This window comes from Bubalus bubalis, chromosome 7 (assembly GCF_019923935.1).
Source record: "Bubalus bubalis isolate 160015118507 breed Murrah chromosome 7, NDDB_SH_1, whole genome shotgun sequence".
NCBI lineage: Eukaryota > Metazoa > Chordata > Mammalia > Artiodactyla > Bovidae > Bubalus > Bubalus bubalis.
Genome location: NC_059163.1, coordinates 67,488,672 through 67,610,079, shown reverse-complemented (window position 1 = coordinate 67,610,079; position 121,408 = coordinate 67,488,672). Strand labels below are relative to the sequence as shown.

Here is a 121,408-nt window from a genome sequence, read left to right as displayed (position 1 = left end):
TTGATATGACATCTACTGACAACTTCTTCACTATTCTTTCTTGATGATGACACAGTTATAACTTGGTCTATGTAACACACATAATTGTTTTACTGCATACATTGAAGTCATGCAAGGTAAATGACAGATATTATAACACCCATATGATATTCTCTTTAATGAAGCTTATAATATGCACTTAAATAAGGAAGTATTTCAGAAATGAAGGTGTGAGCTCTGTGAATCTGCTGCCCAGCATATCAACCATAATTTGTGAAAAGTATAAAAATAACCATAAAAATCTCTGGCAACTTTCCTAAGGGCATATAGCAGAGAAATGTTTATGTAAGAAATTTACTATATCTCTGTAAGAAAAGAGACTTGATGGCTTTTGAGCCATGACCTACTCCCTACACCAGCCCCCACAACTCAATGTAGTCAAAGTTTTACCATGGGTAATGAAACCAAGAAGATGGGGATCTTTTTCTCCCATTTCTATTTGAGGGTGATAGTTTCTCCCTAGAAAGGGCAAGCAACAGCATTCCCACTGCCCTCCAGCTTTATGTTGTAGAATCCTTTCCAGGCAAAGCATAGAGAGAGATCTGGGGCTTCTTCCTGCTACACAGTACCCACCTACAGAGTGGAAGCTCTCATCCAACCATGGCAGGGCAAGAATCCGGGGCCTTACCTTACTCCAATTGTTCATAGCATGGATATTCTGTACTGGGAGACACAAGCCATGAAGACAAGAGGCTACCACCTCCACCCACCATCGTTTGTTAAGAGGATTGTCACTGCAAGAATAGCAGGTCTTAGTCTAGGCCTATAACTCAGACACACAGTCACAGAGATTCTGTCCAGGAAAAGTTGTGTGTTGTAAGGAGAGTGAGTTCTCTATTTCTCCCCATCATTACTGATATTTTTGGGGTTGGGGGGTGGTGCCGGCAGGGAACAAATTGTAGGAAGTTTCAACATAACAGTTCTTTCAAAAACAATGAAATTTTCATGCTGAACAATTAAGAGGAGACATGTTTCATGTTAGCAAGAAATGAAACAGTCAACCAAATATATGCTTAATAAAGAAAATCAGGAAAAGAGACAGTTAAGAAGGACAAGTCTGTGGTCAGAGAAAGCTTAAAGACTGGTTAAAAAAACTACCCCTGCAAAGAATTTGGACTTTAATTGGTTTAGACTGTGGGGCATTTTATACTACAGGTCATTACTGAAAACAACAAAGCAATCGACTACCATTTAGTGTATGCTAACAGCTTGGAGAGATATCAATAAAGGCTGGCCAACCAGAGGCTTAAGAGAGAAAGAGATAAAGAGAGCCGAGTTGAAGTCTATCATCCACTGGGGTGAGAAGTGGGAGGAAGAAGTGATTAGAATTATTGTGTGTATACCCAAAGCAGTGTCGTTTGAGAAATGATATCAGAGATTACACACTGCAGAGGAAACAGACTGCACTGAAAAATTTAATGTAACACAAGCCAACACAAGCAAGCAAATGTATAACAAATTCAAGCCTCAAAGGGGGAATCATCATCCAAATTGAATAATCAGATCAGATCAGATCAGATCAGTCGCTCAGTCGTGTCCGACTCTTTGCGACCCCATGCATCGCAGCACGCCAGGCCTCCCTGTCCATCACCAACTCCCGGAGTTCACTGAGACTCATGTCCATCGAGTCAGTGATGCCATCCAGCCATCTCATCCTCTGTTGTCCCCTTCTCCTCCTGCCCCCAATCCCTCCCAGCATCAGAGTCTTTTCCAATGAGTCAATTATGATCTCAAATGTCCAATTTTAAACAAAAATCACAAGGCATGTAGAGAAATAGGAAAGTGTGATGCATACACAAGAAAAAAATGGTTAAAGATAATTTGTCTTTGAGAGAGCCCTTTGACTTAATGGACAAAGACTTCTAAACAGTCATTATAAATGTATTCAATTAATTAAAGAAAATAAGGTTTTGAAAATTAAATAAAAATATAATAATGAGGCCTCATCAAGTACAGACTACCAATAAAGAGAAATAACTATTTTGAAATGAAAAGTATAATAAACAGACTAAAAATTTCACTAGTGGGGATCAACAGTATACTAAAGCTGGCAGATGGAAACATCAGAAAGTTTGAAAGTAAAAGGATAGAAATTATACAATCTAGAGAACAAAGAGAAAGAAAGGGAGAAAAATGATCAAGCCTCAGAGGAATGTAAGGCACCATTAATTGGAAAATCATATATATACATACATATCTATATACTTGAAGAGTAGAATAAGAGAGAGAGAAAAGGGCAGAACATGTATTTTTAGAAATAATTGCAAAAATTTCCCAAATATGATGAAAGATATTGGTTTACACATCCAAGCAACATAATGAAATACAAGCCAAATACAAAGAGATCCATACCCAGATACATTATAGTCAAAATATTGAAAGACAAAAAGGAAAATCTTTAAGGCAGGAAGAAGAAATAACTTGTCAAGTACAGAGGAACTCAAGCAAAATTACAGCTGTCTTTTCATCAGAAACAGCTAGGATCAAAGTAGAGAGATAATATATTCACAATGGTGAAAACAATTGTTAACAAAGAACCTTATGTCTAGTAACTTTATCTTTTAATATTGAAGGTGAGGTTAAGATTCCCACATAAACAATGAGAGAATTGATTACTAAGAGATCGACTTTATAAGAAAAGTTTTCTTAAAGAAAGTTTTTCAGGCTGAAAGCAAATGACACTATACAACAATCTAATGTACAAACACACAAAAGAGAATTCACAAAAGTGATTATGAAGGTAATGGTAAAACTGTACCACTATATATTTCTTATTCTTAATTGATTTAAAAGTGAGTATCATGAAACAAATGTATGTAATTATATTGTTGGGCCTATAACAAACACATATAATACCTATGATAATTACAAAACAAAAGAGTCAGACGGAGCAAAACTGTATGGGATTAAGAAAATGACACCAGATAGTAACAGATGGTAACTCAAATCTACAAGAAGAAGTGAAGAAAATAAGAAATTGAAATAATGAAGCAATATATATATATGTAACATACATATATAAGTATATGTGTGTGTATTTGGTCTCCTTTCTCAGTTTCTTTAAAGAATATAGTATGTGTGTGTATATATATATATATATATATATATATATATATATATATTATAAAAGTACATCCGGGGGATTGTAACATACATACACGTAAAAGGTATTAAAATAGCACAAACACAAGAGGAGGTCATAAAGTACATAGGAGTTACATTTCTAAATCTCACTTAAAATTAAGCTAGGAAAAATCCTCATGGCTCAGATGGTAAAGAATCTGCCTGCAATGCAGGAGACCCAAGTTCGATCACTGGGTTGGGATGAATCTCTGGAGAATGGAACGGCAACCCACTACAATATTCTTGCCTGGAGAATTCCATGGACAGGGGATTCTGGTGGGCTAGAGCCCATGGGGTTGCAAAGAGTCAGACACGACTGAGCAACTAACAGGCACAGATATTTGAAATCATTTCTGATACGTTAACATGAACACTAAATCCTAGAGCAACCAATAAGAAAATCATTCAAAAAAGGTAGTGAAAAATATTGAAGGAATTAAAGTATTACATGAGAAAATTTACTTTTCTCTGGCAAAACACAGCAATTTAAAAAATGACAAATGGCAGGGAAAAATTCAACCATATTAATCATAACATTACATTTGAATGAATTAACAATATCATCAATAGGCAGAGATTGTTAGACTGGATGAGTAAACAATATACAATTATATGTTGCATGCAGGTGACACAATTTATCATTAAAGATTCAAGTAACTGTTATTTAAAAGAAAGGTACATTATATATAATACAAACAGTAAGTATCAAGTTGGAAATAATATATCAAAATAAAATTTAAAATAAACTATATTACTATAAAGGTGAAAGTGAAAGTCGCTCAGTTGTTTCTGACTCTTTGTGACCCCATGGACTATACAGTCCATGGAGTTCTCTAGGCCAGAATACTGAAATGGGTAGCCTTTCCCTTCTCCAGGGGATCTTCCCAACCCAGGGATCGAACCCAAGTCTCCTGCATTATGCGTGGATTATTTACCAGCTGAGCTATCAGGGAAGCCCAGGTAAACATTTATAATGATCATTTGCAATGATCATTAACTATCATTGATCTTAATGACATTAAGAATAGAAAAATAGGGAAATCAATAAATATAAAATATGTTAATTTGAAAAAATCAACAAATTTTTAAAAATTAGCTACACTGAATAAGAAAAAAAAGCATTTCAAAGGAAATGAAAGAGAGAACATCATTAATGGCCACACAAGAATTACAAAATAATATAAAATATTATAAGGCAACTACATAAATATATGGATATCAATGAAGTATATAACTCAGATGAAATGGACACTTTTCTAGAAAGACAAATGACTGAAACTGACTCAAGAAGAAAAAGAAAATCTTAAAGATTTATAAAAAATAAAGTAGTTGAATTAGTAATTAAGAAAAAACTGCCTAAATAAACAAATAGCCCAGACTTCTCTTCCACCAGTGAATTGTACCAAATATTCATAAAATAATCAATACCATTCCTTCAGAAATTTTTCCAAAATATATGATAGGATGGAATACATTGCATCCAATTCTATGAGGTCAGTTTTACACTGACAACAAAACTATACAAAGATATCATAATAAAAGAAAAATTCAGACCACTTTCCCTTAGAAATATAAATTTAAAAATCCTAAATAAAATGCTACCACACTGAATCTAGCACCATATAAAAAGTATTATCACAAAGAAGAACAAACCTCACTCCATATTGGATCTATTTCTCTAGCGCTAACCTTTGTGCCCTGTTGCCTGGGCTTACTCATAAGGGCTCTGCCACTTTTGTCTCCCCAGTCAGCAAAAGAATGTTGCCTATAGCCTGAAATATATTGTACATAAGAGTCCTTTCTCAAGGTTCTGCCTCCCAGGCTGGACATTTAAAGCCATATCATTTTTTGTTCGCATAGAGATAAAAATGTGCAGAACAGAAAATAACATTTGTCTTCTTGAAGGTTTATAGGAACGTCATGACCAGACCTAAGTGAACAGCTGCAAGATCAAAGGCTTATCACATCCCTTTCAGGGTCTGGCCAATACCAAGAAGTGTGTAAAACCAAACCCCCACCACTTCTTTTAGTATAAAAGAAGTCTGAATTCTTAAACTCTTGATTTATTGGCCTGTCATGTGGCACATAGTATGAGCTTGGATTCAATAACATTATTATACACAATGATCTAATGGGATTTATCCCAACAGTACAAGTTCGGTTTAATATCTGAAAATGGATTAATATGTCATATAAATGAAATATAGGTAAAAATTCAATGATAATCCCAAAGTACACAAAGAAGACATTTTACAAAATCCAACACATTTTCAGGACAAAAAAAATTAAGTAGGAATAGACTATAATTTATCAAACTGGTAAAGGACATGTATGTAAAGCCCACAGCTAATACATTAGAGTATATCATCACTTCTTGAGCTGCAGAAGCAGTACTAGCTTATTGTCCGTCACAAGCAAATGAGAGCAGAAAAGCCAACCTTTACATCATAGAGAGGTATCATTGTTTTGCTTAATTTTTAATATCATGTTTAAAACTCTAGTATGGAAATATTTAACCACACATAATACTATAAAATTTATTATATTATTTAACAGGCTTCTTGAGCAGTTTTAAGCTTATGAAAAAATCTAAGTAGAAAATAAAGACTTCCCATATACAACCTTTCCCCCAGCAACCAGTTACTCCTATTGCTAATATCATACGTTATGATGGTACATATGTTACCATTAATAAGCCAATATTGATATGTTATCAACTAGAAACCATAGTTTATATTAGGGCTTACTCTTTGTGTTGTACATTCTATGGGTTTTGACAAATGTACAATGACATGTATCCACCATTCCAGTATCATACAAAATAGTTTTTTTTTTTTTAATTTTATTTTATATTTAAACTTTACATAATTGTATTAGTTTTGCCAAATATCAAAATGAATCTGCCACAGGTATACATGTGTTCCCCATCCTGAACCCTCCTCCCTTCTCCCTCCCCATACCATCCCTCTGGGTCGTCCCAGTGCACCAGCCCCAATCATCCAGTATTGTGCATCGAACCTGGACTGGCAACTCGTTTCATACATGATATTTTACATGTTTCAACAAAATAGTTTTAATAACTTAAAAATCCCTATTTTCCACCTACTCATCCCTCTAGTTCTTTTCATGACTGAAAATTCATTTTTTATGTCTGAATGATATTTCATTATATAGATATATGACAGTTTCTTTATCCATTTATTCACTGAAGGGCATCTTGATTGCTTCCAAATTTTTTCAATGATGAATAAATTGCCTATAAAGATTTGAGAATGAGTTTTTATATGGACATAAGTTTTCAATTCATTTGGACATATACCAAAGAATGCAAAGGCTGGGGCACAAAGTAAAAGTGTTTTTAGTTTTGAAAGGAACATCTCAACTGATGTTCAAACTGACTGGACCATTGTGCATCTCCACTAGCGATGAGAGTTAGTGTTTCTTGCCTGTATTGTTAGTGTTTTAGACTTTGGACAGTCTAAGAAGTCTGTCTACTTTTTATCATCATTATTTGGTCTTTATATCTTATTTGGCAGACAATGCTAAAATCCTAGGGGGATTTTAGTAGGTACTAGTATTTTTTTATAAAAGTATTATTTCCAGGTTCTGGCATAGACATTGAATAAATTAAAAAAAGACTTTGAAAAACTTATCTAAAATTTCCCTGGTATTTCACTCTGATGTTTAATAACTTTCATTATGAGAAAAATATGTATATATCATAATCTTCAAAATTGTTGTTTAAACTAATATTTTCCTCTCATTATTTTCTATATATTTTCTATTTTTAGGCCCATTGAATAGAGCTCATAATCTAACATTTGGATACACTCTATTCTTCTATGTTTGGGGGGGTAGATTAATAAATATAAATAACTCCATCTCTTCCATTAATATTTACATTTTTAGATATCTCTTAGGACAAATTGCATGCCTTTCCAAAGGACTTTTCACAAAGTATGCAGATGCTAAGGGAAACCAGTCTACAACTGTAACAAGCAAAACTTTCCTAAGTATAGGGAACCTTAAAGTTTGAAACACTGAATCTTATAATTATTTCATATATTCCAAGATTTTAACCAAAAAATCATGGAAATCAAAGTAACTCATGGCCCATTTTGATATAATTCATTGTTCTACCCTAATTGTGAGAAGAAAAAAAAAAAACAAAAAACCTCTACATATATATGTATTATTCCATGAATTTTGTCAAAAGTTGCCCTTGACAACTATAAATTTCCATTAATATGTCATTTTTTAGTTTATGCTCAAGATAAAAGAAAATTCTAATTTATTATCTTGCTATTTGAACATCAATTTTGTGTTTTTCAAAGATTTTTTTTCTTTTTTGATGTGGACAATTTTTAAAGTCTTTATTAAATTTGTTACAGTATTGCTTCTACTTTATAATTTGTTCTTTTTGGCTCCAAGGCATGTGAGGTATTAGCTCCCCCAACCAGGGATTGATCCCATACCCCCATATGTTGCAGGCTTTGGAAGGCAACGTCTCGACCACTGGACCACTAGGGAAGTCCCTTGATTTTGTATTTTTTTCTAATCAGCGATCACCACATAGCTATTTATTTTCTAAATATGACAGGCTATTTCTTAGAATTGTACATTGAAGTAAGACTTTTTCTGGTATGTTTTTTAAGGCAAGCAGCTAGATAACAGATATTATGAATAATGCAGATATATTTTAAATTAAACTAGAGGTTATTTTTCATGTATAGAATTTTATGTAATTGAAAATCACATATATGCATATATACATCCATCCCTAATATATATAGAAATGTATATAAATACACACATAGACATTTATCAAAAACACTGTACATGTCAATACACAAACATTCTCTAACTGATTTTTCAATTCTATGAAAACTTGATTATCTGTTTTTGTGAGTGGTTTTGCACTTGAAGTGTCCACTTGATCTGTAAAAATTTATAATGAGTTTATAGATCTTGCCCTGAAAAGTGAAAGGTTGAGTACAAATGAAGAAAAGATGGTCTCAAACTAACAAATTTAGTAAATGACTGATTTTTTAATACTCTATAGTAGAATGAAAACAAGTATGAGATACGTTTAAATCTTATAATCAAAGTGTTTAAATTTTCAGTTAAACTTTAAAATAACAAACCAAACAACTTCATGCAGCACATCCTATGGTGAGAAAATTGACTCCATTAGACAGTGGGAGCCACTTAAGATTACCCAATTAGATACGGACAGGTGTGAGTATGCCATTCACCCAGATGGAGAAATTCAGACACAGGAGGATTAAGGAATTCATTTAGGAATCCACAGCTGTTCAAGTTAGTGCAGACATGATGGGAACCCAACGTGAATGGAACCTAATCCTGGGGTTTGTTTGCCTGATTGATCTGTCTTTTATTTAGTTGCTTTAGATTCATATTTTTGATTTCCTGTTAGTAGAGTGCTATTTATATGTCAAACAATTGGGCATAAAAACAAGTAGTGTTCCAAATTAATGTCAAGTATCTATAAAGTCAAGAACTCTGCCTATATTCATTTTTGTATTCATAAGAAACTAATTCATAACTAACTAAGCTACCAGATCAATGTATTGATTAAGTTATAAATAGGGAGAATGCTTTTCTTCTTTATAAATAAATTTCCATTCCATTTCTCTAACCATATAACCAGTCTTGAAGTTGCTGTTTCCCTCTTCCTGTCATCTAGCTTCCAGGTGAGCATCGAGTGTTTCAGAAACAGGAGAAGTGCATTTTCCTAATCCTGGCCCAAAACCTCGGTCAATTACGGTTCAAAATGTACCACTACCTTCTGTTTCTCCTCATTCTCCACCTCAGCTTATTGTTAATTATAATTAATATAGTACAATTTGTTTAACATCTCTATTCTGTGCAAACAGATGGATAGGATTTGGGTCTACAACTGGCACAATAGTGTTAGTTTGCGTTAGTCGCTCAGTTGTATCCGACCCTTTGAGACCCCATAGACTGCAACCCGACAGGCTTCTCTGTCCATGGGATTCTCCACGCAAGAATACTGGAGTGAGTTGCCATACCCTTCTCCAGGGAATCTTCCTGAACCAGGTATGGAATCCAAGTCTCCTGCATTGCAGGCAAATTCTTTACCATCTGAGCCACCTCAGTTCAGTTCAGTTGCTCAGTCATGTTTGACTCTTTGCAACCCCATGGACTGCAACACACCAGGCTTCCCTGTCCATCTCAAACTCCTGGAGCCTACTCAAACTCATGTCTATCACATTGGTGATGCCATCCAGCCATCTCATCCTCTGTTGTCCCTTTCTCCTCCCACCTTCAATCTTTCCCAGCATCGGGATCTTTTCCAATTAGTTGTTTCTTCGCATCAGGTGGCCAAAGTATTGGAGTTTCAGCTTCAGCATCAGTCCTTCCAATGAATATTCAGGACTGATTTCCTTTAGGATTGACTGGTTTAATCTCCTTTCAGTCCAAGGAATTCTCAAGCGTCTTCTCCAACACCACAATTCAAAAGTTTCAATTCTTCGACCCTCAGCTTTCTTTATAGTCCAACTCTAACATTCATACATGACTACTGGAAAAACCATAGCTTTGACTAGATGGACCTTTGTTAGTAAAATAACATCTCTATAGTATGAAAAGGCAAAAAGGTATGACACTGAGCCACCTACTTGCCATTAAATAAACTAAACTTTATTAGCTAAGGTGACTGGAATTTCCTTAAGTCACCATTTTCTGTACTTCTTTTTCTTCCATTTAACCTCTTTTCAACCTCAACTAGTATGGCTTACATTTTATTTTACTGGAGTGAGAGGGTAGTGTAATTAAGCTATGCTATGGGGGGATTTATTCTGATAAACACAGGGTTATTTGTCCACTAATTATGTTAGTCTAGCCAGATGCTTCCTGAGAAAAACAGATATCTAGACAAAGCTCAATAGAATACTTTCTTTGAAATACTTGAACATTCAGGGTTGGCCTCTGATTACATTTTGAAACTAAACACAGATGATTTTACTGTTTTTTCCTTGTATAATATACATTCCACTCACCTCTAGAAATAGTCCAGTACTGACAGTTCCTTCCTTTGGACTTGAGAAAAGGCATTCAGAGGATTCGCTCCAAACTAATTTTGGCACTGATTAACTTCACTGGCATTTCTCTCCACCTGATTCAGGATACATATCATGTTGAGCTTAATCAAATAATGGTTTACAATTCCTCTGTGAATATACCACAATGATTTTTGTAACTTTTATGTAACTGTGAAAATTTACTGTTTTCATCATTGTTATTCTAAGAGTCTATTGAATCTCTTCCCTTAAAACTTGGTATCACTTTGAAAATACTCATGGACAGAATTAATTAATTACTTAAATTTACAGAATTAATAGAATTAATCTATGGAAACAGAAAACATACAGAAGCATACCTCAGAAATAGCTAAGAGAATATATGAAAGACATAAGCTTGGTTATTGCCTGTGGGTTTGGAAACAAACTGAGGACTGTGAGGAAGAGAGATTTACTTGTTGATGCTATTCATTGATATATAACATCCTTAGTATTTGAAAATTCTGTGTGTGTGTGTGTGTGTGTGTGTGTGCGTGCGTGTGTGTGTGTGTGTGTTTAGACAGAGAGGGAGAGAGAGAAAAACAGTACATTTTTATTAGGCTTGCTGCTGCTGCTGCTGCTGCTAAGTTACTTCAGTCGTGTCTGACTCTGTGTGACCCCACAGACAGCAGCCTACCAGGCTCCCCCATCCCTGGGATTCTCCAGGCAAGAACACTGGAGTGGGTTGCCATTCCCTTCTCCAATGCATGAAAGTGAAAAGTGAAAGTGAAGTCATTCAGTCGTGTCTGACCCTTAGCGACCCCATGGACTGCAGCCTACCAGGCTCCTCCACCCATGGGATTTTCCAGGCAAGAGTATTGGAGCGGGTTGCCATTGCCTTCTCAGCTGCCACAATAAAAATACCACAGAAGGAGAGACTGGGAGGCTTAGACAACAGAAATTTATTTTTTATATATCTGGAGTAAAGGAAGTCCAAGATCCAGGGCTAGCAAGGTATATTTCATTCTGAAACCCCCTTCTTTTTAGCTTTTGAGTGGCCTCCTTGTGGCTGTGTGTTCACATGACTTCTTTGCTCACACATGAGAAGAGAGAGAAAACAAATTTTCTGGTGTCTCTTTTCACAAGGACACTAATTTTTTCAGATAAAACCCCATTCTTAACATTCTTATTTTACCTTAATTACTTCTTTAGAGGTTCCATCTCAAGCTACAACCAGTGGGGTTTAGAAACTCAGCATATGAATTTTGGGGAGACACAATCATTCATATATATTCAGTGAATACATATGTTCATTTATAAGTACATGCATATATATATTACATAGTTATACATGGTTATATATAACACTGATACAGTTATGTACTTAAACTACATTTTTTTTAGCTATCATATGGTTAGACACCCATATAAATGCATAGAACTGTACCATACAACCTAGCTCAATACTAAGTAATATTATTTAGGAACACTTTTAAGAAATTCTCCCTGAACTGTTTATAGCAATTAAGCTCTCAGCATAAATGTGAATCCTATAATAGAGTGATATAATACAGAGACTAACTCCTCTCCTCTAAAGTTTTCTGGAATATCCAGTGGGTGGTAGAGGCTTTTTCTTTCATGGCAAGGTAAGATAATGGAGAAGGAAAAGAAAGAAACAGAATTGCTACGCTGAGTACACAAATAATGATAATCTCTTCCTAAACTATTACTGTGGAGAAGGAAATGGCAACCCACTCCAGTATTCTTGCCTGGAAAACCCCATGGACAGAAGAGACTGACAGGCTACAGTCTATGGCGTCACAAAGAGTTGAACATGACTGAAGCGACTTGGCATGCATGCAAACTGTTTACTGAAAAAATTTTAGGGGAGCATGTTCTTGTGCCAAGACTAGGATAAACAGGTAAATAAACAGAAAATCTTATCAATTTCCAAAAGGTCAAAGTTAAAGAGAATTAACATGAAAATAATTAAAAAGTAGTAAAAATAGTTACAAAGACAAGTGATAATTTCAGGGAGAATACGGTTAAAAGATTCTCCACATTCTTTTCAAGAATATTCAACCCAAACATTCTAGAGCTAGGAAGCAGAAGAATCAAATCCAGAATTATAAAAAAATCTGGTGATTGCCCTGGTAATTATTTCCAAACTAAATGTGAAGAAAATGTACAAGGATTGATGTTCTCTAAAAGCTCAACTGACCCTTAGAAAGACAGGAAAGAAAACCAAATAGTAGAAGTTAGAATCTCTGTGAGATGAGGATGGTTTGAATGAGTGCTATAATACCATATTTGATTAGTTTTCCCTTAATACTGTTCTGTAAAGGAATTATATGTAAGAGATGGCACAGAAAAAGTCATGTACAAAAAAGCTTCTGTTCCTTCAAGTCAGTGAGTTTTTCTTGAATTTACTGCAAGAAGGTATCTCTCTCCCCACACCTTCAACCCAGCACCACTTTTAGTACAAACTTCCCATCTAACACAAGGATGGGAAACACACACACACACACACACATTCCCACTTGGAGAAAATCTCATGAAAGAAGTTTGTATTTGTTTTTGTCATCACTATATAATGTCCACCTGCTACAATGGACATAGTAGATTCACAATAATTACTTGTCGAATACTTAATAAATTTATGTAATTTAGACACCTGAGTTTTCACAGCAGAATTCCATGTGGCTATCTGCACCACACCTCTCAATTACTAGAGGAGTCTCCTGGCATGGCAGGAATACAAGTTCTATAACTGCAATTTGGCTGACAACTTCTGACCCTCCTCACTGTGTTGACTGCTGCTTTTTTCAGTGATTGACTTCTTGGCTTTATGAGAAGCTGAGGTTGAACTGACTTCCTCTTTCTTTACAGACATTGTCATTATTTTCCTATGCAATTTGCTCATCAGAAACTACTGAAAAATGGAATGCCAAGGAAACCATATTGCCATGCTTTAAACTCCTAGGCAAAAACAGACCGGTGGGACTATATCAAACTAAAAACTTCTGCACAGCAAAGCAAACTATCAACAGAATGAAAAGGCAGCTTACCAAATCAGAGAAAATATTTACAAACCATCATCTGAGAAAGGCTACATTTTCAAAATGTACAACAAACTTTTATAAATCAATACGAAAACAAACAAACCAATCAAATTTTAAACTGTGCAAAGGACTTGAACAAATGTTTCTCCAAAGATGGCATACAAATGGCCAACAGGTATATGGAAAGATGCTCATCTAAAATGATTCCCTAATTAATGATTAGAGAAATGCAAATCAGAAATTAAATGAGATATCTCATTCCTGTTAGGATAGTTATTATTAAACAAAACAAAAGATAACAAGTGTTGACCAGCATGTAGATAAAAGGGAACCCTTGTGAACTCTTAGTGCAAATTTAAATTTTTAGCCACTACATAAAACAGCAAGAAGGTGTCTCTAAAAAATAAAAGTCGAACTAATATATGATCCAACAATCTCACTTTTAGGTATACAACCAAAAGGATTAAAATTTGGATGCCAAAGAGATATTTACAATTAGTTTGATTGCAGTATCGTTTACAATAGCCAAGTTGTGTATAGATGAATGGATAATGAGAAGGTGGTATATACGTACAATAGAATATTACTTGCTTTTAAAAGAGAGAAATCCTACCCTTTGTAACAGCATGGATGAACCTGGAAGCCACTATACTAAGTAAAACAAACCAGTGGCAGAAGAATATTGCATGATTCCATTTACATTATGCATCTAAACTAGTAAAACTCACAGAAGTGGAGAATACAATAGAGCTTGCCAGGGGCTAAGAAATACAGAATATGAGGAATCGGTGATCAATGAGTATTAAGTTGAAGTTATATAAAGATGATTAAGTTTTAGAGATCTGCTCTACTATAGTTAACAAAATGGTATTGTACACTTCAAATTTTGTTAAGTTAAATCTCATCTACAGTATTCTTACCACACACACACACAAAACTAAAACCAAAAACAAGCAAACCTATGCTATGCTATGCTATGCTATGCTAAGTCACTTCAGTCATGTCCGACTCTGTGTGACCCCATAGACGGCAACCACCAGGCTCCCCCGTCCCTGAGATTCTCCAGGCAAGAACACTGGAGTGGGCAAGCAAACCTAAGGGAGTCACAGAAATGCAGAGTGCTGCCTATGCCTATTATTTTGATTCTGGTAATGGTATTACAGATGTTGGCATATGTCTAAATTCATCAAATTGTACACGTTAAATAAGTGTAATTCTTTGTATCTCAATTATACATACATAAAGCTATTAAATTAAACTCTCAAAAAATCCTAGGTATGCTGAGACTAATATATCCACCATACCTTCTCCCACCATGATTTTTACATTTATACATGACCACGTAACAAAAAACTTCACATCCTATTCCCCAACTTTCTGATTTGCGTAATAATCATTTCTTATATTAACAGCCTTCAGTAATGTGACTTTTCCAAAGTTCAGTTCAGTTCAGTCGCTCAGTCATGTCCGACTCTTTGCTAGCCCATGAATTGCAGCACGCCAGGCCTCCCTGTCCATCACTAACTCCCGGAGTTCACTCAGACTCACGTCCATCGAGTCAGTGATGCCATCCAGCCATCTCATCCTCTGTCGTCCCCTTCTCCTCCTGCCCCCAATCCCTCCCAGCCTCAGAGTCTTTTCCAATGAGTCAACTCTTCGCATGAGGTGGCCAAAGTATTGGAGTTTCAGCTTCAGCATCAGTCCTTCCAATGAACACCCAGGACTGATGTCCTTTAGGATGGACTGGTTGGATCTCCTTGCAGTCCATGGGATTCTCAAGAGTCTTCTCCAACACCACAATTCAAAAGCATCAATTCTTTGGCACTCAGCTTTCTTCACAGTCCAACTCTCACATCCATACATGACCACTGGAAAAACAATAGCCTTGACTAGACGGATCTTTGTTGGCAAAGAAATGTCTCTGCTTTTTAATGTGCTATCTAGGTTGGTCATAACTTTTCTTCCAAGGATAAGTGTCTTTTAATTTCATGGCTGCAGTCACCATCTGCAGTGATTTTGGAGCCCCCAAAAATAAAGTCTGACACTGTTTCCACTGTTTCCCCATGTATTTCCCATGAAGTGATGGGACCAGATTTTACATACTAGTAATTGAAGAATTACTGACTTCCAGATTCAAGTCTCTTTTTCTTTACTGCTAGTATCTTTGTACACCTCCACAGCCAGAGTAGTTATAAGCTAAAAATGTTTAAATAAATAAAATTTTTAAATAGTAAACATAAAATAAGACTGGTATTTATAAAATCAGAGAACCAAACACCCTATAGGCAAAGAGGAGGATGATGCCTCTTTTCATCAATAAGAAGGGATGATATTACCCATGTGCCTTGGTGGTCAATGAGAATCACCCAGGAGTACTAAGGAGACAATTGTATCTTTATTCTTAGGCTGACAGATGATATTCTAGAGTAACCAGTACTTTAAGTGCTCAGGTTCCAACTTTCTTAATTCCATTACCTATCAAAATTCCTACTCCAGAGTCATTTCTAAAAGATAAAGAAGAAAGGACATTAATTTTGAAAACAAACCAGTCAATCCTAAAGGAAATCAACCCTAATGATTCATTGGAAGGACTGATGTTGAAGTCCAATACTTTGGCCACCTAATGCAAAGAGCCAACTCACTGGAAAAGACCCTGATGCTGGGAAAGAATGAAAGCAAAAGAATAAAGGGGTGACAGAGGCCTTGATGATCAGATAGCATCACCTATTCAACAGACATGAATTTGACCAAACTCCAGGAGATAGTGAAGGACATGGGAGCTTGTTGTGGGCTCCAAAATCACTGTGGATGGTGACTGCAGCCATGAAATTAAAAGATACTTGCTGCTTGGAAGGAAAGCTATGACAAACCTAGACAGCATATTAAAAAGCAGAGACATTACTTTACCAACAACGGTCTGTCTAGTCAAAGCTATGGTTTTTCCAGTAGTCATGTACGAATGTGTGAGTTGAATGATAAAGTTGAGTGCTGAAGTATTGATGCTTTTGAACTGTGGTGTTGGAGAAGACTCTTAAGAGTCCAAAGGAGATCAAACCAGTCAATCCTAAAGTAAATCAGTCTTGTTGGAAGGACTGATGCTGAAGCTGAAAATCCAATACTTTGGACACCTGTTGTGAAGAACTGACTCCTTGGAAAAGACCCTGATGCTTGGAAAGATTGAAGGCAGCAGGAGAAGGGGAGACAGAGGATGAGATGATTGGATGGCATGACCAACTCGATGGACATGAGTTTGAGCAAGCTCCAAGAGATGGTGAGGGACAGGGAAGCCTGTCGTGCTGCAGTCCATGGGGTCGCAAAGGGTCAGACATGACTTTGGGACTGAACAACATCAATATTAACTACCCAAGGACATACAGCTAATAAAAATCCAACTAATGCTGGACTTCAGAACCTTCTGTTTAAACTACCTCCATTCATTGAAGAATGCCCAAAGAGAGGCAGTCTATTCCTTTGAAGATAATCAGCAGTCAGTGGCTTTAGGCATCCCTCTTGAAGCCCTGGCTCCTCCCCTCATGTTCCATTTGCACTTTCCCTCCATGTTAACCGACAGTGGACCATATCTTTCCCATCCCCCATATTTCTTAAGGAAAAAGAAGTTAGAAGGATAATCACCATTCTCAATAGTGCTAGTTTTCCTTTTTTTCTTTTCCTCTGTTTTTTTTTTTTTGTTGTTGTTGTTTTAATTTGCCCTCCAAACCAGGCCAGTTGAAGAGAATGATAAACTTTATCACACAGAGGAAAATCTCATCCAGATAAAATTATGAGTGCCAAAAGCAAACAAAATGCTGAAACTGCAAGATAGAAATCATTTTGCCTGATAAGAAATTGTTCAAAGTAAAGGTAAACAGTATTTAGAGACCTCCTATACACATTTTAACAAGATATCTGTTTCTGACTGTGACTTAAGCAAACATTTGGAAAACAATGGCAGTTTCCTCCCTGATACTTAAATAGTCAGAGATACACACCTAAGATTTTTTTTTTTTTTTAACATTCTATTATCTTTTAACCTGCTCAAATATTTCTTATATGTTAGCATATTTTTAACAAAACCAGCAGGAGTTGAAAACACATTCAATTTAATTTCAAGTCCATGAAGAAACATGAATTTACATAACAGAAGGCAGTGGCTGTTTTTGTAGGTAACCAGGAACAGCTTAAATCATGTGACTTTTACTACTGGTCAGGTTTTACTAATTGAATGAGCTAGAGCTAATAGCATACATTTTCTTTTCTTTCTTTTACATAGTCATAATTTTGCCAATCTATTTCATAAGTTTGTTCATCCAATAAGACACTTATGAAAATATGACAATAATTAGGATGTTCGTAAAGTATCACTTTTAAAATGACAAGTAACTCTTCAATCACTAAATACCCTCTAGGAATTCACCTTGAACTTCATTCTGGGCATTTATTTGACAACATACATTACAGAATGGAATCTAAGCCTTGTTAAAGTAAAGTTAAATCATTTGTAAGCGTGTCTTTTTCACACTTTAAGACACCTTGAACTCTTCAAATATGAATCAGAATTTTGGCTTGGTAAAAATATAATCAATTTACTGTTGGAAGGCAATATTTTTTACTCTACCTCTGATTTCCATGAAGAGAGATTCCCCTCCCCACCCCCCTTAGCCTTTCTCTACCTACTTAATAGCTCTGCCTCTCTTCCTCTTGTTTCCTGTAGAGAACGCACATCCCCCTACCACCACTAATGCTGTGAGGAGCTGTCCCAGTTCAGCCTTACTTAGAATTGACTAAGCAACTCTACCGAAATCAGGCACTCACATAGTAGGTCAATCTATCTTTTACCCTGAGTATACTCATCTTACCTAGTTTTGCCAGTAGTAAAGGTGATATTGAGGACTCCTATGACTCTCCTTTGTTTATGTTATTTAACTTTTTATTTTAAAAACAAAGTTATAAAGATGGTTTAATAATATAACAAATTCTTAGTTCGTTAGTTCAGTCACTCAGTCCCACTCTTTGCGACCCCATGAATCGCAGCACACCAGGCCTCCCTGTCCATCACCAACTCCCGGAGTTCACTCAAACTCATGTCCATCAAGTCGGTGATGCCATCCAGCACTCTCATCCTCTGTTGTCCCCTTCTCCACCTGCCCCCAATCCCTCCCAGCATCAGAAGTTTTCCAATGAGTCAACTCTTCGCATGAGGTGGCCAAAGTATTGGGAGTTTCAGCTTCAGCATCAGTCCGTCCAATGAACACCCAGGGCTGATCTCCTTTAGAATGCACTGGCTGGATCTCCTTGCAGTCCAAGGGACTCTTAAGAATCTCCTCTAACACCACAGTTCAAAAGCATCAATTCTTTGGTGCTTAGCTTTCTTCACAGTCCAACTCTCACATCCATACATGACCAATGGAAAAACAAGAGCCTTGACTACACAGACCTTTTTTGGCAAAGTAGTCTCTGCTTTTTAATATGCTATCTAGGTTGGACATAACTTTCCTTCCAAAGAGCAAGCGTCTTTTAATTTCATGGCTGCAATCACCATCTGCAGTGATTTAGGAGTCAAATAAAATTTTGGAGAAAAATAAAGTCAGCCATTGTTTCCACAGTTTCCCCATCTATTTCCCATGAAGTGATGGGACCAGATGCCATGATCTTCCTTTTCTGAATGTTGAGCTTTAAGCCAACTTTTTCACTCTCCTCTTTCACTTTCATCAAGAGGCTTTTTAGTTCCTCTTCACTTTCTGCCATAAGGGTGGTGTCATCTGCATATCTGAGGTTATTGATATTTCTTCCTGCAACCTTGATTCCAGCTTGTGCTTCTTCCAGTCCAGCATTTCTCATGATGTACTCTGCATATAAGTTCAGTAAGCAGGGTGACAATATGCAGCCTTTACATACTCCTTTTCCTATTTGGAACCAGTCTGTTTTCCGTGTCCAGTTCTAACTGTTGATTTCTGACCTGTATACAGGTTTCTCAAGAGGCAGGTCAGGTGGTCTGGTATTCCCATCTCTTTCAGAATTTTCCACAGTTTATTGTGATCCACACAGTCAAAGGCTTTGCCATAGTCAATAAAGCAGAAATAGATGTGTTTCTGGAACTCTCTTGCTTTTTCCATGATCCAGTGGATGTTGGCAATTTGATCTCTGTTTCCTCTGCCTTTTCTAAAACCAGCTTGAACATCTGGAAATACATGGTTCACGTATTGCTAAAGCCTAGCTTGGAGAATTTTGAGCATTACTTTACTAGCATGTAAGATGAATGCAATTGTGCAGTAGTTTGAGCATTCTTTGGCATTGACTTTCTTTGGGATTGGAATGAAAACTGACCTTTTCCAGTCCTGTGGCCACTGCTGAGTTTTCCAAATTTGTTGGCATATTGAGTACAGCACTTTCACAGCATCATCTTTCAGGATTTGAAATAGCTCAACTGGAATTCCATCACCTCCACTAGATTTGTTCATAGTGATGCTTTCTAAGGCCCACTTGACTTAACATTCCAGGATGTCTGGCTCTAGGTGATTGATCACACCATCGTGATTATCTGGGTCGTGAAGATCTTTTTTGTACAGTTCTTCTGTGTATTTTTGCCATCTCTTCTTAATATCTTCTGCTTCTGTTAGGTCCATAAATCGAGCCCATCTTTGCATGAAATGTTCCCTTGGTATCTCTAATTTTCTTGAAGTGATCTCTAGTCTTTCCCATTCTGTTATTTTCCTCTATTTCTTTGCATTGATCACTGAGGAATGCTTTCTTTTCTCTGCTGGCTATTTTTTGGAACTCTGCATTCAGATGCTTATATCTTTAATTTTCTCCTTTGCTTTTCACTTCTCTTCTTTTCAAATTCTTAAGTTAATATCAATTCTTAAAATTTAAATCAAAATATAAATTTAGCATAATCTTATTTTTATATATAAATATACTCATTAAAATAAGCATAGTAAACAATGGGAAAGAAATATATCTAAATTTTACAAAAGATCATATTCCATAGAAAACTTATAGTAAATTTATTTTTTTCCACATTTTAAAATATTTTCCAAAGCTTTGACAATAAGTGTGTATTTGAAGAATAAATTCAAGTGAAAAAAAAATAGAATGCAAAATTAGTATACTATATGATCATAACTATATAATGAAATGCTGGAATTGTTAATAAAAATATTAATAATGATTTTTTTAACTTTTCTATAGTTAAAGAAATAAATAGGTCAACTTTACTTTCTTTAACTGATTGATCTATTATTTCTCCTAACATAGAAATACATTTATAATTTTTCTTGAGGTATAGTTGATTGACAATACTGTATTAGTTTCACTTGTACAATATAGTTATTTGAAATTTTATAGATTTATAACTTATAGTTATTATAAAATATTGGCTATATTCCCTGTACTATACATTATATAATTGCAGCTTATTTATTTTATACATAGAAGATTGTGCCTCTTAATCCCCTATCTCTTTGTTGCTCCTGCCCCTTCTCTCCCCACTGGTACCACTAGTTGGTTTTCTATCTATGAGGCTGTTTCTCTTGTGTTATATTCATTAATTTGCTTTATGTGTTAGATTCCCCACATAAGTAATAGCATATAGTTTGTCTTTCTCTGATTTATCTTACTAAGCATAATATCCTCCATGCATGTTGTTGCAAATGGCAAAATTTCATTCTTTTTTATGTCTGAGTAATATTCTATTCTATATATGCACTATGTCTTCTTTTTCCATTTATCTGTTGACGGGCACAGGCTATTTCCATATCTTGATAACTGTAAATAACGTTGCTATAAAACTAGAGTATATGTATCTTACAAATTATTGTTGTTGTTGTTTTTTCCCCAGAAAGACTGTCCTTTGATTTTGTTTGTTCTCAAATTCCTCAGAACTGTATTGAAGAGAGATGTTATTTATTAGAGTGCCCCTGAGAAACTTAACTAATACCTTAAGAGGAGGCAAAAGACCTTCTGATTTGTTTAAAGATTCAATTCCCCTTGCCAAATCTATTCAAATCTGATAGGCAGTATTTAGAAGACTCCATAGACAGGGTTGTTTCTGAAGCAGAGGGTGAAGATGCCTCTGACTATATGCTTCTAAGGTGAGTATGGCTGGCAGCTGATTTTTTGTGGATTATTCCACAGTGAACTCATAGGAAAATCTATTATGCATTATTTATCAGGAATTGCAATTTTAATACTTCTAGACAACATGTACTAGAATATGACAAAATTAAAGGAACTCCACTTTTTGAGTTCCTAGAATATGATGGTTTCCCCAGTGGCTTAGACAATAAAAGAGTCTGCCTGCAATACAGAAGATCTGGTTTTTCCCTGGATTAGGAAAAACCCCTGGAGAAGGGAATGGCAATGCACTCCAGTATTCTTGCTTGGAGAATTCCATGAACAGAGAAGCCTGGTAGGCAACAGTCCATGGGGTCACAAAGAGTCAGAAATGACTGAGCAACTTTCACTTTCAGAACATGACAAGTCCTTTGCAAGAAAAACATTTGAGAGATGAGAAACTGAGCCTCAGGGGAGTTAAGTAATCTATGGAGAGAAACTATCAGGTAATTAATGAAATGAAGATTATAACTTAAAAATTTTGCTCCAAAATCTGTTCTCTTTTAATAGTACAAAACAACATTTGTATTCTGTAAAAAATTCACCCTAGTTGGGAAGATAAGATTTACAGTACAGTAATGTGTAATATATGTATATCTTTCCCACTTGCCAAGAACATTTTTAATATTATTAATATATATATCAAAATAGTGATAGTGTAAAGTTCATACTCGAATTCAGTTTCAGAGAAAAAAATGAATAAGGCTAACCAGGAGTGAAAAAATGAATAAAAATCATATACACACATATATGTGAGTGTACATATATATAAAACAGTCCCTTCTCAATAGACAGACCTTCCATTAACTTCAGCAGGCAAATGCTTGAACTGCACCCATTATCTACATAAATATATAATGTCCCAAGTGTGCAATTACGTTATTCTACAGTGAAGAATGACTTGGTTTCACAATGCATGTGCTGGGAACCTGACTGATTCTGAAATATTTGCATTTGAAAGGATAGAGACTATTCACATAAACTGTCAGTAGCTCAGTGCATCCTATTAGTGTGCATTTTATACTAAAGAAAGAACATTATGGCTGGGAATTCTCTCTTTCTTCCCAGCCAGAGTGACATACTTTCCCTATCACAGTCTGTTGTGTCTGGGGTTAGTTGGCTCCTTGCCTATTCCTTCAATGTAGAATATTCTCTCCATGCATATTTGGGCTTGTAATATATAAGAAGATCCTATCTGAAACATAATATGGGCAGTCCATTTACTATTCAATCAATAATATCATGCACAGAACTAAATATACATGTTTACTATTTCATCACAACTGCATTATCATCATTAAAATATTCCACAATCTTCTTCCTAAGTGCTTGACTAGACACAGTATGATCATATATCTCCTTAAGAAGTTAAAAATCTAAATAAAATTGCAGACCTTGTAAGAGTGGTGTATTACTCCATACAGAAGAGAAATTTGCTTAATTTTAAATTTGATTAACATGTGTTTTTATATAATATTACCATTAATATTTCATTGGAAAATATATTTTTAATAAAAAAGATAACTTATTAATGAAAGAATTACATTTAAATACTTACTGAATTCTGCTAAGCAAAATAAGTAATTTATTCCAGATACTATTGTAGCTATTATGCCTTAAAACAAATTTTTTTAATTTATTTTTTAATTGAAGGATCATTGTTTACAGAATTTTGCTGTTTTCTGTCAAACATCAAAAAGAATCAGCCATAGGTACACCATCAACAAGAATCAACAAGAATAAGCTATACATACACTATTGTAGCTATTATGCTCTAAAACAAATTATTATAATGTTGGAAACATAAGACACCTTTACATGTGAAAATTAATTAATAATATAAGGCACTGCATAATAAACATTTTTTAAAGTGGCAGTTTGAACTAAAGGAATTCTAAGAAATAACTGATCATAGTAGATTGAATTAAACATGGAATAAAAACTATATGGAAGTTAAAGTAGTCCTTGAAGGATAGATAATTCAAAATAAGATTTATTATTACTCCCATTTCTCCCTCCATATATTGATCCTCCCCACCTTTCCACTGGTAACCAGTTTGCCTCAAATTTTGAAGATGAAAATAACACGTGAAATCCCCAGACCCTACAGGGAAGAAGTTATGAAGCAAAATAGACTTGAGGACATTACCAAATTAAACAGATCTTACAGAATCAAGGAAATTGGCATCAAGAAGTAAAGACTTTGAAGTCACATTGTATCGTGGTCTTTAGCATTCACTGTGCTATGTCATACATCTCCTTGGGGCTAAAAAACAAAGTGTTAAGAGTGGATTGACTCAGAGGTCAGGAGGGCATTTTACTAAGCACAGCCAATTAGCTGCAAGAGAAGGGAGCTTAAGGAAATGGAAGTTAGGCAAAGGTACCACTGTCACTGTGGACTTTCCATCAGATAAAGGTTTCAAGGAAGACTTTTCGGTGAAAGAAATTGGGGTTCCATAAAATTGTTATTCTACTGAGTTTGTGGGAACATTAGGCATTCACCAAGTATTTGTGAACAATCTACCATGCTTGATAGTCTGCAAGATACTGAGGAAATAAAGATACGTGAAATCGAGTACTGCTTTTTAGAAACTTCAAATTCTAACAGGAGATGATGGATGGATAGATAGATAGACAGATAGGAGAAATAGCAGCCTAATGAGTGGTTTAATACGATAGGGGAAGGAAGGAGTAGGTGCCTTATTCTGCCAGAGACACATGGAAATTGAATAAATTCAAAGTATTTGAAGTGCAAATCTCTAGTATCAATTCATATTCCAGCTAGTTGTTTTTTAGTCACTAAGTCATGTTCAAATTTTTCTGGACTTGTGGACTGCAGCACGTCAAGCTTCCCTGTCCTTCACCATCTCCTGGAGATTACTCAAACTCACGTCCTTTGAGTTGGTGATGCTATCCAACCATCTCATCCTCTGTCACCCCCCTTCTCCTCTTGCCCTCAATTTCCCCAGTATCAGGATCTTTTCCAATGAGTCAGCACTTTGCATCAGTTGGCCAAAGTATTGGAGACTCAGCTTCAGCGTCAGTCCTTCCAAAGACTATTCAGGGTTGATATCTTTCAGGATACTGGTTTGATCTCCTTGCAATTCAAGGGATTCTCAAGAGTCTTTTCCAGCACCAGAGTTCGAATGGTCAATACCAAAATCAGATTGATTATATTCTTTGCAGCCGAAGATGGAGAAGCTCTATACAGGCAGCAAAAGCAAGACTGGGAGTGGACCATGGTTCAGATAATGAGCTCCTCATTGAAAAATTCCAGCTAGGTTGTTTCCTATTATCTGTGTTTTGGACTGCTGCTGAACAGACATCCGACCACCTTGGCCATCTTATACTTTGCCATCAGTGGTCAAGCTTTCCTTAGTTTTTGACACTCCATAGTGTAGATACAAACTCCCCTTTCATTTTCTTGCTGTTGCTGCTGCTGTTTAATCACTAAGTCATGTTCAACTCTTTGCAACCCCATGAACTGTAGCCTGCAATGCTCCTCTGTTCATGGAATTCTCCAGGCAAAAATTCTGGAGTGGGTTTTCCATTTCCTTCACCAGGGGATCTTCCAACCCAGGGATCAAACCCACATCTCCTGCTTGGCAGGATTCTTCACCACTGAGACAAAGAGTTAATACAAGACCATACTCATTTTCACTCTTTTTTAAAAGGCTTAAAAGTAGTAGAGGGAACTATAACAACAACAACAAAAAACAAAAACAAAACAAAACAAAAAAAAAAAAAACACAGAGCTGATATCAGATTTCTTATTTTTAGATCCCAGTGAATATGTCTCCTATTGGGCATATTTCTCTTTAGCTCCAACAGATATCCATTTTGCAGAAATGTCATACCTTTCCAGACAGAAATCAACTTATTTTTCCCTCACTTTACTGCTATCAACCTATTTGTCTTTATTATTAACCAGCAAGAATGAACGTTGACAACAATATGTCACTCTCTTCCAACTATAATCTGGGTTCACATGTTAAAACCAGATTTCCTAGATTTCCATCCTATTATTGTCATTTACCAGCTGTGTGATATTTGGGAAATTACTTAACCTGTCTGTGCCTCAGTTTTATGAGTGTAATGAGGTTAATAATAGTATTTTTCTCACTGGGTAGTTTTGAGAATAAATTATTATAATATTAATTATAAATTGCTTAGCAAATAATGTTCAACAGGCATTAAAAATATCATTACTATTATTCACAATAGACAAATGTATTCAACATCCTCATCTGATCTATATTTACTCAGATACTTTTCCCAAGTCAAGCCTTTAAAAACAATTGTTTACAACCTATTTACATTTTCTTCCCTTGTGGCTCAAATGGTAAGAATCTGCCTGCAATGCTGGAGACCCGGATTCAACCCCTAGGTTGGGAAGATCCCCTGGAAAAGGGAATGGCAACCTGCTCCAGTATTTGTGCCTGGAGAATTCCATGGACAGAGGAGGCTGGCAAGCTACAGTCAATGGGGTTGAAAAGAGCTGGACAAGACTGAGCAACTAAAACACACACATTTGTTTAATTAAAAGATCTATCCTAGAATAATGGGTTTCTGCCTCAAATGTATGTAACATCTTAACTCTTAACTTCAGTAACTGAAAAGGTTAGTAAATTACAACCAGACATTTACAGGTTTTGTCTTTATTTTTATTTTATATGGTCCCATCAGGCTTTCCATACATCAGAAAACTGGAGCAAGGCTATAATCTGAGAACATGCAGAGGACCATAATGTTGTAGTTTGCATTAAGAACATAAGGACCCTTTTATTAAAGTAAAAATGTTCTCAGAACCTCATAAGATAATCTTTCTCAGAATTTACTGACTGAAAAATGCATGACAACGCACTTCTTTGCAAAGCTTTTAAAGACTTTGTGTTTTATTCATTATAACTATGGATCTAAATTGGTTCAAAATTGGGAAAGAAGTATGTCAAGGCTGTATTCTTTCACCCTGATTATTCACTTATATGCAGAGTACCTCATGCAAAATGCTGGGCTGGATGAAGCACAAGCTGGAGTCAAAACTGCTGGGAGAAATATCAATAACCTCAAATATGCAGATGATACCACCCTAATGGCAGAAAGTGAAGAGGAATTAGGGAACCTCTTGATGAAGGTGAAAGAGGAGAGTAAAAAAGCTGGCTTAACACTCAACATTCAAAAAACGAGGATCATGTCATCCAGTCCCATCACTTCATGGCAAATAGATGGGGAAACAAGGGAAACAGTGACAGACTTTATTTTCTTTGGCTCCAAAATCACTGCAGATGGTGACTGCAGCCATGAAATTAAAAGACCCTTGCTCCTTGGAAGAAAAGCTATGACAAACCTAGAAAGCATATTAAAAAGCTAACACATTACTTTATTGACAAAGGTCTGTCTAGTCAAAGCTTTGGTTTTTCTAGTAGTCATGTGTGGATGTGAGAGTTGGACCATAAAGAAGGCTGAATGCCAAAGAATTGATGCTTTTGAGCTGTGGTGTTGGAGAAGACTCTTGAGAGTCCCTTAGACTGCAAGGAGGTCAAATCAGTCCATCCTAAAGGACATCAGTCCTGAATATTCATTAGAAGGACTGATGCTGAAACTGAAGCTCAATACTTTGGCCACCTGACGCGAAGAGCTGACACATTAGAAAAGATCCAATGCTGGGAAGGATTGACGGCAGGAGGAGAAGGGGATGACAGAGGACAAGATGGTTGGATGGCATCACTGACTCAATGGACATGAGTTTGAACAAGCTATGGGAAATTGTGAAGGACAGGGAAGCCTGCTGTGCTGCAGTCCATGGCTTGCAAAGAGTCAGGCATGACTGAGCCCTGAACAATAGCAACAATGTATCTAAAGTCTGATTTTCTCTGCTTCTGGGACCAAGATGTCAAGGATGCCCAACCAGAATGGAATAAAGCAAGGCAGGCAGATTCACTGTTGACCATTGTCACCTGCCTCAAAGGTACACTCAACTCTACCCAGAACTGTATTTTCAATCTAAGAACATCTTACTCTGCCATCTCTCTCACAAGTGTTTAAATTCTCTAAACCTCTGCCTCTCTACAGCTTCTTCCACACACCCTTTCTGGCCTCAAATTCTAATTTCTGGAAGAAGCAGAAGCCATCAAACAGAAAATACTTCCTTTACTAATATGAAAAATATATAATCCTACCTAGATTGACACCTGTTTATCTTCAACACACTGTTATTAACTCTACTCACAATGCTGCACATTACCTCCCCCACGACTTATTTATGTTATATTTGGGCATTTGTATTCCTTCATCCATTTCATCCACCCCTTATTCCCTAACCTCTGACAACCACCTATGTGTTCCCTATAAATTCACTTACATTGCTGTTTGTTTTACATTCCACATGTGAGAACTTAAGTATTTGTCTTTCTGTGTCTGACTAATTTCACATAGCATGATGCCCTCAAGGTCCATCCATATTGTCATAATTGACAAGACAGCCTTCTTTTTTATAGCTAAATAATACTCTTCCATGGATTTTCAATATACTCAAGTCTCTCCTAACATGAAAACCCTCCTTCAACCCTACTTGAAACTATTTCCTTCTATCTCTTTCATTTCTCAGGCAGTTTTGAAAAGTTTTTATTAGTATTTAGTCTACTGATTTCCACCTTCTCCATTCAATCTTCTGTCACTTTAATATGGCTTATTTCTTATCATTTAAAATACAATCTTGATAACACTTACTATATTTATTTTTCTTAAAGACTTTGAATAGAAATGGAATTATCCATGACTTAATATATTGTATATGTCCTCCTAAAATCATTTGGAATTGATGATATTTACTGAATAGAATCAAAATTTTTAAATGATTCAGTTTAGTTCAGTTCAGTCGCTCAGTCATGTCTGACTCTTTGCAACCCCATGAATTGCAGCATTCAGGGCCTCCCTGTCCATCACAGACTCCCGGAGTTTATCCAAACTTATGTCCATGGAGTCGGTGATGCCATCCAGCCATCTCATCCTCTGTTTACCCCTTCTCCTTCTGCCCCCAATCCCTCCCAGCATCAGGGTTTTTCCCAATGAGTCAACTCTTCGCATGAGGTGGCCAAAGTATTGGACTTTCAGCTTCAGCATAAGTCCTTCCAATGAACACCCAGGACTGATTTCCTTTAGGATGGACTGGTTGGATCTTCTTGTAGTCCAAGGGACTCTCAAGCATCTACTCCAACACCACAGAACAAAAGCATTAATTCTTTGGCGCTCAGCTTTCTTCACAGTCCAACTCTCACATCCATACATGACCAATGGAAAGACAAAAGCCTTGACTAGATGGACCTTTGTTGACAAAGTAATATCTCTGCTTTTCAATATGCTATCTAGGTTGGTCATGACTTTCCTTTAAAGGAGTAAGCGTCTTTTAATTTCATGGCTGCAATCACCATCTGCAGTGATTCTGGAGCCCAAAAAAATAAAGTCTGACACTGTGTCCACTGTTTCCCCATCTATTTCCCATGAAGGGATGGGACCAGATGCCATGATCTTAGTTTTCTGAATGTAGAGCTTTAAGCCAACTTTTTCACTCTCCTCTTTCACTTTCATCAAGAGGCTTTTTAGTTCCTCTTCACTTTCTGTCATAAGGGTGTTGTCATCTGCATATCTGGGGTAATTGATATTTCTCCCAGCAATCTTGATTCCAGCTTGTGTTTCTTCCAGCCCAGGGTTTCTCATGACATACTCTGCATATAAGTTAAATAAGTAGGGTGACAATATACAGCCTTGACATACTCCTTTTCCTATTTGGATCCAGTCTGTTGTTCCATGTCCAGTTCTAACTGTTGCTTCCTGACCTGCATATAGATTTCTCAAGAGGCAGGTCAGGTAGTCTGGTATTCCCATCTCTTGAAGAATTTTCCACAGTTTATTGTGATCCACACAGGCAAAGGCTTTGCCATAGTCAATAAAGCAGAAATAGATGTTTTTTTGGAACTCTTGCTTTTTCCATGATCCTTTGGATGTTGGCAATTTGATCTCTCATTCCTCTGCCGTTTATAAAACCAGCTTGAATGGAAGTTTACGGTTCACATATTGCCGAAGAATTTTTAGCGTTACTGTACTAGCATGTGAGATGAGTGCAATTGTGCAGTAGTTTGAGCATTCTTTGGCATTGCCTTTCTTTGGGATTGGAATGAAAACTTACCTTTTCCAGTCCTGTGGACACTGCTGAGTTTTCCAAATTTGATGACATATTGAGTGCAGCTCTTTCACAGTATCATCTTTCAGGATTTGAAATAGCTCAACTGGAATTCCATCACCTCCACTAGCTTTGTTCATAGTGATGCTTTCGAAGGCCCACCTGCCTTCACATTCCAGGATGTCTGGCTCTAGGTGAGTGATCACACCATCGTGATTATCTGGGTCCTGAAGATCTTTTCTGTACAGTTCTTCTGTGTGTTCCTGCCACCTCTTCTTAATATCTTCTGCTTCTGTTAGGTCCATACCATTTCTGTCCTTTATCAAGTCCATCTTTGCATGAAATGTTCCCTTGGTATCTCTAATTTTCTTGAAGAGATTTCTAGTCTTTCCCGTTCTGTTGTTTTCCTCTATTTCTTTGTGCTGATCGCTGAGGAGGGCTTTCTTATCATTCCTTGCTATTCTTTGGAACCCTGCATTCAAATGGGAATATTTTTCCTTTTCTCCTCTGTTTTTCACTTCCCTTCTTTTCACAGCTATTTGTAAGGCCTCCCCAGACAGCCATTTTGCTTTTCTGCATTTCTTTTCCATGGGGATGGTCTTGATCCCTGTCTCCTGTACAATGTCACAACCTCTGTCCATAGTTCATCAGGCACTCTATCAGATCTAGTCCATTAAATCTATTTCTCACTTCCACTGTATAATCATAAGGGATTTGATTTAGGTCATACTTGAATGGTCTTGTGGTTTTCCCTACTTTCTTCAATTTAAGTCTGAATTTGGCAATAAGGAGTTCATGATTTGAGCCACAGTCAGCTCCTGGTCTTGTTTTTGCTGACTGTATAGAGCTTCTCCATCTTTGGCTGCAAAGAATATAATCAATCTGATTTTGGTGTTGACCATCTGGTGATGTCCATGTATATAGTCTTCTCTTGTGTTGTTGGAAGAGGGTGTTTGTTATGACCAGTGCATTTTCTTGGCAGAACTCTATTAGTCTTTGCCCTGCTTCATTCTGTATTCCAAGGCCAAATTTGCCTGTTACTCCAGGTGTTTCTTGACTTCCTACTTTTGCATTCTAGTCCCCTATAATGAAAAGCACATCTTTTTGGGGGTGTAAGTTCTAAAAGGTCTTGTAGGTCTTCATAGAACCTTTCAACTTCAGCTTCTTAAGCGTTACTGGTTGGGGCATAGGCTTGGATTACCAGACTATTAATTTTTATTCTTTAATGAATTTTGGTGGTCTATGTATATTTATCCTTTTTGCTTTCCTTGGGTTCATTTTCCTATTTTTCCTTAAGTTTTTAAGATGGATGCTTATCTCATTGATTTTCAGTCTTTCTTTTTTTCAGAAATAAGTATATAACTCAGTTTTAAAATGGAGTCCTTACACTATTATTTTTTATTCATGTTTAAATATTTGTTATTTTCTTTGACCAATTAGTTATTTGGAAATGTAATATCTAATTTACAAATACATTTGGTATTTTAAAATTATCTTTTCATTATACTCATTCTAATTCAATAAAACTACAGTAATTTTATATAATTTGCTCAGTGTTATCTGGAGTTTCATTAAATTTGCATTACAGTTTATTTCATTGTCAGTTTTATGTGTATCTTATGTATTCTTGAAAAAAATGACAATTTTGAGACTCAGGGTTCAATGTACATTATTGAGAATAAGACTACCAACTGTGTTGTTTGTTCAAATCTTCTATATCTTTACTAAGTCTGGGTTTTGGTTCTCATAGTAGCAAGTTGAATGAAATCTCCCCGTATGATAGTAGATTTATTGCATTATGCCTGCCATCTGTCACTTCTTTTTCTTTATAGTACATCTTTGACTATCTTATTCTGTGCAAAAAATGTAAAATCACTCTATCTTCCTCATATGAAATGAAAGCTTTTATCCCACATAATGATTTTTTTGCCTTAGGGTCTATTTTGTCTGATATTAAAATAACTGTAACAGCTTTGTCTTAGTAGGTGACTCTATGCTTTTTCTTTCAACCTCCTCGGGTCTTTAACTTTTACACGAATCTCTTGTGAATTACATATAGATGGAATTTAAAAAATAAAATCTGATCATCCTTATAGCTGTTTCTTTCAATCCATTCTATTTTCCATTACTGTTCATTTACATTTTTCTCATTAATAAAACATGCCTCCTTTTATTGATATTTAATACTGATATTTAACTGATGGACATTTCTCAATATACCCTACATGCATTTTGATATTTAATGATATAATTGTATATTTTAATGGTTGCATTTAAGTTTAAACACACTAAATCAACCCTAAGGGAAAACAATATATATTTCTCCCCCAAACAAACAGAATTTGCATATCTTAACTATGATTATAAAGTATTCAACACTGCTAACATTCATGCTTTCTTCAACAAATATTTCAGTTCTATGTTACTGATATATCCCTTTATTCTTTTCTTACTTATTAACAATTATAAAATTCTGGCTATGTTCACAGTACTACTTGAAACACTTAAATCTTTTTAATTCTCAAAATAATCTTATGATATTATTCAATTCAACATTTTTGTTTTCTCATTTCTGCATATGTTTAGCATTTTATGTTGTCATATATGTCTAGATTTAAGTCTTTTTCTCTATATTCAATTTATCTGTTCCTGAAATATATTATTTAGAAGTTCTGCTAGTGAGAATGCACTGATGGTAAACTTTCTGCAATGTATCTATAAAATGACTTTATTTTGTGCTTGTTCATAAATCATGGTTTACCTACATAAAAAAAAGTCATGCATTATAATTATTTAAATTAATTCAGTTTTCTGAATGATTTTCTAAATTCAGTTGGTACTCAAGAGAACTCTCCTGTTGGTATCATAGCTTTTACTTTATGTGTAATTTTTGTTTCACTTTAGATGTTTTTAAGATCTTCTCTTTATCTTTAAAATTTAAAACTTTACCAAAATTCTCTTAAATGTGGATTGCATTTGTATAACACATTTGTGTTTTATTGCACTTCCTAAATCTGAGCATTTCTGTCTTTCACCTATCCTAGAAAAGTGTAAAAAATTATCTCTTAAGATATTGCCTATCCAAAACCATCTGGATTTCTCCCTCTGGAATTCCCATTAAATATATCAAACTTTCTCTTATCTATCATATCTATAACTACTACTCTTTAATTCTCTTTTTCTTCATATGTTTCATTATATATTTCAGACTATTAAGCCATTCTCTCGAGTTATTAGCAATATAATTTTAATACTCCCACTGACTATGAAACTGAAATATATCTATTTTGCATTTCTGTAAGTTTTACTTGGTTCTTTTCTAAAGTTGTCTGTATAATCTTGATTTTCTATTATTATTTCTTTTTTTAATTTTATTTTATTTAACTTTACAATATTGTATTGGTTTTGCCATATATCAAAATGAATCTGCCACAGGTATACATGTGTTCCCCATCCTGAACCCTCTTCCCTCCTCCCTCCCCATCATCCAGTGCACCAGCCCCAAGCATCCAGTATCGTGCATCGAACCTGGACTGGCGACTCGTTTCATATATGATATTATACATATTTCAATGCCATTCTCCAAAATCTATATTACACTTCTCACAAATTATTATATGAGAAGTGTGAGAGCCTTTTCAAAACCTGTTTCTCTTCAAAAAGCATTGGCATTGATACTGTGGGGTTTCCCAAGGTGCTTATGATCATATTAAACAAAAATTTTTGACTCGGGGTTTTCTAGACTCTAAAAAAGTAAATATTCAAACACCATATATGGATGAGAGCTGAATTCTGGTTATTGATTCTCAGCATAGAATGCTTTCCAAACAAGATCAGAGCATAACAAGTGTAAAATACTTTATTATCTCTTTTCTTGGGAGTAGGATTTTCATGTTTTTGTTTATTCTTTCTTCACTGGTAGTCATTTGAAGGTCTAGCCTTTATTATGGTATCTCAGTTTTAACTCCCCATTTTGCATACACCCAAAGCCCTATCTCCTATGCTTAACTATTAAAACCCATAGTTTTAAGTACAAAGAAAAGATGTTCTCTCAAAAACTCCATCATTAATTCAGGTTTACCATTCAGGTTTTAAACTTTTCACATTCTTCTGAAATGTGGCTACAGGCAGAAATCTTACTTCCTTCTGGACTCAGTTACATATTATTCTTTTTATCCAACAGCATTAGGGTTTATTTTGGTTTATGTGTGTGTGTACGTGTGGTTTGTTTAACACATAATCATTTAACCTCCTCATGCTCAAATCAACAATGATCTCCATGTCTTTATGCCTAGGGCATAGTTGATTAATTCTTCTAAAGTTCAACGTACCTTTTAGTAGCATTGAACACTGTAGACCCCCCTTTTAAGGTACTTCCTTTGTTGGCCTTCCACTATATTACCACATTCCTGTTTGTTCCCTGTCTCACTGTTTTATCTTTCTGACTGGCTGAATATCTCATGCTCCTTTCAGTTCAGTTCAGTTGCTCAGTCATGTCTGACTCTTTGCAACCCCATAAAATGCAGCACATCAGGCCTCCCTGTCTATCACCCACTCCCGGAGTTCACCCAAACCCATGCTCATTGAGTCGGTGATGCCATCCAACCATCTCATCCTCTGTCGTCCCCGTCTCCTCCTGCCCTCAATTTATCCCAGCAACAGGGGCTTTTCAAATGAGTCAGCTCTTGGCATCAGGTGGCCAGAGTATTGGAGTTTCAGGTTCAACATCAATCCTTCCAATGAACACCCAGGATTGATCTCCTTTAGGATGGACTGGTTGGATCTCCTTGCAGTCCAAGGGACTCTCATGAGTCTTCTCCAACACCACAGTTCAAAAATATCAATTCTTAGGCGCTCAGCTTTCTTCACAGTCCAACTCTCACATCCATACATGACCACGGGAAAAACCGTAGCCTTGACTAGACAGACTTTTGTTGGCAAAGTAATGTCTCTGCTTTTGAATATGCTATCTAGGTTGGTCATAACTTTTCTTCCAAGGAGTAAGCATCTTTTAATTTCATGGCTGCAATCACCATCTGCAGTGATTTTTGAGCCCCCCCCCCAAAAAAAATAAAGTCAGCCTTTGTTTCCACTGTTTCCCCATCTACTTGCCATGAAGTGATGGAACTGGATGCCATGATCTTAGTTTTCAGAATGTTGAGCTTTAAGCCAACTTTTTCACTCTCCTCTTTCACTTTCATCAAGAGGCTTTTGAGTTCCTCTTCACTTTCTGCCATAAGGGTGGCGTCATCTGCATATCTGAGGTTATTGATATTTCTCCCAGCAATCTTTTTTTTCTCCCAGAAATCTTGATTCCAGCTTGTGCTTCTTCCAGCCCTGCATTTCTCATGATGTACTCATGCTCCTTTAATAGACTCTTTTAAATAATAAAACTAAGCTTTATCCAATGTCCTCTCTTCTTCAACCATACTCTATGAGTGTTCCTGCCACATTCATTATAAATAATTACCAACAAAGATTGTTTTAAAGCACAAATCTGATTATTTCACTCCACTGCTTATATTTATTCAGTGATTTTCAATACTCTAAGAATATAGATGGTGTTTATTAGCATGGTCTACAAAGGTCTTAAAGAAGATCTCTCCCCACCTACATGCCTCCCCAGTGCCATGCTTTCTCTCCTTCTCCCTTCATGTTGCCCCTCACCTTCTTTAGTTCTTCATATTCACTATTCTTATTCCTAATGCAGGGCTTTTATATAACATTTCCCTATGCCTGACACAATCTTACATCTTCTTTCATCTAAATATTGCCTACCCGTTCTTTAGAACACAGAATTCAGCTATGTCAGAGTTGTCTTTACTAGTTGCTTTGAACATCTCAAATTTATCTTTAATTTACTCTCAGTTATTCATGGAATAAATAATTATTATGAACCTACTGTGTGCCCAAAACTGCCCTATATGTTGGGCTATATTTAGCACTAAGTAAAATACATCAAATCTCCTTCCATATAGTTGAGAGAGGCAATAGGGAAAAATGATATGGAAATATACATAGTATGCATAAAAATACATAGTATTCAGAAAGTGTTTGCTAGTTGAGAAACAAAGTTTAGAATTTGCCACAGATTATTTAAATTAATAATACATGTCTACGCTAATTTCTAGTCATTACTTGACCCCCAATATTTTTCCATAATGCCTACTGCACTCAGTTGCTCAGTTGTGTCTAACTCTTTGTGACCCCATGGACTGTAGCCTGCCAGTCTCCTCTGTCAATGGAATTTCATAATTCCTATCACACTGTAAATGTTCATTAAAAATTTATATTTGTATCATATTTATGTGCAATGAGACATTTTATGTCACATCTGCAGACTTCTTGATACAATATTCTTTTCATTAGACAACAAATATTTGTTAGTTAGTTCAAGTATAACCTTGTGTCCTGCACTATATACCATCTTGAGGTTTATATTCCCTTGGGTTCTGAAATGAAATAATAAACAGTTTAATAAAAATAAACATGAATTCTTAAATCCATCATAATAATCTTATACCTTTTAATAAGGAACCAACACTCATCAGCTGGAGAATATAAGTACTGTAATTTTAAACTCTCTCAAATTTATATCACCTCTATTATGCTCTGCATTAAAATTGAGTAGTCCACAGCCAAAGCTAGCAGAGTATCTTTTCTACCATTCAAACAAGGTCATTTTGTAGTACAGTATGTTGTGCATTGCATAATGTATCTAAGGATAATCATGTTTAACCAAAAAATATTATTCTAGGACTAAAATTCAGTTGCAGAACAAAGAATCTAGCACGTGCATGATGCCAAGTATGTTTTCAAACAATATTAGTTCCTTCAACCCAAGTACAAGAATATCTGAACAGATCCAACTTGTCTCTATTTTTTTGTTGTTGTTCTTTGACAGGGGGTCAGGGATGGGGGCCATTAACCTGAAACATATTCCAATGCTTGTACAACTGAACATAGGAAGAGATAAGAATAATAAAATGAACCTTGGTAGCTGGGTACTAAAATAAAATTGAGTTAAATTCTAAAACTTTCCCAACTTCTGTTTTTTAGGATTGTTACTGTCTTCGTATTGATCCCTCTTGCCCAGAGGCTTCCAGTGGATATTTCATTGAGTTATCTGTAGAAGATGAAATAAAAAGATATTTATTCTACTACACAAATGAGAGCAATATAAATACACAAAAACTGTCAAACTAAGGAGATATACAGTGTATTAATGCAAAGTAATCAAAATATACTCTGAAATACAAGTGATGAAAAGAAATTTTAGAATTCAACCAAATGGTACCTTATGATCCTATATGCCTTTCCACAATGGAAAAGAGAGTCATTTGGAAAGACTCATCAACAACTCTTAAAGATAAAAAGGGGGAGTGGGAATGGAGGAGCAAAAGAAGGAATGAAGAAGATAGGGGAGCAGAAACCAAGAAAAAGTGAACAGCAATCAACTGTTGTGGATCATGTCCACAAACATTGCAAGAGGGTATAAAAATATATGAATTTTATTTTTTCTCAACCTCTTCCTAACTGTTGAGGGGAAAAAAAAAGAAGGGAATTGAGCTAGAGCCAAGGCAGGAATCATTAATCTGGGAACATGACTTAGGGCAGCTGGCCAAAAGTAAGGCAAGAGAAATAAAAAGATGATCCATCAAAAAAAGATCCCTTGATCCAAGAATCCTTACAGAGACCTAGACTCCTGTTGGGTGATATATACTCAACCTAAAACAAGGAAAATATATATCCATAAGCCCCCTTTAACCTCCTTTCCTCTTGGGAAAAGGCTGGGATTCAACAGAGTGTAGGGCAACTACTGTCTGATTTACCCCTCTGGTTCTTCTGAAACACAGGATTAACTTAGTTCATAAATGAGAAATGTGCAGCTTCCCAGCCTAAACGCTAAAACAATGATTTAAACATTGCCCAGATAAGCAGTTACAGTAGAATGGAGAGAGAAAAGAAAACGCAGGAAAAAAAAAAAAACAGACCTAATTCACTGTACTTCTATAAATGAGAATCATTAAGGGGAAGCAAGAAACAGAGAAGTGAAAACCACCTAACACGGGGACCATTTTCCTCCTGTATACTTTAAATAATCCCCAGATTACTTACAATAACTAATGCAATCCATATGTTATATAAATAATTGTAAATACAATATATTATGTAAATTGTAGGCACAAGGCAAACTCAATTTTTGGTTTGGGGAACTTTTTGGAATTTGTCTTTCAATATTTTCAACCTGCAGTTGATTGAATCTGCAGAGTTCAAATCTGAAGATATGGAGGGCTAACTGTATATGTATTAATATGCATATATTAATACATAATAAGATGACATAATGAAAATATGCTATGATTCTAAATAAAAAAGGAGTAAGACAAAATTTGGGTGATAAACATAAATTAAATGCAGTCTTTAAGGTTGTGGGACAGGTTCATCACTCTAAGACATACATGTTTAGTGGGATACGAGGAGATTCCTGATTCAGGAAATGACCTTGTTAGAAAAAAGGAACCTATGGAGCACAGCAGGCTTCCCTGGTGGCTCAGCTGGTAAAGAATCTGCCTGCAATGTGGGAGAACTGGGTTTGATCCCTGGGTTGGGAAGATCCCCTAGAAAAGGGAACAGCTACCCACTCCAGTATTCTGGCCTGGAGAATTCCATGGACTGTATAGTCCATGGGGTCACAGAGAGTTGGACACAATCAGCAACTTTCACTTGCTTGGAGCACAGCAGCCGGCATCAGACTGTACCTACACTAAATTCACTCAGAACAGCTCTTGCTAGACTGTAAAAGGAGACAAAAGAGGGATGCAAGGGAAAGACAGTGAGCTTCCCCAGTCACTGGAATTAGCCTCCCCTGAATTATTGACTATGCCAAAGCCTTTGACTGTGTGGATCACAATAAACTGTGGAAAATTCTGAAAGAGATGGGAATACCAGACCACCTGAGCTGCCTCTTGAGAAATTTGTATAAAGGTCAGGAAGCAACAGTTAGAACTGGACATGGAACAACAGACTGGTTACAAATAGGAAAAGGAGTACGTCAAGGCTGTATATTGTCACCCTGCTTATTTAACTTATATGCAGGGTACATCATGAGAAACACTGGACTGGAAGAAACACAAGCTGGAATCAAGATTGTTGGGAGAAATATCAATAACCTCAGATATGCAGATGACACCACCCTTATGGCAGAAAATGAAGAGGAACTCAAAAGCCTCTTGATGAAAGTAAAAGTGGAGAGTGAAAAAGTTGGCTTAAAGCTCAACATTCAGAAAAAGAAGATCGTGGCATCCGGTCCCATCACTTCATGGGAAAGAGATGGGGAAACAGTGTCAGACTTTATTTTTGGGAGCTCCAAAATCACTGCAGATGGTGACTGCAGCCATGAAATTAAAAGATGCTTACTCCTTGGAAGGAAAGTTATGACCAACCTAGATAGCATATTCAAAATCAGAGACATTACTTTGCCAACAAAGGTACGTCTAGTCAAGGCTATCGTTTTTCCTGTGGTCATGTATGGGTGTGAGAGTTGGACTGTGAAGAAGGCTGAGCGCTGAAGAATTGATGCTTTAGAACTATGTTGTTGGAGAAGACTCTTGAGAGTCCCTTGGACTGCAAGGAGATCCAACCAGTCCATTCTGAAGGAGATCGGCCCTGGGATTTCTTTGAAAGGAATGATGCTAAAGCTGAAACTCCAGTACTTTGGCCACCTCATGCGAAGAGTTGACTCTTTGGAAAAGACTTTGATGCTGGGAGGGATTGGGGGCAGGAAGAGAAGGGGACGACAGAGGATAAGATGGCTGGATGGCATCACGGACTCGATGGGTGTGAGTCTGAGTGAACTCTGGGAGTTGGTGATGGACAGGGAGGCCTGGTGTGCTGCGATTCATGGGGTCACAAAGAGTCGGACACGACTGAGCGACTGAACTGAACTGAAGTTTAAATAAAATTATCATGATATATTTTTGTAATGAATCATTTATTATTAAAATAGTCAAGCCAAACTTCAAGAAATGCAAGCAGAAAATTTATATAACATAATCAAAAACTTTAATTATATGCTGTGAATCCAGAAAAAAGTATCTAAACTCTTTAAATTTGAGCATATTTATATCTACATATACACAACAGGAAAATGAGAATAAAACTTCTTTAAAATGAACTCATATATTAGTATATGAAGATAAATTGGATCCCACCAAAATTTGGTAAATGAGAAATAAGAGAATCTTGAAATAGGATGTCCTGCTTATTAATCCTGCTTTTTTTTTTTTTTAAGTGGATTTTTTGGAGTAATTTTAAGTGTACATAAAACCTGAGTGAAAAGTATAGCAATTTCCCCTATACTCCTACATGCCTATTTCCCAGTTTCTGCCTTTATTAGCATCTTGAATTAGTGTAGTGCATTTGCTACAACTGGTGAACCAATATTGCTACATTATTATTAACTAAAGCCCATAATTTATACTAGGGTTCATTCTGTATTGTACATTGTATGGGTTTTGATGATTATCTGTCATTATATTATCATACAGAATAGTTCCACTGACCTAAAATCTCCTGTGTTCTTTTTTTTTAATATAACTTTATTTATTTTAATTGGAGGCTAATTACTTTACAATATTGTATTGATTTTTCCACACATTGACATGAATCTACCACGGGTGTCCATGTGTTCCCCATCCTGAACCCCCACTCCCATCTCCCTCCCCATCCCATCCCTCTGGGTCATCCCAGTGCATCAGCCCCAAGCATCCTATATCATTCATCAAACCTGGACTGGTGATTCATTTCACATATGATAATATACATGTTTCAATGCCATTCTCCCAAATCATCCCACCCTCACCCTCTCCCACAGAGTCCAAAAAACTGCTCTATACATCTGCATCACTTTTGCTGTCTTGCATACAGGGTTATCATTACTATCTTTCTAAATTCCATATATATGCATTAGTATACTGTATTGGTGTTTTCCTTTCTGGTTTACTTCACTCTGTATACTAGGCTCCAGTTTCATCCACCTCATTAGAACTGATTCAAATGCATTCTTTTTAATGGCTGAGTAATACTCCATTGTGTATATGTACCACGGCTTTCTTAGCCATTCGTCTGCTGATGGACATCTAGGTTGCTTCCATGTCCTGGCTATTATAAATAGTGCTGCGATGAACATTGGGGTACATGTGTCTCTTTCAATTCTGGTTTCCTCGGTGTGTATGCACAGCAGTGGGATTGCTGGGTCATATGGCAGTTACATTTCCAGTTTTTTAAGAAATCTCCACACCGTTCTCCATAGTGGCTGTACTAGTTTGCATGCCCACCAACAGTGTAAGAAAGTTCCCTTTTCTCCACACCCTCTCCAGCATTTATTGCTTGTAGACTTTTGGATAGCAGCCATTCTGGCATGAAATGGTACCTCATAGTGGTTTTGATTTGCATTTCTCTGACAATGAGTGATGTTGAGCATCTTTTCATGTGTTTGTTAGCCATCTGTATGTCTTCTTTGGAGAAATGTCTGTTCAGTTCTTTGGCCCATTTTTTGATTGGGTCGTTTATTTTTCTGGAATTGAGCTGTAGGAGTTGCTTGCATATTTTTGAGATTAATTCTTGTCAGTTGCTTCATTTACTATTATTTTCTCCCATTCTGAAGGCTGTCTTTTCACTTTGCTTATAGTTTCCTTTGTTGTGCAAAAGCTTTTAAATTTAATTAGGTCCCATTTGTTTATTTTTGCTTTTATTTCCATTACTCTGGGAGGTGGGTCATAGAGGATCCTGCTGTGATGTATGTCGGAGAGTGTTTTGCCTATGTTTTCCTCTAGCAGTTTTATAGTTTCTGGTCTTACATTTAGATCTTTAATCCATTTTGAGTTTATTTTTGTGTATGGTGTTAGAAAGTGTTCTAGTTTCATTCTTTTACAGGTGGTTGACAAGTTTTCCCAGCACCACTTGTTAAAGAGATTGTCTTTTCTCCATTGTATATTCTTGCCTCCTTTGTTGAAGATAAGTTGTCAGGTGTGTGGATTTATTTCTGGGCTTTCTATTTTGTTCCATTGGTCTATGTTCTGTCTTTGTGCCAGTACCATACTGTCTTGATGACTGTGGCTTTGTAGTCGAGCCTGCAGTCAGGCAGGTTGATTACTCCTCCCCTGTGTTCTACTCATCCTTTCTTCCCTCCATCCCTTCATGCCCCTGGTAACTACTAATCTTTTTTGAGGTCTCTAGAGTGTTGCTTTTTCCAAAATGTTATACAGTTGGAATCATAGTCTATAGCCTTTTCAGATGGGATTCTTTTATTTAGCTATATTCATTTATGCTTTCTCCATGTCTTTCATGGCTTGATAGCTCCTTTGTTTTTAACACTGAATAATATCCATTGTCTGGATGTACCAAAGTTTGTTTACTCATCCATCCACTGAAGGACACCTTGATTGCTCCCAAGTTTAGAAACTGAAGAGTAAGAAAACAGTATAAACATAAATGTGTAATTTTTTTGGCTATTTGCAAGCTTTCAATTTATTTGGGTAAGTATCAGGGAATGAAACTGCTGAGTCATATATAAGAATATATTTAATGTTTTAGGAAACTGCCAAACCATCTTCCAAACATGCTGCAACCATTTCGCATTCCCACTTGCAATGAATGAGAGTTTGTATTGCTCTGTCCTCAACAGCATTTGGTGTGGTCAATGCTGTGGATTTTGGCCACGCTAATGGGTATGTCATGATATCTCATGGCCATTCTCATTTGTGATTCCTTAATGGCATATCTTTTCTTATGCTTATTTATATTTTATATATCTTCTTTGGTGAGGTATCTGTTCAGATATTTTGCCCATTTTTTAATTAGGCATTTGTTTTCTGATATACTGGACTTCTGTGCTGTCTAACAAATTACCACACACTTGGCAACTTATTACAACTCACAATTATTATCTCACAGATTTCCTGGCTCAGACATTTGGATACAGCACAATGGGGCACCCTCCACACAGAGCATCAAAGCTGGGAGGGTTTGTGATCTCATTTGGGGTTCTGGGTCCCAAGATGAGCAGTGCCCAGGCTCGCTGGTGGTGGGCTGGATTCAGTTCCTCGCAATTGCAGGAGTGAGGCCCTCAGCTACTGGAAGCTTCCCAGGGCTCCTTGCCATTTAGCCTTCACAGTATAAAAATTTGCTCCTTCAAGGTCAATAGGCTAGCTTCTGCTGCTGTTTCATCTCTTTCAAAGGGTTTGTCTGACAAGGTCAGGCCTACCCAGGATGATCTTCCTTTTAATTAAAGTCAACTGATGCAGGCTTTCATAATATTTCCAAACCCTGACCTTTACTATCTCTGACCCCACTACCCAGATGCTATCAGTACTTGAGATACTTTGGCTATCTTAGTGTACACAGTTCCTGATGGGCAAGCTTTTATTCACCAATAGCCTGTGCTTGTGGGTCTTCATTTGTGGGCTTCCCTCAGGCTGACACAGACAGCCCATGCTACCCCCACACACAGGGATTCCTGCTTCCCCGTCCCAGTCCTTAGTCCTTATGATTGACAGCTGAGCTCAGCACTCCAGCTCTCTTGCTCCCACATAAGACAAGTACAGGGGTAAGTCTTGAGGCAGTATTGTCTCTGTGTAACATGGCCTGATTGTGCACCCTTGCTTGGTTTCCATCCCTTCTTCTTCTTACTCCCCTAATCTTTTCCCTGGGAAAAAATTCTAATAAGCATTGTTTATTCTCATTCATGTGAATCTTATTCTTAGTTCTGCTTCTGGAAAATTGAGCCCAAACCACATTCAGTTCTGTTCAGTTCAGATCAGCCGCTCAGTCGTGTCTAACTCTTTGTGACCCCATGAAGGGCAGCACGCCAGGACTCCCTGTCCATCACCAACTCCCAGAGTTCACTCAGACTCATGTCCATTGAGTCGGTGATGCCATCCAACCATCTCATCCTCTGCCATCCCCTTTTCTTCCTGTCCTCAATCTTTCCCAATATCAGGGTCTTTTCAAATGAGTCAGCTCTTCGCATCAGGTGGCCAAAGTACTGGAGTTTCAGCTTCAGCATCAGTCCTTCCAATGAACACCCAGTACTGATCTTTAGGATGGACTGGTTGGATCTTCTTGCAGTCCAAGGGACTCTCAAGAGTCTTTTCCAACACCACAGTTCAAAAGCATCAATCCTTCAATGCTCAGCTTTCTTTATAGTCCAACTCTCACATCCATACATGACCAATGGAAAAACCATGGCCTTGACTAGACAGACCTTTGTTGGCAAAGTAATATCTCTGTTTTTTAATATTCTATTTAGGTTGGTCATAACTTTCCTTCTAAGGAGTAAGCGTTTTTTAAAATCATGGCTGCAATCACCATCTGCAGTGATTTTGGAGCCACAAAAAATAAAGTCTGACACTGTTTTCCCATGAAATGATGGGACCAGATGCCATGATCTTAGTTTTCTGAATGTTGAGCTTTAAGCCAACTTTTTCACTCTCCTCTTTCACTTTCATCAAGAGGCTCTTTGGTTCTTCACTTTCTTCCATAAGGATGGTGTCATCTGCATATCTGAGGTTATTGCTATTTCTCCCAGCAATCTTGATTTCAGCTTGTCCTTCCTCCAGTCCAGCATTTCTCATGATGTACTCTGCATATAAGTTAAATAAGGAGGGTGACAATATACAGCCTTGACGTACTCCTTTTCCTATTTGGAACCAGTCTGTTGTTCCATGTCCGGTTCTAACTGTTGCTTCCTGACCTGCATACAGGTTTCTCAAGAGGCAGGTCCGGTGGTCTGGTATTCCCATCTCTTTCAGAATTTTCCACAGTTTATTGTGATCCACACAGTCAAAGGCTTTGGCATAGTCAATAAAGCAGAAATAGATGTTTTTCTGGAACTCTCTTGCTTTTTCCATGATCCAGCGGATGTTAGCAATTTGATCTCTGGTTCCTCTGCCTTTTCTAAAACCAGCTTGAACATCTGGAAGTTCACAGTTCACGTATTGCTGAAGCCTGGCTTGGAGAATTTTAAGCATCACTTTACTAGCATGATATATGAAATATAAGAAAGACATATTTAACTTTAAAATTAGTCATCTTTATATACTAAGTTCTCTACATACAAAAACCTTCAAGTTATAGACTTTCAAAGATGTGAATCTGTAGTCCATCAACATCAGGAGTAAATGAAACTGCAAAGCTTGCCCTCCGTCCTGGTGATGATCCTTCAGCTCTACATCTCTCACCTTCTCTCCCTTTTCCAGTCATTAACTCTTCTTGCCAGTCCACTAGATGCCTCCCCTTCTATGCCTGCTGTAGACTGAACTACTGTACTTTTCAAGGTACTGTACTATAAGATTTTAAAATGTTTTATTTTTTATATTTATATTTTATGTATTATCTGTATGAAAAGTATTATAAACCTATTAAAGTACAGTACTATATAGCTGGTTGTGTTAATTGGGTTAACTAACCTAGGCTAACTTTGTTGGGCTTATAAACAAACTGAACTTATGAACACACTCTGAATGGAACTGATTCATATGTATGGGACTTACTGTAATCAATTTATGCTGAAGTGTTAGAGACTGTAATAAGTTATTACCTCTAGATAAGTTCATGGAGAAGGCAATGGCACCCCACCCCAGTACTCTTGCCTGGAAAATCCCATGGAGGAAGGAGCCTAGTAGGCTCCAGTCCATGGGGTCACTCAGTCAGACACGACTGAGCGACTTCCCTTTCACTTTTCACTTTCATGCATTGGAGAAGGCAATGGCAACCCACTCCAGTGTTCTTGCCTGGAGAATCCCAGGGACGGGGGAGCCTGGTGGGCTGCCGTCTATGGGGTCGCACAGAGTCGGACATGACGGAAGCCACTTAGCAGCAGCAGCAGCATTCTGGAAGCAAAGCCTCACTATGAAATAAACTGGTGATTATTTCAGGGACCCATAAAAAGCACGGAGAAGGCAATGGCACCCCACTCCAGTACTTTTGCCTGGAAAGTCCCATGGATGGAGGAGCCTGGTAGGCTGCAATCCATGGGGTCGCTAAGAGTCAGACACGACTGAGCGACTTCGCTTTCTCTTTTCACTTTCATGCATTGGAGAAGGAGATGGCAACCCACTCCAGTGTTCTTGCCTGGAGAATCCCAGGGATGGGGGAGCCTGGTGGCTGCCATCTATGGGGTCGCACAGAGTCGGACGTGACTGAAGTGACTTAGCATAAGAAGCAAGCAGAAATAGGAAAAAGAAAAAGAAAATCATGAAGATTGGTTTCTTAAAACTGTCTTACAGGACAGAGCTGTCTTTACTCTTCTAATTATTTGGTCTTAATTCACATTAAGAGCCCTCTGACTACTACTGGTTCAGAGCATTGCTGTTTCTGTTTCATTAAAATCAATGTCAGCTGAATTCTGAAGACCCTCTGCAGCTTGGAGATGGAAGTATGAAGAGTATGGAAAAAAAACAAGAGAATCCTATTTCAGTTCCTTAGTATAGTACCTAGCCTAGAGAAGAATATCACTATAGATCAAAGATAAATCCCCAAACAACCAGATTTTTCCACCTCTACTGCTACCCCCACTCCCCCAAAGCAATACAGCAGCAATTTGAAACAGGCTCCTAACTGATCTTCCCGCTTTCTCTCTGGAAATACAGTACACCATTTTCTATGTATCAGTCAAGGTATGTTTCAGTCATAAATTACATCATATACTTTGCTGCTTATAATCCCACTTTTTATTGCAATAAAAGAAAGTCCATTTTTTTAAACAATGGTCTGCAAGGCTCCATGCCAAGTCCTCTGCCCTTCAGTGCTAACCAGCTCAAGGAGTAATACTCCAGCCACACAGACCTCATTTCAGTCCCCTCATTTGTAACCCAGAGAGACTCTCTGCCTAGTGTTCAGTCACCAGCTCTCTACCTACCAGGCTACTTCATATTCATTCTACTCTCATTTTAAATAGAGTGTATGCCACACCACCCTGTTTTATCATCTTTCAGTACATTTCACTATATGAAATTATTTCATTCAATTAGATGTCTGTTTGCTTATTGTCTGAGACCCTCCTATACACACACACACATACACAAATGCACAGACACAGGATTATAAGCATAAAAACAGTGACCTTGGTAGTCTTGTTCACTGCTACATCTCCTGCCTCTTGACAATAACAAAGAATCTGTAAAGACTAAAAATTAAATGAACGAATGAAGGCACAAATGAAAAAATCAGTGGATGGAATTTTTCATCTCTTCTCTTCTGTTAGTGGGAATTGCACAATCTACATCCAAGTTCCTGTTATGGACTTTCTGACATTTTGACTTACAAGCAGTTTGTGTTATGATTTGATCAGGCTAAAATCATGTTCAGATATAATTTTCTTCCAATTAATTGGCAAAGATAAAATAAACTCACATTACTAAGATGCAGGATGGTTCAAGAAAATAAGTGCTTTAAATACAACTAGTGAATAATAATTTGATTATGCATTTTAAAATAATTTTCAAAAATAAAATGGCATAGCAATTCTATGTTTAGATATTTAGTCCAAGAAAATGATGTAAATATTTGCCAATACAAATTTCCACATTAAACCATTGAGCTGAGAAGTATAGAGATGTACAAAGGGACAATATGGCAATACCTGTCCAGTAAATATATTGAAAGCAAATATTTATTAAAATGAAAGATACTCCAAATAGTATTGTTATATCAAAAACAGTGTTATAGTAAGTATGTAATACTTCTTTCCATCTATATAAGATACATGTGTGGGCAGGTATGTACTCAACAAATAATCTGAAAAGATATATCAGATTCATCAGTGGTGATTATCTCTAGATGGTAAAATTAGAGGCTATTTTTTAATTTCCCTCATTATTGATTTACATCTATACTTCACTGGGCTGCTGCTGCTAAGTCGCTTCAGTCGTGTCTGACTCTGTGCAACCCCATAGATGGCAGCCCACCAGGCTCCCCTGTCCCTGACATTCTCCAGGCAAGAACACTGGAGTGGGTTGCCATTTCCTTCTCCAATGCATGAAAGTGAAAAGTGAAAGTGAAGATGCTCGGTTGTGTCCGACTCTTCACGACCCCATGGACTGCAGCCCACCAGGCTCCTCCGTCCATGGGATTTGCCAGGCAAGAGTACTGGAGTGGGTTGCCATTGCCTTCTCTGATACTTCACTGGTTTTATTTAAAAATAAATATTTTGTATTTTTAAAAATGTAGTCACAGATACTCTAATATTGAACCCTCTGCATGCAGACAGAATAATGCATGCATGTATACTCAGTTGTGTCTGACTCTTTGTGACCCCATGGGCTGCAACCCATCAGGCTCCTCTGTCCATGGAATTATGCAGGGAAGAACACTGGAGTGGGCTGCCATTTCCTTCTCCAGGGTATCTTCCCAACCCAGGGATGGAACCCATGTGTCCTGCATTAGCAGGCAGATTCTCTACCATTGAGCCACCTGGGACTACTCTAGACAAAATAATGCCTCCCCTTCAAATATGTTCATATCCTGATCTCTAGAACCTGTAAAGATGTTACATTACAAGGCCAAGAGGACACTGTAGATGTGATTAAGTTAAAAACTTTCAGATGAGAAGATTATTCTGGATTATCTTAATGGGGCCAATGTAATTATTATTAACAAGGGTCCTTATAAGAGGGAAGCAATATGGGTCATAATAAAAAAAAAAAAGCAGAGTTTGGGATACAAGCTAAGAAATGTGGGCAGTTCTGAGAAGCTGGAAAAGACAAGAAAACTGATTCTCCCCTAGAGCTGCCAGACAGATTATAGAGCCCTAACAATACATCCAGACCTCCGACATCCAGAAATGTAGAATAATAAAGGAGTGAGGTTTTTTAAGTCACTAAGCTTGTGGTTATTTATTAGTACACCAGTAGGAAACTAATACCACCACCACCACCACCCCCCTCCTCCACCGCTGCCATATAAAAATTAAGACAAAGTAAGAGGATATTTGGGGCTTTCTCAGGGGCTCAGTGGTTAAAAAAAAAAAAAAAAAAAAAAAATCTGTCTGCAATACAGAAACAGCAGGAGATGTTGGTTTGATCCCTGGATTGGAAAGATTCCCTGGAGGAAGGCATGGCAACCCACTCCAATATTCTTGCCTGGAGAAGCCAATGGACACAGAAGCCCTGTGGGCTATAGTCCACAGGATCTCAAAACTCTTGAGACATGACTGAAGCTACTTAGCATGCACACACAAGAGGACATTTACAAAATAACAATATTCAGAGTGACCTACATGGACAAGGGTATTAAAATCGCATTTTTCTTAGATGAAGTGATTCTTTTTTTAAAATTTTTGGGCCAACTGAACCTATCTAATATAAAATCCTTTAGTATACAAACTGTGATCACAACAGCATCCACATAGCAGAGAGAGGATGGGGGCGTGGGCAGGGAGCATGGCTGGTGGAGGAGGGAGTTTTCAGGTTACTGCTTCCCTGGTCCCCACTGTGGCCTCTGGGAGTAAGAGGTCTTAGCAAATGTCAAATCAAGGCTGCCAGAAGCAGAGGGGCCCTGATACCAATATTGAGACAGACCGAGGACAGCAGGCCCCTCCAACATGCCATCTTCTCACAGGGGCAGCCTCCAGGGAAAGCCAGATCCAGTTGAGAGGAAAGAGTTTGAGATGTTCACATACAAATTTTTGAGCCTGTTTGTTCAGGCACTCGATAAGCATACCAAAATTTATACAAAGATATTCTGGAAGAAGTATTACATCACCCAATGACAGTAACAAAAAAACTTATACCACTCATACATATGGACACTCCAGAACATGTTCCATCACGTCAGCAAAGTCGTCCCCTTCCAATCTTTTCCTTTAAGTTCACTTTACTAGCTCATTTTAATCATTATTTTTAGTTTGAATAAAAATGATAAGGGGAACAAATGAGTATAATTTACTCCCAGACCTACCAAGTAGAAAATGCGGTCATTACCTGCTTTTTAAAAAACACAAAGGCAGGAGTTTGTGATTTGGTAATATTTGTCTCTACCAAGATATGTAAATTCAACAGTAAGTAAGTGGAAATATTTTTAGCCTACTTCAGAAATGGTTGTTTTGAAGCATTCTTCTCCAAAACCTATGATCATGGAAAGCTTAGAGATTTTTTTTTTCTTTCTACTGCCAGCATGCAGAAACAGCATGCCAACTTGTTGAAGTAGAAGAAAGTACATATTTTTTTAAATCATTCAACTGATTACTCTGATAGCATAAAAGAAATATTACTTTGGGGCTGAAGTCAAACATTTTAAATTTAACAGTATTAATTTTTGAGTCACTAAAAAGGTTCTGTATAAAGTGCTGTTTACTAATTAGCTTGTCTTTGGTGGCTGTTATTGCTTGCTTTTATTTTATAATCTGTGCTGTCATTCTGGATTCAAAGTCGTGGCAGCTGATGGGGATGTGGTCCAAATATCTGAGTGATGCAAAGTGCCTTGAATGACCAAAAGGCAGCCTTGGACTAAATTATGAAATTGACAAATGTGTTTTGTTTTCTTCTTATGCCCCCACCCCTTGATCTGGCTACCTCCAAGGAACCTAGCAACCATAGCCCTCACACTGCCTCTGTGACTCTCCCAGGAACCACACTCTTGTGCTACAAGTGGTTTTTGTGCTTTTATCCACAGAAGAGAATGTGCCTTATTCATTTTCTACTTTGGATTTTGTCATGTAATTTGTCTAAAAATATTCCTGAAACTTCTAGTTAAGAAGGTTTTCTGAGCTCATACTTTGTTATTCCCCTTCTACTTCAAACACTAGGGTACCTGAAAATAGGAAAATTCAGCACTGTATAAATCAAAATAATGTCTCTAGGGGTATACATATGAAGATGCACAGACACTCAGGGGAGCAAGCCAGAATGAAGGTTGTGTGACTACTGGATCTGGGTCCAGATTCAGGCAGAGACAGATGAGAGTTTATTTCCTTCAAGTTTCCCCATTTGAGGTAAATAGTTCAACTGTGCACATTTCATAAAAATGGCTGACATGGATTAGGCCTCTACAAACATGAAATTCATCCATACATTTTCATTTTACTGTTAGGTTAGTAATTTTGGTTTGGTTTTTTGTACTAAGAAATCTTACTTTATCCCATGATTATAAGGATTTTCTTTTATGTTTATCCATAAATTTTAAGGTTTTAGTTTTCATATGCAAATCTATGATCCTATGGAAATTAATTTTTGTGTTTGGTGTGAGTTAAGGCATGAAGTTAATCTTGTTTATCCAGTTTTTGTAGTGTAATTTCTTGAAAAGCTTTGTCAAAAATCAACTGAATTGCATATATGCAGCTCTATTTCTGGACTCTCCACTTTTATGACTTGTCTATCTTTACATAAATCCCACAATGTCTTGATTAAAGTGGCTTTGTAAGTCTTAAAATCAGGTAGTATAAATCCTCAAATTTTATACCTTTCATCAAAAATGTTTAGGCTGTTCTAGATTTTGCATTTCCATATATATTTCAGAATTATTCATTTTATTTAAAATGTTTCTGGGATTTTTATTGCATTTTAGAATTTATAGAGCAATTTGAGGAGAACTGATAACAATACTGAAACTTCCAATCCATGAGATGTACATATGCGTCTACTTAGGTCCTTAACTTCAACAATAGCTTTTATTTTTGTAGTGAGGAAAAATTTTATGCTATTATAAATCATTTAGTTTATTTATATTTCTTCCAACTGTTGCTATCATAAAAAATAAAACTGAATTTTGTATACTAACTTTGTTTCTTACAGTCTTACTAAATTTACTTAATACTTAGTCCTAGCATTTTAGTCCTAGTACTGTAGATGATTACTTAAAATATTAATGCATCTACTATCTACAAATAAAAACAATCCTTAATTCTGTTGTTTTTTTTTTTTTTTTCCTTTTCCTATTTTACTGGCAGGGTCTTTCAATCTCCTGTTGAATCAAAATGATAAGAATTAACATCCTTGCCTCACTTTTTAATTTTAGAGGGAAAATAATCATTATATCACCATTTCAGTTAACTTTAGTCGCTCAGTTGTGTCCAACTCTTTGCGACCCCAAGAATCACAGCACCCAGGCCTCCTTATCCATCACCAACTCCTGGAGTTCACTCAGACTCACATCCATCGAGTCAGTAATGCCATCCAGCCATCTCATCCTCTGTCGTCCCCTTCTCCTCCTGCCCCCAATCCCTCCCAGCATCAGAGTCTTTTCCACTGAGTCAACACTTTGCATGATGTGGCCAAAGTACTGGAGCTTCAGCTTTAGCATCATTCCTTCCAAAGAAATCCCAGGGCTGATCTCCTTCAGAATGGACTGGTTGGATCTCCTTGCAGTCCAAGGGACTCTCAAGAGTCTTCTCCAATACCACAGTTCAAAAGCATCAATTCTTCGGCGCTCAGCCTTCTTCACAGTCCAACTCTCACATCCATACAAGACAACAGGAAAAACCATAGCCTTGACTAGACAGACCTTTGTTGGCAAAGTAATGTCTCTGCTTTTGAATATGCTATCTAGGTTGGTCATAACTTTCCTTCCAAGGAGTAAGTGTCTTTTAATTTCATGGCTGCAGTCACCATCTGCAGTGATTTTGGAGCCCAAATAAATAAAGTCTGACACTGTTTCCCATCTATTTCCCATGAAGTAGATGGACTAGATGCCATGATCTTCGTTTTCTGAATGTTGAGCTTTAAGCCAACTTTTTCACTCTCCACTTTCACTTTCATCAAGAGGCTTTTGAGTTCCTCTTCACTTTCTGCCATAAGGGTGGTGTCATCCGCATATCTGAGGTTATTGATATTTCTCCCGGCAATCTTAATTCCAGCCTGTGTTTCTTCCAGTCCAGCATTTCTCATGATGTACTCTGCATATAAGTTAAATAAGCAGGGTGACAATATACAGCCTTGACATACTCCTTTTCCTATTTGGAACCAGTCTGTTGTTCCATGTCCAGTTCTAACTGTTGCTTCCTGACCTGCATACAGGTTCCTCAAGAGGCAGGTCTGGTGGTCTGGTATTCCCATCTCTTTCAGAATTTTCCACAGTTTATTGTGATCCACACAGTCAAAGGCTTTGGCATAGTCAATAAAGCAGAAATAGATGTTTTTTTCTGGAACTCTCTTGCTTTTTCTATGATCCAGCGGATGTTGGCAATTTGATCTCTGGTTCCTCTGCCTTTTCTAAAACCAGCTTGAACATCTGGAAGTTCACGGTTCACATATTGCTGAAGCCTGGCTTGGAGAATTTTGAGCATTACTTTACTAGCATGTGAGAGAGTGCAATTGTACGGTAGTTTGGGCATTCTTTGGCATTGCCTTTCTTTGGGATTGGAATGAAAACTGACCTTTTCCAGTCCTGTGGCCACTGCTGAGTTTTCCAAAGCTGCTGGCATATTGAGTGCAGCACTTTCACAGCATCATCTTTCAGGATTTGAAATAGCTCAACTGGAATTCCATCACCTCCACTAGCTTTGTTCATAATGATGCTTTCTAAGGCCCACTTGACTTCACATTCCAGGATGTCTGGCTCTAGGTCAGTGATCACACCATCGTGATTATCTGGGTCGGGTAGATCTTTTTTGTACAGTTCTTCTGTGTATTCTTGCCATCTCTTCTTAATATCTTCTGCTTCTGTTAGATCCATACCATTTATGTCCTTTATCGAGCCCATCTTTGCATGAAATGTTCCTTTGGTATCTCTAATTTTCTTGAAGAGATCTCTAGTCTTTCCCATTCTGTTGTTTTCCTCTATTTCTTTGCATTGATCGCTGAAGAAGGCTTTCTTATCTCTTTCTTGCTTTTCTTTGGAATTCTGCATTCAGATGCTTATATCTTTCCTTTGCTCCTTTGCTTTTCACTTCTCTTCTTTTCACAGCTATTTGTAAGGCCTCCTCAGACAGCCATTTTGCTTTTCTGCATTTTTTTTCCATGGGGATGGTCTTGATCCCTGTCTCCTGTACAATGTTGCGAACCTCATGCCATAGTTCATCAGGCACTCTATCTATCAGATCTAGGCCCTTAAATCTATTTCTCACTTCCACTGTATAATCATAAGGGATTTGATTTAGGTCATACCTGAATGGTCTAGTGGTTTTCTCTACTTTCTTCGATTTAAGTCTGAATTTGGCAATAAGGAGTTCATGTTCTGAACCACAGTCAGCTCCTGGTCTTGTTTTTGCTGACTGTATAGAGCTTCTCCATCTTTGGCTGCAAAGAATATAATCAGTCTGATTTCGGTATTGACCATCTGGTGATGTCCATGTATAGAGTCTGTTCTTGTGTTGTTGGAAGAGGGTGTTTGTTATGATCAGTGCATTTTCTTGGCCAAACTCTATTTTCTTTGCCCTGCTTCATTCCATATTCCAAGGCCAAATTTGCCTGTTACTCCAGGCAAATTTCTTGACTTCCTACTTTTGCATTCTAGGCCCCTATAATGAAAAGGACATCTTTTTTGGGTGTTAGTTCTAAAAGGTCTTGTAGGTCTTCATAGAATCGTTCAACTTCAGCTTCTTCAGTGTTACTGGTTGGGGCATAGACTTGGATTACTGTGATATTGAATGGTTTGCCTTGGAAACGAACAGAGATCATTCTGTTGTTTTTGAGATTGCATCCAAATACTGCATTTCGGACTCTTTTGTTGATCATCATGGCTACTCCATTTCTTCTGAGGGATTTCTGCCGGCAGTAGTAGATATAATGGTCATCGGAGTTAAATTCACCCATTCCAATCCATTTCAGTTCACTGATTCCTAGAATGTCGACATTCACTCTTGCCATCTCTTGTTTGACCACTTCCAATTTGCCTTGATTCATGGACCTGACATTCCAGGTTCCTATGCAATATTGCTCTTTACAGTATGGGACCTTGCTTCTATCACCAGTCACATCCACTGCTCGGTATTGTTTTTGCTTTGGCTCCATCCCTTCACTCTTTCTGGAGTTATTTCTCCACTGATCTCCAGTAGCATATTGGGCACCTACTGACCTGGGGAGTTCCTCTTTCAGTATCCTATCATTTTGACTTTTCGTACTGTTCATGGGGTTCCCAAGGCAAGAATACTGAAGTGGTTTGTCATTCCCGTCTCCAGTGGACCACATTCTGTCAGATCTCTCCACCATGACCCGCCCATCTTGTGTTGCCCCAAGGGCATGGCTTAGTTTCATTGAGTTAGACAAGGCTGTGGTCCTAGTGTGATTAGATTGACTAGTTTTCTGTGAGAATGGTTTCAGTGTGTCTGCCCTCTGATGCCCTCTTGCAACACCTACCATCTTACTTGGGTTTCTCTTACTTTGGGCGTGGGTTCTCTTCACGGCTGCTCCAGCAAAGCACAGCCACTGCTCCTTACCTTGGACGAAGGGTATCTCCTCACCGCCTCCCTTCCTGAATATCACCATTTAGTATGAGGTTATTGTAGACTCTTATTAGATGCTGTATTAGTTGATTTGGGCTGCCATTACAAAGTAGCACAGACTGGGTGGCTTAAACAGCAGATACTTATTTGCTCACAGTTGTAGAGGCAGGCAGTCTAAGATCAAGATGCAGCAGGGTTTGTTCCTGATGAAGACTTTTTCTTGGCTTATAGCTGGTACATTCTGTGTCCTCATATTGTCTTTCCTCTGTGTACACACACACACACACACACACACACACACACACACACACAGGTCCCTCTATGTTCTAATAAGGACATCAATCCTATCTGATCAGGGCCCTACCTCAAGATCTCATTTAACTTAAATTATAATCTACAAGACTATCTTGAAATATAGCCACATTTGGGATGAGGGCCTCAATATATGAATATGGAGGGAAATATAATTCAATCCAAAGTGTCTTTAATACATTCAGAAACATGTCATCAGTTTCTGGTTAGCTAATTTATTTGATCATGAAAGGGTATAGAATTTTATCAAGCAATATGTCTGCATATATTGAGATACAAATTAAGTTGGGATAGTAAATTACATTGTTTGACTTATTAATATATAAAGAACTTTGCATTTCTGTAATAAATCCCACTTGGTCATGATATATTATATATATATATATATAACTGAGTATTTTTGTAACAATGTGACTGAGCAACATTGGTTTGTAATTTTATTGTAATGTCCATAAAAATCTTGTTGTTGTATAATATTAGAAATGGGTATCTTCACTGGGCTTTATAAAATAAATTAGAAAAAGTTTTCTCCTTCTAAACTTTCTGAAAGACTTTTTATAAGATTGATATTACTTATTCTAAACTTTTGATAGAATTTATCTATGAAATTATCATGGCCTGGAGTTTTCTTTATAAGAAAGTTTTGTTAACAATTTCAATTAGATATGGGGCTTCAGATTTGGATACTAGGTATATTCATATTTTCAATTTCTTTTTGAATCAGCTTTAATAGAGAAAGACACTGCTAATAAAAACCTCAGAAAAAGTACACTCACAGAAACATTAAAAATGAATAAAACCGTATTCTAGGCAAGGGTTAATATAAAAGAACTAGTGTAACTATATTTGTACCAGGTAATAAGTTAGAATTAAAACACATTAATAAAACTGAAGGTTTTAAATTCATTAGAAAATATAATAAATTTATAATTTTATGAACCTAGTAAGTCATTAAAATTTATAAAGCAAATAAATATTAATAGAACTTGCACAGAGAAACTGGCACGTTTATCATCAGTAGATTTTTGGTACATCTCAGAAGTTGATTTATCAATTAAATAAACAAGCAAGTAGAAAGAAGGTGAAGAGCAAACAAGCTTAACTAATAAACCCATATGGAATTTGTTTCTAGATATATTACAGTAGAAAATGAGTTTCATCATATATTCCCCAATCTTGCCATCAGTTCAGTTCAGTTCAGTTGCTCAGTCGTGTCCGACTCTTTGCGACCCCATGAATCACAGCACGCCAGGCCTCCCTGTCCATCACCAACTCCTGGAATTCACTCAGACTCACGTCCATTGAGTCAGTGATGCCATCCAGCCATCTCATCCTCTGTCATCTTGCCATATGCAGATCCTAAATAATGAAATACGGTTCTACTGTACCTTCGCCATAATATGCAACTTTTTGGTAGTCACTATTTTGTTTTCTTGGAAAAGGCAATGGCACCCCACTCCAGTACTCTTGCCTGGAAAAATCCCATGGACGGAGGAGCCTGGTGGGCTGCAGTCCATGGGGTCGCTAAGAGTCAGGCACGACTGAGTGACTTCACTTTCACTTTTCACTTTCATGCATTGAAGAAGGCAATGGCAACCCACTCCAGTGTTCTTGCCTGGAGAATCCCAGGGATGGGGGAGCCTGGTGGGCTGCCGTCTATGGGGTCGCACAGAGTCAGACACGACTGAAGCGACTTAGCAGCAGCAGCAGCAGCATTTTGTTTTCTACTTCTTATAAAGCAATAAAAACACCATTGTTGAGAACTGTATGTAAATTTAACAGCATATTTATAAATGGAACATTAATATAGAGAAAGAGTCCTCAGACATTAAATTTTCATATTTCATCTAGATTTTGATGAAGTTATCATCAAAATATATCTTCCTAAAAACCAAATCAAACTCTAATGCAGCTTAACATCAGCTGAAACGACTAGAGTATATGTCATGGCACTAGAGTTACTCAGATTTACTTAAGAAAAAAAAACAATTTTTATTCTGTGATAATACTGACTTTGTTTGGAGAGAAAACAATTTAAAAAACACCATGAGGAAGTACATTCTAGCACAAGATAGTGTATTCTTTTTTAAAAACAATATGCAAAAATGTTAGAGAGATACTGCTTTATACTGATTAAATATCTTGCTATTTTATAAATAGAAAATGCTTCCAGCAATGTCCTAAATGATGCACAAGACAGCATATTTATTGGTTGTAAAAGTATGTTCATGGTATTAGCTTTATGACCTTAATGGAGCAATAATTTAGAGGCTGCTGAAACCTGAAGAATAACTCATGGTTTAAGCCAGATTAAAGCAACAATTGATATTGAGAACTTCTGGCAAATTTCCCAATCCATTACTGTTTGCAGATATTGAATTGTTGTTGCAAATATTTGTTGTAAAGGAGATGCAAAAATATATACAGCAGTATTAGCTTCATTTTTTTATGTCTGTTCATTGAACAAATGTTTGGAATATGCGATTGATGTTCTTAACTAAGAAAGTACATTAGCTTAGAGCTTGAGATTCAAGTCAGATTTCATTAAACAAAAATCATATTAACAAAGCCCTCATAATTTCTAAACATTACTCATTAACATTAGTTCCCATTCATATAGGTAGTATAGAATCCATAGAGTTTATGTCTGTGATTTACTGCTTTCCTTACCCATCAGGTTTATTCAAATTTCCAAGCTTTGTAGTGGGAAAATGATTAAACTTTAAAACAAAAAGCTGGCACTCCTTTACACACTGCCTCAACTTTACTTCCTCCACGGCCTGAAGGATAAAGTCTCTTTTCCATTTATTTCTGATTGGGAAAGACTGTCTCACATAACTAGCTCTAATGGGAAGAAAGGTAGGGAAATGTTCCTTTTTTTTTTTTTTAAGCTGTGCACATAGCCATCCCAAACAATTTCTGTCAATAAAAAAAAAGAGCAAATGGATATTAATTAGGTATCTAGCAGTGTCTGCCTTAATAATCATTATCTCCTAGGCATATATTTTAAGAAAACCATAATTCAAAAAGTTACATGCACCTCAATCTTTACTGCAGCACTATTTACAACAACCAAGACATGGGAAGCAACCTTAATGCCCATCAATGAATGAATGTATATCTATGATACATATAAACAAAGGAATAGTACTCAGCCATAAAAAAGAACAATGCCATTTTCAGCAACATGAATGGACCTAGAGATTGTCATGCTGAGTGAAGTCGATCAGAAAGAGAAAGACAAATAACATGATGCTGTTTATATGTGGAATCTAACAACAGTACAAGTGAACTTATTTAGAAAACAGAAGTAGAGTCACAGATCTAGAAAACAGATATGGTTACCAAGGGGAACATAGGGAGGGATGAACTGGGAGATTGGATTGACATAAACACACTACTATACATATATATATATATATATATATATATATATATATATAATAACTAATAAGAACAGGAACTCTACTCAATACTTTGTAATGATCTGTATGGGAAAAGAATAAAAAAGAGTAGATACCTGTATAACTGATTCACACTGATATACAGTAGAAACTAACACAACATTGTAAATCAACTATACTTCAATAAATTTTTGTATTAAAATCATTATCTAACACTATTAATATTTGATTTATTATCTTCATGTTTCATAATAAAACTCCCCCCAAAGCCATCTACTCTTCAAAACCTGAAAAAAAATTTGTTTTGAAAAGCCAAAGAGAGTTGTCAGCCTGAGGAAGGGAAGAATTTACCTTAAAATTCTCAAGAGCATCAATCCCAAATGGCTCCTTCTTTTCAGGGATCCAAACTATTGGCAAGAGTAGTTTTATAATTTATATGTACATGACATGTCAATTACTTGAAGAACTCTGTGAAATAGTTTGTGGTTTTCTCTGAATTTTTACAAAAAAACAAAATAGAAACTAGTTTTATTATTAACCCATTGAAATATAAAATTCAAACTCATAGCTTTACATTAGATCTTGATTCTTTGTTAACAGGCAGGGATTTACTGTTTACACATGACTTTCTGTTTGTTCTGTTGCTTTTAGACATTTCTTTAAAAAAAAATAAAACATTACAGCTAATATATTGCATTCTTTGTACTCTTTTCTGATTTCTCCTTTCCTATCTATAATAGACACAAACACAAATTTGGAACAATTCTAACAGTGAACTGTTGTTATTATTCAATCCCCAGGTTTGAAACAATTTTCACGCTTGTGGAGTATCATGTTATATGTGCATGACTTATACAAATGTACAAGTTTAAACTCACTCACACAGTCTTCCTTGTCTCCTGGTTCTGTAGTCAGAAGCAATCCTGTTAGACTCGGGTTTGAAAGCATGATGAAACAGGTGTTGCAAGAAATCCATTCTGGAAAGGGTACTTAGCAAGATTCATCTTTCAGTGGCTACAGCAGAAGAGGCTCTAGCAAGAACATCTAATTTTCAGCTCCAGCAAGTCAGAAACTTTTTCCCAGTGGTAGGGGCAGTGTGATTTTCAGAGCACTGCCCTATGTCCTAGTTGGTAATATAAGCTCTAGTGCCAGCAGTCAAGTCTGCGCTTTTTGACCTTTCAAATATTTATAAGTTTCCTAATCACCCAGATCAGGGTGATTTTTGTTTTTTGGGTTTTTTTTTTTTTTTTTTTTTTTTTTAGTGAAACAGGCAAATACAGGTCTTATCCCAGGCAAATTGACATGTGGTCACCCTATACAGAAAGCAGTCATAAATAAAGTGAAGTAGAGAAGAAAGATCAAAACAGAGAGATATTAGAAGGTGGTTATAGTAATGTAATTAAAAATTAGGGGTAGCTTTAAAAATTAAGAAAAATCACCAGTAACTAAGAACAAAAGGAATGTGATTGTTAATATCAGTCTTTTCATTGTTAACTCTAGGTTTACAGACTCCCCTCTAGCCTGAAGTTTGAGGAATAAAGAAGAAATTAAACATAAGTTAGGTTGAGAAAAATTTTCTACAATTAATACTGGTTTTGAGTGGAAAGTTAACACCATCTCACACATGCCCTCATTTTCACTAGAGGCTAACTGAGGAAAAATGGATTTGTCTTCTAAATAAACACATGATCTTGGAAAGGAATGATTGTAAATGATGCCCTTGAAAAACAAACAAACAAAATTATTATCCAAAAGTGCCAATGAAATGATGACTGCATGCTTTCCTGAGGGTGAGAGCATAACCAGGACTCAATTTATGTAGCAGCTTTTGTCTGCATGGTTTTTTTTCCCCCCAAGAGAACAATAAGTCTGGTCACTGTTCATCTGGACTGAATTCAATCCATCAGTCTACAAGCCAAGATTCAATTTAGTAGGTTGGTCCATCACTAACTAAAATATTAATTCCTTTGAAATATTAAATGACTCGGAACTACAGGCTTTGTGTGTTAGAAGAGGAAGAGCCAAGGGAGCTGAGGAATGAAGTGAAGATAAAAAGCACAAGATAACATCTCTCTAAGGTTTGTCCCCTCACCTTCCCCATGTGACTCAAATACTCAAGTGGGGTAAGTAGGGGCCACCATTTCTCACAGCTTTAAAAGAGCTGACAAACACTTCTCACTGTCATTCTCCTTTCAAAGAATAAATGTTTCACCTGTGAACCAAGATGAGTGTTTGGGGAATCAGATGTCCAGAAAAAAAACATCAATATAACAAAGTGACATTTTTGTGAGTGGCCATCTTAGGGTTATTGAACTGAGCCCTTCAAATTAAGCATTGCTGTAGGATTTTGATTTTCTTTTCAATTTCAAATGAGGGTATAGGGGAGAGTAATTCATAATCTAACAAGGGAAGTAACAGCCAGGCTGTCAGGAGGAAGAATGGAAGACTGAGCTCATACTGAAAATCAATAATAGGCACATAAAACAGGCCTAGATTTGACAATCTCCTAGTAACTTGAGATTGACACTAACCTTTCATTATAGCCAAAGTCTCGGGACATTGCCAAAGTTCAAGGTTATTTTCATCTATGCTAAAGCAAGAATGGGATAGTCAATGTATTTCTTTCTCATCTGTTGACTGTGGCAGAGACCTCATTTCTAAAGGGTCCTATGATCAATGTCTGATCTAGAACTAGATGGCCCCTGAAACACTTGGTACATACTTGGAACTTCAACTTTGTGCTCTAACAGATTATGGAATAACTCAATCTAATCCTTGTATAGTACAAGTGGGTGAATTTTATTCATATCTTTTTTTCTACCCATGTCCAAACATAAAATTTGTGAAAAGACATTGCCCTTAACTATGTATGTTCTATTATTTTGTCATAAATTTTCCTTTGTTTGTTACACCTAAGGCATTTTGGTTGTTTCTTGAAATCTCTGCTTCCCATCACATTTTAGGGCTTCAATGTTTCCATGGCCTAAAATAGTCTTCCCTTCTCTTACCCACCATCCCCCAAATCTCATGAGCCCCAAATCTCATTCACATGGTTGATATCTAATCAACATTAACATTCTGACATAAAATTAGCCTAGTCTCTTTATTACAATTTCTCATAACATCCTGTATTTCTCCTCTGAATCACCTGCAATGATTATAGCTAGTAGCAAAAATACAGAATATTTTTGTTTAAAGACTGACTTCAGTAACATTTAATATCTCTGAATATAAATAGTTGTTTATATCATTATCTTCTGTACCTAAAGTGTACCAGACTTATACTAGGAATGCAACAAAATCTCCTGGAGAGGATAAATGATATAAGAAATGCTTTCTCACAAGGCTAAATATTTGGTCTTCATTTTGTTGAGGTATACCCCACTGTGTCCACTTTCTGGAAAGTGTTTTTATCATAAACAGATGTTGAATTTTATTAAAAGCTTTTTCTGCATTTACTGAGATGATCATATGGTTTTTATTCTTAACTTTGCTAATGTGATGTATCACATTGATTGATTTGCAGATATTTAAAAAACACTTGCATTCCTGAAATAAATCCCACTGATCACAATGAACCATCCCTTGAATGTATTATTGGAGTTGATTTGCTAACATTTTACTGATGATATTTGTATCTATGTTTATCATGATATTGGCTTGTAATTTTCTTTTTTGTGATGTATTCATCTGATTTTTATATCCGGGTCATGCTAGCTTTATAGAATGAGTTCGGCAGCATTCCTTCCTCTGCAAATTTTTGGAATAGTTGCATAAGGATAGGTGTTAACTCTTCACTACATTTTTGGCAAAATTGACTTGTGACACCTCTAGCCCCAGATTTTTGTTTCTTGGGAGTTTTTTAACTACTTATTCAGTTTCAGTACCTGTGATTAGTCTGCTCACTTTTCCTATTTCTTCCTGGTTTAGTCTTGGGAGATTGTAGCTTTCTAAGAATTTGTCCATTTTTTCCAGGTTGTCCATTTTATTTACCTCTAGGTGCCTATAGTATTCTCTTAGTATCATTTATATATTCTCATATCATTGTGGTTGCAAAAGATGCTTGCTATGATTTCAGTTTTCTTAAATTTACCAAGGCATAATTTATGACCCAGCATGTGATCTATCCTGGAAAATGTTCCATGTACGTGTATTTCACTGCTTTGGGATGAAATGCTCTATAAATGTCAATTGAGTTCATCCAGTCTAATGTGTCATTTAAGGCTTAATGATTTTTTGCCTGGATGACCTGCCTATTGATGAAAGTGGTGGTTGTTAAAGTCCCCCACAATTATTATGTTACTGTCAAATTCTCCTTTTATGATTGTTAACATTTACCTTTTATATTGAGGAGAAGGCAATGGCACCCCACTCCAGTACTCTTGCCTGGAAAATCCCATGGATGGAGGAGCCTGGGTAGGCTGCAGTCCATGGGGTCTCTAAGAGTTAGACATGACTGAGTGTCTTCACTTTCACTTTTCACTTTCATGCATTGGAGAAGGAATGGCAACCCACTCCAGTGTTCTTGCCTGGAGAATCCCAGGGATGGGGGAGCCTGGTGGGCTGCAGTCTATGGGGTCACACAGAGTCGGACACAACTGAAGTAACTTAGCAGCAGCAGCAGCAGCAGTATATATTTATAATTGTTACAGCTTTTTTTGGGATTGAACCTTTGATCACTGTGTAGTGTCTTTTTTTGTCTCTTGTGACAGTCTTTATTTTATAGGTTATTTTTGTCTGATATAAATATTGCTACTCTGCTTTTGTTTGCATGAAATACCTTTACTCATCCCTCACTTTCAGTCTGTATGTATCTCTAGATCTCCAGTTACCACATTCAAGCAACAACAGGAACAATGGGAAAGAAATTAGACCACTTTGAAGTTCAATAAGTAAGTCTGCTAAGTTTCTTACTATCAAAGATAGCAATAAATGAAAATATTATTAAATAAAACCTTTTATTTGAAATTGGCCAACAAATTAGTTTCAAACACTAAACTAAGAATAAGGAGACTTGAATTTTAGCTCTTTTGCCCAGGATTTTTATGATTTAGAACTTCTGCTAACCTTAACATTTTCCTCTGATAATTAGAGAAATCCTCAGTTAATACAATCACAGTTAACTCTAGAGGTTAATCACTGTGAAGGTCACTAATGTAAAACATACTACAAATGTGAAGAACTATTATTATGTCTGGTTTAATGCTAATAAATATATAATTAGAAGAAAGATATATGTACTTCTGACCTTTTGTAGTTTGATAGGTACACAGAAACATATATGTTACATGCAGTATATAAATACTATAGATTATTACAATATAGTAGCAATTTTTATACTTATGCTTAATGTAAACTCATATACTTGTTCACAAACTGCAAAGGAATTAAAACAGTAATATCATGTCTGAAAAGAGGCAAGAGCCAGATTTATACCTGTTTCTCTGACGTGTTTATAATAACTAGCAGTATCAATTTTACATATATTTAAAGATCTCAAGCATAATAATATATATGCAAAAATGATTCAGATATACTGCTTTAATCAAGTCAATTAAGGATAAAGTAAGGTTGTGTTGACTGAGACAGATATTTCTGTCAAAGGCCTTACTAGTACCTTCTGAAAATTTTTACAATTTATTATAGCCTCAAAAGATGTGTTTGTTTTCAGGTGAAAATATTGCTGGATGAAAAAATATGCCAATTGCATCTTCTTGGTTCACTAGCTTTGAGGAGAAAACACTGTGAATATCTTATATAAGGGTAAAGAAAGAAATATATTTTGCTGAGTTAAACAAATAATTCAAAATTAACATATATTTTATATTTAATATGCCTTACATTGATAATTTTGAGTCTTATTACAGAAATTTAATGAAAATACACAAAATTATACTGACAAGTTCATATTTGGGGCATTTTTTTTATAAACAGAAAATAGCATTTCTTTCTATGAATACTTTGCATGTGCTTGAATCATCATTCTATTGGAGTTATGATGCATTTCTCACTGAATCACAAACACATTTATGAAAATATTAATTCTTGATATGATTTATTTAGGTAGATCTTTTTTCTGACTTTAGTTTTTGCATTTTATTTTATTTATTATGCATATTAATAAAATATTTTTTAAAATTTTAAGTCAGATTCACTTCTGTTCTTGGGGTTGTTTGTTGTTTTGGATGTTTTCCTTCATTGCTGTTATGTACAGAAAGGACTCTCATATTCCAAGAAGACAAGTCACCAGTTTTTAACTTAGAATTTCTATATATCCAAATTTTACATTTAAATGTTAATGCCTCTGGAATTAAATCTACATGTATAAGGACATATAGAAATGACTTAATTTTTTTCAAGTGTTTATTATAATTCCCAGTATCAATTACTAACTAATCCCTTTTTCTCCACTGATTTTTTGACTACTTTCATTATATAATTAATGAAATAAATATATATATATATATACTATGCTTACAAATTTTGTGTGTGTGAGAGGGATTTCATTAGTTCATTTTCTTTAAAATTATTGTAACTTTCTGAATATATTTTAATGTTACTGCTGCTAAGTTGCTTCATTTGTGTCCGACTCTGTGTGACCCCATAGATGGCAGCCAACCAGGCTCCCCCATCCCTGGGATTCTCCAGGCAAGAACACTGGAGTGGGTTGCCATTTCCTTCTCCAATGCATGAAAGTGAAAAGTGAAAGTGAAGTCAGTCAGTCGTGTCCGACTCTTAGTGACCCCATGGACTGCAGCCTACCCAGGCTCCTCCATCCATGGGATTTTCCAGGCAAGAGTACTGGAGTGGGGTGCCAACATGTGTCTAAACTAGTTACACGTCCAGAATAACCTTAGTATGACTTAATCAAGTCACCACAAAATCATAAGGGGCCTGGGACTGGAAAATTATTAGATTTATAAATGAATTCAAAAAGATTAGAAATCTTTATAGCAACAATATTTCCATCTAGGAACTTCTAGCTCCTTAATAAGTAGATATATCTTTGAAAAAATTATTTTTTCTTCTTATAAATCTCATAATATGCATTATTGCTAAATGATTGCATATAATTTTATATTTTGGAGCTGTTGATAATTATATTTTCACTCTATATCTGTTCATGCAGTTTCTTAATAAACCTATGAATGTTTATCTATTTGCTTAGTAGCTGATCATCCTGTTGATATTTATTAAACATTTATATTTATTCTCCTAGGTTCCTTAAGTAAAGTTAATTTATGTTTCTTCTGATTTTAGTCCCCTACACAAGTCTAAGATTTCATTAAAATTCTTATATTAAATATTCCTTCTAGAAATTCTTTTACTAACTATAATACAAGTAAAGTGAGTTATATATTTTTGTTACATTCAGTTCAGTTCAGTTCAGTCACTCAGTCACGTCCGACTCTTTGAGACCCCATGAATCGCAGCACGCCAGGCCTCCCTGTCCATCACCAACTCCCGGAGTTCACTCAGACTCACGTCCATCAAGTCAGTGATGCCATCCAGCCATCTCATCCTCTGTCGTCCCCTTCTCCTCCTGCCCCCAATCCCTCCCAGCATCAGAGTCTTTTCCAATGAGTCAACTCTTCGCATGAGGTGGCCAGGAGCTAATATATATCTAACAGCAATATCTGTTAGTATAACTACAAGCTGATACGTGTCAGTCATCACATCACAGAATTTATATTAAAAGCTACCCGGTAAGCTCTCTAGCAATTACATATCTCTTGAGTTGTTCCAAAATAATGTCTTATTCTCATGGAAGAATTATACTTTTGGGTCTAAATTCTCAAGCCCTAGACTTTGGATTTCATTAAACTTCTCTCATCAACAGAATTCAGTAGATAAATTTAGTATGACAGTGATTTGACTCATCAGAACCAGACATAAGAGCAATCTTCCTTAATGCCCTTTTCCAACTTCTATTTCTCATTTTCTACTCTACATGAAATTTCCTCCCCATTAATTTCACTGTTCATATATACAGCTTTTAGTTAAATGTCTGTTCTATGTTTGGGTGGGAAATGAATTCACAGTCTGGGGTTTTCTCTCTGATCATTGGGTTGTATACTTCTCTGGGATTTTGAAAGAGAACTGAAAGATTCTCTTTATTTCTCATATAGATATCTCATATACTTCTGGTTAGATTAGGCTACAACAAATAAATAGAAATAAGCAGATATCTGAAAGAGAATATACCAAAATATTTCTATGCTTTTGAAGTGAAAGCTTGGGAGTTTCAATCTTTTACATGCTTTGAGAAGATAAGATTATGCAGATTAAAAATGCAGTTGAAAGTTACCAATAATAAGCTAAAATTTTCTATTAAAAATAAACAAGTATTTCAGATCTTTAACGTATTCAAATAACTATAATGTTATTAATATTATATGATCAATAGAATAATGATCTAATTGTGTGTGGGTTAAAACCCATTCTAAAGTATCTAATTCATACTCAAGCAACATTTGGGCAGGGGATTAATTTCTGAAGCACTGGCTATCTACATATTTGTTAGAAACAGAGTCCTAGATCTATTAAAGAGCTATTAAATGATTCACTAAATTATTATCTACTAGCATTATACAAAGTTAATTTTTTATTTAAAAAATACCACATATCTGCTATAGAAGATATGAACTAGTAATCAATGGAGAAGTGAATGCTGAGGATTCCTTAGCTAACATTAATGGGTCACACTGAATAAAGTCAAATTCACACAAATCAGAAACCTTACTAAAGTAGCATTACTAGTAACTTCAAAGATAAAGCAATCAAGGAGTATAAGTAAATTAGAGACAGTGAAAATTTTGTATGACCATGTCCTTTCTGTAAACACTAGGCATTCACTCCCAGGCTCAGAGTAATATAAGAAATGTCCCATGAAGTTTATGGGATACCTTAAAGAGTAAGGAGAGTTTATTATGAAACATACCCATTTTATACCCTCAGTTACATGGCTTACATGACATTTTCTGGAAGCCATGTCTCATTAGTTCCTACAATACTTTTGCTTGTTGTAAACATCTTGCTAAAAGCATTTCATAGGTAAGTACTAGCCTCCTGGCAAGCACCATTTGTATCTTTTCTAGGAGGTCCACTTACCAAGATGTTTACAAGAAAATTATATCAAGTTACCTGCCTTCTTTCTTTCCCTACCGGTAATCACAAGCCAACTTTTTAAACTGCTTTTCTTTCAAATAATAACTTTGTGTGTACCTAATAAAATGCCTACTGAAAATCACTATTAGTTTTGACATTGACTTCTGAATTTATGGCAACCCACTCCAGTACTCATGCCTGGAAAATTCCATGGATGGAGAAGCCTGGTGGACTGCAGTCCATGGGGTCGCAAAGAGTCGGACACGACTGAACGACTTCACTTCACTTCTGAATTTAAATATTTCAGAAATATCCCCTTAATTCTTTTTGACTTTAGAAAAACTAAATGTCAGAGGTAAGAATTCACTGGAGACTTTTTGGAATATAGGTGTGTGAAGCTTGAAAAAGTCAAAGTGTTAGCTGTTCAGTCATGTCCAACTCTGTGACCCCATGAACTGTAGTCTGCCAAGCTCCTTTGTTCATGGAATTCACAAGGCAAGCATACTGGAGTGGGTAGCCAGCATCTTCATAACCCAGGGATTGAACCTGAGTCTCCTGCCATTGCAAGCAGATTCTTTACTGTCTGAGCCATTAGGGAAGCCCGTGAAGGTTACATATAGCAATCAAATATTTCTAAACTCAGCAATACCTGTTTATTGGTATGAAATATGATTGGAAACCCTAGATAATAAAATACAAAATTAACTGAAGGCTGCCCATTTATATGGGAAAATTTTTCTGAGTAAAGCAACAAATACATAGGAATTTACATTTCTGAAATTTTTCTTCAAATATGCATAATATTAATGTCTGATTTTTGTGTTATGACTATATGTTCCCAGGATATAGGTTAATAGATATTCAACACATGACTTACCTACCACACAAATTTATTGTGCAGGGTATTCAACACATGACTACCCACCACCACACAAGTTTATTATAAAAAACAGAATCTTTAACTAAAGAACACAGTCTGTATAGATAAAATAATTACATTTCCAATGGTCCCAAGTTCCAGAGCCCAAACACTAAAGATACATGGAATCAAAATTCCCCAGGAAGTTTGCAAACTTTTACTGTTTTTAAGTAATAATATTGCATTCATAAAGAGTCACAGCTTTTGATATATAAGACTCAAGTTAATCAAAACAGTTTAACAACTATTCTAAAGTTTTGGCTCTCTTGAGAAAAATGTCATTTATCTGCATTCCCAACCTCAGTTCTCCCCTTTCATCCCACAAAGGCATATAGGTTTACATTGAGTTGTATAATTAAGCTATAATTGAGAAATGTAAGAATTTCTCAATCATCTTGTCTTAAGGCATCACTAGTAAATAATTCTACTACAGAAGTTGTATATTTATCCGACTTGCATTTCTTAAGCAAATATTCTCCAAATTTACAACTGTCAGTCAGTTCTCTCCCTGAGCTAACATTTCCTCTTTAGTTTTGAAAGCTATAATTAGCAAGTGTTATCTTGTAAAAAGTGATTTTTTTTAAAAATCTGGGTGCTTCAGAATGTGAACATTTGAAATTGAATTGAGGTGACAATACAGTTCCCTCAATCTTTTCTATTGCTTCTGGTCTCTCTGCCGGGAAGCTCCACATGGCTTTCATTGAATTTAGATATATGATATTCTATCAGATTAAAGGCTAGGTTTTTCTTCTCTATCCAGGAATGTGAAGTCTCACTAGACATAAACTAAAAAAGTTTTTTTTTTTTTTTTAAATGGGAACTGAATTGGAGCTCAAATTCATAAGAAATATGACTAAAACCATGTACAGGAAAGAAAATTATTTATTTCAGAAAGCCATCTTACATTTTAAAAAAGTGACCAAATAAGTAAGGCAGAGTTAATGAATCCTCTTTAAGGCAAATGTCACAGTGATTTCTGGGCCACCGATATAAAAAGACTATTGTGAAGAAAGCTCAAGACCTATTACAGAGCAGCACATTGTCATTTCTGTGAGTCCAAACAAAGCCCTGAGGAAATTGGTGCATCCAGTACATTCCTCTCTGAAATATTAAATTACTTAGTTCTGAAGTGCTATTGTTGAGTTGCAAAGCTATTTCCTAGAAGCATTTCTCAACGTGTCACAGATTGCTTTAAAAAGAAGTTGATGACAACAGGAAAAAAAAAAATACACAATAACAATATCAGTGATAGTTTAACAAATCCAGACTAAGAAATTCAGGGCTGGATGATGAGCAGCTGTCTCACATAAATAAATGGCACTCAGCTACATGTAAGAGCACATATGTGTTTGAGGAAATAGAAGATACTTTCCACCTTCTCTTTAAGTGGTTTTAGAAGTGGTAATATCTTAGAATGGTTAAAGTGGAATCTCAACTCATACAGACCTGGTGTTGACTCTGAGTCTACCACTGTACAAGCTATTTAAGCCTGATCCAGTTACTTAATCTTGCAAATTCCAGTGGTCTTTTTTATAGATACTTATATAACATAGATATGTATCAAATTCAACAATGTAAAAAAATCCCTAGGAATCTAGAGAATCACTATCAACAATGAGGGTGACTATTGTAACAACATTATTTTTCTTTGTAATCTTATTTCTAAATGAATATAAAATGAACAAATACCATGATTTCAGGCATCCACTGTGAGACTACTAACTATATTGCTGCTAGTTTATTCATTCACTTACTTAGAGTACAAACTTGAACATCTTTCATGTGCAGGACATTAATCTAGCTACTTGGAACAGTTAAATAAAATAGACAGAGTTCTCTATTCTTACAGATGTAGCATTCTAGCAGACAATAGTACATAAATACCACACATACTATAACATACTGAAAGGACAAAACAACATGGAAAAATATAAAGAGATCAGGATAAAGAGAACTGAGAATTGAGAATGGTGTAATTTTAATTACAACTCATTGAGAAGGTGAATTCTGAATAAAGACTTGGAGGAGGTTTGAGCTACACATCAGGAATAGCTGGTACAAAGACCGTATGACAGCAGAGAGACAAGAGTAACTGGAGCAGAATCAGCAAAGTAGAGAGAAGGATAACATGAAAAGATGCCCAAATCAGCTACTACATTCTCAGGCATTGGAAAGGCTCTGAATTTTCCTCGCAGAAAAATGTAGAACAATTTTAGGGTTTGTTCAGAGGAGTAATGACTATATTTGTTTGTAAATGATCATTCTAGATGCTTTGTTGAGAATAGAGCAAGGGGTTGGGGAGTAGAGAGGCTATTTAGGAGTCTATTCAAGTAATCTATGAGAAGAATGTTGATGACCCCAAGGAGGGTGACAGCAGGAAAGAGAGAAACAGGGTTAGATATAAGATATACTTTGGATGTTGATGCCTGTCGGACAGTATGCAAGTTGTGAGAAAAACAGAAGAATCTACACTGATTCAAACTTCTTAGAATTGAGCAGCTATAAAGAGTTGTCCAAAATTAGATCTGGGATGAATGTATCAAGAGCAGGATAATTTTTGGTTTTCTTTTAGGGGTTGTGGGGGGAAGGGGGGAGACTCAGGAATAAAAGAGGAGAAAGCTGTCAATCTGAGAGTGCAGAAATACTGTTTTTGAGATATTTATGAGATATTCAAGTGAAAATATCAAATAGACAGTTGATAAACATGTATGGGGTTCAAGAGAGAAGCCTGGATTGGATGTATATATATGAGAGTCATCCACATATAATTGGTATTTTCAAGAAATTAGATAGAAAAACTCACCATATGAGTGAATTAGTGAGAAGAAAAAAGACCAAGGCCTAAGCCCTGTTACATTATGAGGGAGGAGAGTAATAATCCAGAGAGATTTTAAAGAGTGACCATTGAGTTAGTAGAGAAAACAAGAGCATACAATTATGGTAAATGCTCTTAAGAGATACAGATATTGAAAATAGAGAAATAACTACCAGAAATAATAACATAAAGGCCATCAATGACCTTAAAGGCAGTTTCACCATACCAGATGGTCAACACTGAAATCAGATTGATTATATTCTTTGCAGCCAAAGATGGAGAAGCTCTATACAGTCAGCAAAAACAAGACCGGGAGCTGACTGTGGCTTAGATCAGGAACTTCTTATTGACAAATTCAGACTTAAATTGAAGAAAGTGGGGAAAACCGCTAGACCATTCAGGTATGACCTAACTCAAATCCCTTATGACTATACAGTGGAAGTGAGAAATAGATTTAAGGAACTAGACCTGATAGACAGAGTGCCTGATGAACTATGGACTGAGGTTCATGACATTGTATAGGAGACAGGAATCAAGACCATCCCCAAGAAAAAGAAATGCAAAAAAGCAAAATGGCTGTCTGAGGAGGCCTTACAAATAGCTATGAAAAGAAGAGAAGTGAAAAGCAAAGAAGAAAAGGAAAGATATACCATTTCAATGCAGAGTTCGAAAGAATAGCAAGGAGAGATAAGAAAGCCTTCCTCGGCGATCAGTGCAAAGAAATAGAGGAAAACAATATAATAGGAGAGACTAGAGATCTCTTCAAGAAAGTTAGAGATGTCAAGGGAATAGTTCATGCAAAGATGGGCTCAATAAAGGATAGAAATTTTATGGACCTAACAGAAGGAGAAAATGTTAAGAAGAGATGGCAAGAATAAACAGAAAGTGAAAGTGAAAATGAAGTCGCTCAGTCGTGTCCGACTCTTTGTGACCCCATGACTATAGCCTACCAGGTTCCACCATCCATGGGATTTTTCAGGCAAGAATACTGGAGTGGGTTGCCATTAAGAACTGTACAAAAAAGATCTTCACGACCCAGATAATCATGATGGTGTGATCACTCACACCATCTAGAGATGTCTGTGAGTGTGTCTAGAGCCAGACATCCTGGAATGTGAAGTGAAATGGGCCTTAGAAAGCATCACCAAGAACAAAGCTAGTGGAGGTGATAGAATTCCAGTTGAGCTATTTTAAATCTTGAAAGATAATGCTGTGAAAGTGCTGCACTCAATACATCAGTAAATTTGGAAAACTCAGCAGCAGCCACAGGACTGGAAAAGGTCAGTTTTCATTCCAGTTCCAAAGAAAGGCAATGCCAAAGAATGCTCAGACTACTGCACAATTGCACTCTTCTCACATGCTAGTAAAGTAATGCTCAAAATTCTCCAAGCCAGGCTTCAGCAATACGTGAACCATGAACTTCCGGGTGTTCAAGCTGGTTTTAGAAAAGGCAGAGGAACCAGAGATCAAATTGCCAACATCCGCTGGATCATCAAAAAAGAAAGAGAGTTCCAGAAAAACTTCTTCTTTATTGACTATGCCAAAGCCTTTGACTGTGTGGATCACAATAAACTGTGGAAAATTCTGAAAGAGATGGGAATATGAGACCACCTTACCTGCCTCTTGAGAAACCTATATGCAGGTCAGGAAGCAACAGTTAGAACTGGACATGGAACAACAGACTAGTTCCAAATAGTGAAAGGAGTATGTCAAGGCTGTATATTGTCACCCTGCTTATTTAACTTATATGCAGAGCACATCATGAGAAACGCTGGGCCGGAAAAAGCACAAGCTGGAATCAAGATTGCCGGGAGAAATATCAATAACCTCAGATATGCAGATGACACCACTCTTATGGCCAAAACTGAAGAAGAACCAAAGAGTCTTTTGATGAAAGTGAAAGAGGAGAATGAAAAAGTTGGCTTAAAGCTCATCATTCAGAAAAACTAAGATCATGGCATCCGATCCCATCACTTCATGGCAAATAGATGGGGAAACAGTGGAAACAGTGGCTGACTTTATTTTGGGGGGCTCCAAAATCACTGCATATGGGGACTGCAGCCATGAAATTAAAAGATGCTTACTCCTTGGAAGGAAAGTTATGACCAACCTAGATAGCATATTGAAAAGCAGAGACATTACTTTGCCAACAAAGGTCTGTCTACTCAAGGCTCTGGTTTTTCCAGTTGTCATGTATGGATGTGAGAGGTGGACTATAAAGAAAGCTGAGCACTGAAGAATTGATGCTTTTGAACTGTGGTGTTGGAGAAGACTCTTGAGAGTCCCTTGGACTGCAAGAAGATCCAACCAGTCCATCCTAAAGGAGATCATTCCTGGGTGTTCATTTGAAGGACTGATGTTGAAGCTGAAACTCCAATACTTTGGCCACCTGTTTCGAAGAGCTGACTCATTTGAAAAGACTCTGATGCTGGGAAAGATTGAGCACAGGAGGAGAAGGGGACAACAGAGGATGAGATAGTTGGATAGCATCGCTGACTCAATGGACATGGATTTGGATGAACTCTGGTAGTTAGTGATGGACTGGGAGGCCCTGCGTGCTGCAGTTTTTGAGGTCACAAAGAGTTGAACACGACTGAGTGACTGAACTGAACACCATAGCAGGAGGGAGAAGACATCTGACTTAAGTGGTTTTAGAGAGGATGAGAACAGTGAGTACAAACCAATACATATTTTGAGAGCTCAATTTTCAAGTTTTGGCATGAAAGGATACTGGGAATTATAAAAGAGTAAGAGCTGGGTTTGGAAGCTGGCCAAAGTATAAGAGGATACGGAGGGATTGTTCAAAGATAAAGGGGCCTCTTTCTTTTGCCTAGGTAGTATCATGAGTGGATAAGTGGAGAAGTTAGATGAGAAATGAATCAAAGAACGTTGCAGAGTAAAAGAACCATATTGGTTCAGACCCACTGTCCTCCAAGATAAGTATTCATTCCATTTTCAAAGTGAATCTTATAGGGTCACTGCAGATGTAATCAAGTTAACATAAAGTCATATTGTGTTAGGGTGACTCTAAATCCAATAACTGGGATCCTTACCAAAAAAAAAAGTCATGTAAAGACATTTTAAGTTCAGAGAAGAAAAGGCTATGTGATGACAGGTAGAAAATAAAGTTCCACAGTTGCAAGCCAGAGAATGCCAAGGATTGCCAGCAACCATCAGAAGCTAGGACAGGACAAGGAAGTTTGCTCCCTTAGAAAATGGACTTGTGAGTCCCTTGATTTCGGAATTCTGGCTTTCAAACTGAGAGAATAATTTTTTTTTTTTTTTAGTCAGTTTGTGTTACATTGTTACAACAGCACTGGGAATTTTATATGGTGGAATTATCCAAAGAAGGCTCTAATTTTTTTGTCTGTATTGATAACTTCTGCTTCACAGTATTTCTAACATTTAATAATCCAGAAGATGTGTTCAATCTATAAGAGGACTGACAGATAATTAGCATTTTCAAATAAATTCAAGATTATTGATTACATTTACCTTAGTAGAGCTGCATTTCAGGTTATTTATTCTTAGTAGGATCTGATGGAACAAACACCAAAAGTAACCTGAAATGGTAATGAAAACAACTCTGAAGTCACTAAAAATAAATCAGTATAATTCATAATAACCCCATGCAAGTTGAATGCATGAAGTAGGACACTCAAAGCCAGTGCTCTTGGACAACCCAGAGGGATGGGGTGGGGAGAGATGTGGGAAAGGGTTCAGAATGAGGGGAGGCACATGTGCGCCTGTGGCTGACTCATGTTGATATGTGGCGGGGGCCACCAAAGTGTTGTGAAATGATTGTCTTCCAGTTAAAATAAATAAATTAATTAAAATAAAAAAAAAACTCAGGCTGATCCTTCAACTGCTTTAATTGCTCTATCATAAATTAGATATGTACTTTGTGCCAGCTCTACTGGGCAATACTAGGACCAAAGTGTGTCGTTGGTTGTACCAACTGTGTCCTACAATACTCTCTGCAGTCTCTCAGAGGAGCTAGGGAATAGGACTGAAATTTACCTCATTCTTTGCTCACCAGTCTATACCCCTAGGTCATTGGGAATCACTGGGTTTAATTCTATAGTAATGTGTCATGCCTGCAATTGCTAATACAGAGATAAGGACAAGGTTCTAGAACTCTTCTTAGGAGGTACCAAGAGAGATAGTCTAGGTTCCCAGAGGAGTTACTCCTTAAATCAAAGCTCAAAACTGAGTAAGAATTAGTCACATGAAGAAATGGAATAAAAGAAATATCACAGCAAAAATCCTATGCGAAGTCCAAGTAGCCAGAAAGGGTATGCTTGTTCATAAGACTGCAAAATACTCGGTGTAACAAGACCATAGAGTAAGTAGAGAGGGCAGAGGATAAAACAGGCATAAGCAGAGACCAAATCATGAAAGTTCTTGAATGCATGTTAGAGAAAATAAACAGAGCCAAGCACACAATTACAAGCAAGTAAATTAATCAGATTAAATACTAGAATGATTACTAATATATACGGGGGAAAATAGGATGGAGGGCAAGGCTAGAATCTATTGAAGTGAATATAAAATCCAGGATTAAATATGAGGCCTGAAGCATGAATTTAGAAGGAAAGAAGTGGATAAATGCAATGAATACATATGACTGATTGCATCTAGAGGCAGAAAATAAAGAAATCAAGAAAGACTCTCAGGATTTGGGAAGACAAGATAGAGAATAAGGGAGGAAAATGAAGTGACGTATAAGGAGTAGTTAGGTTTGGTTTTGGATGTTGGGTTTGATGTCCTCAAGGTGCATTTTTGGTAGAAATATTTAACAATACATTGTATTAATTGTAATTGTGTTACATTGTACTAATATATAAAAGCTCAAGAGCGAGATTGAGCACGAAAATTTGTGTCATCATCTGCACATATCTGTTAGCTGAAGAAAAGCAGTGAGAGTAGCTGAGATCCACAGAGAAAATACATAGGAAAATCATAAAATAGGGCTTATAACAGCACCTCCAAGAACAACTAAATTGTATGGCACAGATGGAAAAGAGGAGACTGTGAAAGGAATTTAGGTGTAGGCCAAAAATGTGTTCTGGTGTGTGGAAACTCATGGAGTGTTCCAAATAGAATGAGGTCACCAGTTTCAAATATTCAGAGGATTATGGTAGATGAAGACTGAAAATTATGATTTGGTCACAAAGAGAGAACTGTTTAGTGCAATTACTGGTCTAAAAAGTGACTGAATCTCTGATCTGGTTCACATGTTAATGTAAAAATGTTTTAGTTAAGGACATAAGGTCACTTATAATATTAGTAAGTACTAATAAACAGTAGCTGATTGATCAGTTTATCCTTCATTATCACAACCAATTAGGATTCTGTACATAAAATCTGTACATTGGATATGAATCCAGAAACCCTGTGAACAATTGAAAGGGGCATTTTTATAATGCTGTAAATTGTCTCAATTTCTTTTCTATATATAACTGTATACCCACCCTTAGATTATATCCAGGGACCTGATTCTAAATAATTCACATTAATTTATTTTGTAAATATACCAGAAAACTGAGTATGGCTTAACATTCTGAAAAAAGAATAATTCTATACCTAGGAGATTTTTTTGGCAGCATACAGAGTTGAGATTCATCCTAGAAAAAACTGTTTCCCATGGATGACTGCCCATGGAAAAATCATGAAATGAATGAATGAATATGTGGGTGAATGAAAAAAAGTACATATGTGTAATGGGAAACAGATTGTGCTAGGCTAATGGGATTAACCCAGATTATCCCAAAAAGAAATTTTAGACCATGATTCATGAAGAAACAAAGTTTCACGAAACACAGAAAAACTATAACATTCAGTTATCGTCTATATGTGATGTTTGTTTTATTTGCTCTTCCTCTGCTTTCAGCACCCTTCCTTGCTAACAAATTTTCACTAACAAATATCTCTTACTGTCATAGTTCTGAAATTTACTCTATAACTGTACCCATGAATCAGTACCATTTTCTATCTCCTACCAGTCCAAGGGAATCTGTCCCTTGTTCTTGTCTAGCAGGCCAGATACTCAGAACTACTTAGAACTATGGGGAAAATATCCCAGCTCCCCTCAGAATATACATGTACTTAATAGTCAATTAATAGAACATTTGCAGATGTTTTCAGTTTCCCCTTACACTTTAATCATGGAAATTGATTGTATTGTTAAACTTGTGCCAAGCAGAAATATTCTACTTTTTAAAATACTAATCAAAAGCAAGTTCTTTATAATTTGATTTCACCAGAGTATTCCATTGATTCAAAACAAGGCTAAAGAGGAAAACAGTTGTCCATCAGCTTTTAAAGAACTGTACTTCCAATGTAATCATACTGCTACTCAAGATAATTGTTTGTACTGCTGTAAAAGTTGACATATACACACACACAGACATATGCACAAACACACTGTCCTCAAATAAATAAGACACTATAAAATATGAACTCATTGGTGACATAAGTCCTACTTCATTTGAAAAGTAAAAGTCACCATATAATTATGGGACACATACAGAATACTCAGATTCAGTAAGATATATTCTGCTAATTCCACTAACATACTTTGGTTCAGACCTTAAGGAAAAAAAAAAAAGGTAGGGGGAGATAAGGAAAAATTATCTTTGTTTCTCTCTGTCTCTCTCCATCCTTTTTTTTTTTTTTTTTTTGGTGACTATTCTATTACAGAACATAAAAATCCTCAGGGATGATATTCTTCTTTCCTCCTAAACAGCCCTTCACAGTAGTGCTTTATGCTAACTTTTCCAGGGCTTTTAACTTTTAAACATAACATTCTGAAGAGCTACTCTTTACAGCACAGCTACAAAAGTAGTCTTCTACATTTAACGATTCTTTACATAAGTGCATTTTTCTTGTGTGACTTCACTTTCACTTTTCACTTTCCTGCATTGGAGAAGGAAATGGCAACCCACTCCAGTGTTCTTGTCTGGAGAATCCCAGGGACGGGGAAGCCCGGTGGCCTGACGTCTATGGGGTCGCACAGAGTTAGACATGACTGAAGCGACTTAGTAGCAGCAGCAGCAGCACAGGATTTTAAAACTGCATATATATATATATATATATATATATATATATATATATATTTTTTTTTTTTTTTTTCAGTTCAGTCGCTCGGTCATGTCCGACTTTTGTGACCCCATGAATCGCAGCATGTCAGGCCTCCCTGTCCATCATCAACTCCCGGAGTTCACTCAGACTCACGTCATCGAGGCAGTGATGCCAACCAGCCATCTCATCCTCTATCCTCCCCTTCTCCTCCTGCCTCCAATCCCTCCCAGCATCAGAGTCTTTTCCAATGAGTCAGCTCTTTGCATTAGGTGGCCAAAGTATAGGAGTTTCAGCTTCAACACCAGTCCTTCCAATGAACACCCAGGACTGATCTCCTTTAGAATGGACTGGTTGGATCTCCCTGCAGTCCAGGGACTCTCAAGAGTCTTCTCCAACACCACAGTTCAAAAGCATCAATTCTTCAGTGCTCAGCTTTCTTTATAGTCCAACTCTCACATCCATACATGACCACTGGAAAAACCGTAGCCTTGACTAGACAGACCTTTGTTGGCAAAAGTAATGTCTCTGTCTTTTAATATGCTAAGTTGGTCATAACTTTCCTTCCAAGGAGTAAGCGTCTTTTAATTTCATGGCTGTAATCACCATCTAGTGCTATTTATAAATGGTATATATATATACACACACACACACACATATATATATATAGCATTTAAATTGACTTTGAATCTGAAAATACATATAACATATGTATCCTTGAAACAAATATAATTTTGGTGTGCTATATTTGAAATTTGACTTTATAACTCCTTTGTGAGCTTTTAAGTTTCCCTATTACTTCTGGTAGGAAATGGCAACCCACTCCATTATTCTTGCCTGGAGAATCACATAGACAGAAGAGCCTGGCAGGCTACAGTCCATGGGGTCACAAGAGTCAGACACGACTTAGCAACTAAAGAGAGACAGAGAGAGAGATTATTTCTGGTGTTTTGCTTTCAATTGACACCACCCATTGCATGTTATGAGCTTTCCTGGTGGCTCAGATGGTAAAGAATCTGCTTGCAATGTGGGAGACCTGGGTTTAATCCCTGGGTTGGGAAGATCCCCTGGAGGAAGACATGGCAACCCACTCCAGTATTCTTACCTGGAGAATCACTATGGACAGATGAGCCTGGCGGGCTACAGCCCATGGTATTGCAAAGAGTCAGACACCACTGAGTGACCAAACACAGCACAACACATTACATATTATAAGCCAATGGTGTCCTATAGTAATGGTGATCCTAATGTAATGGACTTTTCTACATGTGTAAAATACTTCAATTAAATCTTCAAAAGGACTAAGAATTTGGGTAATACCCAGAGTAAGTATTTGGGTTTCCACAGCACTCCAATAAAGGATATTTTAAGCTTTGTAAGTTTTCTAGCCCCTGAATCAAACTAGATAAGTAATAGACTACTCCATCCCTGCATAAGGTGAGCCCTAACTTCTAGACTGATGAGCAATGCAACAAACTATTTGAAATATTAGTTGAACTTAATTCAATCAGAATCTCAGTCCTGTCCAACTCTTTGTGACCCCAAGGACTGTAGCCTACCAGGCTCCTCTGTCCATGAGGATTCTCCAGGTAAGAATACTGAAGTGGGTAGCCACATAGCCATTCCCTACTCCAGGGATCTTCTTGAATCTTCTTGACCCAGGGATAAAGCTCAGGTCTCCTGCATCACAGGCAGATATATATATATATATATATATATATATATTTTGATCTGAAATGTCCAGGTAATTTTTTAATATTTATAGCAACATCACTCCTCCCAATCTACAAAGACCTAATCTTAGAAAGCCTTCAAAGTAAAAAAAAAAAAAAAGGAAAGCCATATCTCTTTTGAAGTTTTATCTATTCTTCACTTAATATTTATATATAAAATAATATATTGTAAATATTTTAAATGGTAAAAATAAATAAAATAAACAAGAATAAGATCCTACCTAAAACCTATCTAATCCCTATAACTACTTTAAAAACTTGAAATATTTTTAAGTATATAATTTTTTTAAAAATCAATTAAACATTTAATTGAAGTACTTTAATGAAAAGTCTTAACAGCTGCCCTTTGATCACAGAATCAAATCTAAAGCCAATTAAATGTCATACAGGGCTCTGTGAAAATTGATTCTTAATAAACTTCTAAATTTCATTCTTCTTCACATTTACCTCTTTGCTCTCATTTGCCTTTGGGCCTTTTCACAGTTTTTTCCCCTAAATCTGGAACACTTTTCCCCCAAAATTTCATATATCACGCTTTACATCTCATTTGAGGCACAACTCCATGAAGCATTCTACCTGCAATCCCATTCTATCCCCTGATCTCCACACACATAGACTGTTTTTACTGGAGTCCTCTCATGTGAAGTCACAGCACATGGGACTTCCTCCATCACAACCCTAATCACATTATACTTTGGTTTCCTGTTTGAACTATTATCTTGGAGGGTAGGCACCATGTCTGTTACATTCAACATTTTAATCTCTAGTGCTTAGCCTAGTGATGAGTATATAATAGATACTCAATACTATTACATATAGATTGATGAATTATTGAAGTTAGTGTAAGAATTAATGAAAATACACAGCATCAACAATTTTAAAAAAACATTTATTTAAATAAGGGTGCTAAAACAAAAAGGCCTTGCTGAAAAGAAAGAACACACAGCCGAAAAAGATATTGGTCCTGAAAGTTTGAATTAAGACTATTTTCTCCTGTTTCTGAAAAAATATTACAATGAAATAGCTTTTTCTTGAAGTAAATTACTTTAAAGGTACATGAATTTGGCCATTCCAAAATTATAACTTTCCCATTTTTTCTGCATTTAATTCCTTTTTATGCAGAGTAATGTGTGTTTTGGTCACTCTGTACATCACTGTTACAACTTATTCTACATTTATAAAATAACCCTTCTATCTTTAACCAAGCTGTTCAAGTCATCAGGTTAAAAAGAAAAAAAAATAAATTTGCATTTTTAAAAAGAGGTTCAAGACAGATTTGACCCTTTAGAATGTCATGAGTCCTTTTCCATTTCTCAATACCTTTAAAAATTCTTTTGATTTAAAAACAAATATTTTTCTACCAAATTTACAGTTTTAACAGAAACTCTATTCTACCTGTTAACATGAGAAGCTTTTCTGAAAATTTTAAAAAACAGAACTCCATTTAAACACTTCCACCCATAATATTTATTTATATGCCTATGCATTAATTACTTATTATTATAAGATCACATGAAACTTCACAATATAAAGAAATTAATCATTAATGTAGGACTTCCCTGGTGACTCAGACAGTAAAGAATCTCCCTGCAATGCAGGAGACCCAGGTTCAATCTCTGAGTCAGGAAGATCTCCTGGAGAAGCAAATAGCTATCCATGTCAATATTCTTGCCTTGATATTTCCATTGACAGAGGAACCTGGCAGGCTACAGTCCATGTTGTTGCAAAGAGTTGAACGTAACTGAAAGACTAATAACACTACAATAATAATATTATAATCATTAATGTAAAATTCAGTTATTTATTGCTAAGTGTTTTATATGCAAGGCTTATTTTAATCACCACCAGCAATGAATATTATAAGAAATGTAAGTGTGCTTGAATATGAATGTGAAAACCACTCAGTCATGTCCACTATTTGCGACCCCATGGATTGTAACTCACCAGGTTCTTCTTCTGTCCATGGAATTCTCCAGGCCAGAATACTGGAGTGGGTTGCCATTTCCTTCTCCTGGGGATCTTCCCAACCCAGGAATCAAACCCAAGTCTCCCACATTGCAGGCGGATTCTTTACCATCTGAACTACCAGGGAAACAAACATGTGCTTACTTAGGGCACCAGCAATTCTTGAATGACCTCCTCCCAAAAGAGGATAGGGAAATTATTTAATATGTCATATTTTTTAAATGGCATACAATTTTACCATAGGGAAAATAAAAACTTTGTTGAACTCTCTTCATAAATCATAATTAATGGTTTAGAAATATTTTCATTTTTGAATTGCATATGAGGAAATGTAATAAACAAGTCAGTGTTTGAGGCCTCTAAATTTCTCAATTTGCCCCTATTTCTTACAACAGTCCTATGAGATAATTAATAGTCTCTAAAGTACTGATAAAGAAATGGAGATTTATACTACCAAAAGCCATTTATAAATTCAACCTAATTCCTATCAAGATTCCAATGCCATTTTTTACAGCAGTAGAAAAAAAATACTCTTAAAGTTTATATGTAACCACAAAAGACCTTGAATAGTCAAAGATACCCTGAGAAAGAAGAACAAAGCAGGAGGCATCATACTTCCTGATTTCACACTGAACTATGAAGGCATGGTCATCAAATGAGATGGTACATAAAAACAGACAAATATACAATGGTACAGAATTAACAGCCCAGAAAAAACTCAAACACACACAAACAACTAATATTTGACAAAGGAACCAAGAATACTAATGGAGAAAAAAAAATAGTCATTTCAACGAATAGTCTGGAATAAGTGGATATTCACATATAAAAGAATGGACTTATATTTTACATCACTCAAAAAATTTATCTATAAATAAATGCTTAAATGTAAGACCTCTTAGAAGAAGGAAATCTAAACCTCCTAGAAGAAAACATAGAAATAAAACTCCTTGAGATAGGTCTTAGTAAGGATCTTTTGTATGTAATGTCTAAAAAACAAGTAACAAAATAAAAAATAAACAAATGAAACTACATCAAATAAAACCTGTGGCGGATTCATTTCGATATTTGGCAAAACTAATACAATATTGTAAAGTTTAAAAATAAAATAAAATTAAAAAAAAAAAAGAAAATATGCTACAAAAATAAATAAATAAATAAATAAAGGGGGAAAAAAAAAAAACCTTCTGAATATCGATAGAAACCAGCAACAAAAAGACAATCTATGGAATATTTTAAAAATTGCAAGCCATACATCTGATAAAGGGTTAAAATTCAAAATATATCAATATTTGAAACAACTCAATACCAAAAAAAAAAAAAAAGCCAAATAATTCAATTTAAAAAATGGTTCAGGATGGGGAGCACATGTATACCTGTGGCAGATTCGTTTTGATGTTTGGCAAAACTAATACAGTGTTTCAGGTTTAAAAATTAAAAAAAAAAAAGATCCTAAAAATAAAAAATAAATAAATAAAATAAAGCTTAGCCAATTAAAAAAAAAAAAATGGGCAAAGGACCTGAATAGATGATAGAAATTTCTCCAGAGAAGATTTACAAAAGGTCAACAGGTCCATGAAAAGATGCTCCTTAGGAAAATGCAAATTAAAATGACAATATGATATCACCGCATGCCTGTCGGAATGACCGTCACCAAAAAGACAAGAAATAACAAATAGTGGCATGAATGTGGAGAAAAGGGAACTCTTGTGCACAGTTGGTGAGATGGTAAACTGGTATGGCAACTAGGGGAAATAGGAAGGGGTATTCTCGAATAATAAAAACAGAACTATCATACGATCCAGGAATTTTACTACTGGATATTTATCCAAAGGAAATAAAACCACTAAACTGAAAAAAAAAAAAAAAATCTGAAACCACATGTTCAAAGCATCATTAACTAACAATAGCTAAGATACAGAAACAAGAATCCAGAATCATGCACAATACTGGATGCTTGGGGCTAGTGCACTGGGATGACCCAGAGGGATGGTATGGGGAGGGAGGAGGGAGGAGGGTTCAGGGTGGGGAATACATGTATACCTGTGGCAGATTCACTTTGATATTTGGCAAAACTAATACAATTATGTAAAGTTTAAAAATAAAATTAAATTAAAAAAAAAGAAACAAGAATCTATTGATGGATGACGAAAAAATCAAGCTGTAGAAAAAAACAAGGAAATCCTACCATATATGACAACAAGGATAAACCTTGAAGGTATAACATTCCTATACATTGTACATAAGTTCTATTTATAGGTATTATGTGTTACATTATAAGATAAATACTTGGAATTCAATGTAACACATAATACCTATAAATAGAACTTATGTACAATGTATAGGAAAGTCGTTGAGAGTAAATCCTAAGAGTTCTCATCACAAAGGGAAATAATTTTTCTTTAATCTTTAAAGAAATGAATAAAAAAGAATAAAGACATCTCCTCTTTCTTTTTTTTTTATTATCAGTTGGACGTACCAAAGTAACATTTCATGCAAAGATGGGCACAATAAAGGAGAGAAATGGTAGGGACTTAACAGAAGAAGATATTAAGAAGAAGTGGCAAGAATACATGGAAGAACAGTACAAAAAAGATCATCATGACCCAGAAAATCATGACGATGTGATCATTCACCTAGAGCCAGACATCCTGGAATATGAAGCCAAATGGGACTTCGGAAGCATCACTACAAACAAAGCTAGTGGAGGTGATAGAATTCCAGTTGAGCTATTTCAAATCCTGAAAGATGACACTATGAAAGTGCTGCAGTCAATATGCCAGCAAATTTGGAAAACTCAGCAGTGGCTACAGGACTGGAAAAGGTCAGTTTTCATTCCAATCCCCAAAAAGGCAATACCAAAGAATGCTCAAACTACCACAGAATTGCACTCATCTCACACGCTAGTAAAGTAATGCTCAAAATTCTCCAAGCCAGGCTTCAGCAAAACGTGAACCGTGAACTTCCAGATGTTCAGGCTGGTTTTAGAAAAGGCAGAGGAACCAGAGATCAAATTGCCAACATCCACTGGATCGTCAAAAAAGCAAGAGAATTCCAGAAAAACATCTATTTCTGCTTTATTGACTATGCCAAAGCTTTTGACTGTGTGGATCACAATAAACTGGGAAAATTCTGAAAGAGATGGGAATACAAGACCACCTTACCTGCCTCTTGAGAAACCTATATGCAGGTCAGGAAGCAACAGTTAGAACTGGCCATGGAACAACAGACTGGTTCCAAATAGGAAAAGGAGTACGTCAAGGCTGTATATTGTCACCCTGCTTATTTAACTTATATGCACAGTACATCATGAGAAACACTGGGCTAGAGGATGCACAAGCTGGAATCAAGATTTCCGGGAGAAATATCAATAACCTCAGATATGCAGATGACACCACCCTTATGCCAGAAAGTGAAGAAGAACCAAAGAGCCTCTTGAAAGTGAAAGAGGAAAGTGAAAAAGTCGGCTTAAAGCTCAACATTCAGAAAAACTAAGATCATGGCATCCAGTCCCATCACTTCATGGCAAATAGATGGGGAAACAGTGGAAACAGTGTCAGACTTTATTTTTGTGGGCTCCAAAATCACTGCAGATGGTGACTGCAGCCATGAAATTAAAAGACGCTTACTCCTTGGAAGGAAAGTTATGAACAACCTAGACAGCGTATTAAAAAGCAGAGACATTACTTTGCCAACAAAGGTCCGTCTACTCAAGGCTCTGGTTTTTCCAGTGGTCATGTATGGATGTGAGAGTTGGATTATAAAGAGCACTGAAGAATTGATGCTTTTGAAGCGTGGTGTTGGAGAAGACTCTTGAGAGTCCCTTGGACTGCAGGTTGATCCAACCAGTCCATCCTCAAGGAGATCATTCCTGGATGTTCATTGGAAGGACTGATGTTGAAGCTGAAACTCCAATACTTTGGCCACCTGATGAGAAGAGCTGAGTCATTGGAAAAGACCCTGATGCTGGGAAAGATTGAGCGCAGGAAGAGAAGGGGACGACAGAGGATGAGATGGTTAGATGGCATTACCAACTCGATGGACATGGATTTGGGTGAACTCCAGGAGTTGGTGATGGACAGAGAAGGCTGGCATGCTGCAGTTCATGGGGTCGCAAAGAGTCGGACATGACTGAGCAACTGAACTGAACTGAAGTGATGGCTCAGCAGATAAGGAATCCACCTGTAATGCTAGAAACCCAGAAGACATGGGTTTGATCCCTGGGTTGGGAAGACCCCCTACAAGAGAAAAATGGCAACCCACTCCAGTATTATCACCTGAAAAGTCCCCAGAGAGGAGCCTAGCATGGCTACATTCCATGGGATCGCAAATAGTGGGACATGACTGAGCAAGACTGAGAATATAGACTTTGAGAGGAAATATACTAAGGTAATATAGAAATTATTTCATAGATAAACTGCAGTATGAATGAGATCACTTTTTAGACTCAGTTCAGTTCAGTTCAGTCGCTCAGTTGTGTCCAACTCTTTGCGACCCCATGAATTGCAGCACACCAGGCCTCCCTGTCCATCATCAATTCCTGGAGTTCACTCAAACTCATGTCCATAAAGTCGGTGATGCCATGCAGCAATCTCATCCTGTTGTCCTCTTCTCCTCCTGCCCCCAATCCCTCCCAGCATCAGAGTCTTTTCCAATGAGTCAACTCTTCGCATGAGGTGGCCAAAGTACTGGAATTTTATCTTTAGTATCATTCCTTCCAATGAACATCCAGGACTGATCTCCTTTAGAATGGACTGGTTGGATCTCCTTGAAGTCCAAGGGACTCTCAAGAGTCTTCTCCAACACCACAGTTCAAAAGCATCAATTCTTCGGTGCTCAGCTTTCTTCATAGTCCAACTCTCACATCCATATGACCACTGGAAAAACCATAGCCTTGACCAGATGGACTTTTGTTGGCAAAGTAATGTCTTTGCTTTTGAATGTGCTGTCTAGGTTGGTCATAACTTTCCTTCCAAGGAATAAGCGTCTTTTATTTCATGGCTGCAGTCACCATCTGCAGTGATTTGGGAGCCCAGAAAAATAAAGTCTGAAACTGTTTCCCCATCTATTTCCCAAGAAGTGATGGGACCAGATGCCATGATCTTCGTTTTCTGAATGTTGAGCTTTAAGCCAACTTTTTCACTTCCCTGCTTCACTTTCATCAAGAGGCTTTTTAGTTCTTCTTCACTTTCTGGCATATGAGTGGTGTCATCTGCATATATGAGGTTATTGATATTTCTCCTGGCAATCTTGATTCCAGCTTATGCTTCTTCCAGCCCAGCATTTCTCATGATGTACTGTGCATATAAGTTAAATAAGCAGGATGACAATATACAGCCTTGACGTACTCCTTTTCCTATTTGGAACCAGTCTGTTGTTCCATGTCCAGTTCTAACTATTGCTTCCTGACCAGCATATACTAGTAAAGAGCAAAGTGAGTATTTCAGGTGGAGAATAATATGAAAGAATTATTCATGAACATGTTTTGTTTTGTTATTAAAATGAGGAAACCAACACCTTGGATGTAAAAAACGATGCATAAAAAATGTAAATAGTTAAAAAATATTCTATTAAATATCAGTATATTTAGATTCTTGGACACAAGCTAAGCAATTGGCCCAAGAAACAACATAGAATAATTATTTCTCTTAAGCATGAAAGTTACCAAATACAATTTAAGAAAAATAAAATTACTAGTGAATGTATTAGAGAAAGGTATTATTAGATTTAAGGAGGTTACTGAAAGGGCTTTCCCAGTAGCTCAGTTGGTAAAGAATCCGCCTGCAATGCAGGAGACCCCAGTTTGATTCCTGGGTCAGGAAGATCTGCTGGAGAAGGGATAGGCTAATCACTCCAGTATTTTTTGGCTTCCCTTGTGGCTAGCTGGTAAAGAATCTACCTGCAATGCAGGAGACCTAGGTTCAATCCCTGGGTTGGGAAGATAAGGGAAAAGCTACACACTCCAGTATTCTGGCCTGGAGAATTCCATGGACTATACAGTCCATGGGGTTGCAAAGACTTGGACACGACTGAGCAACTTTCACCAAGCAATACCAAAGTAATATATGTAGGCCAAATCATGTATTTTGTTAGTAGTGCTTCTTAAATAGCTCCAAGTTTTCAAGCCTGGTTATCTTAGATTGAAATGGCAGGGAAGATAACCAAAAGACATCTAGTATGTTGTAACAGGAATTCACACAGGTAGTCCTAACTCACCGTGTGCTTATTTATTACCATAGGTTTCTTGGTTCTTTATATTTTCTCTTTCCATCTCTATATCTCTCTTCTTGCCCAAATTCTCCTATTTTTATATCGAAGGACTGTGTAAAATCTTTCATGATCATTCAAGTCAATGATATCGTGATATAGTCCTATTCACCGAACATCTACCAATTCAGATTCCTTCCAGGCAAACAGCAGGCATATAAAAGGAACACATATTCACTTCTCCCTGAAGTTAATTACGCCACATAGTTTGATTTGGACAATAAAATGTGTGTCACAAGAGGGTGGAGTTTTTTAAGAGATAAAATTCAGTGCAACATAACTTTCACTCTGACATTTTAGATTGGAATTTTCAATAGGCTGTACTCCTAAAAAGGAGTACAATATATTTAAGAAACTAAATAAATAAATAACCTGACCTGCCTATTGAGAAATCTGTATGCAGGTCAGGAAGCAACAAGTAGAACTGGACATGGAACAATAGACTGGATCCAAATTGGGAAAGGAATACGTTAAGGCTGTATAGTGTCACCCTGCTTATTTAACTTGTATGCAGAGTACATCATGAGAAATGCTGGGCTGGATGAAGCACAGCTGGAATCAAGATTGCTGGGAGAAATATCAATAACCTCAGATATGCAGATGATACCACTCTTATGGCAGAAAACAAAGAACTAAAGAGCCTCTTGATGAAAGTGAAAGAGGAGAGTGAAAATGTTGGCTTAAAACTGAACATTCAAAAAACTAAGATCATGGCATCTGATCCCATCAATTCATGGAAAACTGATGGGGAAACAATAAAAACAGTGGCTGACTTTATTTTGGGGGGCTCCAAAATCACTGCAGATGGGGACTGCAGCCATGAAATTAAAAGACACTTGCTCCTTGGAAAGAAAGCTAAGACCAACCTAGACAGCATATTAAAAACCAGAGACATTACTTTGCCAACAAAGGTCTGTCTACTCAAGGCTCTGGTTTTTCCAGTGGTCATGTATGGATGTGAGAGTTGGACTATAAAGAAAGCTGAGTACTGAAGAATTGATGCTTTTGAAGTGTGGTGTTGGAGAAGACTCTTGAGAGTCCCTTGGACTGCATGGAGATCCAACCAGTCTATCCTAAAGGAAATCAGTACTGAATATTCATTGGAAGGACTGATGCTGAAGCTGAAACTCCAATACTTTGGCCACCTGATGCAAAAAACTGACTCATTGCAAAAGACCCTGATGCTGGGAAGGATTGAAGGCAAGAGGAGAAAGGGACAACAGAGGATGAGATGGTTGGATGGCATCACCGACTTAATGGACATGAGTTTGAGCAAACTCTGGGAGTTGGTGATGGACAGGGAGGCCTGGCATGCTGCAGTCCATGGGGTCGCAAATAGTCAGACAAGACTGAGTGACTGAGCTGAACTGAACTGAACTGAACTTTCTAAAAGAGAAAGCCAAAACCTTGATGAGTTCACTGATGAATTCTACCAAACTCTTAAAGATGAAATAAAATCAGTGATGTGTATAAACCCCTCTCCTCCTTCCTCCAGTACAACCACATGGCCATTTGCAATGACTCTCTTATCCCTTGAAATGTGAAAATATACAGCATAGGCCCACACAAATAGTAGGTGTTTAACAAACCTTTGTTTGTTTGTTTTCTTTTCTTGAGTGGCTAAGATATCCCATCAGCAGTTAAGAAATTGGAACCTGAGTTTGACAGGTGATTGGTATTAAGAATTTCTATTGTGATGTCACAAATATTAGCTCTTATTTCACTATGTATTGAATTTTCTGGCATTATGCTAACCAGAACCCATAATTACAAACTACTTACCAAATGAATCAGTAAAAGTAATTTTCAATATTTTCATTAGGTAAAGGCTTGTTTCATTTTGAATCATTACCCTCAGGAACTAGGATTATGCTAGCCATAGGTTTGTTTTTATTATTTATTTTATTATTTATTTCAATGATGTCATTCATTTGGTTGAATTCATCAAGCATTTCTGTGTTCATAGTATCAAGTGTGGGGAGAGACCACAAAAAGTAAGATATGAAGCAGTTATAGGTTTTCCATCCAAGGGGATTAAAAGGTATGATGTAAGGGTAAAAGAAGGTCATATTAAATTGATAATGCTTGGAATTATATGATGAAGGTATTTGGGAAGTGTAGAAAACTGGGAATAGAATTTAACTAATAGGAAATGTTCAGCTTTTCAATAGACATCTTACAGAAATCTCTAAAAGGAATAAAGACTTTACAGTAATCCTAGATACCAAAACTCAATTACAACCCAAAATGTACATGGCATTATCAAGGAAAGATGAGCACATATATTGTCTCTTTACATAATTCCCATTGCAGGCAAGCTGATCATCTCCATATGCCTGTAATTATCCATAACAATTTCACATTTCATCTGATTAATTCTTCTGCTTCTCTACATACAAACACGTAATGATATGGACCTCTCTTTCCTTGCATATTATTCTAATTATTGTTTCATTTTATATCATAATGTAATGAAAATGGAGCATTCAATCAAGGGATTATTGCTCCTACTTTGAAGAGAACATTATTAATTATGTAGTATCAAGACTGCCACTTCAGGGCCATGCAAAAGGTTGCCTAATTACCCAGTGATTTCAGGACAATTTACACTGTCAATCTGAGTAAAATATAAATAAAGAAAATAAGGCTGGGCTTTCTCTCCTCCCTCCCCCCACCACGCCCCCCCCACCTGCTTTTTCCTCTACCTTCCTCATGATATACTTGGTTTACAGATGCAAATAAATTCATTTGGTAATTCTATAAATTTGGCAGGCCAGGCCTGGGTTTTATTCTACATTTTAAAAAGTGTTTATTTTACACACTCCCCCACTTCACTGTTTCCATAAAAGGTAATCCTATTACCCTATTTACTGGCCTCATTTCTGGAAAGACTAACCTGGAATAATGTTTAATGCTTTAATTTTCCAAAATTCTCCAAACACAATCTGTTACTTAAAATCTTTTATTTGCTAAAGATAAAGTTAAGGAAATAAAAAAAGTGCATTAATGCACTCTGAAAAAATGATAGGATGTAAAGCATATTGGAAACTTTGCTAATATGGGGCATCAAGGACCAGTTTCAGAGATTAGCACCATGTTTCCAGTTCTAATTCCTATAAACTACTATGAAGTAAACAACCAGAGCTAAAATTCCCACACCTATGCAATCATTCTCACTCTTTATGGAATTAAAATTTTGCCAAAAGTAGCTGAGGTAACCACTAGGGTAACAAATGTGTAGCTGACTAGAGGATTAAATTTGATGACAATTCAAAAATAACTGACATCAAGCTACATATATTATCACAAAACACAGTACAAGCATTGTCAGTTTCCAGTGTGAGTTTTAGTACTGGAAGGCATTGGTGTGGGATCAGCAAAGGATAGGAAAAGGAGAGTGCATTGTGGTGAAATTTACGAACCAGTTCTCCAGAAAAATGTGAATATACACACACAAATAAAAGCTTTAGTGTCCTTTTCATTATAGGGGACTGCAATGCAAAAGTAGGAAGTCAAGAAACACCTGGAGTAACAGGCAAAATTGGCCTTGGAATGCGGAAAGAAGCAGGGAAAAGACTAATAGAGTTTGGCCAAGAAAATGCATTGGTCATAACAAACACCCTCTTCCAACAACACAAGAGAAGACTCTATACATGGATATCACCAGAAGGTCAACACTGAAATCAGATTCATTATATTCTTTGCAGCCAAAGATGGAGAAGCTCTATACAGTCAGCAAAAACAAGACCAAGAGCTGACTATGGCTCAGACCATGAACTCCTTATTGCCAAATTCAGACTTAAATTAAAGAAAGTAGGGAAAACCACTAGACCATTCAGGTATGACCCAAATCAAATCCCTTATGATGATACAGTGGAAGTGAGAAATAGATTTAAGGGCCTAGATCTGATAGATAGAGTGCCTGATGAACTATGGAATGAGGTTCATTACATTGTACAGAGGACAGGGATCAAGACCATTTCCATAGAAAAGAAATTCAAAAAAGCAAAATGGCTGTCTGGGGAGGAATTACAAATAGCTGTGAAAAGAAGAGAAGCGGAAAGCAAAGGAGAAAAGGAAAGATATAAACATCTGAATGCAGAGTTCCAAAGAATAGCAAGAAGAGATAAGAAAGCCTTCTTCAGCGATCAATGCAAAGAAATAGAGGAAAACAACAGAATGGGAAAGACTAGGGATATCTACAAGAAAATCAGAGATACCAAAGGAACATTTCATACAAAGATGGGCTCGATAAAGGACAGAAATGGTCTGGATCTAACAGAAGCAGAAGATATTAAGAAGAGGTGGCAAGAATACACAGAAGAACTGTACACAAAAGATTTTCATGACCCAGATGATCACGATAGTGTGATCACTGACCTAGAGCCAGATATCCTGGAATGTGAAGTCAAGTGGGCCTTAGAAAGCATCACTATGAACAAAGCTAGTGGAGGTGATGGAATTCCAGTTGAGCTATTCCAAATCCTGAAAGATGATGCTGTGAAAGTGCTGCACTCAATATGCCAGCAAATTTGGAAAACTCAGCAGTGGCCACAGGATTGGAAAAGGTCAGTTTTAATTCCAACCCCAAAGAAAGGCAATGCCAAAGAATGCTCAAACTACCGCACAATTGCACTCATCTCACACGCTAGTAAAGTAATGCTCAAAATTCTCCAAGCCAGGCTTCAGCAATATGTGAACCGTGAATTTCCTGATGTTCAAGCTGGTTTTAGAAAAGGCAGAGGAACCAGAGATCAAATTGCCAACATCCGCTGGATCATGGAAAAAGCAAGAGAGTTCCAGAAAAACATCTATTTCTGCTTTATTGACTATGCCAAAGCCTTTGACTGTGTGGATCACAATAAACTGTGGAAAATTCTGAAAGAGATGGGAATACCAGACCACCTGATCTGCCTCTTGAGAAATTTGTATGCAGGTCAGGAAGCAACAGTTAGAACTGGCCATGGAACAACAGACTGGTTCCAAATAGGAAAAGGAGTACGTCAAGGCTGTATATTGTCACCCTGTTTATTTAACTTATATGCAGAGTACATCATGAGAAACGCTGGACTGGAAGAAACACAAGCTGGATTCAAAAGTGCCGGGAAAAATATCAATAACCTCAGATATGCAGATGACACCACCCTTATGGCAGAAAGTGAAGAGGAACTCAAAAACCTCTTGATGAAAGTAAAAGTGGAGAGTGAAAAAGTTGGCTTAAAACTCAACATTCAGAAAACAAAGATCATGGCATCTAGTCCCATCACTTCATGGGAACTAGATGGGGAAACAGTGGACACAGTGTCAGACTTTATTTTTCTGGGCTCCAAAATCACTGCAGATGGTGACTGCAGTCATGAAATTAAAAGATGCTTACTCCTTGGAAGGAAAGTTATGACCAACCTAGATAGCATATTCAAAAGCAGAGACATTACTTTGCAAACAAAGGTTCGTCTAGTCAAGGCTATGGTTTTTCCTGTGGTCATATATGGATGTGAGAGTTGGACTGTGAAGAAGGCTGGGCACCAAAGAATTGATGCTTTTGAACTGTGGTGTTGGAGAAGGCTCTTGATAGTCCCTTGGACTGCAAGGAGATCCAACCAGTCCATTCTGAAGGAGATCAGCCCTGGGATTTCTTTGGAAGGAATGATGCTAAAGCTGAAACTCCAGTACTTTGGCCACCTCATGCGAAGAGTTGACTCATTGGAAACAACTCTGATGCTGGGAGGGATTGGGGGCAGGAGGAGAAGGGGACGACAGAAGATGAGATGGCTGGATGGCATCACTGACTCTATGGACGTGAGTCTGAGTGAACTCCGGGAGTTGGTGATGGACATGGAGGCCTGGCGTGCTGCGATTCATGGGGTCGCAAAGAGTCAGACACGACTGAGCGACTGAACTGAACTGAGCTGAACTGAACCTTGCTTAAAGGTTTTAAGTAAAGCTTAAAGCTTATTAAAGTTTTAAGTAAAGTTTCAGATCAGATCAGTCACTCAGTCGTGTCCGACTCTTTGCGACCCCATGAATCGCAGCACGCCAGGCCTCCCTGTCCATCACCAACTCCTGGAGTTCACTCAGACTCACGTCCATAGAGTCAGTGATGCCATCCAGCCATCTCATCCTCTGTCATCCCCTTCTCCTCCTGCCCCCAATACCTCCCAGCATCAGAGTCTTTTCCAATGAATCAACGCTTTGCATTAGGTGGCCAAAGTATTGGAGTTTCAGCTTTAGCATCATTCCTTCCAAAGAAATCCCAGGGCTGACCTCCCTCAGAATGGACTGGTTGGATCTCCTTGCAGTCCAAGGGACTCTCAAGAGTCTTCTCCAACACCACATTCAAAAGCATCAATTCTTTGGTGCCCAGCCTTCTTCACAGTCCAACTCTCACATCCATATATGACCACAGGAAAAACCATAGCCTTGACTAGACGGACCTTTTTCGGCAAAATGATGTCTCTGATTTTGAATATGCTATCTAGGTTGGTCATATCTTTCCTTCCAAGGAGTAAGCGTCTTTTAATTTCATGGCTGCAGAACCATCTGCAGTGATTTTGGAGCCCAAAAATATAAAGTCTGACAGTTTCCACTGTTTCCCCATCTATTTGCCTTGAAGTGATGGGACCAGATGCCATGATCTTCGTTTTCTGAATGTTGAGCTTTAAGCCAACTTTTTCACTCTCCACTTTCACTTTCATCAAGAAGCTTTTTAGTTCCTCTTCACTTTCTGCCATAAGTAAGGTTAGTGTATAATATTTTTCATTTACATGTTACTGTGGAATTAAATACTATGATACAATACTTGCTTTCTAAAAATTATTTATTTTTCCTCTTATCAACTCTGAAACTGTTTAAGTTGTTGTTCAGTCACTCAATTGCATCCAACTCTTTGTGACCCGATGGACTGCATCATACCAGGCTTGTTTACGTGCAAATGGGATTTTATATTTCTGAAAGATTTTAATGGGTTGACGTGGAGGCACAGAGCTCTAATTTTCCTCCAGAATACTTGGTCAGTCTACTATCCCAGTATTTTTTGAGTTCATTCTTGCAATTATATTTGTTATAAAATATTTCATTTTCTCTAGCTTTTCAGAGTTTAGAGCTTGGTTTGTTTTTTCATATATAACTTAATACCACTTTCTCTATTATTTTTTTCTTGATAGACTTAACTGTCTTTCATTTTCAAAGAAACAATGATATTTAAAATGTGAATGCTGTTTTTCAATTCACTAACATTTGTTTTTATCTTCACTGTGCTCTTTCTTCAGGTTTCTTTGGTTTGTTTTGTTGATAATTTTTCTAACCATTTAAGATAATTAGATAATTTAATTAAAATATTTTTTACCAATATAAATATTTCAGCTATAAAAATATCCCTCTGAAGCCTGTTTTACTCAATTTACAAAGTGTTAATTATGACATGTCTATTATTATTTACAAAGTATATGCAATTTAGGATTGACTTTTCTTTCTTGCCACAAAACATATAATCATTAAGGGCAGTTTGTGTTTTTTAATATTTATTTTTCTGATATTCTTGTTTCCTAGGTTTCTATTAAAGATTCAGTTATTAACTTTTCTAATCCATTACATGTTGGTCACTCAGTCATGTCCAAGTCTTTGCAATCCCATGGACTGTAACCCACCAGGCTCCTCTGTCCACAGAATTTTCCAGGTAAGAATACTGGAGTGGATTGCCATTCCCTTCTCCAGAATATATTCCCAACCCAGGGATGGAACCTGGGTCTCCTGCATTGCAGGAAGATTTGTTTACCATCTTAGCCACCATTAAAGTTTTATAAAGTTTCATCAGCCCTTGAAAAGAAAGTTCACTTCTGTTTTCAGGATATGAATTCAATTTATGTCTTTTGGAAATATTCTATTATTTATAAGTTTTATAGTCCTTTTGTCTAACTCTGTTTCTGTCTCTATAAAACATTTTAATTATCATAATAAAAAATTACCATGCAAATTACCATGAAGATAGAACCTTATTAAGAATTACACCCTTATTATGAGAAACTTAACACTAATGATACTTTCTTTATCTTTCCTTCATATTCATTTTATTTTTCTTTGGCTAGTACTGGACATCCCCGTTTCCTTAGTTTACAGTCTTATTGTTCTGAATATTTTTTTTCTGTGTTCAATCTTAGGGAAATGCTCTTTTAAAATATAATGTTGAAAAATAAGGTAGAATTTCATATTATCTGACCACTGTGGGTTATCATAGAATGTTGTCTCTCTTTCAGTCACCATGCTTTTACCAAGCCAGGCTAAGGTTGTAGATAGGCAGCCTAGGTGTTTCCCACTGAACATGAATTCAGCAGGAATTCTGTCGGAAAAGGCAATGTCCTATATGTAGTTTTTGGACTTCTACTTGGCCACATAAGAATGGGCCTTGGGACAGGAACACTTCTTTCAGCTCAGTTCAGTTCAGTTCAGTTACTCAGTCGTGTCCGACTCTTTGTGATCCCATGAATCGCAGCACGCCAGGCCTCCCTGTCCATCACCAACTCCCGGAGTTCACTCACACTCACGTCCATCGAGTTGGTGATGCCATCCAGCCATCTCATCCTCTGTTGTCCCCTTCTCCTCCTGCCCCCAATCCCTCCCAGCATCAGAGTCATGGTTGACTCATTGGAAAAGACTCTGATGCTGGGAGGGATTGGGGGCAGGAGAAGAAGGGGATGACAGAGGATTAGATTGTTGGATGGCATCACCGACTCAATGGACATGAATTTGGGTGAACTCCAGGAGTTGGTGATGGACAGGGAGGCCTGGCATGCTGTGATTCATGGGGTCACAAAGAGTTGGACACGACTGAGTGACTGAACTGAACTGAACTGAACTGAAAGAAGTGTTCCTGTCCCAAGGCCCATTCTTATGTGGCCAAGTAGAAACACCAAGAGATAAAGAGACCTCACAGCATGTGCTAAATTTATCACATTATGTGGGAATAGCTTTCGCAGTTCAGACTCAATGTGTACTTCTTTGTTGTTTAAGCATGTGCCTCATATGGCACCTGCCCAACCCCACTACTATATCCATTCCATGCCAGGGGGAGACAGGATACTTTTGCTGCAGGACAAGAAGGATTCCTGAAAGTTAACTGCCCTGTGTCCACTGCTGGGAGGGACCTGCTGGCCATGGTGGACCAATACCCACTAATGAAGCTAATCTTGCTCTGTCTCTTGTCTGTGTGAGTAAATCATTGTTCCATCCAGTGCTTAACTGCCTTGTATTTTCTCTGGCACTTTCAATATCAAATGCAGTGGACAGAAGTGTTTAGACTTCTACTCCCAATAAGCCACAAATGCCATTTGCTTGACAAGTTCATGAAGACCATTACCTAAAAGTGCTGGTTCTGTTCACTTTCTTGTGCACATTCCCTTAACATATACTAGATAAGCTATAAGTAGTCACTGAACAGAAGAATATGGAAAGGAACACAGGAGGTAGAGATTAAAAAATGTACATGATTGAGGTTTTCTCCAAAGGGCAGTATTTATTAATTTTATGCTTGAAGAAAAAATTTTCATTAAAAATTTACTACAATTGAGTTAATAAATGTCATTCTTGAAAGTTATGTATTTATAATTGCAGTCACTTACTATAATTATGCATCACTTGCTTTGAGAAAGGACAAGCAGTTTTGAACTGTGTGGCAAATGATACCTGATAAAACATAAGCAATTAGGAACTGGGTAACTCTTTAATAGTCTAACAGCTATGATAAATAGTTCAAGTAATATTTTATCAGTATGGAAATAATTGTCCAATTAGTAATGCACTACTACAAAATGACAAGGGTTTATAAAAAAGTATGTGCTTCACAATTTGTAGGATAAACTCTGGAGGTTAAAGGAAGGGAAAAGTGGTAATATTAATAAAGAACTTCTACTAAATAATCCATTAAAATTGTTTCAAATACACTTTAAAGTCCTAAAATATGTGGTACTATTATTTTAAAATATTGATGAAAAATATATAGACTTGATTTTTAATTTAGTTGTAAAGATTACCATAAAATATGTATATAATCTCCTTCCATTACTTTTTTGGAAGCACATACTTTTAAGCCAAAAGTGAGTATATCAGAAAAAAGAGGAGCTAGCAATACAAAGATATGAAATAACAGAATTCCAAGCAAAAAAAAAGAAAAAGCACTAACTTTGTAATTAACTAGATGTGTACTATTTTGCAAGTATTTGTATTTTCCAAAGACAAATACAAAATTAATTATATAACATGGTTCCCAAGAAAAAGGAAATTACATGCAGCCTTATTAAGATATGGAGTAATATGTGAATAAAGGAGGTTTTTTTTTAATTCACAGATATATGTGTCCAGTTCAGTTCAGTTGCTCAGTCGTGTCCAACTCTTTGCGACCCCATGAATCGCAGCACACCAGGCCTCCCTGTCCATCACAAACTCCCAGAGTTCACTCAGACTCACGTCCATCGAGTCAGTGATGCCATCCAGCCATCTCATCCTCTGTCATCCCCTTCTCCTCCTGCCCCCAAATCCCTCCCAGCATCAGAGTCTTTTCCAATGAGTCAACTCTTCCATTGAGGTGGCCAAGTACTGGAATTTCAGCTTTAGCATCATTCCTTCCAAAGAAATCCCAGGGCTGATCTCCTTCAGAATGGACTGGTTGGATCTCCTTGCAGTCCAAAGGACTCTCAAGAGTCTTCTCCAACACCATAGTTCAAAAGAATCAATTCTTCGGTGCTCAGGCTTCTTCACAGTCCAACTCTCACCATACATGACCACAGGAAAAACCATAGCCTTGACTAGACGAACCTTTGTTGGCAAAGTGATGTCTCTGCTTTTGAATATGCTATCTAGGTTGGTCATAACTTTCCTTCCAAGGAGTAAGCGTCCTTTAATTTCATGGCTGCAGTCACCATCTGCAGTGATTTTGGAGCCCAGAAAAATAAAGTCTGACACTGTGTCCACTGTTTCCCCATCTATTTGCCATGAAGTGATGGGACCAGATGCCATGATCTTCGTTTTCTGAATGTTGAGCTTTAAGCCAACTTTTTCACTCTCCGCTTTCACTTTCATCAAGAGGCTTTTTAGTTCCTCTTCACTTTCTGCCATAAGGGTGGTGTCATCTGCATATCTGAGGTTATTGATATTTCTCCCGGCAATCTTGATTCCAGCTTGTGCTTCTGCCAGCCCAGCATTTCTCATGATGTACTCTGCATAGAAGTTAAATAAGCAGGGTGATAATATACAGCCTTGACGTACTCCTTTTCCTATTTGGAACCAGTCTGTTGTTCCATGTCCAGTTCTAACTGTTGCTTCCTGACCTGCATATAGATTTCTCAAGAGGCAGATCAGGCAGTCTGGTATTCCCATCTCTTTCAGAATTTTCCACAGTTTATTGTGATCCACACAGTCAAAGGCTTTGGCATAGTCAATAAAGCAGAAATAGATGTTTTCTGGAACTCTCTTGCTTTTTCCATGATCCAGCACATGTTGGCAATTTGATCTCTGGTTCCTCTGCCTTTTCTAAAACCAGCTTGAACATCAGGAAGTTCATGATTCACATATTGCTGAAGCCTGGCTTGGAGAATTTTGAGCATTACCTTACTAGCGTGTGAGATGAGTGCAATTGTGCGGTAGTTTGAGCATTCTTTGGCATTGCCTTTCTTTGGGGTTGGAATGAAAACTGACCTTTTCCAATCCTGTGGCCACTGCTGAATTTTCCAAATTTGCTGGCATATTGAGTGCAGCACTTTCACAGCATCATCTTTCAGGATTTGAAATAGCTCAACTGGAATTCCATCACCTCCACTAGCTTTGTTCGTACTGATTTTCTCTAAGGCTCACTTGACTTCACATTCCAGGATGTCTGGCTCTAGGTCAGTGATCACACCATCGTGATTATCTGGGTCATGAAGATCTTTTTTGTACAGTTCTTCTGTGTATTCTTGCCACCTCTTCTTAATATCTTCTGCTTCTGTTAGGTCCATACCATTTCTGTCCTTTATCGAGCCCATCTTTGCATGAAATGTTCCCTTGGTATCTCTAATTTTCTTGAAGAGATCTCTAGTCTTTCCCATTCTGTTGTTTTCCTCTATTTCTTTGCTTTGATCGCTGAAGAAGGCTTTCTTATCTCTTCTTGCTATTCTTTGGAACTCTGCATTCAGATGTTTATATCTTTCCTTTTCTCCTTTGCTTTCCGCTTCTCTTCTTTTCACAGCTATTTGTAAGGCCTCCCCAGACAGCCATTTTGCTTTTTTGCATTTCTTTTCCACGGGGATCCCTCTCTTGATCCCTGTCTCCTGTTCAATGTCACGAACCTCATTCCATAGTTCATTACGCACTCTACCTATCAGATCTAGTCCCTTAAATCTATTTCTCACTTCCACTGTATAATCATAAGTACACATAAGATATATGTGTACTATGTGAATAAAGCAGTTCTTTTTTTAATTCACAGATATATGTGATATAATCTGAAGACTTTTATAAGTATAATTATCATCTTAATAAAGTTATCCTCTACTCCGTTTCCAATGGTTGCTTATGAATGATATTGAATTATATCAAATTATTTCTCTGAATATTTTGAAAGAATTATATCATATTATTATATTAATATATTGTACTGCATTGATAGATTTTCAAATAGTAAGCCATCAGCAATTCCTAAAATACTGCTTCCTTGATTCTTGATATAACAGCCTCTTTAAATCATTATTTAATTGGCTGGTATTTGATTAGGATTTTTGCTTCTAAGTTTGTTAATGAGACTATATTTTTATTATCATGGACTTGTCAAGTTTTGACATCAAAGCAATGCTGATTTCATAAACAGTTGAGAAATATCATACTTTCAAGAATATTTGACCTTTTAATGATAGCCTCTCTGTTGAGTGACCATGTGTGTGTCCTGGTCTGACCAATTTGTCAAAATTTATACCTATAAACATCAATTAATATTTATTAACCTAGTAACTACTTTTACTTCCAGTATAAAAATAAATCATATTACCATCATTCCATATATCCACTTAACCTTTTATGTTTTTTATCTTTGTGTTTCTTCAAATCTCAGTCGATATTTTCTTTTGACCCATGTCCCAGTTCACAGACTTTCTCTCTTTACTTGTGTGGAAACTGTGGTTTAACTCAATGATTTAGTTCTTAAATTCACAGTATTTTTTATTACATATTCATTAACAATTTATATTTATTTCTTAAAATATTTTATACATCTTATTAATCTCAATAACCTTTCTTATTATTTACTCTGAATATCTACATTTCTTGGATTCTCTATAGGTCTCTTCTGTTGTCTGTTGTAATGTTGCTTTTCAGTGATACGTCACTGCCTCCTGAAATTATTTTTAATAATTATTTTTAATTGCACGCTAGAAAATGTGCATAAAATATTACAAAGCTAAATTAATATCTACTGATTTCTTTCAGAGAGAACTTATATCTGCCTCTGATAAAGGACTATGCTAGGGAATCCAGCACTCTCCAAACACCTTAATTCCATCAGCCTAAGACGATTTACATCTGAGTCAGTCTCTTTGAAGCCCATCTATTTCTATTTATTCTCACTTCAAAAGGTTTAGTTTTTTAGTATTTTTAACCAAAGACTGTTTACCAAAGCTATCCTCTCCTTGGAAAACTCTCAATACCAAATTTGTATTTCATGAAGATCTTTGAGTTTGCCTAGTTAATTGAGGAAAAAATTGGGGGAGGGGGATGTCTCAAGCTTGAAAATTTAACATGAAACAGCTTAAGAGGAATTTTCTTTTTCTTTCATGAAAAGTCCTAAATTCCCTACAATACACCTGTTTTCATATTTGTTTATTTCTACATGTAAAGTAGATTAGAAATACAGGTTTGGATGTGAAGTGAATATTAATGACATTAGTTTGCACATATCATTTTAAAAGGTAAATTTACCTATTCTGTATAGTTGACCAAAGGCACTATAATGGTTAATTAGGTCTAGTTGTAGACCTAGATGTATATTTAGAATTTATTTCTATCATGTCCAATATAAGACTGCCAGCAACAAAATAACTTTAAGTATGTAATAACTTCTACAAAATAAAAATAAGCACACAAACATAAAAACCCCAAACAGGGACTCTTATTTATTCTGGTTTCTTAAAAATAAAACCTCAAGGGCAAAAATACTATCTTAAGAAGCATAAATAGTCAGTGATTTAAGACTTTTGTAGATTTGATTAATTTAATATTACCCACACAATCTCTTTTCACATCATTTACATATTCTGTGTGATCTATAAAAATATTACATATTCTCATGTGTTCTATAAGCAACCTATCAATCTAATTTGAAAGTAGATCTATGTTCACCAATAAGATATTCAGGCATTCCTTGGGTGATATATACACAATAATCACATAAAACTGATTCTGATTTCCCAATACACAGTTGTCAATGTGTAGCTAGGGAAAAGCAAAACTAGGTGTCAGGCCAAATGAAGAAGACACCTCAACTCCTCTAATACATTTCATTATTTACACATTTCACTGGGCAATTGCCATCCTTGACCAACCATGGAAGCTTCTTTCAATCAGAGGAAACTTTACAATTCTGCTAATATTGTGGGAAATGTGCTGCTGCTAGCCACTGAGATATCACAAGCAGAATAAGCTTCAGTGGGACTTTTATGGCTATGTATGAATTACTACAAGATTTACCAAAGCCTATATTTTTTGCCATTAATATTATCAAGTAGTAGTGGAGAAAGTCATTATCTTCTACACTATAACTTAGATGACGGTGTTGATCTTTCAAGCCTAACAAAATAGTACTTTTATAAATCAAGCATAGTCTAGATATGACACCAACTATTGAATTATAGATGGTCAGTTCAGTTTAGCAGTTGCTCAGTCATGTCCAACTCTTTGCGCCCCCATGGACTGCAGTATGCCAGGCTTCCCTGTCCATCACCAACTCCTGGAGCCTACTCAAACTCATGTCCATTGAGTCAGTGATGCCATCCAACAATTTCATCCTCTGCCATCCCCTTCTCCTCCCACCTTCAATCTTTCCCAGCATCAGGGTCTTTTCCAATGAGTCAGTTTTTGCACATCAGGTGGCCAAAGTATTGGAGTTTCAGCTTCAGAATCAGTCCTTCCAATGAATATTCAAGACTGATTTCCTTTAGGATTGACAGGTTGGATCCCCTCGCAGTCCAAGAGACTCTCAAGAGTCTTCTCCAACACCACAGTTCAAAAGCATAAATTCTTTGGAGCTCAGCTTTTGTTGGTCAAGTATGTCTCTGCTTTTTAATTAGCTGTTTAGGTTGCTCATAGCTTTCCTTTCAAGGAGCAGGCATCTTTTAATTTCATGGCTGTAGTCCCCATCTGCAGTGATTTTGGAGCCCAAAAAATAGTCTTTCACTGTTTCCATTGTTTCACCATCTATTTTCCATGAAGTGATGGGACCAGATGCCATGATCTTAGTTTTCTGAACGTTGAGTTTTAAGCCAAGTTTTTCACTAGGATCAGAGAATTAAAGTAAAGAGACCAGGAACCAATATGTTTGCACAGAGAATGGATATATCAGGCATTTAATATAATATTACCTTAATGAATTCTTATAACAACTGTATAAAGTAGACATAATATCCATTTTATATATGAATATCCTGAGGCTTACAAGAGTTAAATGACATTACAGAAATTACAGGTAATTACTGGCAAACCTAATATTTTAACTCAGGTTTGAATGACTCAAATCTGTGAAGGTTTCTGTTTCAAAGAGCTCTTTCACTGAATGATCTGTTTCAGCACTGATATAAACAATCCATGTATCACACATTTTCAAATTATTAGCATTCAGTAGAATATGAATATACTGATTACTCCAAATGCATACTGATAATTCAATAGGCAATTTAGGGTTTTAAAGAACCTCAGGTTCATCTTTTTAAACAGAAGTAATTAAGGTTTATACATACATGTAGGACAATTCTGACAAAGCATTGTAATTGGGCAAATTCTATTTAATAGGATTCTGCTTTATCTAGAAATAAATATCACTACAACCCTAATTTTGAACATTACAAAACTCCATGGTTATTGGTACAAAGCTTTGAGACAGTGACCTGTAGCCTGAAGAAGAAATGCCAGTGAAACAATACAACTGATTGACCAGAAAGTATTTAAAATTACCTGTTATTTCCACAAGGGCCCAATCACACTGAGAACCAGTGGATGTGGAAAACTCTTTGGGCTTACAGCCTTGAACATGGGAATTACAGTCACACACGTGGTTATTATTAAAACTCGCTACAAATCAGCACTGAATCTACACATTTTGTTCAGTTTTAATTGTTAATTTTCCTAGTTCTGTAATAATATGGCATTCATTATATATATATAAATGAGAAAGAAATAAAGATTTTAAAATATTTTCCTTTAAGTAACTTGACAAACTCGTAAGTGGTCTTTTCAGTTCAGTTCAGTCACTCAGTCGTGTCTGACTCTTTGTGACCCCCTGAATTCCAGCATGCCAGGCCTCCCTGTCCATCACCAATTCCTGGAGTCCACCCAAACTCATGTGCATCGAGTCGGTGATGCCATCCAGCCATCTCATCCTCTGTTTTCCCCTTCACCTCCTGCCCCATTCCTGAAGCATCAGGGTCTTTTCCAGTGAGTCAACTGTTACATGAGGTGACCAAAGTATTGGAGTTTCAGCTTCAGCATCAGTCCTTCTGATGGACACCCAGGACTGATGTCCTTTAGGATGGACTGGTTGGATCTCCTTGCAGTCCAAGGGACTCTCAAGAGTCTTCTCCAATACCACAGTTCAAAAGCATCAGTTCCTCGGTGCTCAGCTTTCTTCACAGTCCAACTCTCACATCCATACATGACCCCTGGACAAACCACAGCCTTGACTAGATGGACCTTTGTCCATCTGGGGACTGGAATACAAAAGTAGGAAGTCAAGAAACACCTGGAGTAACAGGCAAATTTGGCCTTGGAGTACGGAATGAAGCAGGGCAAAGGCTAATAAGTTTTGCCAAAAGAACGCACTGATCATAGCAAACACCCTCTTCCAACAACACAAGAGAAGACTCTACACATGGGCATCACCAGATGGTCAACACCGAAATCAGATTGATTATATTCTTTGCAGCCAAAGATGGAGAAACTCCATACAGTCAGCAAAAACAAGACCGGGAGCTGACTGTGGCTCAAATCATGAACTCCTTATTGCCAAATTCAGATTCAAATTGAAGAAAGTAGGGACAACCACTAGACCATTCAGATATGACCTAAATCGAATCCCTTATTATTATACAGTGAAAATGAGAAGCAGATTTAAGGGACTAGATCTGATTGAGTGCCTGATGAACTATGGGCAGAGGTTCGTGACATTGTATAGGAGACAGGGATCAAGACCATCCCCATGGAAAAGAAATGTAAAAAAGCAAAATGGCTGTCTTAGGAGGCCTTACAAATAGCTGTGAAAAGAAGAAAAGCGAAAAGAAAAGGAGAAAAGGAAAGATATTCCCATTTGAAAGCAGAGTTCCAAAGAAAAGCAAGGAGAGATAAGAAAGCCTTCCTCAATGATCAATGCAAAGAAATAGAGGAAAACAACAGAATGGGAAAGACTAAAGATCTCTTCAAGAAAATTAGAGATACCAAGGGAACATTTCATGCAAAGATGGGCTCAATAAAGGACAGAAATGTTATGGACCTAACAGAAGAAGATATTAAGAAGAGGTGGCAAGAATACACAGGAGAACTGTACAAAAAAGTTCTTCACGACCCAGATAATCATGAAGGTGTGATCACTCCCACTCACCTAGAGCCAGACATCCTGGAATGTGAAGTCAAGTGGGCCTTAGAAAGCATCACTATGAACAAAGCTAGTGGAGGTGATGGAATTCCAGTTGAGCTATTCCAAATCCTGAAAGATGATGCTGTGAAAGTGATGCACTCAATATGCCAGCAAATTGGAAAACTCAGCAGTGGCCACAGGACTGGAAAAAGTCAGTTTTCATTCCAACCCCAAAGAAAGGCAATGCCAAAGAATGCTCAAACTACTGCACAATTGCACTCATCTCACAGGCTAGTAAAGTAATGCTCAAAATTCTCCAAGCCAGATTTCAGCAATACGTGAACCATGAACTTCCAGATGTTCAAGCTGGTTTTAGAAAAGGCAGAGGAACCAGAGATCAAATTGCCAACATCCACTGGATCATTGAAAAAGCAAGAGAGTTCCAGAAAAACATCTATTTCTGCTTTATTGACTATGCCAAAGCCTTTGACTGTGTGGATCACAATAAACTGTGGAAAATTCTGAAAGAGATGGGAATACCAGACCACCTGACCCATCTCTTGAGAAACCTATATGCAGGTCAGGAAGCAACAGTTAGAACTGGACATGGAACAACAGACTGGTTCCAAATAGGAAAAGGAGTACGTCAAGGCTGTATATTGTCACCCTGCTTATTTAACTTCTATGCAGAGTACATCATGAGAAACGCTGGGCTGGAGGAAGCACAAGCTGGAATCTATTATGCTGGGAGAAATATCAGTAACCTCAGACATGCAGATGACACCACCCTAATGGCAGAAAGTGAAGAGGAACCAAAAAGTGAAAGAGGAGAGTGAAAAATTTGGCTTAAAATTCAGAAAACTAAAATCATGGTATTCAGTGCCCTCACTTCATGGGAAATAGATGGGGAAACAGTGGCAGACTTTATTTTGGGGGGCTCCAAAATCACTGCAGATGGTTATCACAACCATGAAATTAAAAGACACTTACTCCTTGGAAGGAAAGCATATTAAAAAGCAGTGGTCTTTTAGTGAGCCTGAAAAGCAGATCCTATATTCTGTTTACAATAGAGGAATACTAGTATCTCTATGGATTGACCATGCCTTTGGCCCATTTATATCAACCTTTGCCTAACTCATATTGTCATTACCTCTTACAACGCTGGCTCTGTCACCGATATAATATTTAAGGGGGAAACTTCCAGCTTTTCTTCTATGGGTATTTATATCTACTCATTCAATACTAAGAGTTCATTATATAACATTCTGTGATGTGAGAACTGGAGGAAAATAAAATTAACAATCAGGACAAATTCCAAGTTACATGACAGAAGAAAATTCACCCTGCCTTTTAAAAATTCAGTTAGTCCCATGGTTTATCCCATGTGCTTAGAAGCACACTCATATCCCTTTACCCTAACACAAGTTTAGTCAGATATGCTTAGGCCACTGAACACATTTTACAAAGGAAAGAAATAGGGAAGGAGGGAAGGAAGGAGAGAGGGAGGGAGGGAGGGCAGGAGAAAGAGAAAGAGAGAAAAGGAGGGAGGGAGGGAAAGAAGGAAGGGAAATTTTATTGTAAACATAGTGAGTACTCTAATAAAGCCTCATATATATGTTCACAGAAATCACTGGGCTGTGCAAAAATAAAGCCATAAAAGTCAACCATGGAGCTTATGAGGAAAGTTTGATTATGCCATAGCATTCAAAAACTTTATCAGTTATATATTAAAGAAAATAGAAACCAAAAAGCAATGGTGAAAATTGTACATGTTAAATAATTAAGAAGTTCATAAATACCACAATACAATTGATATGCCATTTTCTTTATAAAGAAAAGTCTGCATAACATGAATCATGGTAGAAGAAGGTGGAAGAAAGGTTATCTGAGATCAGATGGAGTTGTAAAGCAGATGTGGTTGGGTGTGACTCATGGCACACACACTGAGGGCAGTATCTGATAGATCTTTGAGGTGTGTGCATGTATGTCATTTGTATATCCTAACAGGCTCGCTTCGTGCAGGGACAGTTTCCTATATCACTTAGTGTTTATCAAGGACAAAATTTCCATAAGTAAATGTGAAATTAATGTTTCAACTAAATTGTTCCTAATATATCAACCACCATGTTGGAATAAATTTACATTTTCAAAACAAGTGTTAAAGAAGAACTGACTGTATTGAGATTGGTTAACTGACTCATACTCTGACTGGGATTGGGAAATAAAAAAATAAGCATAAATCTGCAGAGAGAACTTTTATACTACCAGTAATTCACATTAAATTCTTCAGTATAGGTGAAGTGACAAGTATGTGTAAATTCATTTTCATCTACACCCAATTGATAGTTACTAATCTAAAGACTTTCATTCAGAAAGAGCTGTTCAGGAACAACTGGTTTTCATTGGAAATACTTACATCCTAAACCTATATTTGGAGATGAACAATACCTTTATCACTGAACAAGCTCCCTATAGAAACTTTGTTGATTGATATAATAAGTATTAGAGATAGTGTTCTTTGGTAGAATGTGTGAAATCGCAAGAAATATATAGATACTTCCTTAGTGCATAAATAAGGTAGAAGAATCAAACATGTTAAGTAGGCTAGACTGTAAGATAGTTTGCTAAGTTTAGTAGCCTGATAGATCCTGTGTCCAGAAATTTATAGGCAGATTTTATCACCTTTCTCATACACAAAATTTAGCTAGAATACTGTTGCATGTGTCGTGATGAGGCTTTAAAGAAACTGTCAAAAAGGACTAAAATAGTAGAAACCCAAGGCATCATATAACTGTGTGTTTTCTAGCTATTTGTTTGTTGTATGAGGTAGGATGAATTTGAGACTTGCCTTCATCCTTATTTTGTAGTAAGTTTGTTGAAGAATAATCTAAAATTCCTACAATATGTAACTATGGAAGATTTATTTATATCTATCAAAAAGCATCCAATAATTACAAATGATCAAACTGACCTGGTTAAGCTTACAGCAATTATCATGATTCACTTGTTTTCTAACTACAGTACTTTTATTCTATATTCATTCACAGACATTTACCTATCTTATTTTTTCATAATTGCTTAATAAATAAATCAGATAATATAAAATGCATATATACCATATATTTATCTGATATATATATATGGATATATAGGTCAATTTTTCTACATATATTTATCTATATACAACCTGTATCTTCATAAACAGAAAATTTTATTCATAAGTGTTTTTGCAAAGGTTGTCATAGCCTTTCTAAACCTTTTTGTATCTGCAATATAATTTTATCATTTTAGATATGCTTTGAGAGAGGAATCATTTTCTCTATTTTACACATGAGGAAATTAGGCAAGCACTGGAAGGTCAAAGGTCTTTCTTAATGTAACTTAATTAGCTTAAGGCAGAAACAGAGCTATTCATTGCTCATAGTCTCCTGCCCCATCCACTTAGGGTTCAGCCACAAATAACACTCATGTGTCTCATGCAGTGTTAGAATTTGGGTTCACCCAGTATATTTTATTTCTTGATAGTAAGTTAGGGTTTGTGGAGTTTCAATTTTTGTTTTGGTATTATGTTATTATTTTTGTTTGGTGGAGATCATGATCTATTACAACTACTTAAATGACCGAGAAGAATTAAGACCTGTCCCCAAATGACCAACTCAGATCTGAAATACAGGCAGATGATCCTATTACATAACCACATGATTCGTTTTCTAAATCCTCTGGGGACTCTCTTAATGGAACCGTTTTCATATTCTTACCACAATCCTTAGTCATTTAGCTGTGCTGTAGTAAAATCGACAACCGAATTTTCAGCCCTGATTGTGTCTCTCTTACACAGTCACCCATTTATTCCCAGGGAATAATCTACCCCCTGAAAGGCTCCAGCTGCTTGTAAAGTGATTTTTCTCACAATGAGTTGTCTGTAAATCCAATACAAATCCCTAAGTTTATGTTAGTGTAAGAATACAAACACCACCTGTAGTACCACATTCCCTTCTTGAAATGTGTAGAAATTAACTGTTGTTAGTAAATCCAAAATTATAACTGTTCAGAGCAGGTAAAATATGAGAGGGGTAAAATGATATTTTTGCAACAGTGCCTTAAGGCTGAATTGAAGACCCACTTGGGGATAAAGTTCTCACTCATTCATGCACACACACAGTAAATCACCCTAGAAGTAAATTACAGCAAAGTGTTATACAATGGTAAAATCATTGATTTACTTCAGCTTTTATCCTGAGTTAGATGTGGAAGATCAATTGTTAATATTGTCTTGATCATTTCTAACAGTGCCCAGAGGCACATGAGCAACGACATGGTGTATAGACAGAAACATAAATAATGGAAAACAAATACAGGAAGATGCTTCTCTTCCTAAATTTATTTTTTCTTTAGAATTTACCCTTTGTCCTCATGGAAGTGGTATGGACTTTCTTTTTTTTTTTTTTTTAATTTTATTTTATTTTTAAACTTTACATAACTGTATTAGTTTTGCCAAATATCAAAATGGACTTTCATTTTAACAGCGAAGACATTGTGCTAAATGAGAGCTCTCTTTCAAGAAATACTAAGAATTTTAAAACTGTTTTTTTTTTTTTTTTTTTAAATACAACACTCTGAAAAGTCATCTTTTCCTACACTGTGATTTGGATAAAAACAACAAGATAGCCTACTAAAAGAGTTTCCCAAATGCTATATATTGAATACAGAAATTAGAATTAAATGTACCCAGAACCACCTCACTCATGCTCCTTTATCTGTTCCTCTCATTTCTTGTAGTTAACTATTTGTGAAAACCTTAGTGGGTGTACAATAAAGTTTCATTTATTTTGGTTTTATCCATTTCACTATTTATCAGTCCATTTTGAATTGCAAATAGACTAGTGTGAGAAAAAAAGGAAAAGTTAGAGATCACAAAACAAATATAAAAACAGAACCCTGAGAAGATGGGGGGGGGGGTGGTGTCTGCTATTCTATTCTAGAATAGAATATTCTAGAATATTACATATTCTATTCATGCAGTTGACTTGCCCATTTCCTACTTTGGTATCTTTTAAAAATCAACTGGAGACTTTTTGATGGCTAAACTGACTGGTGTGAGATGGTACCTAAATGTAGTTCTGATTTGCATTTCTCTAATAATGAGCAATGTTGATATCTTTCATGTGTTTGTAAGTCATCTGTATGTCTTCTTTGGAGAAACATCTGTTTAGGTCTTTTTCCCAGTTTTTGATTGGATTGTTTGCTTTTCTGGCATTGACTTGTATGAATTGCTTGTATATTTTGAAATTAATCCTTTGTCAGTTGTTTCATTTGCTATTATTTTCACCCATTCTTAGGTTTGTCTTCTCACTTTATTTATAGTTTCTTTTATTTGCAGGGCAGCAATGGAGAAACAGACATAGAGAACAGACTTACGGACATGGGGCAGGGGGATGAGAGTGTGAGATGTATGGAGAAAATAACATGGAAACTTACATTACCATTTGTAAAATAGATAGCCAATGGGAACCTGCTGTATGATTCAGGGAACTTAAAAAGGGGCTCTGTATCAATCTAGAGGGGTAGGATGCGGCAAAAGATGGAAGGGAGGTTCAAGAGGGAGGCAACATATATATAACTACCATCCAAGAAGCAGTGACTGCACGGGCGCAGGAGGGCTGAGAGGAGCTACTTCACATTCAAGGTCAGGAGGGGCGGCCATGAGGAGATACCCCTCATCCAAGGTAAGGAGCAGCAGCTGCGCTTTGCTGGAGCAGCCATGAAGAGATACCCCATGTCCAAGGTAAGAGAAACCCAAGTAAGACAGTAGGTGTTGCAAGAGGGCATCAGAGGGCAGACACACTGAAACCATAATCACAGAAAACTAGCCAATCTGATCACACGGACCACAGCCTTGTCTAACACAATGAAACTAAGCCATGCCATGTGGGGCCACCCAGGACGGGAGGGTCATGGTGGAGAGGTCTGACAAAATGTGGTCCACTGGAGAAGGGAATGGCAAACCACTTCAGTATTCTTGCCTTGAGAACCCCAAGAACAGTATGAAAAGGCAAAATGATAGGATACTGAAAGAGGAACACCCTGGGTCGGTAGGTGCCCAATATGCTACTGGAGATCAGTGGAGAAATAACTCAAGAAAGAATGAAGGGATGAAGGCAAAGCAAAAACAATACCCAGTTGTGGATGTGACTGGTGATAAAAGCAGGGTCCAATGCTGTAAAAAGCAATATTGCATCAGTTCAGTTCAGTTCAATTCAGTCGCTCAGTCACGTCCGACTCTTTGCGACCACATGAATTGTAGCACACCAGGCCTCCCTGTCCATCACCAACTCCCGGAATTCACTCAGACTCACACCCATTGAGTCAGTGATACCATCCAGCCATCTCATCCTCTGTCGTCCCCTTCTCCTCCTGCCCCCAGTCCCTCCAAACATCAGGGTCTTTTCCAATGAGTCAACTCTTCACATGAGGTGGCCAAAGTACTGGAGTTTCAGCTTCAGCATCCATCATTCCATCCAAAGAAATCCCAGGGCTGATCTCCTTCAGAATGGACTGGTTGGATCTCCTTGTAGTCCAAGGGACTCTCAAGAGTCTTCCCCAACAACACAGTTCAAAAGCAACAATTCTTTGGCGCTCAGCTTTCTTCACAGTCCAACTCTCACGTCCATACAAGACCACTGGAAAAACCATAGCCTTGACTAGACGGACCTTTGTTGGCAAAGTAATGTCTCTGCTTTTCAATACGCAACAATTCTTCAGCATTCAGCTTTCTTCTCAGTCCAACTCTCACGTCCACACAAGATCACTGGAAAAACCATAGCCTTGACTAGACGGATCTTTGTTGGCAACGTAATGTCTCTGCTTTTCAATAGGAATATTGAACCTGGAATGTCAGGTCCATGAATCAAGGCAAAATGGAAGTGGTCAAACAGGAGATGGGAAGAGTGAACATAGACATTCTAGGAATCAGCGAACTAAAATGGACTGCAATGGGTGAATTTAACTAGATGACCATTATATCTACTACTGCGGGCAGGAATCCCTTAGAAGAAATGGAGGAGCCATCATGGTCAACAAAAGAGGCTGAAATGCAGTACTTGGATGCAATCTCAAAAACGACAGAATGATCTCTGTTCGTTTACAAGGCAAACCATTCAATATCACGGTAATCCAAGCCTATGCCCCAACCAGTAACACTGAAGAACCTGAAGTTGAATGGTTCTGTGAAGACCTACAAGACCTTTGAGAACTAATGCCCAAAAAAGATGTCCTTTTCATTATAGGGGACTGGAATGCAAAAGTAGGAAGTCAAGAAACACCTGGAGTAACAGGCAAATTTGGCCTTGGAGTATGGAATGAAGCAGGGCAAAGGCTAATAGAGCTTTCCCAAAAGAACGCACTGGTCATAGCAAACACTCTCTTCCAACAACACAAGAGAAGGCTCTACACATGGACATCAGCAGATGGTCAACACCAAAATGAGATTGATTATATTCTTTGCAGCCAAAGATGGAGAAGCTCTATACAGTCAGCAAAAACAAGACTGGGAGCTTACTGTAGATGAGATCATGAACTCCTTTTTCCAAATTCAGACTTAAATTGAAGAAAGTAGGGAAAACCACTAGACCATTCAGGTATGACCTAAATCAAATCCCTTATGATTATACAGTGGAAATGAGAAATAGATTTAAGGGACTATATATAATAGAGTGCCTGAAGAACTATGGATGGAGGTTCACAACATTGCACAGGAGACAGGGATCAAGACCATCCCCTTGGGAAAGAAATGCAAAAAAGCAAAATGGCTGTCTGAGGAGGCCATACAAATAGCTGTGAAAAGAAGAAAAGTGAAAAGAAAAGGAGAAAAGGAAAGATATAAGCATCTGAATGCAGAGTTCAAAAGAAAAGCAAGGAGAGATAAGAAAGCCTCCCTCAGCGATCAATGCAAGGAAATAGAGGAAAACAACAGAATGGGAAAGACTAGAGATCTCTTCAAGAAAATCAGAGATACCAAAGGAACATTTCATGCAAAGATGAGCTCGATAAAGGACAGAAATGATATGGACCTAACAGAAGCAGAAGATATTAAGAAGAGGTGGCAAGAATACACAGGAGAACCGTACAAAAAAGATCTTCACAACCCAGATAATCACAGTGGTGTGATCACTCACCTAGAGCCAGTCATCCTGGAATGTGAAGCCAAGTGGGCCTTAGAAAGCGTCACTACAAACAAAGCTAGTGGAGGTGATGGAATTTCAGTTGAGCTATTTCAAATCCTGAAAGATGATGCTGTGAAAGTGCTGCACTCAATAGGCCAGCAAATTTGGAAAACTCAGCAGTGGCCACAGGACTGGAAAAGGTCAGTTTTCATTCCAATCCCAAAGAAAGGTAATGCCAAAGAATGTTCAAACTACCGCACAATTGCACTCTTCTCACACGCTAGTAAGGTAATGCTCAAAATTCTCCAAACCAGGCTTCAGCAATACATGAACTGTGAACTTCCAGATGTTCAAGCTGGTTTTAGAAAAGGCAGAGGAACCAGAAATCAAATTGCTAACATGTGCTGGTTCATGGAAAAAGCAAGAGAGTTCCAGAAAAACATCTATTTTTGCTTTATTGACTATGCCAAAGCCTTTGTATGGATCACAATAAACTGTGGAAAATTCTTCAAAAGATGGAAATACCAGACCACCTGACCTGCCTCTTGAGAAACCTATATGCAGGTCAGGAAGCAACAGTTAGAACTGGCCATGGAACAACAGACTTTTTCCAAAGGGGAAAAAGAGTACGTCAAGGCTGTATATTGTCACCCTGCTTATCTAACTTATATGCAGAGTACATCATGAGAAACACTGGGCTGGAAGAAACACAAGCTGGAATCAAGATTGCCGGTAAAAATATCAACAACCTCAGATATGCAGATGACACCACCCTTATGGCAGAAAGTGAAGAGGAACTAAAAAGTCTCTTGATGAAAGTGAAAGAGGAGAGTGAAAAAGTTTTCTTAAAGTTCAACATTCAGAAAACTAAGATCATGGCATCTGGTTCCCTCTCTTCATGGCAAATAGATGGGGAGACAGTGTAAACAGTGGCTGACTTTATTTTGGGGGGCCCTAAAATCACTACAGATGGTGATTGAAGCCATGAAATTAAAAGATGCTTACTCCTTGGAAGGAAAGTTATGACCAACCTAGACAGCATATTCAAAAGCAGAGACAGTACTTTGCCAACAAAGGTTCATCTAGTCAAGGCTATGGTTTTTTCAGTGGTCATGTATGGATGTGAGATTTGGACTGTGAAGAAAACTAAGCGCTGAAGAATTGATGCTTTTGAACTGTGGTGTTGGAGAAGACTCTTGAGAGTCCCTTGGACTGCAAGGAGATCCAACCAGTCCATCCTAAAGGAGATCAGTCCTGGGTGTTCATTGGAAGGACTGATGCTGAAGCTGAAACTCCAATACTTTGGCCACCTCATGCGAAGAGCTGACTCATTGGAAAAGACTCTGATGCTGGGAGGGATTGGAGGCAGGAGGAGAAGGGGATGACAGAGGATGAGATGCCTGGATGGCATCACCAACTTGATGGACATGAGTTTGAGTGAACTCTGGGAGTTGGTGATGGACAGGGAGGCCTGGCATGCTGAGATTCATGGGTTGCAAAGAGTCGGACATGACTGAGTGACTGAACTGAACTAAACTGAACTGATAGTTGATTCATGTTTATGTTTGATAAAACAAAATTCTGTAAAGCAATTATCCTTGAATTAAAAATAAATAAATTTTAAGAAAAATCAACTGTGATCACTCTGCCTATGTCTAAGTGTGGTATAAAATATTAAGCTGCATACATTGCTGAAGGCCAATGCCCACAGTAATTAATATATTCATTTATATATTCAAGAAAACATATTTATTGAGCATTTACTATTTATCAGTTATTGCTTTCAGATGTTAGGTCAGCAATGAGTAAATTAGACAAGGCCTCTGCCTTCATGGAAATTTTATGCTAGTGGGTATATTAAAATACTGAAACTACATTTTAGACTTTTTAAAAACAAAGGGTATACAATCCTAAGGAGTAACTCGTGCTATGAAGATGAAGTGGTATAAGACCCAAGGGTTAGGAATTGCTGTTTTACTTAGAGTCTTCAGGAGAGGCTCTCTTCGGATGCAGTGTTTTAGCAGATAGCTAAATGAAATGATGAAGCAAGTCAAAATGACAGATCCATAAAGAGTTATTTAAAGATCTCTTCATTACTCCAAAAATAACATATGGGAAAGTAGTCTACTATCCAAGAGCTAGCATTTGATTAGCTCACTAGGATATGTACTATTCTGATGCTGAGAGTGGGTCTTTTTTTTCTGAAGCCAAAATATATCATTTTAATAAATTCCTGAAATTAAGCAGAACAATGGGCAGTTCCCACTCTTTATCACTGGAACCAGCTCAATATCTTCCAAATAATTAAAATACAGACAAATCACACTCATCACAGTCACTTACATCCTTCAGGCACTTGTTAGAAGCTAAATGAATCCACATTAAATGAATTAGAGGTATCTGAAAAGTCACTGGTTTGTTACAATCAAGAATATGGATTTTATAAGGTAGCAAGTGGCTTTATACTTATTGAACCTAATTGATTCCATTTATAATGATAGTAAACCAAACCTCTTCTCAATGAAGGAATACTTCTTTAGCTTAATTGGTAATAAAATGACAACTTCATACATTTAAAGATTATTAAATTAAATTATTCTTTCTAATGAATATATTCATAACAGAAAAAGAGAACCCTGGAAATGTTTATTGCAACATAAATCTGTTAACCTTTGATGTTTAACATTTTATTCCTTGTTATCTTATTACTAAATGGTTTAAATTTTGAACAACTGTAATCCACAAGCATCTTAATATTATTTCAAAATCAGAATGCAAAATTTGTGGTAGCACAATGATTTCCATGGTTACATTGAAATTTGTCATAAACACTGCAAGAAATAACAGTATTAAAAGACAGTTGGACCCAATTGTAAAATTCTTCAGTAATTAGAAATAACAATCAAGAAAACTAAAGCCAACTGTGGAAAAGGAGAAAAGCCTTCTGTAGAAGCAAACCTATCTTGTATAATTTTATTTTGGCTTTATTCTGGTTTAAATACTTTATAGAAAATAAATTTGTACTAGTTTATGGCATCACAAACCTTAGGCAATGTTTCTTTAATACACACGATCTTAATTTTAAGAATAGGGAGTCTGAAGAACAGTGAATAAACAGACGACACCAGTGGGAACTGGATAAAACAAGATCACTTGGAAGTAGAATGCTTGTCCACAAGATGGTAAGTAAATTATTCTTTAAAGAGATAAGAGAATTGAATAATTCAAAGTTAATTATACTTGGGATTGTACTGCTAAGGAACATTTAATTCTAGTCTATGGAATATTTTGATACTTTTATATTTTTCAATTAAATATAAACCTTGATTGGAAAATTCATTATTCCACAAAGTATTTGCCTTAAAGTATGTTACCAATTTGCTCTTTCCTAATTATTGCTATTGATTTTAAGTTTCAGAGATTTTTCTTGGGTCCAGATATTTCTCAGCCAACATTTTGTCTTTATTTTTTTAGATGACATTTATATGAACCTATTACTATCTGTGGCAATAGTTCTGTCAATTACAACTGTTTTGTGGAGGGTGGGGTAAGACATAACTTGTGGGTATTTTATAGGTAATGTAATTAGTTTAATAATTTTAGAATGATCCAGTTTTCACCTCATGTTTATGTTATGACCTTCAGAAAATCAGAAGATTACCAATTTTATCTTTACTTCCTAATGGATATTAGGTAGCCTAGTTTTAAACCAGAATATGTCACACAAGTGAAATGACTAATGGGATGAAACTGACATTAAGAGAAACATAACATCTAAGAGGCATATTTTACGAATGTAATTTATAACCAACTTCCAAACCACAAAGTATGTTCCTCTCAAATATGTACGGGATGTACTTGATGTACAACTGTAGATGTCAAAATGACTAAAGATCTTCAAAATTAGCCTGTTCTAATCCTCCACATCTTACAACCTTGCAATTCACAGTGTAGTTCAAGAACCAGCAGCAAAGAAAGACACATTACCTGGGAACTGGCTCTAATTGAGAAGCTCAGTTCCCACTCAAGACTTTGATTTGGAATCCACATATTCAACAGATCTCGAGGTAATTTTCAGGTATGTTAAATTTTGAAAAGCACTAGACTTTCTTAGAATCTTTATTAGAAATAAGCAACATATATTGCTTACAGAGCCTATTCCCATGGTCACTTTCTCTATATTAAATGGGTCAAATAACAGAAACCAATGTTGCAAAGTCTGTAAGTTGTCTGACTCTCTTAGCTACCAGTACTTTAGGGCACTGAGTTTGCAAAAGTATTTCTGTAACAGCCACTAGGTCTGTTGCCTCTGACAGCATTCTGATGCCTATGATGATGGCATCAACAGATAGAATTATATGGGTAAGACATCTAGGCATTCTAAAGAGAAAAGAACCCAAAATTTGGTAAATATATTGGATTATTTAAGCTTTTTTAAAGTAACTACATTAAATATAAACTTGTGCTATAATAAAAGCATAGTTAATACTTACCAATATATTTGCATAATTTTGAAATATTGATAATTATAAATTTATTTAATACTTATCATGCACAGACAGTTGTAAGCACTTTTACATATATTAGTCAATTAATTCTTACAGGTATCTGAAGATGAAGATATCATAATTGTTTTTTTATAATAAAAGAATGAAAGCTAAGAAAAATTAAGTGGTTTTTCCAAAGTGACACAACTAGAAAGTAATGGACAAGGATTCAAACCAGTAACTTACCTCTAAGTCAGCATAATGTGAAATTTAAAGGATTTTAAAATTTTAGAAAAGTCATGTAACATGAAATTTCAATGTTACCTCATTCTGTAAATTAACTTTGGTGTGAGTTGCTCATTTGTATTCAGGAAGGTTTTAAAGGACAGGAGAAGTCCCTGGTCCAGATATAGAAAAGAAGCTACCAAGGTCAACTTATGTGGAATGATACAGGTAAACTGAAGATAAAAAGCATTAACTCAGTCACAACTGGATAGAGTTGAGGTCAGAGGATGGGAGAAGGAAACCCAGGATGAAAGGTGTAGGGTTTGTGAAGTCTTGTGGCTCAAGAGCTCAAGTTATGAATTTCAGACATTTAGTACTTGCTGTTTTCCTTTTTTTGTAAGCCCCAGAGCTCAGTAGGGAGACAGTGGCTCCATAGTGAGGGGAGGGGAGGTATGCTGAGTATTAAAGTTAATTAACTTAATCATTCTAAGTATTTTCTTTGGAATAAAAGATATCTGGCTGTCAGTGGTGGCTCAATTCTAGCTCAGTCTTGAAACTAAAGGACAGTTCCAATTTGAAAAGTTCTTAGGTCAAGTCTCAACTTTACAGAATATCACTTTCTATGTAAAATTCTAAAAAAATTTACAATTGCTTCCTTCACACTCCAGTTCTCATCCAAGAGCTACTCACTATTAACCACTGAGTCTAAACATTCCTTCCCTCTTCCTGACCATTTTTTAAGAGGAGTTGATAGCCAGCTTCCAGAATTCTTCCATTGCCTAATACTTCACTTTATTAAAAGACATTAAGAATCAAGAAATTAACATTTATTAAATCCTTACTATTAATATATGCCCAGTGCCAGATTAAGCCCTTTACATTCATGATTTGCAGCAATCATAGAACATTATCCTGGTCTTACAGATGGCAAAATCAACTCTTAGAGTAATGTCTTGGTGGTGGTGATTTAGTTGTTAAGTCAGACTCTTGCGACCCCAAGGACTGTAGCCTGCCAGTCTCCTCTGTCTATGTGATTCTCTAGGCAAGAATACTGGAGTGGGTTGCCATTTCCTTCTCCAGGGGCTCTTCCCAACAAAGGAATCAAATCTGGGTCTCCTGCATTGCAGGCATAAGTAAGGTTAATGTCTTACCTCACTTCAAAGAAGAAAGGCGTAAAATCAAGAAATAAACTGAAGTCTGACTCCAAAGCTCCATACTATTCTACTTCCATACAACCATATGAAATTCTCTCTTTTTCAGTTAGAGGAAGACACCATCTTATGCCAATCACTTTCCTTACCATCAATCCATTAGCCACATAGCATTATACACTTCAGAATACTAAATTTTATTCCTCAAACAAGTAACTCCACACACAGATCTTCAAGGAATTGCTTTTTATAATCCCTGAAAATTATAAAACATTTTTGGATTTCCACTTTCAAATAAAGTAGCAGGGAACCAATTTACCCTCCAAGCTGAAACAGTCTAAGCAAACAAACACAATATATAAAATAGTAGTATTTAAGGCAGTGAACATAAGTAATCAAAAGACAACGATCCTCAAAAGACGTAAGATGTGTTAGCTTCCTTTTGTAATAAATTACTGAAAATTTAATGGCTTAAAAGACTTAAAAGCTCTCTTGAAATTCTGGAGGTCAGTTTCACTGAACTGAAGTAAAGATACCAGCAGGGCTAATTCTCCCTGGAAGTTCTGAGTAGAGAATTGATTTTCTCACCTTTTTTAGCTTCTAGGTTCCCCTGAGCTCATCTGCCTGTGCCCTCAACTGCACCTTCAAAGTGCAACACTCCCTTCTCTACTTCCAGCATCGCATCACCTCCTCCTCTGGCTCTGAAGGTTCATTCATTCCTCCTCTAAAAAGCATAATGATTACATTGGGCCCACCTGGATAGCAGGTCAAGCGCCCCACCACAAGACTAACTCTTAAATTAATTACACCTGCAAAGTTTCTTTTTCTATATAAGGTAACACTCACAAATTCTGGAGGGCAGGAGGTAGACATCTTGTGGTGGGGGGAGGGGGGGAGCTTTAATTCAGCCTACCACAGGAAACTAATAAGGTAAGCTCTATGATTGTCCAAGGCATTTATTTAAAGTCTAAAAGGAGGAGGACAAGATGTAGGCTTACAGTCCTCTTGAAGTAAAGAATAGAGCTTTGAGTTCATAAAGACCAAGGA

At 36.7% G+C, this 121,408-nt stretch overlaps 1 long non-coding RNA gene across 1 annotated transcript; it reads right to left on the bottom strand.

Moving 5' to 3' along the window:
- Positions 1-36,114: 36,114 nt before the first annotated feature.
- LOC123334444 lies at positions 36,115-121,098 on the bottom strand. The gene is made up of 3 exons (XR_006552298.1): positions 120,950-121,098; positions 74,990-75,057; positions 36,115-36,684 (listed from the first exon to the last, which is right to left on the bottom strand). It is a non-coding gene; the product is annotated as an uncharacterized LOC123334444 (long non-coding RNA).
- Between the last annotated feature and the right edge of the window lie 310 nt (positions 121,099-121,408).